Raw genomic sequence first — 144,179 nt, forward strand, 5'->3', positions numbered from 1 at the left:
GAAACTGGGGTAGCAAGAGTGGGATAATTGCAAGTGGACTATAAATATATGTAGAAGGCGTGCGGCTCTTTCATATAGGTGGTATAATATATGGCTTTGCATATGCTCATCAAATCTTCAAAGCCTGTCTCTTCTTGCCTCAGCCTGCTTTTCTAATTAAGTTCGCCATTAATCCCCATCCTGAACATTTTTATTCTACAGCCCTAGCTGTCCCTGGTCCTAAGCGACCTTCAAACACCACAGATGACTTAAATTTGCACTCTGATGGCACTTGAGTTAACATAGTGATACTGCTGAGAACCGCATTTCACTGTGGAGTAGCAGCCTTATGGGTTGAAATTGGTATCTCCATCTATGAAATGGTAACAAAACCTTTCTCTTGTATTGGGAGTATACAAGGGAACAGTGTGCCCCTCCACTTAACAAATGAGTTTTAAAAATATTCAATACCTGTAAGAACATGTCGTTAAGGAGGTCTTTATTTAAGACAGTCTCCATAAGTGTAGGGACCGCTATAAATCCATCTTGCCACGGAGAGGAGATAATGGCTTCAATTCAAAAGAGAGCTTGTAGAAGTGGGAAATTAAAGACTGGGATCAGGGGATAGGGAAGCTTGAGCGATAGAGAATCACAATAGCATTAAGGGAGATAAGAGGCATAACATCATTGTTGCTAACACAGCAAAGGTTACTACTTGTTACCTAGAAAACAGGGAGATAAGAAAGAAAGCTAAACTGACTTAATAGCATTCTTCGTTAAAAACTAGATTTTACTAGGGAATACAGAGTTGAGCCCGAAAAGCAGGTTCTGAGTGAAGCCTGAATAGAATATGGCCAGGCAAAAAGCATGAAGACCCCTTTCCTCTCCTACAAACCCTTTCTTTCTAAAAAGTTTCTGCCTGCCTTCTGATTCTGTTTCCAGTTGCTTGCAGCCCTCATATAGGTCAAAGCATTTCAAAGGCCTAGTCCTCATGTGTAAACAAAGACTGATAGCATCTATCCAACAAGGTTCTTCTATGGATTTAGGGAGGATGTGTGTTTTAAAAATACCTTACGACCTTTAAAATGCCTTATCCTTTCAGATAAAGCTCAAAATCCTCAAATAGGGCATGTGGGTGTTATCTCAGTGGTAGAGTTCTTACCTAGCTTGCCTGACGTTCTGGCTTAGAGCAAGTACGACCAGGAAGGGGGGAGGGGAGAGAGAGAGAGAGAGAGAGAGAGAGAGAGAGAGAGAGAGAATGTTTTATATAAAGACAAACTCCAGTTCAAACTCCCCCACACTCCCCAGCTCTGTACTGCAGCCTGTTTTCACTTCCTCAAAAGTAGCCCCCCCACCCCATCCACTTTTTCTCACAATTACATTAACATAGTTCCTGATAGTCAGCATTTTAATGTTTTTGAAAGGGGGGATCAAATATTACTGACCCTCACTAGCTCTCAACACTAGATAGATAGATAGATAGATAGATAGATAGATAGATAGATAGATAGTTTTATATATATATATATATATATATATATATATATATATATATATTAGCGTTATCTGAAGGGTTTTGTTTTCCATGCCTCTTAATGGTATAGTCACCCTGGAGACCACTGAGGACACCAGAGCTCTGTTGAAACCCGTGAAGCGAGAGCTGTTTCCTCCTGGTCAAGAGAATGGAAGGTGCACCTGACCCTGGCTGGAGACCTGACTTTTGACCTGCTCCTAAGGTTGGAACGTCCATCCCATGCTCCTAAGGTTGGAACGTTCCATCCCACTGTCTCCTCCCTTAGGAGTCAGTGAAGCAAGCCCTGCCTATTATCTGGTCAAAGGACCATCCCTCGGGACAACAGCATGCCAAGGCGATGGGAGGAATAATTACCCTCTTAGTGAGATAAAGTGCTTTTCCTCCCCAGAAATCTCAGCTCCTGCAGAGCCCTGCCATGGGATTTAGCTGCTTTTCTGAGTTAGGAGGTTTTCCTTCTTCTTACTTTTCACACAGTGCCAAAAGCCTAAGCATGCATTCTCTCAATTTGGGGTTTTTCCCTGTTTCTCTGAAACTCTCATCATTTTTTTTCCTGTAGCTCAGTTCTGCCATGGGCTGTTGCTGACCTCCATTCCTGAATAGGTCCCCCTAACTTTAGTGGCATGGCTTTCTCTGTCTGTCTCCTCTATATCTTTCCTCCTAGAAGCTACCAACCCCGCCTGCCCTACTTTCTCTCTGACTTTAAGATAATTGTCCTTGGACTCCAGAATTCACTTTGAAACCTTTTTATTAAAACTGAGAACTCAAAGAAAGAATCCCAATTTCCCTGGTACCAAATGGGGCACAACATGGAGTTCTCCAAATTTTCTGGTAGCACCAATAAAGTGAGAATCTCACCATTTTCATTTAATAAATGCAATGTATTAAAGCGGTTGGGACAACTGCTACATCTATAAGATTGAACCAGTCTCTTGGATTCAGATTTCACGTATGAACTGAAATGATTGCCTGTAGGCTTAATCCTGCTTCCAAACCAGACTACCAAATCTATCATTTTGGGCTTTCCTAACTCAACGATACTGTATTCACTTCCAATTCAACTTGCCTTGGACATATTAAACATTTTTCTTTTATTTGCTTTATGCCACCATCTGAACCCACCTTGGAGAAGCTCCTACCATAGGAGTGCAGTGGCTGAAGCTGAAATGACAAAAACTATTCAGTTGCCTGGCTTTCACACTTGACAGGGTGGTCAGTGAATAAAGAAAGGACAGACACAAAGACACACTTAGAGAAAAGCCGGGATCAGGGAGGGCACGTGCTCTGATGGAAATGCACGGCATCCTGGAGAGCTGGGGCATTTATTATCTACCTCTGAACAAGGAGCAGGCTTACTGTATACTGATTGTGTACTGGAGGAGTCCAGGCAGTTAATCTAAGTAGATGGCCTCTGTTGGTGAATAGTTTAAGGTTGTAGTCATCCAAGAAGGGGAAGCTGTGGTTGGTAATTTCTGTAAACACTAATTTTAGTTAAAGGTCAATTGCTCTTAGCCATCTGTACTAGAACCAGAGGATTTCCAAGCATCTAAGCCTGACTTGCTGAAGGCCTGGCTACTCCCCTGGGTCTGAAGCATGGAGGTTCTTGACATGGCCATGACCATTTTAACAGTACACATCCTCTCAGGACTTCCTTCGCTCTCCACAGATTTGTTCACTTAATCATGAGTACCACCAGAGAGATGATGACTTAGAAAAGCTTCAGGTGCAGGAATGGAGTGGATGGAGCTAAGCTCTTTGGATGGTAGTGAGGGGCATGGGTGTTGTGGCATCTGACTTTCATTATTAGATCTGAGGTGCCCATGCTTGACAAGTACAGCCCCACTATTCCCTTTTGATCACTTCTATAGGCTATTAAACAGTCTGTGAATAGCATCGTGGCCAGTTATAGACCTCCTGTACTAATTATCCGACTGTAGTATCTGTCTATGGATTTCTAGACCTAGATCCCCAGAAGTCCTTTGAGCTACCAAATATCCTCTAGCAAATTTATTTTCTACTTGAATCAGCTATTTCTACTTAAATAGCAATGGCTGTTTTGTGTCACTCAGTACTAAAGCTCTTTGAAACAGACTTCTTCCTTCTCAAAAATGAACTTATGACTTGTCACCTTGTTTCCCGATGTTAGTTATCATTTCTGTATATTTTAAAAATATTTTGCATTTGATGGTTCATAAATCTTTAATCTGTACAATCGAGGGTGGTTAATTTGAATAGTTGGGTGCACAAATACTGAATCAATGTCATGATGTAAAAATCTGACTACAGATTTTATATTAATTAACATAAAGGTTTCGAAGGCATGTTTTTCTGTGGAAGTGGGAAGTGTTTAAGATAAGTACCTCACTATCACATCACAAAAGCAGCTCTTCCTTCCCAAGAATCAAGGCTTGGGAGTCTATGAGGAAGAGGAGGTGGAAAGATTATAAAGCAAAGATAATAAAGTGTCTTCCAGATGTAGCGATACTGATGTACTGATAAACTGACAGAAACTGTGGCAGCACTCACAAGACCCACACAGGTACAAGCCAGACAGGGTCTCAGCACAGAGATGGGGAAATGGACATCAAGTCCCACCCCTAACCAAGAAGCTATTTGCTTCTGGTACCTACTGGCAGAAGGAAGATCAGTGTATCAGTGTTTGGCAGTGGAGCGTCACTGCAAACACATTCCCAATAGCAGGCCAACACCAAACAAACTCATGGAGGTTTTTTTTCTTTCTTATTTATTAGTGTTTTGCCTGTTTGCTTTGATTTTGTTTGGAGGTTATTATAGTGTATGTAGAGGAATGTTCTTTGATTTGCTGTTATTTTGTTGAGAGGTGAGATAAAGAACCAACATTGGATTGGGTAGATAGGGAGACTCTAGAATGACTTGAAGGGGGGGGGGGGGGATGTGATTGAAATATACTGAATAAAAAATATTTTTAAAAACCATAAAATAAACATTTACATATCAAGCAAATTCATTTCTTAAAAACTGTTTGTAAATCTTCTGCCAGCACCATGACTGTTTTCAGAATAATTCCATGCATCTAGACAACTTTTAGGACTTCCACAAAGTCCTATTTGAGCAATGTTTCATGTCTCCTTTCGGATAAGAATTTGTGTATAGCCTCTGCCTGAGGCTTGCTCTCATTACAAGGTACCACATACCAGTGAGGGAAGTGACAGCATACATTTATTTTTATTTTTTTAAGTGAGTATCAAAGGTTTTGGATTTCATACGGCTCACTTGGTGTTTCTTAATCATCTCCCTGTTTTCTTTTGAACATCATCTATATTGATCTTATTAAAAGTTACCAGAATATCTAGTAATTATGAAGGACTACATAACATTTATTTCTCTTTAAAAAAAAAAGGCAGAGGGCAATGAGGTACCTGTATCTAAGGTGTCTGATTCCAAACATGACTTCAGTCCATCCCCAAAACCCACAAGTGGAGGGAGAAGATTATATCCTGCAATTTCTCCCCCAACCTCCAAGCATATGCCAGTACCCAAGCCCCTGACATCTGACACTTCTACAGCCAAACACCTGGACACGAGACAGTCACTTGGGAATCTTTTCAGTGTCATGAGATTTTGTGAGATGGATATTGATGACAGTGTAATGATCCTAACAGCTGGAACAGATGTTCTCTGACACATGCTTCTTTGCAGGCACAGTCTATGTGCTCCATGCCAAGAAGTTCACCCAGAGGAGTTAATTCAGATAAACAACACCTGTTAAATATAGAACCATGTTAATAAAAAAATAAGAAAGGGCAGAGCGAACAGCCCCTGTGTCACAGGAAGAATGGCTGTTTCCCTCGTATATTCCAATCCTGTGTGGCAGGACACCAGCAATGGATCCTATATCAATCCTTCCTTGCAGTCTCTGTTGTTTTTCTTCCTTTTAGTTCTTCAGTCTGGACCTAAGGCTAAAGTCTGGGTTTCCAAAAGGTAGTAGCATCATCCCATTTCCATTACAAAGTGCTTTCATCTATATTAAGTAACCTTTATAAAAATCCAGTGCTATAAATAGCTTCACTGGTTTACAAATAAAGTATCCGAGATCCAGTGGAACTACATGGCTTCAGATCCTTATAATTAACCATCACAGAGCAGGGATTTAATGCTGTTTCATGGTTTTTGTTTTGTGTCCCCACTGTGGAGCAATCTTATCAACAGTGTTCACAGTAAGTAGGAAAGGAGTGCTACTCTGGAAAACACTTTAGAACCATCAGGAAGAATCTAAACTACATATCCACCCCAGCTGTCCTCTCTGTAGCAAGTCCTAGGTGCTCTAAAATGATCCTAGTAAGCAAAGTCTCGGAACCCAGATTTAAAGATTACATTCAGATGTTCGAGGCTCATTTTACTAGATATTTTTTACTTCAGTTTTTAAATTTTATCTCAGTGTACTCCATGTACTAGAAAGTCCATCTCCTAAGACTTTATCTGTCTGCACAATAAAAATACTGACAATGTTAGTACCACAGGGTCCTACAAAGCGATATCAAGTAATGCACGTGAGGACTGGAGGACAGTGCCCGAAGGTCCCCACCAACCATCACTTCCTGTTATGTGGTTTAAGAAGGAAAGATAAGGCTTTCTTAAGTAAAGTCTGTAGATGTATAAAGAAAAAGTTACTTCCTGCTTCCATTTAGGCATGAATATCAGACAGAGGGGGAAATGGGTAAGAGTGAAAGAGGAAGGACAGCTGTCTCGAGAAAATGTCTGTTGTAGTTGTTTTGGATTTGTTTGGGGTTTTGAGACAGGGTCTAAGGTACAAGAGGCTGGGCTTAAACTCTGTAAGGGGCTAAGGATGGCATTGAACTTCTGATTCTTCTGCCTCTGCCCTCAGGGCTAGGATTCCAGGTTTTCTACAGTCATACTGAGTTTATGCAGGACAGCGGAACAAACCCAGGGCTTTTATGCATGTTAGGCAAGCACTCTACCAAGAGCTAACTCTTCAAGCTCTCCATTTTGTTTTCTATAGAAATAAATTGCTCAGCTTTAATTTCTATCACTTCTCATACTTTGAAGATCAGCCCCTTAACACCCAGAATTCAGCAAAGGAAGGGAAGGTGACTATAATTACTAACAATATCCTGGATTATTTAGGTCCTCTCTATATCTCTGTCTCTGTCTGTCTCTGTTTCTCTCTCTCTCTCTCTCTCTCTCTCTCTCTCTCTCTCTCTCTCTCTCAGACTGAACTATTTCAAAAGGAGTATTTCATCAAGTTCAGAAATCCTTTATTCTTACAGTATGTTGCTCTAGATCTTAACAGTATTTAAATTTGGCTTGTTAAATTTTTCATTTCAATGATTTCTACTGAGGTTTTTTTTTTCTCCAAAAACCTCACTCCAGTCATTCAAAGCCTGTATGAATTGTCTTCCTTATTTTTTGTGAGTGTATACTGTTTTGGCCTGCATGCATGTCTATGCACCACCTCAGTGCCTGGTGGCTGTGGATGGCAGAAGAGAGCAGTGGATCACACGGAAGTGGAGTTGCAGACCACTGTGGTCCACTGAGAATTGAACTTGGGTCCTGTGGTTCAATTCCCCCTGAGCCATCTTCCCAGCTTTATTTTCCTAGTTTTGTCTGTTTGTGTTTATAACTGCTTATTTGCTTAGATCTCATTGAGATCTCAGTTGGGCTCTTTATTTAGTCATTGTTGGTTTATTAACTTATCGTGTGAGTGCAGGTGTGTGAGGTCAGAGGACAGCTGGTGGAGTTAGTATTCTCTCTCCACCACGTGAGCTTCAGGGGTCAAACTAAGGTCATCAGCCCTGGTGTCAAGTCCCTTTACTCACTGACACATCTCACTCAGCCTTGATTTAGTTACTTAATCAATATCTTGCTTTGTCACCAAGGATGGTTTCAAACTCACTTTGTATCACAGTCTGGCCTTGCCAGCCTGCCACTGCAGCCTGCTAGTCTGACAGGTGTGCCCCATGGCGTCCACCAGGTACATTCTTCACTAGTCAGTCCATCCATTCATTTCAGCGTCTTTGTAATACATCACTAGAGAATTACGTTATTTTGAAGGCATCATTTTTAAAAACTGTTTTTCTCGAGACATGCTGAGATTTGTTCAATGCCTTACCACTTACGGTGTAGCCTGCTTAGTAAGCAGCTTTGTCTTGAAGATAGGACTTCGTCAGTATGTCATGCAATGTTGGTTTTAATTTGTTCTGGACACTACAGCGTAGTCTCTTAATAGCATGTTTGGCTGTGATTAATGATCCTGGGCATGGCACTTACTATGACAGGGTCAGAAAGACCCCTCATCCTTGGTGTCTTTAGCAATTTCAACAGATGTGCTGCAAATGGCAATGGATGGGTTTGTTCTCTGTGTAGCCCATTCCTAACGTAGCAGTGGTAGACCGACAGAATTCACTCGAATATTATGTATATGTTTACGTATACGTCTGTGAATGTGTGTGAACTAGAATGTACACTAGAAGACGGCATTGGATTCCCAAGAACTGGAGTTGTATAGGCAGTTGTGAGCTACCCAGCTTGAGTGCTAAACTGATCCTCTGTGAGAGCAAGGCATGAACTTAGGCTGAGCACTCCAGCCACTTCACAGGCATGCTTGATGCTCCCAGCAGGGTCTCTGGCATAGGCAGAACTGGTCACCTGAAGGGCTCCAAGAAGGCATGACATAGGCCAGTAGGTACGGGGAAAAAAAGGTGGCAGAAACTTCAGGGCCCCTTTCTGTGTCCCATGCCCAGGCAAGGCAGCCATGTATTGTCAGACAAAGTGTAAACAGAGCTGGCATGGGAAGTATATATGGATAGCTGCAAGAACTGTGGTTTTCTAAGGGAACACAATGTGCTCATAACTTTAAGTGGCAAGCCAAACATCCCAGCTAGCATAGAAGAGTGAAGAGGCACGGCATTAGCTGCAGGCAGTAGAGTGCAACTTCCAAAAATAGGATGCTCTCCCCAACAGAGAAAAGCTGAGGGCTTTGGTAGGAATTCCTATAGGAGAGGGGCCCTTCGGGCTGGTAAGTTCCTGCACATGCTCGGTTTCAGATACATGTGTGTGAGCATGAATTCTGAGGGTCATAATTCAAGAAGATGTGGCAGAAAGGTACACTCCCATAGTCATTAGAGCAATTAGTACTTGCTGGCCACCTCTGGCTTCTGCCATCAGTTGTGGCCAACTGCAATGGGCAAGAGGAGAGACAGCAAAACATGAGGCAACCAGCATTTTGGACAACAGGAAACAGGTCCCAGCAGATTAACCCTTTTCCCGAACCTCGCCCTGAGCAGTGCTAGCAAGCTTAGTCATGACCAAGCAAAAAGGCACCCTTGACACACTCGACCAGAACCTCTGTGCTTTTATGGCCAATAACAAGTTTCATTGCTGTTTGTCAGGGCCTGCTCAGGAGTGGAATTGATGCCAGACCTGTGTAAAGTTCCTTTAGGCCATAAGTGGTTCTCCACCTTCCTAATGTTCCAACTCTTTATTCCTCATGTTGTGGTGACAACCACCATGAAATTATTCCGTTGCTACTTCATAACTGTAATTTTGCTACTGTTATGAATTGCAATGTAAATATCTAATTTTTGATCTGTTTGAAAGGTTGAGAACCACTGTCCTAGGGGGTTCCCTTTGCTGTAAACAGGATGGTTGAGGAAAAGGCTGGAGTTTCAGAATTGTCAAGTCCCATTTAGCAGGGCAGCTGGAGTCATGCTGTGCCTTGATTACCCTCTCAGTAATTGGTTCATGAGTGCAGCACAGGAAGGAGGGTGGTGATATTAACTCTAGGGATGGCAACCTTTGGACCTGGTATTTGCAAGAATCTCCATTGAAACTGCTCGCACCACTGGTCTATGAAGGCACCCTCCCTGACGTCTTGGACCTTGAGTGTGACACCGGTTCTCTCCTAGTTGCTATGACTACCCTCTTTATTGCAGGGCACCCATGGGGATTGAGTCATAGTTATTCGTCTGTACCATGTCATGTTGCCTTCATAAGTTTGTTTCCCCCGGTTCAGTGCAGTAGAATAATTGTGAGTCCCAAAGATGAAAATAGACAGCACTTTCTGACCCTGAGAACATCTTGGTGGTGACAATGGCTGTTTCCAGAGTAAGTGCTTGGTTATGACACCTTGGCAGGTCACTGAGAGAGGATGTGAGAACCTATTTCAAAGCAAGGCACTTGTGCAGATTTTCAGTTACTTACCATGGTGGGCTGCAAATCTGTGAGGACCGAGAAACCAACACCTAGGATCTGCCCAGGCTATGGAGACACTGCTGCAACCCCTGGGCCTTTGTCTTCCAGTTACCTCAGGTTTCTGAATCCTACAAGATTCCTGCCTCTCTTGGACATTTCTGGTATTTTCCTACTGCCACGCCCTTCAAAATGCTTCTTCTTTTTTTTAATGGGAGAGGTAAGTGGTAGGCACCTCCATTCAATTGTCTTGTACCTATAACCTTAGAAGACAGGTAGTCCAGAGTTAAATCTGGGTGTAACAACTCTTCCATATCTAAATTTAGATCATAGGCCATTGGCTTTCTAATATTTTTTTTTCAGAGAAAGAAATTTGAAGTCTTTATTGAACCAATTGCATGTTAGGTTACAAAGGTATTTCACTTTTCCAAAATGCTGTTTCTCTTTGTAGACCAATCTGGCCACAAAAGGCTACCTGGCTAAGTATTAGCCAGAAACTTCTAAATCCCAGTGTGATCTTCCTGTGGCATTTTTCCAACAAATAATGCAGACCAAATCACAAGATGGCCACCTCACTGGTCACATGGTCCTTAGGTTAATGAGCAGAGGCTGACAGGCTGTCTCCTCACTCTTCCAAGAACCGCCCAAGTGCACACTGCAGAAGGAAAGTTTGTTGTGAATACCACAGGACAGAAGGACAGGCAGCTCATAACTCCAGTGGAAAAACATATAGGAGAGCTGAGTGGCAACAGCAGGCACTGTGATAACCTGGGCTGTCAAAGTCTCTCCGTTACTCTGGCATGCAGTTGGAGATTCTAATATTTTTTAAAGTAAATATTTATAAGCCTGATTTCCTGTATGTGTATCACATGTGTTCAGTGTCCACGATGTTGAACCTGGGACCTTTGTAAGAGCAGCAAGAACTGAATATTTGATTGATTTCTCCAGTTCAGCTTTTTAATCCTTTACTGAAGGATTAAGTACAGACTGTCACACTTACAGACTGGGGCAGGAAGGGTAATGATAAAATGATAAAGGGAAGAAGATAAAATGATTACTGGAAATCAATTCTTAGGTTTTAAGAAATGTTACCTAGCAATGTGAAATGATATGACAGGCCTGTACAGGGTCGGTTTCAACACTCACTTTGGATTAGAAATGAAGTGAATCCATGATATTATCATTATCCACCCAACTTTAACACCAGCATTCACCAGTGGTATTAATTGTATACTACCAGCATCACCAGTGATGCAAAATGCTTTTTTCTTTTTCCCTCCCTCCCTCCCTCCCTCCCTCCCTCCCTCCCTTCCTTCCTTCCTTCCTTCCTTCCTTTCTTCCTTCTTTCCTTTCTATTTTCATTTTAATAGGTTTATTTAGTACAAAAGGACAAAGAGATAATTGTGTTTACCGTTTTTAAGGACCAAGACAGAAAGTCTGCAAAAGCTCTATACAAATGTGGGTGAGATGGCAAGGAGATAGATAGCACATGGCATTATTGTGAGTGACCTCCAGCTCTTCCTTCTGACACTGGAACTGAGGACGCACAGACATCTCTTCACATAACGGCTATGACAGAAAGCAAATGTGACTCAGTTTATCAGCTCCTACAAGGTAGGCAGAGCAAGAGGCGATTTCACCCAGTACTGGGAGGTTCCCCCATATAGAATGGATGTTGACAGTGGTCAGTTCTGCGGCAGAGGCTGTTTCCTAGCGCTGGGTTCCTATGTCCTGGGCTTCTCTTGATTCTCAATGATAAGCTTGTCAGTTGAGTATGGTTGGCCAATATGAACCTGTCTGCGGTTTGGTTCAAGGTCTCTTTCGGCTTTATTCATCAAGGGCTTGTATTTCTATGGGGCCTTTTACATTCTGATTTTCTCAGAAGGGATCTCTTATTCTCCTGACAGCATACATTCTGTAATTGTAGGCGCTGAAATGCTTGCTCTCTCTCATCATTGCCCGGTACAGTTCTAAAACTTTTGCACAGCTGGAGGCTGCCATGTTGGAAACAAACAAACAAACAAACAAACAAACAAACAAACAAAAAACTAATAACAAAACCAACAAACAGGTCCTTCTTCGTAGAGGTCCCGAGTTTAACCAAACCCAAACGTCAAACTTTGCAAAAAGCACACTAGAAGGTTGGAGCAGTGGCTCGCGGTCTGGCTTGCTCCTTCGTGGGAGGTGTAGCACCAGGCAGGGAAACAGGCAGCTAAGGAGAGGCACCCTGTCCTGGAGGCTCTGCATTCCTCACAGCCTGCCCCAGCAGCAGGAGGCCAAGCTGTCCAGCCCCAGGCTAGCTCCTTGGGAGGACAGTCACTGGCGCATACTGCACTCACAACCTCCTCAGCCTTCGGAACCACCTGGGGGCAGTTTCTTAAATTGAAGAATCTGAGGGAGGAAAACATTTGTTGTTTTATGTTAAAGTATTTGACGTTTCAGGTAACCCATTTCTGCCTCAGGTATGTCTCATAAGCATCCTTTTAAACAGATATAATTCTTACTAAATTTGTTGATGATTTCATATATGCATAGGATACATCCTGGTTATCCATACCCCACTATCTCCTATCTCCTTCCCACTCATCAAACCTCCCCTTCTTTTTTCACATTTGTGTCTTTTCCAGTTTGCTTTCTGACACACTCAGATTTACTGTTGTATAATTGTGGGTTTAGACCTGATCGTAGCAGCCTGCTAGGGCTACCCAAAATCAGCAGGATACAACCAAACACAATGACTACCTTGCCTCCAGAACCCACAAGCAGCCAATAAATAGTTCAGCAGAGAGGAACAGGGTCTATATATATGTTTTTAGTTTTATTTTAGCTTTGTCATCTTCAGGCCTTTGGCCTCTTCTCTTCTTTCCAGTAATCATTCATCTCCAAGCCATGGGAACAGTACTTCTGTTTTCTAGTGAAAGGTTGTTGCAATTTCAAAAATATGACTTTTTTTTGATGACTTGATCATCCCATCTTATTTTCTCTCATAAAGTCATCCAAGCAGACTTATCTTACTCGGGGTTTCCATTCCTGGGGAGAGACACCATGACCAAGGCAACTCTTATAAAGGACAACACTTAATTGAGGCTGGCTTTCAGTTTCAGAAGTTCAGTCTCTTATGATCAAGGTAGAAGCAGGACAGACTCCAGGCACTCGTGGCATGGGAAGAACAAGAGTTCTGCATCTTGATCGGAGTGCAGCCAGGAAAACAATGACTTTTCAGCACTTGGCTCCAAAGCCCATTCCCACAGTAATACATTTCCTCCAACAAGACCATATCTTCTAACAGTACCACTTCCTATGGGCCAACCATATTCAAACCACCACATCAATTATTAGAGTAATGGGAAAACTAAAGTGATAATGGTCACCATCATGTCTATATTCTTTTTTTCTTGAAAAGGAGATCAAGAATTAACTGGAAAAGCTATTTGGAGGTCTAGGGATGGATGTAAATCCTATAACAACTTCATATAGAATAGTGCCATACCCTCCAATCTTTTTTTTCTTGATAGTTTATCTCTCAACTCAGCTTCAAGAGCTAAAGAAAAAATTACTGCCATTAGGACAGGAACAAATGAGGCATTTGCTTGTGACCATCTTCAAGAGTGCTGGGTAAATGTGGAGATTTCAGCATTTTTCGTTTTGGGGAGATTTTCCTCCCCCTCACCATCTATGTTAACCAAAACAAGAATCTTTACTGTCCTGTTGCATTTCTTGGTACACCAACCACCCAATTCTCTCTCTGTGAGCTCACTGTTAGTATATAATATACATGTTATTGAGTTTTGTATATTGAAATTACCCTACAATTTTACTGAAAGTGTTAATAAGATCTAAGACATTTTATGATAGAGACTATAGGACATTTCAAGTACAGATTCCTGTTGTCTGCAAATAAGGATAGCTTGACTTTTATCCTTTTTATGTCTGTCTAGTCCTATGTCGGTAGCAAGACTCTGTGAATATAGAGGAAAAGAGGTAAGTGGGAATCCTTGTCTCTTCCTGAGATTAAAGAAAATGGTGCTTTACTCATTTAGTGTAGCAATGGCTATAAGTTTGTCATATACAGCATTATTATTTTGAGGTACACTTCATCTCTTCCTAATGTGTTCAGGACTTATCCTGAAGGCATGTTGAACTTTGTCAAATACCTTCTGTGAATCTACTGAGATATTTATATCATTTATTACTTTACATTTACTTCTAAGGTATATTTATTGATTTGTATATGATGCTAATCTTTTATCTCTGTTATGAAGCCTGATTGTTTGACATATGATCTTCCTAATGTGTTCCTGAATTTTCTTTGCAAGTCCTTCTGAATTTTCATTTTAGTGTGTGTGTGTGTGTGTGTGTGTGTGTGTGTGTGTGTGTGTGCACGCGTGCGTGCATGTGAGTGCCTAGGGAGTTGAGAAGGAGAGTGTTGGGTACCCTGTAGATTTCTGGGAACCAAATTATGTCCCCTAGAAGAGCAAGAGGCATGTCTAACCACCACTGAAACATCTCTCTATGCCCTTATTGGCAATTTTTGCACCAGTGTTTATAAGAAAATTGGTTGGTCGATTTCTTAATGTATAGTATCTTTATCCAGTTTTGCCATCAGGATAATATTCGTTTATAGAAAGCCTTTGGTAGATTCTCTCCATTCAGTTTTATGGAACAAATTGATTCGTGTATTAGATCTTGCTTAAAAGTTTGATAGAAGCCATGTGTACGGCAAATACTTTTAGTCTTAGCACTCAGAAGACAAAAACAGGTGTGGCTATTGGTATTTGGGGCCAGCCTGGTTTACATAGAAAATCAAGTTTAGGCTAGCCAGGGCTACATAGTGATATTCTGTCTCAAAAAACAAAAACAACAAACAACCGAGTTTGATAGAATTAAACAGAGAAATCTGGTTCTAGGCTTTTCTTTTTCTTTGCACAGAGGTTTAATTATAGCCTCTATCTTTATATTGTCCTAATAGGCCAGCTTATTTATATCATCTGGGTTTAACTGTGGTAGGCCTAGTGTATTTAGAAATTCATATACTTTTCATGGGGTTTTCTAGCTTTTTGATGTGTAAGGTTTGAAACAATAATCCTAGGATGTCCTGGATTTCATTGAAGTCTGTTTTAATGACACTCTTCACCTGGAATTTCCTCTTCACTTCCTCCTCTTTCTTTTTGCCAGTTTGGCTAATTTTCTCAACTTTTTCAAAAAACCACCTCTTTGGTTCACCTTGTATATTGACTTGTCTATTTCAATAACTTCTTCCCAAATTTGCATTATCATCATTATTATTATTATTTTCTGGACATCTCCAGTGTTTGGAGATTAGCTTCTTCTTGCTTTCCAGAGCCTTGATGTGCATCATTAGGGTGATTGAAATGGCTTTTCTGGTATGAATGCTTATAATTTTAAACTGTCCTCTTAACACTCCCCTGGCTATGTCCTGGAGGTTCTGGTAAGTTGTATTTTCCTTTTTGTTTGACAATATGAATCTTTACATTTCTTCAGATTTCTTTAATGACATACTATTGCTTCAAAATTATTCATTAAGCTTTGATTTATGGCCCATGCCATGGACAGTTTAGGAAAGGTACCATGTGCCACTTAGAAGAATGTGTATATTATTTGTTGGGTAGAATATCCTGTATGTATATTTTAAGTTCAGGTGACTGATGATGTAGCTTAGCCTTTCTTTAATTTTTAAAATTATAATACAATTACATTATCTCCTCTATCTCTTTCCTTCCACCAAACCCTCCCATGTAACTCCCCGAGACACACACACACACACACACACACACACACACACACACACACACACACACCTTGTTCTCTTTCAAAGCATGGCCTTTTTTTCCTTTAATTGTTGCCATATATACATGTGTATACACTGAAAAACCTACAACTGCCATTTACTAGACCAGCATAATCCCTAACTATTTTCTAAATATTTGCCTTATATTCACAGATAAATCATAGATAATGCTCAGTCCCTCATCAAGGAACTATTTCTTTGAAACAGATGTGAGACCTCTACAGAAAGTAACTGAAGAGCTCTGATAGGCCTGAACATGACAAACATTGCCCTGGCAAGTCTTGCCCTTTCCCATTCCCCCTGCCTTGCTAAACCATAGATTGCGTTCCTAAAGCTGGCCATGAAGTTCTACTCCCGTATTAGCCACTTCTTCCTCTTGAGGCTGATTACCAAGGTCCAGCTATCAAAGTATTGAAGTCCAGCAATCAAAAGCTCCTTTTTGATTACTCTAATTAACATGCTCAGCAAAGCCAACTAACTCATACTAACACATGGTTTTCCTTTTCCCTTTATAAACTGCCATTTGCCTATGTCTGTCTCCTCTCTACCCAGAAGCAGTCCTTTGTTCCTCTGGGGCAAATATTCCTTCCCCTTTTCTGTTTATTTCTTTTCTCTTCCTTTTCCTCTGTCTCCCATCTTTACCTCTTGTTCCCTGCCCTTTGTCCTTCTGGGGTAAATAAATCTTTGTGCCGAGAACTTAGTTTTTTTGTGTCTTAAGCTGATTGCTGTCCTTTCAATCAAATCAAAATGCAGAGTTGAGGAGCTTAAGTTTCCAAATGCCTCTGTGGGCACTGCATACATATGTTACACAAACATACACGGAGGGATCCCCCCATCCCAACACACACCACACACACACACACACACACACACACACACACACACACACACACAAACATGCACACGCACAATTTATTTGCTTGTTTTTTTGTTTATTTATTTAGTGAGCTAAAGCATGTCTATTGGTTGCGGTTTTGTTTGGGACCTGTTTAGGATGTCCTTTTGGTGAGGCCTTATAGATTTATTTTTGGTGCATAAATGTTTAAAAATGTTATATTTTCTTGTTCTTGTTTTTTCTTTATAAATAGTTAGTGCCTGTCTTTGTCTCTTTGGATTACTTGTGGTTGGAAGTGTACTTTGTCTGCTTGTTTATGGTTCCTGTTTGCTTGGCCATTTGATTCTATCTTCTGACACTGTGTCTTTGCTAGTGTGCTTCATCAAGGTAACAAATAGGTGGTTCTTTTAATCCAGAGAGCTCTGCATCTCTTTTAATGGTTAGATGAGGACACTTGAAGATTATTATTGAAAGGAGCTTGCTATTGTCTCAAGATCTGTGAGGTGATGTTCTAGTTTTCTGGATTATTGGTACTTCTTTTCTTTCTCCCATAGTTTTGATTGCTGTGTTAGACATAATTGATTCATTCCTGGTACTTTTTCATTTGTTCATTTTCTTCCCTAGAGTGATCCTCTGATGTGTTCTTGTAGAAGCTGTATTTCTTCCTCCTATCAACAGAGAATACCTTTCAGAATTTTGGCAGTGTTGGTTTGGTTGGTTATTATGAATTATCTGATGTAGTGTTTGTCATGAAACTTCCTTATCTGTACATCTGTTTTTAAAGAGAAGTTCGCTGGGCATAGCATTCTTGCTTTATACTTTCAGAGCTTCAAAGATCCTGCTGTGTTTTTCTAGCTTTTAAGATCGCTGATGAAATTTCTGAAATTATGATTCCTAGCTTTATGTGTTAGTTGGTTTTTGTCCTATTACTACATTTACTATTTCATTTTCTGACATCCTGATTGTGATGTGTCAGTTTCTTCTCTTGGAATATGGATTTGGGATTACAAATGCCTCTAGGGGTTGGATGTCTATTTTATTCTCTAGGTTCAGGAATATTTTTGCTGTAATTTAACAGCGTGTTCATTTTGATTTTAATCTCTACTTTTCTGTGACATTAGACAGTCTGACTCTTGAACGCATCCTAAATGTTCTAGAAATACTAATCAGGTTCTTTTAACTTTTTCCCTATGCATACCTGTTTCCTATCCCTAAAACTCATTCTCCTGCATGTCTGTTGATATTTTCTGATGCTTTTATTGATCATTTATTTCCATTAACTTTGTTTGGTTCTTGTTCAATAATGTTCCCTCCATATTTTAGACTTTATTCTCCAGTTACTGTTTAAAGTTCACTTTGGAGACTATCCTGTGAAAGGTCTTGGACAGATTTCCTCAGTTTGGGCAAGTGTTTGATTCTTCTGTATGCTCTTAATTCTTTTACAAAGCTCCTGAATTCTGCATCAGACATTTCAGCTATTTCTGTGATTTTGGATTCCATTATAGGGGAGTTTGGAGTTTGAAAATGTTGGTAGCTGATAGCTCTATATTGTATTTCTTTATTGTGTTTTATGAATCTGTTAAGCTGGGAGTGTCTTCCAATTCTAACATCCCATTCTCCCAAATCTATTCAGTTGTATTCTGGGCATCTTAGTGAGACAGTTATGTTCATGAAGTTCAGAGATGGAGACTGGTGAAGAGTGGAACTGATTCCTAGACGGGATAGCTGAGATTATATGGTCTTGTCTAGGTGATGGAAACATGCTGATCACCAGGGAATGTAGATGGAGTCAAAACTCCAGCAGAGCCATGGATTCTGGAATTTCAAGAGCTAAAACCCTGCTGTGAACGCTAAGCACCACAGGAGACAAAGCTCTGCTCCCTCTAATGAACTAAAGTTAAACTGATTTCTACGATGATCTCTAGACTCACACACATAAAAACATAAATCCTTTGAAAAATAATACTCAGTTGGACATTATTTCTATTAAATAGAAATTATTAGAGTTACAAATAACAGGAATATTATCTTAACAAAGGAGCCAGGTGTGGTGACCCTGGCTTCTAAGAGTTCTGAGGCTGAGGCCAGAGAATTCCTGGGAGCCTGGGGTCATCTTAGACTATACAGTTAAGGTCTCAAAACAGACACAACCCACCAAATCCAATCTCAAAACACAGTGAGCTACTGAAACTGTGAACCTACTTTAGGACAAGGCATTCTATTTTAGGATACTACATTCAAATGAAAGCTAAAGGTAAATAAATTACTTTATGATTGTTGAAATTTGCATATTCTGTATTGTTTAGGAAACCTTGCAGTACTCTACTTCACTTCATCTATAGGGCCTAAAAGTTACTGCAATTGTTGGCTGTGGTAAAATGCCTATTCTCTGAGCATTGCACAATGCAGACTACTGCTAATACTGTAGGATATTACTGTTCACAGTGGAACATATGACTTTTCTCCATTATTACAGATGATACTGTAAAGGTGAAATGGTTAAGAATAAATTATCATTTTTACCCTTGTTATCAACAGTTTGAAACACTGACAAGAATTGGCTTTTCATTTTCTAATGAAGTGCAGGAGATTGAAGGTAGAGCCTTGTACGTACTACACACATTTTCTGTCTCTGAGCAATTTCCCTGTTCCAGACCTTAAATCTATACTCCACTGACTGCTTACTGCTGCACTCATCTCAGACCAGTGCAGGAAGTAGAGAAGTGCTCCAGTGCATTCTTAGTCCTCTTAGAATCAGAGAATCTGTTTAGTCTGTGCTTTTCTGGAGCAGCAAGCAATGAAATTTGCTGAAGAGTGGTGCATGCGTGTGTATGCACATGCATACATGCATGCGTGAGTACGCATGTGGTCAGTGTTTAACACTTCTGCCCTGCAACTCCTATTCTGCCCTTCGAAATAAATGAAGGATTTTAAGCAGAGCAGAAAACCTACAGCATCAATTAATCATTCTTCCCTACATACAAAGATGATAGCTTTCATTCATTCACACACACACACACACACACACATATATGTATGATACATATATTCTATTATGATATATATCATAAGCTCCAAGAAAGCTAGGAACTATGATCACTCCTGCTTCCTAGCATATGGTATATGGTAAAATACAGAAAACTATTCGATTAAAAGTCTTTCATGAGAAAGATGAATACTACCACGAATGGACAAGATATTCTTAACTATAACAATTGTTAACACATTTCATTTTCTTTGTGAACCAGTTATATATGGTGGACATACTTAATGAGAATGCTGTCATTTTTCATAAAGAAGATGGCAATATTTGTTAATGGGAAGTTATCTGCACTTTCTGGACTGTGAGAATGAACTTATGAAATGAAGGGACATGACCAGGTGAGAAGAAAAATTCTAAAAGTCAAATTCTAAATTAATTCCAAGACTTTCAAGTTTTTTAGTGAAGCATATCAAAGATCAAAAGCTCATCATTTACAAGTAACAGACAAATAATATTAGAAAATTTAAATTTTTTAATAAATGTGCTTTGTTCACAAAATGTGAAAAAATACATCAAACACAAACGTACATTTTCAGGTACGCGACCTCCCCACTTTGCACCTGCGATGAAACCACATGATCTGTTCACGATCACGAAGAGTCCCACCAACCACATGATTATCTTCTGGCTTCTTTCTTTCTTTCTTTTTCTTTTTTTTTTTCTTTTTGGTTTTTTGAGTCAGGGTTTCTTTGGGTAGCCTTGACTGTCCCAGAACTTGCTTTGAAGACCAGGCTAGCCTCGAAGTCATAGAGATCCACCTGCTTCTGCCTCCCAAGTGCTGGGATTAAAAAGGTTAAGCTACCACCACTCAGCCCAATTACCAAGTTTTTGAAATACCAAGTTATTTTGGAGAAATGGTGTGAATATGAAAGGAAGTCCCTTAAATTGTCGATATCCAGATGAAATAATTTTAGCGTACCTATACAATATTTGAAGGACCTATTAACTTCACTGGTTATTACTTATATTATCTGACCTCAACCCACAATGACTGCTTATATTTCGATACTTACACATTGAACTGGCCTTGTGGAATATGTATTGGTGTAAGTTCTAATTTGAGTAAGCTGAGTTTACAGTAAAAATAACATCAAATCAAATCAACTTATACTAAGTAGTAGTTCTTATAAAGAGATATTTTTAAGTACTACTTAACATATATCATGCATACCTTGGACCAAAAGCAGACTCAATATCAGTAAACAATCAGAAGAATTTATAGCACCAACATTTTTGCTGTGACATAAAAGTTGTCTCAAAGGTGATACCTAGACCAACCTTCCAAAGTACTGTTTCATTCTCTTCCAAAGCAATTTCATTTGGTGTATTGTTTCCTTTGCTCTTAGGATTTTAAGCATTAACAAAACAAACAAGAAAACAGTATGGTAAAAGAGATGTTACTAGAACATAGTTTTGTTTTATCCTGAACACAGTGTCTCTTCAGTCTTTTGTCCTTTTTTTTTTTTTTTTTTTTTTTTTTTTCCCTTTTGAGGGAGTTTTAAACCATTATCCTGTAGTGCCTAAATGAAAAGAAACTCTAATAATGATGGGACTGTGCGCTACTAAAAATAAATGAAAATTTTCAAGTTACTTATGGCATATTTGAACAACTAATGTTTATTGCATTTAGACAACTGACTTTTCTAATGTTAGTTATAATCAAGTTACTGTCATTAATTTAGCATGTGAAACTGAACATGAAATATTGGATACATACAATGAACACATAAAGTGTAAGCTTATGTATTTCTAAATAAAATTTGACATTCAAAGTTAACTATAGCAATTCACAATAAGCACAAAACAGCCATTTTACCAGAGTAAAGAAGTACAGTTTATGAAATTTAGGATCAACTATTGAAAATGCAAGTTTCTTTTAAAAATACATAGGCACACACACATACACACCCACTCATACAACATTAACCATGAAATCTGAAACTGTGATATTTCAGTGCAAAAACCTCAGTATGAGGTAATTTTAATGTAATAACCACTTGAAAAAAATCCACACAGTGGCACTCTTTAAAATGATAGTTTACATGACACATGACAATTGCTGGCATAGACAAGACAATGTGGACTAAATGTTCTTAACTGTTTAAACTTGTCTTGTTTGGACATATATTTCTAGTTAATCATTTGCTTCTGATTCAGAAACACAGAAAGGCATTTATCAATGTGGAAAGGGAAATTTCCCACAGCCAACTAATTGTTTATATAGTCAAAGAAAATTTTCTGCTAGGGCTTAGAAAGAATTAGGATAACAAAAGGTCAAGACCATCTTATGAGATTATCAGTAGAGGGTTAATTTCAAAATGTTAATGTAATTCCAAACTTGTAGTGCAGCACCGCCTTAAAGGACAGGTGAGGACCCTATCAGAGTTGGTCACAGCAGAATATAAACTTGTACAAGTGCAAACCTTTCACAAAGGTGTCCCAGGTCAGTACTGAGTATCATACTCTGCTTCTGGCTTAAACAGAACACTCTGTCAATGCAGTCTAAGCTTTAAAAAAATAAAAATTAGCTTTCACAGGTAAATATACTGAACACCAAAGCCTAAATTAGTAAGAACGTCATAGAAATACTACTTTGGCAATGGTGTTTGCTATGTTAATTAGAATACATTCTTTGGGAAATATCTCTTCTGATGTCTAATGTTTCCGAATGAGCTTAATATAAAAATTTGTCACCAATTTCAAAAAGTTCGGGAGTAAAACTTTAGATTGTTAGATGAAACTGAGTGGAGACTGTATTCTGTAAAGGTAACAATTTAAGGAAAAGACAGGTGCACCACAAACAACTACACCAACCTATGTGTGAAATATTCACCTTGTGAGTCATCAAAGTGCAATCTACGGCTTTCTACACATCTTAAGGTTTCTCAGGACAGGACGTAAAGTCAACACTAAACTGAATAGGGAAACACATAGTAAATTAGGCTTTACACCAGCACTAAAGAGAAAAAGGTACCTTTTTAATCTTAATGCAAAATGCTAAAGTAACAGTGGTTTCTGCTAAGACAGAAGTCACTCTGCATCAAACTTTAAGCTTCCTATAAGAATAAATTTTGAAATCCAGAAGTAGAAAAAATAGCAAACTCTGTAAACGTTTGCATTTGCATTTCTTCTATGCAAACCAGGCTTTAAATACTGAGTTCATGTTAGTATTCTGATTAGTGTAAGCATTTAGTTTAGGAATCTGGAATGGAAGGACCTTTTGCTTTTACATTAGCTTAAAAGTAAGATGGGATCCTCTAGCTCATAGAATGGGATAGAGCTGGCTTGACTTTCTCCAGAATCTGAATCATAAGGAGCATCAGGGAGCTCTGTGAAACCGTACGCTAGTTGTTCATCTTCTATATCTGATCGGACATAGCAGGAAGGGTTAGAATACTCCTCATCTTCTACACTGTTGAAATCTTGAGGAATATATAACATCCCTGGATAGTTCCTACTAACCAAGTCACTCGTGGTTTTAAGGGAGGTTTTTCTAAAAGCCATGAGATGCATATGAGAAAATTTTGAATACTTGAAGCGCTTAAAGCCCAGGGATTCTATAGCAATCTTCCAGCTCTTCATCATCATGGCGTGCCGGTTCTGATGGGAGGAGTCGGGGGTGATGATGAGCAGTAAGCCATTCAGCACTAACAGCTCATGGGCTTTCTTACAGCAAATCCATCGCTGGTAGGGTGATGGAAAATAGGAAAGGAGGAGAGAGAAAACAACCACATGAAAAAGTTCTCCTGGAAGAGAATCAATAGGATTTTTCAGTTGCTTCAGAAAAGCGTCTATAGCGTCTTGTGCAAGTTGGAGCGGCTGCTGCAGCTGCAAGTTCAGGAAGTCACACTTATACACACTCTGTAGAAATAAAAACAACAAGGAAGTCACACTTATACACACTCTGTAGAGATAAAAACAACAAGGAAGTCACACTTATACACACTCTGCAGAAATAAAAACAACAAGGAAGGCAGAGTAAGAACTACACAGTGTGACACGTAGGCTGTCATTCCAGGACTCAGGAACCTGAGCTAAGGACTGTATGCTGGAAGCCTGTCTGGGTGACACAGTGAGACCCTGCCTTAGAAAATTAAAAATAAATAAATAAATAAATAAATAAATAAATAAATAAATAAATAAATGTTGAGAATATGTGCACCTTAATATATAAGCTTCACACTATGATATTTAACATCTCACAGTTTCTGTATAGAATTCAGCATTGATTAATTATTATTTATTACTAACTCTACACAGATTTTCATTTCTTTCTACTTACTAATTTTTTTAATTTACTTGAGATGGGGTCAGGTCTCCAGTGGTTCAGGGTAGCCTCAAATCTTGAAGTCAAGGCTAACACTGGGCTTCTAAACCCAAGTGTTCTTTCAAGTGTTGGGATTGCATATGTGTACCCCCATACCCTGTTCTCTACTAACTTAAAAAACCTTGAGTAATTAAGTCTCCCAAGTTTCTAACCATCATTCTATATATGCAAACAAACACACACAAACTCTCTTACATATTAGTAAACTAGGGATAATTTAAAGCATCTATTAAAACTGATGCTTATTTGGAATTTAATTTGGATAAGAACATACAAGAGTGATTCCTTTCTAAGTTGTTTACATTTGTATTCAGTTTATTATCAATAGTTGGCCTAATAAGCAAATGGATCTATTGTCACGTGCTCTGTCACAGTGATAGAAGTGTAAGTGATGGACAGACTTTGTATATGCAGAATGGTGCCAGCACTCTTTAAAGGTCAGTAAAATGCTTTTTACTGTACTAAATCCAAGCATTTAAAAATGATAACAATACCACTTATACTCTTTAAAAATTAATTTCTGCCTTGAAGCACACTGCACATTAAATTTAATTAATGCCATCAAATGATGAAAGAAAATGATACAAAGAAATAAATATTTCATAATTGGCTAGACACTAAACTATAGAAAAATGGAGTAAGAAAGTATATAGGGTTTAGGGGATGGCTCCATGGGTAAAATCACTCACCATGATATCCTGAAGACATGAGCTTTAGGCCCTAGAGTTCACATAAAAAGCTGATGCACACAACCTAGAGCCTTAAGTAAGGTGGAAGGCTAAGACAGGAGAACCATGCTTATGGAGTACAAAGGCAGTCACCGGTGAACCCTGAGCAGTACAGCTACACAGACATCTTTATAACCTACACATTTTAAATTACAATGATTTCTACAACAGCATACTTCCAAGTCCTGGCTTTTTAGATATACAGAAGGCACAAAACAAAGAAAATAAAATATGTTAATATTGGTTGGCTAAATGCTAAAAATTTTCAGAAATAATTTGCTAATTGACAGTAAGAATATCTTTGCTACTTTAAGAATGTAAAGATAGTGCTTTTCCTTTTTAAGGATACAAGTTAAAAACAGTCTGTAAATGAAACCACATACCTCTACAGCAGGTACAATATCTATGCCAACAGTTAGAAATTCTTCAAACTTCAAAAACGGATTAAAGCAGCTGCCAACGTCAAGTAATCTTATCTTTCCTGAGGCCTGAAGCAACCTGAAACAGGGACATGGTTAAAACACACTGAAGTAACCCATGCAAAACTCTCGTGCCAAACAACAATTCTCCTGAAGACTGCGAGCTCTGAAAGGCTTGTCTTAGGCGGGCCTGAGGACAGTTGTTGATGTTGGTGTCTATGCATTCCACGGTATAGGAGAAACGCCAGGACCTTTCACATACCGCTGCATATTCTATCTTTAAGTAAACAGTACTTTTAAGAACAGCAGTAAAAAGTGAGGCCATGTTTTCTCTTTCTTGGACTGTTTTAATGTCTGGTATATAGTGGAGTCTAACAGCTGCTGCTTTATTTAAGCTTCTGTAGAATACCCTGGCATGCAGCCTCTGAGAGCACTCTACACTCACAGAAAAAAGTAAAGAATAAAAAAGAATGAAAAGTAAAAAATAAAAGCACAAATACAACTTAGTGTGAAAATAATTTTTCATAGCCAAGAACCACACCTTAGATTTTGAGACCATTATGTATAGGAAAGAATTAACTCAATTGATTAGTCAATATAATTTGAATTTCACCTTAATTTGTCTCAATGACTCAAATGAACAAAAGGAAAACAATTAATAAATAATAAAATAGAATTCTTTAAAACACTGAATTTACTTAGTATTTGCATGTATTCTTCATTTCCAAAAAAAAAAAAAAAAAAAAAAAAAAAACCAACAGAAAATGCGGTAGCAAATTTAATCATAAGTTCAGTATGACTCTATGGGGTAGGCAGTCGCCTTGTTGTTCCCAAATTCAGGCTGAATAAGTACAATAAAATAGTATGACTGTTTTAACTTTGAACATCTGCCATTTTAATACAATAATTTTCTCTACAAAATTTATGACTATACCATGAAAAATAAAGGAAAGAGAATATAAATAATTATGTAAAGACAGAGTTTTTTTAAGGCTAGAGTGTAGAGATTTGTCTAACTTTGTTCTGTGCCTTGGCTAGTATTTGCTTTATAATGACTTTAAAACTACAAATCTAAAAGTGATTTTTTTTTTAAAAAGGAAGAAATATAATATGTGGGCTATATATTCAGACCTTGATGTATTAAGACTTTATAGAAATAAAGTCATCTATTTCAAATCATACATGATAATTTCTTTACTACAGTACATAAGATAGTATCAAAAATATGAATCAAATAAACAGATTTTTATAAATGAAATGCAATTATAAAAACTCATCTGAATAAGGTTATAGGAATATAGGGGATTAGCAATTTCTCCAAGTGAATTCTCTTTCTCTCTGTGTGTGTCTGTGTGCATGCATGCGTGCACATCTGTGTAAATAAAACAGCTTGTTCTGACTAGAAAATCAAGATAAATGCCAGCTTCTGTATGAAATAGCCAGAAACTTTCTCAGTGACAAGAACTGCTCTAGAAACTTGAGAGGTAACCTTTTGTACCATAGCCAATCTAAGCTGAATTCTGTCACATGTAAACTGGATTACGCCTGTAATAATCACTTGTCAAGTGAATTAACTTGTCACTGTTTGAAATATGACAATATGCTAGTTGAAGGAAGATAGAAGCCAGCAAATTCTTGTGGCATAAGTTACACAATGCTCAGTCAGACCAAAGTCTAGCCAACAGCCAGAAAACTGCCTAGCATACATTTGTGCAAATCTGAATATTCATATGACAGCAGTCAGAAAAAATGAGAATCTATAACGTATGCACTGTATACGATTCCATCACCATTTTAACCCTTATTGAGGATACAGTTAAGAATAAACAACTTCAGTAAAGTGTTGGCGTTAAAAATTAACTCAAACAAATCAGCAGCTTTCCTCTACTCAAAGAATAAACAGGCTAAGAAAGAAATTAAGGAAATACTCACAATAGTCCCAAAGAATATAAAATATCTTGGTGTGACTTTAACTAAAAAAGTGAAAAATCTGTATGACAAGAACTTCAAGTCTCTGAAGAAAGAAACTGAGGAAGATTTTAGAAGATGGAAAGATCTCCCATGCTCATGGATTGGTAGGATTAATATAGTAAAGATGGCCGTTTTGCCAAAAGCAATCTACAGATTCAATGCAATCCCCATTAAAATTCCTACTCAATTCTTTATAGATAGAGAAAGAGCAATTTGCAAATTCATTTGGAATAACAAAAAACCCAGGACAGCAAAAACTATACTCAATAATAAAAGAACTTCTAGGGGAATCACCATCCCTGACTTCAAGTAGTATTACAGAGCAATAGTGATAAAAACTGCATGGTATTGGTACAGAGACAGACAGATAGACCAATGGAACAGAATTGAAGACCCAGAAATGAACCCACACACCTATGGTCACTTCATCTTTGACAAAGGAGCCAAAACCACCCAATGGAAAAAACATAGCATTTTCAGCAAATGATGCTGGTTCAACTGGAGGTCAGCATGTAGAAGAGAAGGCAAATCAATCCATTCTTATCACCAGGTACAAAGCTTAAATTCTAGTGGATCAAGGACCTCCACATCAAACCAGATACACTCAAACTAATAGAAGAAAAAGTGGGAAAGAGTCTTGAACACATGGGCACTGGGGAAAATTTCCTGAACAAAACACCAACGGCTCATGTTCTAAGATCAAGAATCCATAAATGGGATCTCATAAAACTGCAAAGCTTCTGTAAGGCAAAGGACACTGTGGTTAGGACAAAATGGCAACCAACAGATTGGGAAAGGATCTTTACCAATCCTACATCTGATAGAGGGTTAATATCCAAAATATACAAGGAACTCAAGAAGTTAGACTCCAGAGAGCCAAATAACGCTATTAAAAATGGGGTACAGAGCTAAACAGAACATTCTCTGCTGAGGAACATCGAATGGCCAAAAGGCACCGAAACAAATGTTCAACATCCTTAGTTATCGGGGAAATGCAAATCAAAACAACCCTGAGATTCCACCAGTCAGACCAGTCAGAATGGCTAGGACAAAAACTCAGGTGATAGCAGATGCTGGCAAGGATGTGGAGAAAGAATAACATTCCTCCATTGTTGGTGGGATTGCAAACTGGTACAACCACTCTGGAAATCAGTCTGGAGTTCCTCAGATAATTGGACATTCCACTACCTGAGGACCCAGATATACCTCTCTTGGGCATATACCCAAAAGATGTTCCAACATACAACAAAGACACATGCTCCACTATGTTCATAGCAGCTTTCTTTATAATAGCCAGAAGCTGGAAAGAACCCAGATGTCCTTCAACAGAGGAATGGATTCAAATAATGTGGTACATCTACACAATGGAGAACTACTCAGCTATCAAAAACAATGACTTCATGAAATTCACAGGCAAATGGAATGAACTAGAAAATATCATCCTGAGTGAGGTTACTCAATCATGGAAATACACAGTTGATATGTACTCATTAATAAGTGGATATTAGCCAAAAAGCTCGAATTACCCAAGATGCAATCCACAGACCACAGGAAGCTCAAGAAGAAGGATGACCAAAATGGGGATGCTCCCACTCCTTCTTAAAAGGGGAAAAAAAAATCCATCGGAGGGGATATGGAAACAACGTTTAGAGCAGCAACTCAAGGAATGGCCATGCAGATCCTGCCTCACATGTGGCCCATATATATACAGCCACCAAAATGAGATAAGATTGATGAAGCTAAAAAATGCATGTTGAAAGGGGCCAGATATAGATCTCTCCTGAGAGACACTTCCAGAGCATGTCCAATACAGAGGTCAATGCTAGCAGCAAACCACCGAACTGAGAATAGGACCCCCTTGGGGGGAATTAGAGGAAGGATTGAAAGAGTTGAAGGAGCTTGCAGCCCCATAAAAACAACAATGCCAACCAACCAGAGCTTCCAGGGACTAAACCACTACTCAAAGACTATACACAGACAGACCCAGGGCTCCAACTGCATATGTAGCAGAGAATAGCCTTGTTGGGGTACCAGTGGAAGGGGAAATCCTTGGTTCTGCCAAGGTTGGACCCCAGTGCAGAGGAATATGGTGGGGCAGTAAGGGGGATGTATGGGGAGAATACCTATATGGGGGAGGAGGGGATGGGGGCTTATGAACAGGAAACCAGGAAGGGGAATAACATTTGAAATGTAAGTAAAGAAATATATCTAATAAAAAAATTTTAAGAAAAGAAAAGAAATATATCTAATAAAAAAGATATGATACAGTAAAAAAAATGACTTCTGAAATTAGACCAATCCAATTTAATAAACCTGATTGGTCTCTTAACAGGTACTATGGGGATAAGCAGGACAAAATAAGATATTTGTTCAATGCTTGACCAATGTCTGGTAAACATACATTTAAAAAAGTACACATACTACTTTTTTTTCTTCTAAAGGCAAGGTCTGACCTAGAATTTGTTCTGCAGCTCAGGCAGCTTCTAGCCCAGGATTACCTTCAACTCATGATCCCACCTTAGCCCCCAAGTGTGGCAACTACAAGTATGTGCTAGTAGGCCATTTTTTTCTGACATTCAAAATTATTAAAAGGTCAAGCAATAAAAAAAAGTCATTCTCTATTTAAAACGAAGGAACAACTGAATTTTTAAGCATGAGTTACCCTATGTTAATATTAAGATAATGAAAATATTTGGAAAAATTCATTCTAAAAATGAATTAACATGTGAAGAGGTGGATGAATTAGGGAACAAGGACTGCACATTAGATAGGTGGCTACAACACTCAAACTATTTTCTATTTTCAGCATATTTGATTAATTTTTTTAGAACTATTTATTTTGTGTGCATGAGTACACACCATACACACTGTCTTCAGACACACCAGAATATGGCATCAGATCCCATTACAGATTGTTGTAAGGTACTATGTGGTTGCTGGGAATTGAACTCAGGACCTCTGGAACAGCAGTCAGTGCTGCTAACCTCTGAGCCATCTCTTGAGCCCATATTTAATGATTCTTTTTGTGGAGTTGCTGGTGATCACAAATCTCAAATTGATAAAATATCACTACGTTGATAAGATACTTATGAAAGCTATACACTTGATACATGCATAAGACTTTTCTTTATATATAAATAAGACTATTATAAAGGTTATTCAAAAAAATTCCCCCAATAGTAGAAACAATAAAGGATATTCTTGAAATTAAGTATGTATTTATCCTTCCATACAGTTACACTCCTGAGGAATTGGCCATTATTTGTATAAGAATAAATTGAAGAAAGACGACATTATAAAACTTGGTGTAGGGATTCACTTCACAGTTCTGTGAACCCCTATGGCTCAAGATGACTGCTTTGATTTTGGCAAATTTGCAATTAGGTAGTGAGTCTTCATTGGCTATGTGATGCACAGGGCAACAACCAGGGAAGAAAAGGAAGGCCCTCCAATAGCCAGAGGAACAAACAAGGGCAAAGGGATGACTGAAAACATCAAAGGGGTATGAACAGTATGTAGTTTCAGATCCTGTGATGGCACTTTAAATAGCAGTAGCTATCCCATAAGTTTCATGGTAGAAGGTTTAGACCCCAAAATATATGAGCCACTGATGAACCCCCACCTCCCCCAATGTGGAGAGGTTTAATGAAAGGACAAGACAAGTGAGAGGGATGAGAGAGAGAGAGGAGTGAAATTGGGCTTTATACTACAAACCTATAGATCCTGTTAGAGCCTGTATAGACCTGAATTCTAGATATCACAAGTGCTTAAACATTCACAGGCTCAAGTGATCTTTTTCCAACACACAACACACAACGAACGCACGCACGCACGCACGCACGCACGCAGACACAAAGTGAATTAGTAGAAATTTTCATATGTATGTATGTATGAATGTATGCATGCTTTCCTTGATTTTCCCCTCCTTTCAACATTCTTCCAAATAATGTTAACATTTTAATCAAAACAGCAAGGTTACAAACAAAGCAGGGATCTTACAGTATTTGAAATTTAGAGTTCATAAATACAAAGATCCACAACTTGACAAACTGTAGAGAATAAGAGACCTTAGAAATCTCAGTCCTAAATGAGATGTCTCCATCTAATTCTTCCCCTCACAGCTCAGGGAACTCTGCTGAAAAGGAGGCAGAAAGACTGTAGGAACCAGAAAGGATGAAGCATACCAAGGAACCGAGGACTTCTAGCTATAACTGGACCAATGCACGTATAAACTGACAGATTGTTGAACCAGACACAGGGCCTGCACAGATTTAAGCTAGATGAGGTCCCAGTGCTAGGATGGGAGAGAAGTAGACACAAGTGTCATGCTTAGCGAGAAGCTATCTCCAATTGATAAGAACTTTCAAAAGAATATTAGTCGTTTCCAATGGGGTCTCACTGGGTATACAAAACTCCCTTAAAGGAAGGCCAATGCCTAGCAATAGATAACCAAGACAAAACAAATTCAATAGTATTTTGGAGGTGTGTGTGTGTGTGTGCCAAGCTTCATTTGGCTGCATTTTAAAAATGCTACAGATCTTTTTACTTGTGTATTATAGCTTCTGGTTTTGTGTTTTTATGGGATTTCCATGTTTGAATATATATATATCTCCATGTCTATATATGTTTCCTATGTTCTTTTTTCTGTTCACTTATTCATTCTATATTATTCGTTTGTTCTACTACTACTACTACTACTACTACTACTACTACTACTACTACTACTGCTGCTGCTGCTGCTGCTGCTATAGATGCCTATCTATTTTCTAGTAAGAGACAAAAAAAAGGGTCTAGATTTGACTGGGTAGGGAGATATGGGAGGAGCTGGAAGAGGAAAAAACATATTAAGATGTATTGTATAAAAATCTATTTTTAATAACAAAAATAAGAGTTTATATTTTTCCTCTATACTTCTGCATATTATATTTTTTTCAGGGTCTTAAAAATTAAAACAATGCCAATGATAATGCCTTATTTGCCATATTTCTGAAAACTGCAACACTTACAGTGCTATTCAAAGCAATGTACTGTTCAACTCAGTATCATTTTCAGATTGCATAAATGAAAGTTAAAGTCAATTATGTCATGAACTTTATTGACTACAAAATGTGCACAACCTATCCAAATACATTGTTTATAATTGTTTAAGGCTTGAAAGATAATTATTTTTCTTCTGTTGAAAAATTTTCTTATAGCCATCTCACTTTCCTATGATTTCCTAACCCTGATAAAACCATTTTTTTTTAGGGTATTTTTGAGACTGGATCTCACTGCACAGCTCAAGCACTGAACTCAAAACTGTAGACTGCCAGGGTTGCAGCTCATAGCTCCATGTTTGGCTTTCAGAACACTGTGTGAAAAATTACAGGAGCACAGAGGGGCTAGTCCCTTTGTCTAAGAAAAACCAGTCTGCTCCGCGTTTCCCCCCTCATTATGAAGAACAAATGAATTTATTTCTAGTCCAAAACAGAACTTGAAATGCTCTAAAAACTAAGACTTAATGAGCTCTGGACAAGATAACTTAGATGGAAAATTCCACACCTGTCCTCACAGGGTGAGTCACAGTCAAAAGCACAATCTTTTCACACATATGGTAACAAATTCTAGGCTGTGTGTTGCATGAAACAATGAAGTGATGTCTCACCTGGTTTCCATCTCTAAGCTACCTCCTTGCATGCGTATATGATCCCTCCAAAGAAGAAAAAACCCTGAAATCTAAAGCACAGCTGTTCCCACTTAGATATACAACCTGTAATACACTGTGTGTATTATGTCTTCTGAAAATAGCATTCTAGAATGGGTAGAATGGAAACCATGAAATATCATATGAAACTTTCATTTTTCTCTTCAGTCAGCAGAAAAGAACTACACACTTTAAATAAAGTTAAAATAACAAATTAGTTTTTCTACCAAACAACCATTGTTACTATTTAGAACAAACCATGTATCCTTGTCTTTTTCAGTAAGTAGCATTGGTTTTCTGTTTCTTGTTGGGTTAGTCTTGGGCACTGAATTCAGTGCCTCCTGGCTGGACAGTTGTTTAACCCCTGAGTTGTGCTCTCCACAATTTATGAATACTTTATATTTGCAAACTACAATGTATATTATTAAGCAACCAAAAATCGTAATACAAAAATATACAGTTGAAAAATTAAAACATATCTAGAACTCCACATATATCTCTTTTAATATTACATTTTCCTTTTAAAGGTCTTAACACCTGTTTTCCGCAAATTCCCTGTTAGCTAGCAAAGAATAAGAGAACAGTAGCACTTAGCAAATATTGCTGCTTGAATGACTAGAAAAATTCCATTCTGATGTCAAGTGGCTGAGGCTACTTGATATTTCACTCTGGAATTTCTACTCTTCATCTGGTAGCTTTTGCAGACTTAGTATCTTTTCAAATACTTTCTATTATTTTTGTGCCTGCTTCTTTCACACACACACACACACATACACACACACACACACACACATTCTCTCTCTCCCTCCCACCCTCCCTCCCTCCAGTTTTGCTGTCTTAGAAAGAGTAAAGCCATCTATCAGTCACAATGTCCATTCACCTATATTCTTCTATCTACCAAATCCTTGTCCTTAGTGTCCTTTATACCTGTTAGGTTATGGCACTATGCATTTTACAGATATGGTTATCAAAATATGTGTGCAGTCCAATCTGGGACACTTCTGAAAATAAAGGAAAACTAGCAAATATTCAAGAAGACTGTACAAAAATAAAGCATATGATCATTCCAATTTTAGGCAAATGAAATTATAGTACCAAAAATGGGTAAATACTCAGCCAGCTAAAATGTCTTAATTGACTTTCCCTATTAATAGCTGAGTATGATTTTTTTTTCACTGCTTTTGGGTTACGAACATGCAATCATGTTCAGTATACTCTAGCATGAACCATACTTGTATGAATTTTCTGAAAATCAGTGTAAGGTGTATGGCATAAATTTTAATTTATAATATTAATAATTATAATAATTATAATATTACTGTTATCTATGATAGTTTTCCAACATTTTTCTTATGACTTAATATCAAGCCCCTCTGATGAAAATGAATTGTATTTATTGAAATACAAATGATTTATGAACAAAATTTTAAAAAGCATAAGTATGTTCTATATCAGTCTATAAAAATAACTAGTGTTTACTGAGGTTTAATACTAATAACAATATATACTTTAAAGGCAAGATAGCACTCCCTAGTGATAATTCATTCTTGGGCATATCACCTGACTATAATAACCTTGTAAGTAACATCATACAGCTAGATGAAGGGAGCCACTCAAGCAAACACTTTCTCAGTCCCAAAGTCTGTTCCTCTAGGGAATGTTGAGAGAGGCTATTCTGAAGGCACAGAGCTTCGCTTAAGGTTTTATGTTTTCACTATCAATTACATTTTTATCAACTAGTACAACAACAACAACAAGAACAACACACACACACACACACACACACACACACACACACACACACACACGCCAAAACAAACAAACGAAAACTATACCTTAATTGAGACTAGAAAAACAACTAGCTTTGTATTATTATTACACAATTCCTGTCCTTATGCCTGAATTTCATTCTTTCTTGTTGCCTGATTACCCTTTCCCGGTTTCTTTTCTAAATGTTATATAGACTAGGATCTACATGAGGGAAAAGTGGACTTTTTCCTTTGAGGTTGGCTGACCTAGATTAGTGTTATATATTCTCAGTCCATCCATAGTTCTGTAAATGTCATGATTTCATTTTTCTTTATTGCTGAGCAGTATGCCATTTTGTATGTACAACATTTTCATTATTGGTTCTTCTATTAAGGGACATCTCAATAGTTCTATTTCCTTGTATAGTAAATAGAAGGACGACTAACATATATGTGCAAATATCTCAGCGGTAGGGTATGGAGTGTTTTGAATATATGTCTAGGAGGGAAGGAGTTAGGTTATGTGAAATTAAATGATATTTTTTGTGGCAGTTAATTTATTCACATTGTTTGGTGATAGTTATTCTATCTAGGATGAATTAGAACCTCAAAGTTCATTTACTTATCATTTCTGATAACTAGGGAGTTGTTTTGAATGGATAAAACTCATCTGTACATTCAGGGCCAGACCTATGAGGCTTCAAAACATAGTTCCAACGCCAAGTCTACACAGGTGACTTTGGTCAACACAAAGGGACAACAAAGAAAAGAAAAAACAGGAGAGACTTAAATGTAGATAACAGAGTAGTATGAAGGGTTGGGTGAACAGGAAGGAGGGAGAAGAGAGAGCTATCAAAATGTATCATACATATGTGTGAAAGAACAAATTCAATAAATAAATAATAATTCATGAAAGTGGTCTTCATGGGGAAATAAGTAGGCAATGATTAAAACTGTAATCCTACACTTTATTCTTCCTTCAACCCAATTCTGTAACCTATATTTACATCTGGATAGGAGCCTGAGAGCTAACCTGTTTTAGTGTTCTGTTAATGTGATTATGTTAACATTAAAGAATTTATTTAGGTGATTCAAGATAATGAAAAAATAAATCAGTACATACACAGCACACAAGTGTGCTTAGCCAGCTGTGTAAAACTCCTAATCTGTACTTCCTAGAGAGTTTTTCCTGACTTTTCTAGTTACTGTCACTTGTAAGATTGCCATTAACCTACTATAACCCCCACGCTACCCCCCAGTTGAATTCCAAATCACTGAAATGTAGCTCTTCCCCTTAAAATTCTATGAATACTTCATGGTTGATGACCTCTTTGTTGTTAGAGCCAAGAACTTGTATCTTACTAGTGAAAACAGCCATTTATTTCAAAATAAAACACTAAAGAATCCATTTCCTAAATTTTCTTTTTATATTTTGTGTAAAGTATCACTAGATTTATGTTTACATTAGATCAAATTAAATTAAATTTCATTTACCAAAGGAATAATAACTTGTTTTAAGTAGTAAATCTAAATAGTGATAAGAACATAGTTCACAGAATTATATTAAAAATCTTATAACCTGAGATTAACAAGGTGTTTAAATAATTTAAAACTCTTACTAAAAAGGTACATTTATTTTATATGTTCCTCCAAACAGTATTTATTTCAGTAGAAAATACTTTGTAGTTGTGATTTTCTTTAAATATATTATAGATATTTGGATCATGGTTCTGGTCTCATGACTATTTTCCAGCTGAGCTGTTATCCAAATGGTATTTGAATTTGTACTCTCATTACGTTTATTCTAAATAACCAATACTTTGAGTCATTATCAGAAAGGTCAGAGTTTTGAAACTTTATTTCTTCCCATTTTTAAAAAAAGTAGCTTAAAAAGTAAACAGTATTAGTCTTTAAACTTATCTGTTCTTTGATTTTTCATGTACATTCATGCAATATATTTTTAGCTTACAACCCATTGGGTTCAGTTATTGTTGCCAGTATGTTCACGGGTTAAGACAGGCCATGCCTCTCAAGAAAACTAACTGTCCTTCCACAAGCAGTCATCTACTATAAATAGCTCTCGGGTAGGAGTTGAGTCCCTTTCCCCATCCACGCTGGAATGCTGATTGGCTTGATCTTGTACAGATCTTAGAGGGCAGCCACAGATGCTCTGAGTTCATGAGTACAATGATCCTGTCACATCAAACAAACAAACAAACAAACAAAAAACCAAAAACCAAACAAAACAACCCCCAAAATCAAAAACAAAAAAATCCAAAAGCAATTCATAACAGTCCTTGACCTCTAGTTCTTATAATCTTCTATGGTGTTCCCAAAAACTCGTGGGTAGGGAGTGATCTAATAGAAGTCTCATTTAGAGCTCAGCACTCCATAGTTACTTTTTATCTGTATTTCGTTCAGTTGCAAATCTCTGTCAGCCACTACCCTCTTAGGAAGGGTAACTGTCAGTACAAATGGCAGTCATATGGCAAGAATCTCAATTGAGAAAATCCTTCCATCAAATTTTTCTGTAGAAAAGCCTGGGGACATTTTCTTGTAACAATATTAACATTCAAGAGAGAGAGAGCATGTGCTTGCTCTCCCCCCCACCCCCCTTGTCCTCCTCCTCTCACTCTGTTTCTTTGAGATAGAATTTCTCTGTGTAGTCCTGGAACTTGCACTGAAGAACATGCAAATCTCACACCCAGAGCTGTGCCTGCTCTGCTACCCAAATGCAGGAATGAAAGGCTTGTACGATCACCATCTGGCAATCACAATGAATATATTGATAATGAGTTTCTTCTCTTAGACTAAGGATTAACTTAAAATGGCTTCTTTGAAAAGAGTTCTAAGACCAAACCCAAGTTCTAGTTACTGTTTTTAGTGTGTATTTTGGAAAGTAAAGTAGTCTCATACATGCCTTGTTTCTGCCATAAGAAGCACTTACCCGCAGAACATATTTACTTCCCTAATTCTGTATCGCGCCCCTTGTTCTCTATTTAATAAATTTACTTCTTATGTGTGTGTGCGTGTGTGTGTGTGTGTGTGTGTGTGTGTGTGTGTACACATTACTACAAAATCTGTCAATTTATTCCAGTGTCAATAAGGAGGAAAAAAAAAACCCAAATATGAAAATGTTCAATGCTGATAAGTTTATGTAATGAGTACTTACTGAACTCAATTCAGCAGTCATGTGCAAGGGCCTAGAACTACTTATAGTGATTCCATGTAGGCAATCATACCCTGTCTTCTCTCACATATACTCTACTTAGTAATAGATAATCATATAAGAATAGTTTTCCTGAATATCTAACAGATTTGGGTCATCATAGTGAGGTACAACATTGGTGGTATTTTTCTGAAGAACATTGTGCAAAAGTGAGTGTTTTATTGGCATAGAAAGTTTACAAATTCTGTATGGGACAGTCTTTATAAAAACTAATGTCCACAGAAAGCTTGGAAAGAAATATACTTAAAATGTAACCAGGAATGAAGGACTATTTCCCTTTTATTTATGATCCTTATATATAACATTTTTGTATCTTCATTCTATTGGTAGTCAGGAAAATCTATAATAGTGATTTTTAATGTAAGTACTATAATAAAGATAGAAGAAAAGTTAAACAATATTGCTGTGGTGGTTTAAATGATGATGGTCTCCACAGGTTCATATATTTGAATATTTAGTCCCAGTTTGTACAATTTTTTAGATGAAAAATACCTAGGCAGAATCACCTTAGGCAAAGTCACTCTGAATGCTTAAAATTATATAATGTAAATTCTTACCTTTAACGATCATAGTTAGATACTTTCCTATAAATACTATAAAAATATATTTTCACCTTAACAATGAAATCAGAAGACATCTAACTATGGTAAAAGCTGATTGTAATGGTTAATGTTGACTGCCATTGGGGGGTCTAGACTCTCCTAGGAACAAGCCCCTGTATGAACCTAAAGGTTAGACTCTGGGAATGCCTAAGATGGATTACCTTGATTAGATTAACCGAGGCGGGAAGGCCCATCTTAGCTGTGGGCATTACCATCCTGAGTTGTGTTCTGGACTGAATGAAAACAAGAAAGCTTGCTAAGCACACTAGCATTCATCTCTCTCTGCATCCTTATGTAGATACAGCTAGGCCAGCTTCCTTGAACCCCTACTGCTGTCTTCCCTAATCAAGATAGATTGTATCCTTGAATTGGGAGCCAAAATAAGTAAGTCCTTCCTTAAGTTACTTTTGTCATGTATTTTAACACAGCAATGAGATATGTAACTAAATATATCAACAAATCGATTCTTCAAGAAGGAACTATAAAGTTAGAAAAAATCATGAAAAATAGCTGTTCCAAGGAATTCAAAGGAGAGGCCAATAGGCTGAAGGACGTCTGTCGTGAATGTACACAAAGAGCGCTGAGGATCTGGGTTGTGCTTCCTGGAGCTGCTTTCCTTCCTGCCATACCTGCTTCATCAAGAGAAAACCTCAGATTCTTCCAGGTCAAAGCTGGCTATGAAACTGCAGCAAGTTCCCTGCCTGACGGGGCCGGGTTGGTTTGGGGTGTAGGGTGGAAAAGTTTACAGAGTATTCTCAGTAACTTAGCCTGGAACAAACAGGGACAATCAGCAGGTAGGCCAGACTAAGGTTGCTATGATAGTCTTAGTCAGGCTGAGCTTCAGACTAGAAGATAAACCAGAAATTTTGGAACTAAAATAGATACAGAGGAAGTAGACATGCCCCCCACAAGACCATGGCTGAAGAGGGACTGGCAAAAAGTGAAGGGTGAGGCTGTTTTGCAAACTGTTTACATTTCATATATCCTCCTTATTCAACTCTTACATGGACAGGCAGAAGATAGAGGGCATCCTGGCCCAAGCTCTATTAGAGCTCTATCAGTGTTTGGCAGTACTGGGGATTGAACTGTAACAGGGCCTTAGACCTGAGCAGGCCCCAACATCTTAGCACAACTGACTCCATGATAGAAGTGACATTCAGGATGTAAGACTCAGCATGTAGACAGCACAACCTGCCACAACTAAAACAAACAACTACCTATCACAGATCCTAATTCTGGGAAAATCTCTAAATATACTAACCTTGCCATTTGGCTTCTGTAATTCCACTTTGCCTAACTGTTCTTGTATGTAAACCCAGAACACGGTTTTTATGTTTGAAAACTCATCCAAAGAAAGGCTGAGAAAGGATTGTGAGCACCCAATGTAGTCCCCAGCTGGCTAACAAAGACCATATCAGCTTAAACTCATGCCCAACAGCACCTATGGCCTTACAGATACAGGCAAGTGCTCTGTCACTAACTACCGACGTTGAAATATTTATGATATTTCATGACACCTAAGGAACAAGATGTCTGACAAGTCATTAAAAGCTTTGCAATAATCTCAAAGATGACTTACTTTTTCCTAGTGAACTAATCAATGATGTACTAATTTTATTTAGATGAAATTACTTATAACTAGTTGGCACAGTACAAGGTCAGAGTAACCAAAGATAGTGCTATGCTGGTATCAAAAGTTTGGCTTACTCAAATATACTTACTCAAAATTGAGTTTGATTTTGCAATTTCAGCATTTTTTTCCAATATATAAGTCTTTTATTGTTCCCAAAGAGCCCAAATTGTACTTGTGATCAGGATCTTGTTTCTGGAGCTATGAAACTTAGGTCTCACTCATCAGACTGCTATACTGTTCCCTTCTCAGACACACAGATGCCATTCAAAAACTTTGTTACCTTGTTTTTAACTGTGTGGTTTGCTGAAGCAGAGCTGCTGTATTTGAAACAAGTCATTTCCTTCAAGGACTAACTCATCCTTTTGGGCTTGAGAGACAGAACAAACAACACCTGTCCTCATCCTCTGGATTATTTTTCACCCAAGAGATTTCGGATTTCAACCAAAGACCCATTCTCCTGAATAACAACGTTGATAGGGAAGTGAGCATCCACAGACCTCCTCTTGTAACAGAAGCCCAGTGTCACACCCTTGACCATGTTCTGAACATGATTGCAGATGGTTCTGGCAGTGGCCAGTTCCTTCCTGTTACCCCACCACTTGTTAACACGGAGCCTTTTCTTTTTCTTTGCAAGAAGACTCAGCTCTACACTGATGTGATTGAAGTCCCTCCTCAGAGTTCCCTGGGGCCCTTCACAATGGCTGTGCGCCCTTCAGAGTGATGGCGACATTTTCTGGAATGTCGACAGTCTGCTGAGAATGGTCTTCATTCTCACAGTAGATAGGGCAGAGAGAGAATGTTTCATTTTCAGCATTTATTAAGAATATCTCTATAACTTTCAAACAATTAGTAAAACATTACATGACACAAAAATTTATTGGCACTATGACTAAACATAACTTTAATATCAATGGTTAACTGGATTATAATATTCATGAACTGGCAAGTTTTATATCTACATGCATAAAGGTGTGTGTGCATGTACATTTTTGATTCAACAATAACTGAGATGATTGGTTAGTATTAATATTTTTATTATTTATAATTTCTTCGTGGCTAACTACTTTAAGCAGTTTAATTGACTTTCATGATTTTGATTCTGTATATATTCATAACAATTATAACATTTAATAAACCATTTTTTTAATTTTTAGTAAGGACAACATATGCTACAGAAACACTAAGTTTTCATAAACTTCTTGAACTCGTATGATAGACTTATACTTAAAGCTTATAAATTTGTCTGTCTCAACCTTTCATACAGCAGAGGAGAAAGCAGACTGTCTGCTACTAAGTATTACCCGTCATAGCATTTTACACTACGTTCTGTTTTACTACACTACTAGCATTAGCACAGCTCCCGGGGAAATGTGGACTGAAACAGATGAGATATACTTACTCAGTTATAAACTCAGGGCTTGTAAAGCTGAGGTTTGTTAAAGGACCTTCAAGTTTAGAAGACTCGTGAACGTTTAAGGCTGGAGTGGTCTTAGTGGCGAGGACAGCTCGTTTTTCATCTTTCTCAAGTGCTTTTCTCTTCCCACCATTTTGGAAATACTCTCTGCATACACTAAAAATCAAAATATTTTAAAACATTAGATGTGATGAATTAAAATGAAAAAAATCACCACTCATTATTCAAAGTGTGAAACTTTCAAATTAAAAGGTCCTATTTTTAATAGCTAAATATTACAGTGACAGCTTTCTTGGTTGTTAAATTGATGCCATCTGGAATTAACTAAAGCCCAAGTGACTGACCAGGTATACTTGTGAGAGATTTTTCTTCACTAGATCATTTGAGTTGGGAAGACCTACCCTAAATCCAGATCTTCTGGGGTAGGAACCACCTCAAATCTGGACCACAACCTCTGCTGGCAGCCTACATAAAGGGCATGGAAGACGGAAGCACTTGCTCTTTGCCTGTTTGCCCTTGCTTTCCCTGGTTCATTCCTTAATTGGTACTCGAGCCTATTTCTTCAGGAATAAAATGCTGAGGTCTAGATGAGACACCTAGCCTCATGGATTGAACAACGCTGGATTCTTGTACTTTCTTTTGGCAGGCTGCCATTTTTTAATTAGGCGGAACACAGTCTGTAAGCCACTCTAATAAATCCCATTTATTTACTTATTTACTTACTTTATTGTTTGCTTGCTTATTTGTATATTGGTAGATGATCAATATTAGACAGAAATAGATAGGTATTAGACAGATAGATTCATCCTATTAGCTCTGTTCCTGTAGAGAATGCTAATATAATTACATTATATTTTCAAATACATTATTATAAAAATGTTAAATACTTAAAAGTTCCTTCTACTTTTACTATCTCTTCCCCCACCCATTTGCCAGCTATAAGCCTAGCTCCAGATATGCAACTTATGACCCCTGACCAATCAAGAAACTAATACAATACTAAACATAGATATATCAAACTCTGTTGTACCCAGTTTTATATGAAAAAGCAAACAAATGGAATTAAAGCCACAAAATTAACACAAACCCAGTAATAGCAGGTGACTTCAAAACCTCCCTTTCTCCAATAAATAGGACATCTGGACAAAAAAACAAACAAAGAAACCTCAGAATTAAAGGACATTATATCAAAAGGCCCTAGGAGACACCTATAGAATATTCCACTTAAACATCAAAGAATATTTATGACTCAGAAAGCTTCTCTAAAATAGACCACATGCTGGGACACAAAATAACCTAAAAAAAAATACAGAAAAACTGATATAATTCCACACATCCTATCTGGCCATTATGCAATAAAACTTAAAATTGATAGTGAATAAAACTCTAGGAAGTGTACAAACTCATAGAAATTAAACTAACCATTACTGAATGATGAGTGGAGCAAGGGAAAAAAGATCCCGAAAGAAATCAAAACATCCTGAAACTAAATGGGGCAATAAAACCCATGGGGGCAGAGCAAAAATAAATGACTTAATGGCACAATGCAAACATTTGGGAAAAACAAGAAAAAGTGAAACTCAGACACAGTAGACAATAAGCAATAACAAAAATTAAAGTATAAATTAATGAAATAGAAATAAACAATACAAGGAATCAGTGAATGTAAGAGCTAATTCTCTGAAAACATAGGTAGACTCTTGGCCCAACTAACCAAAAGAAACAGAAGACCCATATTAGCAGAACCAGAAATGAACAGGAAAGATTACAATAGACTGCAGAGGAATTCAGAATGTTACAGTCAAATACTTAAAAAGTCCTGTACTTCATTAACTTGGAAAGTCTAAAGGAGATGGATAAATTTCCAAGCTATCACACTTAGACTGAGGAGAGATCTAAAGCCTAAACAGACCCAGAACAATTCAGGAGACTGAAATTCTCCTGATTAGCCTATTGACTACAAAAAACCCAAGCACAGATACAGTCATAGGAGAATTCTACCAAACTTTTAAAGGACTACAACTAATACTTCTACTCTTTTGTAAAACAGGAGGAACACTCCCAAATTTTTCTATGAAGCCTGTGTTACCTGACTGCCCACACCAGGTAAAACACAACAGCAATGAAACCAAACCAAACAAATGCCAGGCCAATATACCCAATGAACATAGATGCAAGCATCCTCAGAAAAATGCCCTTCAATTCAGTATAGGGACATGGGCCCAGGAGTAGTTGGTCAACATAAAACAGTCTCTACTGCTTCCCTTTTGCGAGCTTTAGTTTCATTTTGTTATTTTTTGATCTTATTAGCTTTTTTATTTGTTTTTCTTCTTTGTTGTTGTTTATTTCTTAGTTGCTTAGTTTTGAAGAAAGAAAACAAAGAAGTTGGGAGGGTAAGGAGGGTAGAGGGGAAATAATATAGTCAAAATACAAAAAAGATTTTGAAGGGTGATGGGCTTTATTGAATTCAATTTTTTTTATTACAGCTGAGCTCACATCTATATACTATTTGGGGAAAGGGAAAGAATATGATCAAAATATACTGTATGAAAATAAATTTTAAATGACAAAGATCACTCACCAAGATCAAGTTGGCTTTATCAAGACAATGCAGGATAGTTCAACATATTTAAGCTAATAAATATAATAAACTGTATAAATGTCTTTAAAGACAAAAACCTCATGATCACCTCAATAGATACAGAAAAAGTCTTGATGGAATACAAAATATATTTTTTGGCAATGTTATTTTGCTTTTTTAATACAATACCACTTGGTATTTATAGTTATAAACCAATCAAAAGACCATCACCCATCGTGCTTTTTAAAGCATTATTATAATGTACTCAATCCACTGATAAACTTATTGTAACACAATAAGTAACTCACAGCTTGTCAGCCAATATCCATGACAACAGTTCGTTTCATAAAACTGGATGTAAGTAGAAAGAAGTACAAGAAAGTATAAAAAAAGTTTCAGAAAAAAATTTCCGTATCTAGTCATAATTTTCCTAGTTTTCTCTGTCATCAATAGTTGATCATCTTGTGACAGGCATCGTAGCATTTACACTTGTCTGGGATGTACAGTGAGTCAAAGGGTATAAACCTGAGGCATAGCCAGAAGAGCTGAGCAGCATGCTGCTCCCCAAGATTGATTATCAGACTCCAGAGGAGTCTTCTTAGCAGCATGAACATCTAGTCAACACTAGAAAAAACCAGATCTCTACAGGATAGCAGAAGAACACAATCAACAAGAGCAAGGGCAATATGGCACCACCAGTGTCCAGCTAGCCTGCCATAGCAAGCCCTGGATATCCTAACACAGTCAATGCACAAGGAGATGACCTTAAATCCAGCAAACCAAAATGAAGGGAAACAACCCCGGACACACAAACACACACACTCGCATGTGCACACGTGCACGCACACACACACACACACACACACACACACACACACACACACACACACACACGACAACCAACAGGAATTAACAATCACTACTCACTAATATTTCTCTATAACAAAGGACCCAATTCCCTAATAAAAAGACACAGGCTAACAGAATAGCTATAAAAACAGGATGTATCATTCTGCTGCATACAAGCCTCAGCAATGAAGATAGAAATTACCTCAGAGTAAAGGGCTGGAAAAAGGTCTTCCAAGCAACGGACCAAAGAAGCAAACTAGAGTAGCCATTCTAATATCTAATAGAACAAACTTTCAACCAGAAATAATCAAAAGAGATGGAGAAGGGCACTTCATGCTCAAAGGAAAAATACACCAAGATGACATCTCAATTCTTAACATCTATGCCCCCAAAGCACCCACATTTGTAAATCACACATTGAAGCCCACAAATTAATAGTGGGAGACTTCAACACCACACTCTCACCAATGGATGGATCATAGAAACAGCAACTAAACAATAATAAAATAACACGGGTTATGAATCAAATGAGCCTATCAGAGATCTACGGAACATTTTACTGAAATAGAAAAGAATATACCATCTCAGCACCTCATGGAACCTACTACAGACCTGACCATATAGCAAGTCACAAAGGAAACATCAACAGATACAACAAAATTGATAACTCCTTGTATCTCATCAGACAACCATGGATTAAAGCTGGAATTCAACAACAGAAAACAAAGAAGGCTTATAATCAAGAAATTAGACTCTAACAAACAAAACAACCCAGGTAAAAATAGGGTACAGAGCTCAACACAATACTCAACAGAAGAATCTCTAATTGTCAAGAAGAAATGTTCAATGTCCTTAGACATTGGGGAAATGCAAAGCAAAATGACTCTGAGAGTCTACTTTACATCCATCAGAATGGCTAAGATCAAAAACTCAAGGGACAGCACATACTGGCAAGGATGTGGATAAAGGGGAACACTCCTCCAATGTTGCTTAGAGTGCAAATGTTTACAACCACTTTGGAAATCAATTTGGCAATTTCTTAAAAAAATGGGAATAGTTCTATGTTAAGACTCAGCTACAGAGAGAAACTTGAAGCAATCCCAGTAAAATCAGGGAGTTGACAAGGCTGCCCACTCTCTCCCTACTTATTCAATATAGTTCTTGAAGTTCTAGCCAGAGCAATCAGACAACAAAAGGAGATCAAAGGGATACAGATTGGAAAAGAAGAAGTCAAAATATCACTATTTGCAGATGATATGATAGTATATTTAAGTGATCCCAAAAGTTCTACCAGAGAACTACTAAAGCTGATAAACACCTTTAGCAAAGTGGCTGGGAATAAAATTAACTCAAATAAATCAGTAGCCTTCCTCTACACAAAAGAGAAACAAGCCGAGAAAGAAATTAGGGAAACGGCATCCTTCATAAGAGTCCAAATAATATAAAATACCTCAGTGTGACTTTAACCAAGCAAGTAAAAGATCTATACAATGAGAATTCAAGCCTATGAAGAAAGAAATTGAAGAAGATCTCTCAAGAAGGGAATATCTCACATGCTCATGGATTGGCAGGATTAATATAGTAAAAATGGCCATTTTACCAAAAGCGATCTACAGATTCAATGCAATCCCCATGAAAATACCAATCCAATTCTTCAGAGAGTTAAACAGAACAATTTGCAAATTCATCTGGAATAACAAAAAACCCAGGACAGCGAAAACAATCCTCAACAATAAAAGGACTTCTGGGGGAATCACTATCTCTGAACTCAAGAGGTATTACAGAGCAATAGTGATAAAAACAGCATGGCATTGGTACAGAGACAGACAGATAGACCAGTGGAATAGAATTGAAGACACAGAAATGAACCCACATACCTATGTTACTTAATTTTTGACAAAGGAGCCAAAACCATCCAATGGAAAAAAGATAGCATTTTCAGCAAATGATGCTGGTTCAACTGGAGGGCAACATGTAGAAGAATGCAGATCGATCCATGCTTATCACCCTGTACAAAGCTTAAGTCCAAGTGGATCAAGGACCTCCACATCAAACCAGACACACTCAAACTAATAGAAGAAAAACTAGGGAAGCATCTGGAACACATGGGCACTGGAGAAAATTTCCTGAACTAAACACCAATGGCTTATGCTCTAAGATCAAGAATTGACGAATGGGATCTCATAAAACTGCAAAGCTTCTGTAAGGCAAAGGACACTGTTGTTAGGACAAAATGGCAACCAACAGATTGGGAAAAGATCTTTGCCAATCCTACAGCAGATAGAGGGCTTATCTCGAAAAGGAGACAAATAACCCTATTAAAAAATGGGGTTCACTGGAAAAGCTGTTGCTGCTGTTGATGCATAACACACTGCTATTATTGGTCTTTTTATATAAATATAAATATATATATACAGATATATAATTTGAATTTTTTGAAACTTTACCTGTGCTGTCAACTTTCGAAAAAAGTATCCCCGTTTACTGTGTTGAGTTGGCACTGTACAGAAATTAACAGCCATATTGGTCTAGAAATGTTGAACTTAAGTTTTTTCCATTTGTACAGGGGTAACACACTGTATTAAATATGTAAGGTCTTATATACGTGGGTTTGATTACAAAAACTAATAAAGTATTCTCTAAATTAAAAAAAATGGGGTTCAGAGCTAAACAAAGAATTCACAGCTGAGGAATGCTGAATGGCTGAGAAACACCTAAAGAAATGTTCAACATCTTTAGTCATTAGGGAAATGCAAATCAAAACAACCCTGAGATTGCACCTCACACCAGTGAGAATGGCTAAGATCAAAAACTCAGGTGACAGCAGATGCTGGTGAGGATGTGGAGAAAGAGGAACACTCCCCCATTGTTGGTGGGATTGCAGACTGGTACAACCATTTTGGAAATCAGTCTGGAGATTCCTCAGAAAATTGGACACTGAACTCCCTGAGGACCCAGCTATACCTCTCTTGGGCATATACCCAAAAGATGCTCCAACATACAACAAAGACACATACATGCTCCACTATGTTCATAGCAGCCTTATTTATAATAGCCAGAAGCTGGAAAGAACCCAGATGCCCTTCAACAGAGGAATGGATACAGAAAATGTGGTACATCTACACAATGGAATATTACTCAGCTATCAAAAACAATGACTTTATGAAATTCATAAGCAAATGGAGGGAACTGGAAAATATCATCCTGATGAGGTAACCCAATCACAGAAAAACACACATGGTATGCACTCATTGATAAGTGGATATTAGCCCAAATGCTTGAATTACCCTAGATGCACAGAACACATGAAACTCAAGAAGGATGACCAAAATGTGAATGCTTCACTCCTTCTTTAGAAGGGGAACAAGAATACCCTTGACAGAGAATAGGGAGGCAAAGTTTAGAACAGAGGCAGAAGGAACACCCATTCAGAGTCTGCCCCACATGTAGCCCATACATATTCAGTCACCAAACTAGATAAGATGGATGAAAGTGCAGGGTGACAGAAACCGGATGTAGATCTCTCCCGAGAGACACAGCCAGAATATAGCAAATACAAAGGTGAATACCATCAGTAAACCACTGGACTGAAAACAGGACCCTCGTTGAAGGAATCTTAGAAAGGACTGAAAGAGCTTGAAGGGGCTTGAGACCCCATATGAACAATAATACCAACCAACCAGAGCTTCCAGGGACTAAGCCACTACCTAAAGACTATACAGGGACTGACCCTGGGCTCCAACCTCATAGGTATCAATGAATAGCCTAGTAAGAGCACCAGTGGAAGGGGAAGTCCTTGGTCCTGCTAAGACTGATCCCCCAGTGAACATGATTGTTGTGGGGGGGGCAGTAATGGGGGGAGCATGGGGAGGGGAACACCCATAGAGAAAGGGAGGGGGAGGTGTTAGGGGGATGTTTGCCTGGAAACCGGGCAAGGGAATAACAATTGAAATGTAAATAAGAAATACCCAAGTTAATAAAGATGAAAAAAAAAGATTCAGCTATAAGACTCCTAATCATATACCAAAAGGTGTTCTACCACACCTGCTCAACTATGTTCATTGCAGCTTTATTCATAATAGTGAGAAACTAGAAACCTAGATATACCTCAACCGAACAATGGATAAAGAAAATGTTGTATATTTACACAATGAAAATACTATCCAGCTATCAAAAACAATGACGTCATGAAATTTGTAGGCAAATGGATGGAACTAAAAAATAACACGCAGAGTGAGGTTGAGGTAACCCAGATCCAGACATCCATGGTACGTACTCACTTGTAAGTGGATAATAGCCATAAAGTACAGGATAACCTTGCTATAATCTACAGATCCACAGGAGGTACATAACAAAGAGGGTCCAAGGAATGATGCTCGAACCTCACACAGAAGAGGAAATAAAACAGGCATTGGAGGTGGATGGATAGTGGGAACTGGATGGGAGAGGATGTGATAAGGGGATTAGGGGTGAGGATCAGGTGTGGGAAGGGGAGTGAGAGGGCTGGGAAAGAGAATGGAAATCAGTGGGGGTGGGCATCTCGGGATCAACTTTGAGACCTGGGATGAGGGAAGCTCCTAGGAAATCTTTAAGGGTGACTTTAACTGAGACTCCTTGCAGCTGGTATGGAGACTGAAGTATACCACTTCTTGTAGTATGACTTCCAGTGGAGGGAAGGGTACATCAACCCACCCATGTTGGACCCAAAATTTGTCCTACCTACAAGTTTCACAGGGATAAAGATGTAGTAGAAAATAATAGAATGGCCAACCAATGACTCATGCATCCCACAGGAAAGCGCCAACCCCTGACACTATTAATGATACTCTGCTATGCTTGCAGACAGCAGCCTAGCATAACTGTCTTCTGGGAGTCTTCATCTAGCAGCTGATGGACAGGTGCAGAGACCCACAGCCAAACATTTTGTGGCACTCAGGGGTATAGTAGAAGAGTGGGGGATAGGACTAAGGGAGATGGAGAGGTCAAGGATACCAGAAAAAGATCTACAAAGTCAACCAACTTAGAGTCATGGGGGCTCAGAGACTGAACCACCAACTAACAAGCATGAATGGGGGCTCAGAGACTGAACCACCAACCAACAAGCATGAATGGGCTGGATGTAGGCCCCTTACACATTTGTAGCAGATGTGCAGTTTGGTCTTCACGTGGCTTCTCTAGCAGTTAGAGTGGGGGCTATCTCTGACTCTGCTGCCTGTCTTTGGATTTCTTTCTTCTACCTGGGATGCCTGGTCTGGCCTGAGGGGGAAGAGGATGTGCATAGTCCAGCTGTGATTTGACTTGCCAAGGCTGGTTGGTACCCCTATGGGCCTCCCCTTCTCTGATGAGAAGGGAAGGAGGATTACGGGGAGGTTTTTGTGTGTCTGTAGGGGGGGATAGAAGGGGAAGGAGGGAGGGGGGCTTCAATCAGGATGTAACATGACTAAATTAATGAAGAAAATAAATAAAATGGCTCAAGAATGTGAGGCAACAAGGTCTCATGACCTTTGTGCACATTTAAGTATATGATCATGTGCATATGTATGTATGCATGTATAAATATATATACAAGTTTAACTATATATTTGTTTATATGAAAGGTTGTATTTGTGTGTGCATATATATATGTTTATATACACATATATGTAACTATATATATTCAATTGTTACTCATACGTTTTTGTACCAATAATAATAAAAAAAAGCTATCAACTTGAGAGTGGAGGGTATGGAAGGGGTTGGAAGAATGGGATGGGAGAAGCTGGAGGCAGGAAAAAGAGGTGATATATTTAGTTAAAATTGGAAACAAAATACAGTTAAAAAATGTCAAATAGAGATAAGTTTGAGAACTCTGTAAATTTTTTTATAAGTGGTAAAATTACTACATAATATAGAAAATTAATTGATTGTGTTTAATGCAGGAGAATGTTTTTCAGTATAGATGCATGTGGTATGTGTGTGTGACATAGATGTCAGTCATATCCTTCAGGCTACATTGCTGATGTAACCTAACGAATAATTATGAATTCTCTCCTCTGGTTTGATTAACACCCTTGAGTGGCTCAAATACTCAGGGAGACACTAATTTTACTGTTTTATAGAAGGTTTTTTACAAGGGATACAATTTAAGAAAGAGATACAAAGGAAGATGTGTGTGGGAGGTATGATAAAGCTTCCTGTCTTCTTCAGGAAACCCACAAGAAGAAACATTGTAGAAGTTCTCTGTACCCAGTCCTATGAGTTTTTATAAAGATTTCCTTGCATGCTCATGATTGAGCCCTATAAAAATGTGGTTAGACAAAAGGGGCATGATCTAATGCTAACACTGTGCTGAAACAGAGCAAGACCTGTATTCTTTTTGGTCTCATGAAACAGTCTTCCCTCCAGAGCAAAGAATACAATCCTTCCAGAGTGAGGAGGGTCTTCACGCACACTACAAGATGGTAGCAGGTTTTCATGGGCAACTTGAAGACAGAGGGTGGGGGAAATTAAGAGTGTCCAGGAAAGTTTTAATTTTTTTTCCATGCGTTTTCATTAAGAGTAGTACCTGACTAAACATACATTATCTGTTATTAGCTCCAGAAGTTCATTAAACATTGAAAATACTACTTCTTATTGCATAAATTAGCATGTTCTTTTAAATTGGATATTTTATGTATTTACATTTCAAATGCTATCCCCTTTCCCGGATCGCCCTTCTCCCATCCTCCTTCTCCCTGCTTCTATGAGGATGCTCCCGCTCCCAACCTCCCACCCACCCACTCCGACCTCACCACTCTGGCATTCCTTACACTGGGGAAACGAGCCTTCACAGGACCAAGGGCTTCTCCTCCTATTGATGCCAGACAATGCCATCCTCTGCTACATGTGGGGCTGGAGCCATGGGTCACTCCTTGTGTACTTTTTGGTTGGCGGTTTAGTCCCTAGGAGCTCTGGGGCGGTGTACTTGTGTTTATCAGTTATTATAAGTAGATGAGATGACCCGCGGATCCCGGCCCGCAGCAGCTCTCTGCTCCCAAACCCCGTGGGAGAGAGACCTCACCGCCTGGTCAGGTGGGCACTCCTGAGGCTGCAGAGCAGAGGAGACCACCAACACTGCCCACCCCTGCCCACATCCCTGGCCCAAAAAGCAACTGTATAAGGCCTCTGGGTTCCCGTAGGGGAGGGCCCCGGAGCGGCAGGACCCCTGCGCCTGAGACACCGCCGGAACCTGAAGGAAACAGACCGGATAAACAGTTCTCTGCACCCAAATCCCGTGGGAGGGAGAGCTAAACCTTCAGAGAGACAGACACGCCTGGGAAACCAGAAGAGACTGCACTCTGTGCACATCCAGACGCCAGAGGAAAACACCAAACGTCATCTGGAACCCTGGTGCACGGAGGCTCCCGGAAAGAGCGGCGCAGATCTTCCCGGTTGCTGCCGCTGCGGAGAGGACTTAGGCAGTACCCCACGAGCACACTTGAGCCTTGGAACCACAGGTAGGACCAACTTTTCCCCTGCAAGAAACCTGCCTGGTGAACTCAAGACACAGGCCCACAGGAACAGCTGAAGACCTGTAGAGAAGAAAAACTACATGCCCGAAAGCAGAACACTCTGTCCCCATAACTGGCTGAAAGAAAACAGGAAAACAGGTCTATAGCACTCCTGACACACAGGCTTATAGGACAGTCTAGCCACGGTCAGAAATAGCAGAACAAAGTAACACTAGAGATAATCTGATGGCGAGAGGCAAGCGCAGGAACCCAAGCAACAGAAACCAAGACTACATGGCATCATTGGAGCCCAATTCTCCCACCAAAGCAAACACGGAATATCCAAACACACCAGAAAAGCAAGATCTAGTTTCAAAATCATATTTGATCATGATGCTGGAGGACTTCAAGAAAGCCATAAAGAACTCCCTTAGAGAACAAGTAGAAGCCTACAGAGAGGAATCGCAAAAATCCCTGAAAGAATTCCAGGAAAACACAATCAAACAGTTGAAGGAATTAAAAATGGAAATAGAAGCAATCAAGAAAGAACACATGGAAACAACCCTGGACATAGAAAATCAAAAGAAAAGACAAGGAGCTGTAGATACAATCTTCACCAACAGAATATAAGAGATGGAAGAGAGAATCTCGGGAGCAGAAGATTCCATAGAAATCATTGACTCAACTGTCAAAGATAATGTAAAGCAGAAAAAGCTACTGGTCCAAAACATACAGGAAATCCAGGACTCAATGAGAAGATCAAACCTAAGGACAATAGGTATAGAAGAGAGTGAAGACTCCCAGCTCAAAGGACCAGTAAATATCTTCAACAAAATCATAGAAGAAAACTTCCCTAACCTAAAAAAAGAGATACCCATAGGCATACAAGAAGCCTACAGAACTCCAAATAGATTGGACCAGAAAAGAAACACCTCCCGTCACATAATTGTCAAAACACCAAACGCACAAAATAAAGAAAGAATATTAAAAGCAGTAAGGGAAAAAGGTCAAGTAACATATAAAGGCAGACCTATCAGAATCACACCAGACTTTTCGCCAGAAACTATGAAGGCCAGAAGATCCTGGACAGATGTCATACAGACCCTAAGAGAACACAAATGCCAGCCCAGGTTACTGTATCCTGCAAAACTCTCAATTAACATAGATGGAGAAACCAAGATATTCCATGACAAAACCAAATTTACACAATATCTTTCTACAAATCCAGCACTACAAAGGATAATAAATGGTAAAGCCCAACATAAGGAGGCAAGCTATACCCTAGAAGAAGCAAGAAACTAATCATCTTGGCAACAAAACAAAGAGAAGAAAAGCACACAAACATAACCTCACATCCAAATATGAATATAACAGGAAGCAATAATCACTATTCCTTAATATCTCTCAACATCAATGGCCTCAACTCCCCAATAAAAAGACATAGATTAACAAACTGGATACGCAATGAGGACCCTGCATTCTGCTGCCTACAGGAAACACACCTCAGATACAAAGACAGACACTACCTCAGAGTGAAAGGCTGGAAAACAACTTTCCAAGCAAATGGTCAGAAGAAGCAAGCTGGAGTAGCCATTCTAATATCAAATAAAATCAATTTTCAATTAAAAGTCATCAAAAAAGATAAGGAAGGACACTTCATATTCATCAAAGGAAAAATCCACCAAGATGAACTCTCAATCCTCATCTTCGATTGGTTTATATACAAGTGTGCAATTTCTAGGCTTGAAAGTAAAATGATGCTATCTGGTGCTGGATAGAGGAGCCTTATTTTTTATTATGGCAGCTTGCTATTTTTGTAACATGGTGATTTGGTTGAACACAATAAAGTACAGTAGTAACTGAAAAAAAATAAGTAGATGAGATATGAACAATTTTCCTTTAAGATTATAAAACCTATTATTATTATTACTACTACTATTATTATTATATTTCCTACCATGAAATGAAAATAAACTATTTTTCTCTATAGACTGCTTGATATTTAAAAAATACATGATAAAACGAACTAAAGAAATAATTTGTTATAAGTGATACTGTTCCTGATTTAAGGAACATCATCAACCTGACAAATTTTAGTATCATTTGAAAGATGGCCCCTTAGGGTATTATTATAATGACCACTGAAGAAGGAAGGCACACCTTGCCAGTGGGCAGGACTATTCCCTCAGGCAGGAGATTTTGGACTATACAAGTAGAGGAACCAAGCTGAACACTAAAGAAAGCATTCATTATCATCTTTTTTTTTTAAACTGTGAGTGAACTACAACCAGCTGCTTCCAGCTCCTGCTGCTCTGACTTCCACACTGTGATAGACTATACCTAGAACTGTGTGAGCCATAAAAACCCTTTCCCCTTTAAGTTGCTCTAGTCAGAGAATTTTATCAAAGCAACCAGAAGAGAAACTAAGGTAGGAATTGGTCCAGAAGTGGGCCTGTGGCTTTTATAAATCTATTCAGTCCTTAGACCACAGGAACTGTTTTGTAGCCAGAAGGTGGAAGAGTTTGGAACTCTAGATTAGAAAAGCCAATATATTATCTATGAGACTCCATATAAGGTATGTACTTAATAAATATGCAATTAATTATGGCTCCTTTCCATAATTCTAAACAGAATTAGAATTAAAGACCAAAGCTGTGTAATGGATCAGCAAGATAACTTAAAAGTGCTGGGGTCCAAGCTTAATCTCTGGATCCTTGGGTGCAAGGAGAGAAACATCTCCCAGCTGTTATCTTCTGATGTCTCCATTCCACAACTAAAAACTGTGGGTGAGGGAAGCAAGCCAGAGTAAGTTAGTGAAATCATACCTAACAGGAACTAAGAAACACTGAAGCAGAACTAGCAGCAGCCTGACAGAAGTGAGCGTTGTTCTTTTCCTGCTCCTGTGATAAAATACTCTTGACAAAAGCAATTTAAGGAAGAAAGGGTTTATTCTGTGTCATAGTTCGTCACAGCTGTGAAGTCAAGGCAACAGCAGCCTGACACAGCTGTTCACATTGCATTCATACTCAAGAAACAGACAGCATAGCTGGCAAGATGGCTCAGGGAATTAAGAGAAATAGACCAGATCAGATGACTGGAAAGGAAGAAACCACAGCATATTCAGAAGATACTGTGAATATCTATCTGGACAGCCAAATACACAGTCATGGACTAACAAGAATAGTAATAAAATTATGTTAACTGGTGATATATATGCTATATATGTTATATATACATGTATATCTCACAAAAATGATAAGTATCCATAAACATTTTATACAAATATATACACTAGTCCTTCAGAATATATAAGGAAAGTTTATATTTATAATAGCAACAAAATGACAAAATGCCTAAAAGCAAAACAAGAGATGTGCATAACCACTATCTAGAAATCCTTGAAGTATTGAGTATGAGTAAAAAGTAGAGGAAACCAAAAAAAAAAAAAAATCCTACTTTATTTCATGGGCAAGATGATTCAATATGGTGAAGGCATCAGCTTTTTACAATTTATAATTTCATCTTAAGAAATTAAGAAAATAAGTAAAGCAGTTGATTCTAAAATATACAGGGAAAACCATCAAGAAAACTCTGAAAAAGGCTTATAAAAGAGTGGACAGGATAGAGACACAGAACAATATTTTGTAAGTCTGTGATTACAACACTGGCACCCATCAGAGACCTGTAATATACATAACATGAGAGAACTTACAGAACAAAATCAACTGTGAGGTAAATAGTAAAACATGCAGGCATCAGGTTAAAACACTATGATCTAGTTTTTTGTGTAAGTGATGTTGGGGAAATGGGAAATCACATGGGGAAAGTTATTTAGGCAGAAAAAAAAGAGTGGTGGTTCACAATAAACATCAGGTAAACTCCAAATAGGTGAAATATATAAGTATAAAAATAATTAAAATTATAAAAGTACTAGAAAATGAGTAAATAATAAATAGAAATTCCTCGTCTGCAATTTAGGGAATCTTTTTAAATATATTTTAATTGGTACAGCAAAAAAGAACTTTTATAATATATAGTTTAACATTTCAATACACTGTCGATACACACAGTTCTACTTTATGATATTTAACAGTGACAGGTATCAAACAATGATAGTGTTGTACTATCCAAAACCCCAATGATCTCAAAACCCAGGAAAAGTCAGTTTAATATGATCCTGAAGGCAGGAAAAAGCTGATGCTCTTTGACATTAGGTAGGAGAAATGTTATAGTAATTTAAGGGAATTATTTCATTCCGACTGGGTAGGTGAGACCAAAGGCAATCTGTTTTACTCATCTAACAGTTAAAATCAAGATCTTAGAATATACCAGACTTTAATAATGCAACAGTCAGTTCTTTATAACCAATCTATTACTATGCACTCACACAGAAGTGTAGGCATGTATTGTGCACACATACACACATACTGCTTCTATTTCTCTGCAAACATCTAATATAATACTGAAGAACATATCTCACAATTAAGTAAAAGGGCAGGGAACAATGTCTGACATGCTACCATCTACAGGTAAGAAAGTGTAGATTTTGGAAGGCAAATTAATATATACGCTATGGAAATCATTATGGTGGTTCCTCAAAAAATTAATAATCGATTACCATATAAAATGACTGTATTTCCCACTACATGTTCACTGCTGCTCTATTTACACTAGCAAGGATGTGAAAGCACCTAGATGGCTAACAACCAACGACTAAAACATGTGATACCTATATACAACACATGTTTACTCAGCTATAAAGAAAATGAAATGATGAACATTTCAAGCAAATAGATGAAGGTGAAAACGTTTCGCAAAGAACAATAACCCAGACCCAGAGCAAAAATGTTCTATGTTCTGATATGTGGATATTTGCATCAAATTTTTTATGTTTGTATGTTTAACCTGGAGTCCCTGCAGAATCCAGAAAACCCAAAGGAGTTCATGGCTGGGGAGATAACAGACACATCTTAGGCAGAAAGCACAACATGGGTGACATGACAGGAAAACTGAATGGGAAGGGAAGTTTACATAGGGGGAGAGAGGACTAGAAGGTAGAGAGGGCTGAGGTGTGAGTGAGGAATGAAATAGCTAACATTAAGAATGTTTGAAAATTCATTTGCAAACTAGTATTTTATGAGCAATATATCTACATTTTTTTCCATGTAAGACTTTGATAGAGTTACTCTCCACAGGAGATTCCTCCCAGAAACCAGAGTGCCAAATAAAAAGTCTAGTGATTTGTGTGCCATAACTCCTTGGAAGTGTTGGATAGTGGTATTCCAAAGACCCCACAAACAACAGAGGCTATAGTTTGCTCTTGACCGCTCACTAGAACTTGAGGGTAAGATCCTACTGCAGAAGATACCACACTTCAGTCACAGACAGGTGAATCAAATTGTAACTGACAAGAGGATTGCTCCACTCTAGTTGACTTTCATAGCACTGGACGCTGCTCTGAGGCTGCTGGGGTGAGTCATCGACACTGTGCACCGCAACAGTAAGTGTCGTGGCAGGATCTATCCATGGGCGCTAGAGTGGCGCAAAGCTTGTGAGGGTAATTGGCTACTCTCCGATTCAAGGATTTAAGACTGTTCCACAAGGAAGAAATACAGGCCTGGGACCGCCAATCTAACCAAGAATCCATACTTGGGGAGCACCAAGCCAGACATATGAACTTACGATTATAATTCTGCTAAGTAGACATAATATCAAACTACTGATAGAATCATAATTTGCTATCTATTGCTTTGATAAACACAATGACCCAAAGTAACGTGGGGAGGAATGATTTATTTCTGCTTACTTGTCCCAATCACAGTCAGAAACAATATTAACTAAAGGCAGGATTCTAGAAGAAGAAACTGAAGCAAAGGACATCGAGGCCTGGTATTTAATGGCTTGCTCTCCATAGCTGGCTCAGTCTGCTCTCTTCTATAACCCAGAACCATCTGCCTAAGGGTGGTAATGCCCACTGCTCTGGGCTTTCCCAAATCAATCACCCATAAGGAAAATGCTCCCGCAGGCTTCCCTTCAGGCCAAGCTGATGGAGGCATTTTCTGTTAATGTTCCCTCTTCCCAGATGACCCTGGTTGTGTTCAGCTAACAAAAATATCTAACCAGCATGTCTAGATACATAGTTATTTCACAGAGTACTTTAATTTTAAACTTAAAGTTAGTTGGTAAACTACTTCTAGGCACAGGACCCTGCCCTGGACTCCAGGTATATACCACTGGAATAAACTGATGTCCCTTTTCTAGCAGCTATAAACTACAAACAGGTTCTTGGTTAGGGGCAGGACACTGGGTCCACTTCCCTCTCTTAGTGCTAGGACCCCACCTGGCTTGAACCTGTGCAGATCTAGTATGTCTGGCTGAGGTCTCCGTGATTTATTTGGTAGCATATTGTTTCTAGCTAGGGTATTTTGTCTGTTCCTCCCACCCAACCCCTGCTATCAGGTAACTCCTTTGGAACTCTTTTTTACATTGTGTATATATTCCAATGGTCCTTACCAGTTACCTAACCTCTGTGGGTATTCCAAAATAAAACATAAATGTGAAAAGTTTAAAAGCTCTAATCCACATGTAAGTCAAAACCCGCAGTGTTCGTCCTTCTGGATTAACCATTCTGTTAGGGTTACTTCCTTTACCACAATTGTCTTCAGTTCCATCCACTCACCTGTAAATTTCCTTTTTCCTTAACCACTGAATAATGAATGTTCTATGAAGTATGCATACCACACTTTCCTTATCCATTTTTCAGCTTATGTTTTTAGTTTATGGGTAGAGGGCGTTTCTCTCTGACTACTGAGAACACATGAGCAAAGAACACGGATGAGCATCTCTGGATCAGACAGAGCCTGTACCATATGCTCCAGAGGTCTCCTGGCAGAGCCACTTTCAGCGTCTTAAGCAGTCTGCACACTGACTTCCACAGTGGCTGTTACGAGTGAGCACCCCCACCAACAGTGAGCAAATGCTGCCTTTCTCTACAGCCTCTAAGCCATCCACTGCATTCGGATCGTTTTTGTTGTTTTATTTTATATCTTAGCCATTCTGACTATGTAAGATATCAAAATAGCTAGGTCTGACTAGGCCTAGATAAGACATCAAATAATCCAGTTTAAAAACGAGTCATGAAACTAGGAGGGTTCTCAAAAGTCCCCAAACACACATGGATGAGAACATTTAAAGGAGGCTCAACATCCACATGACAGGCTCCCACATCAGGGAAATGCCAATTAACACTTTGAGATTTCATCTATTAATTTTTTAAGATTATGCCTGAGTACTCTATTTACATCATATCTACCCCTCACTCTTCCCACTCCAATCCCTCTCATGTCCTCTCCTCTCTCTCAATTTCATGACCTTTTTTAATTAGTAGTATCGTGTGTGAGTATGTGTGTGTGTGTGTGTGTGTGTGTAATTTAGAACAAAATGTATAAGAGACTGTGCTGTCTTTATATATACTTTTATCTTAATTTGTGAATAATTTACTTCCCTGTTAATAATGTTAAGAGTCATATATTTTACACACACACACACACACACACACACACACACATGCACACATATATGAGGTGGGTGAGAGTGGCAGGAAAATGAGAATGGTAGATCCACCATTTTTCTTAAGTGGACTTTGGTGTGGGGTATTCTCACAGGAGTATTTGTACCATTCACTGTGTAATGAATCTGTCTTGTATTCTCCCTCCCTCCCTCCCTCCCTCCCTCCCTCCCTCCTTCCCTCCCTCCCTTCCTTTCTTCTTTTTTTGAACTAGTTTTTTTCCCCAAGAGATTCTATATCTTCATGTGATCAGAAAGTTCATTTTAGGTCAAAAACCTTTTAAAAAGTTGATATGGATTTAAGTACAAGTTGTGGATTTAACAAACAAACAAACAAACACAAAATTAACCTTACCATGATAACGCATGCCTTTAAAAACTACCCTTAATAGAAAGGAGTGAGAGAGTTGTGAGTTTGAGACCCACAACTGGGTTATACAGTAAACTCTTAACCAAGAACAAAATATGTGTGTAAGAATCATCTCTATTTAAACCTAAAGCCTTTGAAAAATACTAAAATTTCAATTTTATGCAATTTTAATTTAAATTACATTTAATTTCTTTTTCTCTTGATAAATATAAGAAATCAGTATTACTTTCAAAGTTAATAAGGACTTCAAACACTACTGGACAAATCTTTGCTTTCATTTAGATATACTTAAAATTTTACACAAATGTGTGAAATAAGACTGATTTATTTACTCTGCTACGATTTTATTAGTCATTTAGTTGGAATAACTTAGTAGATTTCTTTTATAAGAATAATTACATTTCAAATATAATATGAAATAATCAAACACAGAAAAATATACAATGTAAAGGTACAGGTATAATTTCAGTAAAGCATTTTTATGTATATACCCTAAGATATAAAAACTTTCCTTCCTGAACAATTTGAAAGCAGTTTACAAATAGCATGTCATTTTTCTCCCTGGATTCATAGTTCCTAGGGAGAAAATTCTTCTGTATAACCACAACATGATTATCATTAGGATAATTATCAGTAATCTTCTAATTTACAAAAAATGTCTAGTTTATAAATCCAATTTTTTTCTTACTGCCTCCAGAATGAATGTTAAATTTTTGTCATGGAGGTCATTAGAACAGCCCCCAGAGGCTCATACATTTAAATGCTCCACAACTGCTCCACAGTTGGTGGAACCCTCTGGGAAGGATTAGGAGGTGTGGCCTTCTTGGAGGAAGTGTGTCAGTGTGGGGTGGGTAGGGATTGGAAGTCATTTCCCATTAGCATGCTCATGCCCAAGTTTGCTCTCATTCCCCTGCTTTCTGCCTCATAGTTGTCTTGCGTGTAAGCTCTGACCCATTGCTCTGTGCCATGCCTGCCTGCTGTTGTCATGTTCTCGGCCATGATAGTCAGGGACTAACATTCTGGTACCATAATCCCCAATTAAATGCTTCCTTTTAAATCCTTAGGTTGTGGTGTTTTGTCACAGCAGGAGAAAAGAAAACTCAGACAAGACTATAAATTTGTTATAATGCATCTAGACCTTGGTAGTTATGTCTCTTTACATTCTTATTTTGATGTTTATATAATTGGATTTTTGCTTAAATTTTTGTAGAACACCTCACATAGTTTATTTTTGATTGCTATTTAAAAATGGCTACTTTGCATTGTTGAAATACTCTAGATATTTCACTGATTTTTCTTTTTCTTTCTTTTTTTGGGTATCTTGTTTTATCAATTACTGAGAATTGCTCTAAGACTATTTTCTCAAATTTCCTTTATAATTTTCTCTATTTTTGCTCATATATGTTTAGATTAGTTATGCTAAGGCTTTTTCTGCTTGCTTTAGCATATAATTTTGATTTGCAGGTCTGCTCCTTGAGTCCAACCCATTTATTCTGCTTCATTCTGTATGTGGTAGTTTGTTAAACATTGCCACTATGCTTATAAAACACGGCTATAAATATTTCCCCAGAAAGGACATATGCTTTTCCTCTCTCTAATACAAGGAGGCTAGGTGAAAGAAGGAACACTTGGATCCATCAGCAGTAATTGGTCTGGAATGGATCTAAATTACCTCTTTAGTGAGCATCAGTTTACATTTGGTTTCAGATGTTTTGAGAGTGAGTGAGTGCTCTATGTATGTGGAGAGACAGCTCTCAGAGCAAAGAGCAGAGATCCTTCTCTGCATTTTCATTCCATTCCAAGCCCCTCATGCTGCTGCTGAATAGAAACCAGGAAGAAAATATGAGGAATTATACCTGAGGTTTGGTTCTTTAAAGATTCCAACCTGTCCATGTGGTAATGGTTGTTTAAATGAAAACTGCCACCTCAGGGTCCCACTCCTCCGTCAGGCTAGACGTGCTGTGTTCCCCTACTTAGGTGTAGCTTATTAATTCTACCTTCTTCATTCCTTTAAGCCACTGTGCATCCTTTCTCCTTCAGACTTTGAAATAAATTTAGATTTTAATAGCACTACTACTCGCCTTATAATAAGGTAAGTTGAATACTGTTGTAATTATGTGTATGCTAATCTTAAAGCAACTTTGCTATTTGGTGTATTCAGGATTCAGATTCATGTAATTGCTCCTGTTAGTCCTTGTATTTTTCGGGGGTTTTGTTGTTGTTGTTTGCTAGGTTTTGCTTTGTTTTCAAGACAGGATGTTTCTGTGTAGCTCTGGCTGTCCTGGAACTCACTTTGTATATGAGGCTGGCCTGAAACTCAGATCTGCTTGCCTCTCCCTCCCATGTGCTGAGATTAAAGGTGTGTATCATCATGCCCACCTACCTCTTGGTACCTTTTAATCATGTTTTCATTATTTATTTCCTATTTATTTCTTTTAAACTGAAAACTAGGTCTAAATGATTGTTATAAGTCAAATTTTTTTTTTACAAAAAATCTTATTAGATGAAGCTGCACCTGCATATTACGCACAAGCTCCTGAACGTTTATAGTAAACGCTACCAACTGGTTGAAGTGGTGCCTGTAGATCCTGAAAATATGTATTTACAGTTTTTCTTTGTAGTTAGTAATAATATACAGAATGACATTTTGGCTTGACGATCAATGTGGTCTTTAATAGCATTTCAACTAAACTTACTTCCGTTTATTAATTGTCACATTCGCAGGTGCAAAGTTAAGATATTTTAAAGGTATATCATTCTTTAATACTTATATCCTGTCATCGTTTTATAAATCAGTATTTTCCTTTATAAACAGATCTTAATTATATATTTTCCAAAACTCCTGAGGTGTGTTTATTTAAAATTCTTTTGTTGAGCAATTTTTACAGTAAACAGTGTGTATGAGGGTTTGAGATGCTATGCAGTATCACTGTGCTCTCCTGTGTGCCCTGACTCCATAACTTATTCTGCTGTGGCTGTTGCTGCTTTGTTTCCTTGGGGAGGGTGGGGCTCATATAATTCCATCTTGCCAACGAGAATCAACCAAAGCTTGCCTTAAAGTTCTCATTCCTTTTGAGCAATTTACTTCAATCCAGTACAAAATAAGTATTACTTTCCTTGCCTAAGGCATATGATCTACCTTTTCAGAGTCCTGTTTTCTTTTAATGAAAGTTAGAATGAAAGTAACATAAGATGGGCAGCTGGGTGTCCTTTATGTTACATCAACATTGTTTTTGTGTATGTGAAGAGAACTAGAAACACATGAGAGAAGGAGGCAGAGAAGAAGAGCGATCAAACATACTTAATGCCAAATGCTCCAAATCCAATATTTACTGAGCACTGATGTCAAAATGGAAAATTTTCCATGTTCATAATCAAAATTTTAAAAAGACTGTACACATTAGAAGCAAGACAAGGGAATAACGGTTTGGTAAATTGTGTATCAAATGGATAAATCAGCATGAAAGTATTTTTAAAAAGCTAAACTAAACTAGAAATGGAACTGTCACATGACCCAGCTATACCATTCTTTCATGTATATCTGAAGTCACAAAATACAAAGATGGTTGTGATTCATATTTGTTGCTGTATGATTCACAGTATAGCCAAGAAACAGAATCTGTTGGGATGCCTACCAATAGGAAAATAGAAAAAGAAAATATTGTGTACATGCACAAAAATAATGGTATTTTGCAGGAAAATGAATGCAATTAGAAAATTATTATTATAAGTGAAATAAGCAAGACAGAAAGACAAATATTAAATGTTTTCTCTCAAATGCACAAAATAGATTTAAAATTATAGGTAATTGTATGTGTGAGTGTGTGTGTGTGTGTGTGTGTGTGTGTGTGTGTGTGTATAACTATGTTTTTTGAGGTTGTTGTTGGGGTACGTTTCTTTGTTTCATTTCATGTTTTGGTATTTTTTTGTGTGTCCTATTGGTTTTGTTTGTTTATTTTGATTTTCAATGTGTGTTTGAGAGAAACAGACAGACAGAACAAAATATATGCAGGGTAAAGACATGGGAAAGATCTGGAAGTAGATGGGTAAAGAAAAAAAAAAACATGAAGGGACCGACCGGATAAACAGTTCTCTGCACCCAAATCCCGTGGGAGGGAGAGTTAAACCTTCACAGAGGCAGACACACCTGGGAAACAAGAAGAGACTGCACTCTGCACACATTACTGATTACAGAGGAAAACACCAAACGCCATCTGGAACCCTGGTGCATGGACGCACCCGGAAAGGACTGCGCAGATCTTCCTGGTGGCTGCCGCCACGGAGAGCTCATAAGCAACACCCCACGAGCAAACTTGAGCCTTGGGACCACAGGTAAGACCAACTTTTCTGCTGCAAGCGACCTACCTGGTGAACTCAGGACACACAGAGGCAAAATTCCTTTAGGACCAGGCACTTCCGGTATTTAGCAGGAGTCCCAAACCAGCGGATCGCTGCCCGCAGCAGCTCTCTGCTGCCACAACCCGTGGGAGAGAGCCCTCACCGCCTGGTCAGGTGGGCACTCCTGAGGCTGCAGAGAGGAAGAGACCACCAACACTGCCCACCCCTGCCCACACCCCTGGCCTAAGAGGAAACTGTATAAGGCCTCTGGGTTCCCGAAGAGGAGGGCCCAGGAGCAGGACGACCCCTGTGCCTGAGACACCGCCGGAAACTGAAGGGACCAACCAGATAAACAGTTCTCTGCACCCAAATCCCATGGGAGGGAGAGCTAAACCTTCAGAGAGGCAGACACGCCTAGGAAACCAGAAGAGACTGCACTCTGCACACATCTCAGACGCCAGAGGAAAACACCAAACGCCATCTGGAACCCTGTTGGACGGAAGCTCCCGGAAAGGGCGGCGCAGATCTTCCTGGTGGCTGCTGCCTAGGAGAGCTCATAAGAAACACCCCACGAGCAAACTTGAGCCTCAGGACCACAGGTAAGACCAACTTTTCTGCTGCAAGCAACCTGCCTGGTGAACTCAAGACACAGGCCCACAGGAACAGCTGAAGACCTGTAGAGAGGAAAAACTACACGCCCGAAAGCAGAATACTCTGTCCCCATAACTGGCTAAAAGAAAACAGGAAAACAGGTCTACAGCACTCCTGACACACAGGCTTATAGGACAGTCTAGCCACTGTCAGAAATAGCAGAACAAAGTAACACTAGAGATAATCTGATGGCGAGAGGCAAGCGCAGGAACCCAAGCAATAGAAACCAAGACTACATGGCATCATCAGAGCCCAATTCTCCCACCAAAGCAAACACGGAATATCCAAACACACCAGAAAAGCAAGATCTAGTTTCAAAATCATATCTGATCATGATGCTGGAGGACTTCAAGAAAGACGTGAAGAACTCCCTTAGAGAACAAGTAGAAGTCTACAGAGAGGAATCGCAAAAATCCCTAAAAGAATTCCAGGAAAACATAAATAAACAAGTAGAAGCCCATAGAGAGGAGTCACAAAAATCCCTGAAAGAATTCCAGGAAAACACAATCAAACAGTTGAAGGAAATAAAAATGGAAATAGAAGCAATCAAGAAAGAACATATGGAAACAACCCTGGATATAGAAAACCAAAAGAAGAGACAAGGAGCTGTAGATACCAGCTTTACCAAAAGAATACAAGAGATGGAAGAGAGAATCTCAGGAGCAGAAGATTCCATAGAAATCATCGACTCAACTGTCAAAGATAATGTAAAGCAGAAAAAGCTACTGGTCCAAAACATACAGGAAATCCAGGACTCAATGAGAAGATCAAACCTAAGGACAATAGGTATAGAAGAGAGTGAAGACTCCCAGCTCAAAGGACCAGTAAATATCTTCAACAAAATCATAGAAGAAAACTTCCCTAACCTAAAGAAAGAGATACCCATAAGCATACAAGAAGCCTACAGAACTCCAAATAGATTGGACCAGAAAAGAAACACCTCCCGTCACATAATAGTCAAAACACCAAACGCACAAAATAAAGAAAGAATATTAAAAGCAGTAAGGGAAAAAGGTCAAGTAACATATAAAGGCAGACCTATCAGAATCACACCAGACTTTTCGCCAGAAACTATGAAAGCCAGAAGATCCTGGACTGATGTCATACATACCCTAAGAGAACACAAATGCCAACCCAGGTTTCTGTATCCTGCAAAACTCTCAATTAACATAGATGGAGAAACCAAGATACTCCATGACAAAACCAAATTTACACAATATCTTTCTACAAATCCAGCACTACAAAGGAAAATAAATGGTAAAGCCCAACATAAGGAGGCAAGCTATACCCTAGAAGAAGCAAGAAACTAATCGTCTTGGCAACAAAACAAAGAGAAGAAAAGCACACAAACATAACCTCATATCCAAATATGAATATAACAGGAAGCAATAATCACTATTCCTTAATATCTCTCAATATCAATGGCCTCAACTCCCCAATAAAAAGACATAGATTAAGAAACTGGATACGCAACGAGGACCCTGCATTCTGCTGCCTACAGGAAACACACCTCAGAGACAAAGACAGACACTACCTCAGAGTGAAAGGCTGGAAAACAACTTTCCAAGCAAATGGTCGGAAGAAGCAAGCTGGAGTAGCCATTCTAATATCAAATAAACTCAATTTTCAACTAAAAGTCATCAAAAAAGATAAGGAAGGACACTTCATATTCATCAAAGGAAAAATCCACCAAGATGAACTCTCAATCCTAAATATCTATGCCCCAAAAACAAGGGCACCTACATACATAAAAGAAACCTTACTAAAGCTCAAAATACACATTGCACCTCACACAATAATAGTAGGAGATTTCAACACCCCACTCTCAGATCATGGAAACAGAAATTAAACAGAGACGTAGACAGACTAAGAGAAGTCATGAGCCAAATGGACTTAACAGATATGTATAGAACATTCTATCCTTAAACAAAAGGATACACCTTCTTCTCACCACCATATGGTACTTTCTCCAAAATTGGCCATATACTTGGTCATAAAACAGGCCTCAACAGACACAGAAAGATAGAAATAATCCAATGCGTGCTGTCAGACCACCTCAGCCTAAAGCTGGTCTTCAATAACAATAAGGGAAGAATGCGCACATATACGTGGAAATTGAACAATGCTCTACTCAATGATAACCTGGTCAAGGAAGAAATAAAGAAAGAAATTAAAGACTTTTTAGAATTTAATGAAAATGAAGGTACAACATACCCAAACTTTTGGGACACAATGAAAGCTGTGCTAAGAGGAAAACTCATAGCGCTGAGTGCCTGCAGAAAGAAACAGGAAAGAGCATATTTCACCACCTTGACAACACACCTAAAAGCTCTAGAACAAAAAGAAGCAAAAACACCCAGGAGGAGTAGAAGGCAGGAAATAATCAAACTCAGAGCTGAAATCAACCAAGTAGAAACAAAAAGGACCATAGAAAGAATCAACAGAACCAAAAGTTGGTTCGTTGAGAAAATCAACAAGATAGATAAACCCTTAGCCAGACTAATGAGAGGACACAGAGAGTGTGTCCAAATTAACAAAATCAGAAATGAAAAGGGAGACATAACTACAGATTCAGAGGAAATTCAAAAAATCATCAGATCTTACTATAAAAGCCTATATTCAACAAAACTTGAAATTCTGTAGGAAATGGACAATTTCCTAGACAGATACCAGGTACCAAAGTTAAATCAGGAACAGATGAACCAGTTAAACAACCCCATAACTCCAAAGGAAATAGAAGCAGTCATTAAAGGTCTCCCAACCAAAAAGAGCCCAGGTCCAGACGGGTTTAGTGCAGAATTCTATCAGACCTTCATAGAAGATTCATACCAATATTATCCAAACTATTCCACAAAATTGAAACAGATGGAGCACTACCGAATTCCTTCTATGAAGCCACAATTACTCTTATACCTAAACCACACAAAGACACAACAAAGAAAGAGAACTTCAGACCAATTTCCCTTATGAATATCGATGCAAAAATACTCAATAAAATTCTGGCAAACTGAATCCAAGAGCACATCAAAACAATCATCCACCATGATCAAGTAGGCTTCATCCCAGGCATGCAGGTATGGTTTAATATACGGAAAACCATCAATGTGATCCATTATATAAACAAACTGAAAGAACAAAACCACATGATCATTTCATTAGATGCTGAGAAAGCATTTGACAAAATTCAACACCCCTTCATGATAAAAGTCCTGGAAAGAATAGGAATTCAAGGCCCATACCTAAACATAGTAAAAGCCATATACAGCAAACCAGTGGCTAACATTAAACTAAATGGAGAGAAACCTGAAGCAATCCCACTAAAATCAGGGACTAGACAAGGCTGCCCACTCTCTCCCTACTTATTCAATACAGTTCTTGAAGTTCTAGCCAGAGCAATCAGACAACAAAAGGAGGTCAAGGGGATACAGATCGGAAAAGAAGAGGTCAAAATATCACTTTTTACAGATGATATGATAGTGTATTTAAGTGATCCCAAAAGTTCCACCAGAGAACTACTAAAGCTGATAAACAACTTCAGCAAAGTGGCTGGGTATAAAATTAACTCAAATAATTCAGTAGCCTTCCTCTACACAAAAGAGAAACAAGCCGAGAAAGAAATTAGGGAAACGACACCCTTCATAATAGACCCAAATAATATAAAATACCTCGGTGTGACTTTAACCAAGCAAGTAAAAGATTTGTAAAATAACTACTTCAAGACTCTGAAGAAAGAAATTGAAGAAGGCCTCAGAAGATGGAAAGATCTCCCATGCTCATGGATTGGCAGGATTAATATAGTAAAAATGGCCATTTTACCAAAAGCGATCTACAGATTCAATGCAATGCCCATCAAAATACCAATCCAATTCTTCAAAGAGTTAGACAGAACAACTTGCAAATTCATCTGGAATAACAAAAAACCCAGGATAGCTAAAACTATCCTCAACAATAAAAGGACTTCAGGGGGAATCACTATCCCTGAACTCAAGCAGTATTACAGAGCAATAGTGATAAAAACTGCATGGTATTGGTACAGAAACAGACAGATAGACCAAGGGAACAGAAATGAAGATCCAGAAATGAACCCACACACCTATGGGAACTTGATTTTTGACAAAGGAGCCAAAACCATCCAATGGAAAAAAGATAGCATTTTCAGCAAATGGTGCTGGTTCAACTGGAGGGCAACATGTAGAAGAATGCAGATCGATCCATGCTTATCACCCTGTACAAAGCCTAAGTCCAAGTGGATCAAGGACCTCCACATCAAACCAGATACACTCAAACTAATAGAAGAAAAACTAGGGAAGCATCTGGAACACATGGGCACTGGAAAAGATTTCCTGAACAAAACACCAATGGCTTATGCTCTAAGATCAAGAATCGACAAATGGGATCTCATAAAACTGCAAAGCTTCTGTAAGGCAAAGGACACTGTGGTTAGGACAAAACGGCAACCAACAGATTGGGAAAAGATCTTTACCAATCCTACAACAGATAGAGGCCTTATATCCAAAATATACAACGAACTCAAGAAGTTAGACTGCAGGGAGACAAATAACCCTATTAAAAAATGGGGTTCAGAGCTAAGCAAACAATTCACAGCTGAGGAATGCCGAATGGCTGAGAAACACCTAAAGAAATGTTCAACATCTTTTTCATAAGGGAAATGCAAATCAAAACAACCCTGAGATTTCACCTCACACCAGTGAGAATGGCTAAGATCAAAAACTCAGGTGACAGCAGATGCTGGTGAGGATGTGGAGAAAGAGGAACACTCCTCCATTGTTGGTGGGATTGCAGACTGGTACAACCATTCTGGAAATCAGTGTGGAGGTTCCTCAGAAAATAGGACTTTGCACTCCCTGAGGACCCAGCTATACCTCTCTTGGGCATATACCCAAAAAATGCCCCAACATATAAAAAAGACACATGCTCTACTATGTTCATCGCAGCCTTATTTATAATAGCCAGAAACTGGAAAGAACCCAGATGCCCTTCAACAGAGGAATGGATAGAGAAAACGTGGTACATCTACACAATGGAATATTACTCAGCTATCAAAAACAATGACTTTATGAAATTCGTAGGCAAATGGTTGGAACTGGAAAATATCATCCTGAGTGAGGTAACCCAATCACAGAAAAACACACATGGTATGGACTCATTGATAAGTGGCTATTAGCCCAAATGCTTGAATTACCCTAGATGCCTAGAACAAAAGAAACTCAAGATGGATGATCAAAATGTGAATGCTTCACTCCTTCTTTAAAAGGGGAACAACAATAACCTTGGCAGGGAATAGAGAGGCAAAGATTAAAACAGACACAGAAGGAACACCCATTCAGAGCCTGCCCCACATGTGGCCCATACATATACAGCCATCTAATTGGACAAGATGGATGAAGCAAAGAAGTGCAGGCCGACAGGAGCCAGATGTAGATCGCTCCTGAGTGACACAGCCAGAATACAGCAAATACAGAGGCGAATGCCAGCAGCAAACCACTGAACTGAGAATAGGACCCCCGTTGAAGGAATCAGAGAAAGAACTGGAAGAGCTTGAAGGGGCTCGAGACCCCATATGTACAACAATGCCAAGCAACCAGAGCTTCCAGGGACGAAGCCACTACCTAAAGACTATACATGGACTGACCCTGGACTCTGACCTCATAGGTAGCAATGAATATCCCAGTAAGAGCACCAGTGGAAGGGGAAGCCCTGGGTCCTGCTAAGACTGAACCCCCAGTGAACTAGATTGTTGAGGGGAGGGCGGCAATGGAGGGAGGATGTGGAGGGGAATACCCATAAAGAAGGGGAGAGGGAGGGATTAGGGGGATGTTTGCCCGGAAACCAGGAAACTGAATAACACTCGAAATGTTTATAAGAAATACTCAAGTTAATAAAAGAAAAAAAAGAAAAAAAAAGAAAGAAACATTATCTAAATATACTATATAAAATTTTTTAACAAAAAAGAAAGAAACAAAATAATACAAAATAAAGAAATGTAACACTGTTAAACTTATACAAAGGATTAAAACAGCAGAATTCATATTTGTTGTGGTTAAATTGATTAAAATGTTTCAATACAATGAATCACACTGTTCTTAATAAAAATATATGTTTTATGACTTCAAAAAATATCATGAAAGCAAAATTTGAATTGAATGAACTTGATTTGGATGGGTAAAGAGCTGGAAGAGTTGGGATAAGAGAAACTATAATTAGAATAGATTGTATAAAAAAAATACCTCGTTTCAACAAATACATAAATTGTAAAGGGATTAGGTTCAGAGAGATGTTAAGTCCCCTGGCTGTTTGTCCAGAGGACCTGAGTTCAGTTCCACTACCCATGTCAGGACACTCACAACTCCTTCAAACTGTAGCCTCAAGAGACCTAACATCCGCTTCTGGGTTCTTCAGGCCTGAACAGAGATGGTAACCACACACACACTCACACACACACTCTCACACACATACACACACACACACACACACACACTCACACACACACTCTCACACACATGCACACACATGCACACACACACACACACACACACACACACTCTTAAGAAAAGTAAGTATAAAGAGGGGAAATTTGAACGAAAGCCACTGTAAGATTGAAACTACAGTTTCCCAGACAAAACAGTTTTCCTTCTGAAATTCACTTTACAATTCAGTCACCATATAGAAATCTTCTGATTTCACCACACTGACGACATCAGTCGCAATAGTGTTCTACTTTCTGACTTCGACATTATAAAGTGTACTAAGAGAAAATAAATATCCACAGTCAACACAAATGCTGACATACCCCAAAATCACATATCAAAAATTCGGGGTTTTGAAACTAGTAACACATTTTCAAGTTTAATTTATTGAATTTTTTACTTCAATCCAAATGTATTATCTAAAGAAGTTTTTATATTATGGGTGAGTCCGCCATCATTTTATCTTGTGTAAGTTAATACTTAAAGTATTTAAAATCATATTTTATAAAATGTTTAGACAAAATTAAACATGTGAAAAGGTGTTTTCATTAAGAAAGGTAACTGAAATAAACCTAGACCAAATGAGACACAAAGAAGAAGAGGATCTGAAGAGTGACCTACATATCACTTGGAGCCCGTATACTTCCCACTGTGGTATAATAAACTACATGCCATTTTACATTTAAACGTTAGAATACATTGGAAACCAAAAGTACCAGGTTTTAAAACACTCACCTACAACACCATTCAATGCGACCTTCACCCTCGCAAGTTTTTGCCCAGTGATTATCTGCCAAATTTTTCATTGCAACAGCATATTCACAAAGTGTTTCTGCATCTTCACAGTGTTCTCGCCAAATCTTATCAAAGTCTCCCACTGTATACAAAAAGAAGATGAACTAGATTAAATTTATTTAAAATGTGTGAGCTAATTTTAAAAAAATAAAATTTATAAACGAAGTATACAAAAGTCATCAATTAAAACTTAGTAAAGTTTTAAATATTGTTTTACGACTGATGATCTGAACAATCAAAATTGGCTGTTTTAAACAGATTTACATAATTGAACATACACAGAAAGAGAGGGGTAAGTATATGAGCTACCTATTCCTAAAGCAAATCTATGTTGGCAGGGTACAACCATGTCTGGAAATTCAAGCATTCATTTTCACAGTATCTTTGCATTCTACAGTCTTGAAAAGAACACCAGAAGCACCTGTGTTTTCCCTGCCCCACCCATTGTTCACGGATCAATGCATGTTACAAGCGTCTCTAAAATTTCAAGCTTTTGTTAATGCTCTAAATAAAACCTATTAAGCAAGTGGCTAGAGGGGACATGTTTCATTTGGTAAAATGTTTGCTTTGCAAGCAGAAAGACTTGAGTTTCCATTGCCAGAAGCCACAGAAACAACCCTGGTGTAATAGTTAAAGCTTGTAATCTAAGGGATGGGCAGGGAGAGACAGGTGACCTTTCTGGCTTACTGACCATAGCTGGCCAGCCAACATGGTCCAGTTGGCCAGTTCCTGTGTGGCGATATACCTCCACTCCAAAGACAATAAAAATATAAGGTGTATGGTAGCTGAGGAATGACACTTAAAATTGTCTTCTGTGTTTCAACATGCACATATACAAACACACACACAGGTTGCTCTCCAACTATTACTTTTTAGTCTTTAAATCAGTCATCATCACATTTAAGATAAAATTCGAGACATCACTGTGAAGACTGATAATGACTGAAGAATTATTTGGCCAAATGAAGCAGAACAGGGTAAAGAATTAAAATTATCTGAGTACCTTGGTTCACCATCTTTAAACAAAGAAATTGAGTTCTATCATACAATATTTAAATCTAGGTATTTATGTAGTAACAAAATATACATGTACAAGAAATAGACAACTGTGTAGTTAATTATATTTAAAACTCTTGCTCAAAGCAAGATTGTTTCTTTTTTTCTATAACAGAAAATAAATAAAAATAGTTTAAATTTAACAATCAACACATTTATTCAAATTTGAAAAACAGCCAAACAATTTTATTTGCTGGCTATTTAGTTTCACAGATTAGTAAGTACTGAATTGAAAACCCATTTATTACCTCTCCAGCCTGACTATCTCCATAAAAACAAGTAAGGGCACAGACATATTCATATACATTGTTCAGTAAAAAGGATGAAGGTATCAATAAATTACAAACTGAAGACTGATTTTAATACTAAAGTATTATGCCCTTAATAGATTAATATTTTTAAAAGTCACTAATATTTGTGAAGGTACTGGGCTCTTAATTTGTTACACATCAAGTTAGCATTATTTGTCTCCTTAAAAAGCATATGAAATTTTTCTGAATTCTCAACAATTTCTTTTTTAGCAACATCTGTCAGATGTAGTGGTTTAAGACTATAAACAGAGTAAGAGGTCTTCAAGCAGCACTCTGGTTAGCGCTCCTTCTATACTCCTATGAGCACTCATAACATTACTCTTCCTGAATTTACCCATCAAATGTGATACTAAATGATTTAATACGGTATAGTGCAGTTTTAAAAATGGTTTATTATTTGAGTTCTACATCTTAAACTTTAAAAGACTCTTTGAAGTTGTTTCACTACCCTATATAACACAACATTATACAGAAACACTTCAATGAATCACGTGTGTTTGCAAATGTGAGTCATTTGAATAACAATTCATTATCAAATGTATTTCAAAGAACTTGTATGTGCTGAAAATAGATTTAATTCTTGCAAGACTTGATTTACATTCTACATGGTAAATAAAATTTAAAGATTTGGATACTTGTACTCTATTTGGAAGAGTCCTAAACTATAGCAGTAAGGGAATGGGGGGAGAGAGGAGAGAGGAGAGTGGAGAGGGGAGGGAAGGGGAGGAGAGGAACAACAATCAACAAAGCAGGAGAAAAAGCTAACCGCAGTATAGGGGTGTTCTGGAGACACTGCTGGTGAGGTCACCACATCCACAATGCTACTACATCTAAAGGGCATCTAAAGGGCAGGAAGCTTGAGCACTAACAAACTATCCTGTTCCCAGTTAACTGGGAAATGAGAATGCATTGAATTCTGATATGCACTTACTGTAGAGGGACATAACCACTGAGGGTGACAACAGTTCTGGAGAAAGGTAACAGAAAAATAGCACACACTCAAAGCACAACTCTTGTCACGGATGGTGACTCTGAGCTAAGTTTGTCCATTACACCTGAGAACTAAGGGTTGTGATATGAGACACTACTGCCCTCTATTAAAGCGTCTTAGTGTCCTTACCATGTCATTTTAGACTCTGAAACTTGATTTACTCTATAATTAACTACTACCTAGAAGATGCAAAGGCGATTGTAACTACAGAGAAACCTATTTCCCTATAGCTTTTTAGAAGGCCTCTGTATTCCCCATATTAAACAAAATTAACTTTAAGTAGTGCTTTTCATGTAGTTTTGAAGTTTATTATCGGCTTATCTGAAATGTGAAATGTCATTCTCAGGCTCATTAAAATGTTTTTGTCTCTTTGCTCACTGCAGGTGGAGGAGAAGTCCCAGCTATTAATTCTTTGGTAGTTGTTCACAGGCTTTTTAAGAAAATCTTTATACTTAAGGAAATAATCTGAGTAAAACCAAGAAATTATAAGAAGTTTCTTATAGGTGAGGAAAATGAATCTGCATTTTTACATGTTGGGATCATCTCTTTATAAATTATATTCTTCTCAGTTATTATCTTTATTCTCATTCTTAAAGGTTATAAATATAAAGCAAAAATCTGAAATTGAATGAGTATAACTGTATGACTAATTTATGACAAAACTATATCAATCTTACTATGGTAAGGAATATGTAAGGACTCATAAAACTCAATACCAAAATTATACCAGTCTTTTTAAAAAGTGGGTAAAGGAAATAAAGTCACATTGTTTTCCTAACCAGACATATAAAAGGATTACCAGGCAAATGCAAAGATGGTCATCATCACTAGAAATTAAGCAAATGCTAATTAAAACTACATGTGATGGCTAGCATTAAAAAAGAAGAAACTACATGTGGGGACAAGGGAGTCTATATTCTATGTGCTGAGAGTATAGTTCAGCCATATAGAGGTTCCTCAAAACATCCCAAAGTTTCTACCCCTTCCTTTCTCCTCTCTGTATATATGAGAAACAAACCCCATACGTAAAAGAGATTTTCCATTCTCATGTTCACTGTGGTATTAAATCGCGAGATACAGAAAAAAACCTGTGTTTATCAATGGGTAACAAACTAAAGAATTATATAACGAAGCATCATTCTACCTAAAAAAGGAAATCCTGGCACTAGGTCATTACCCTCCATGAGATATACAATCGCAGAAAGGCATACATCACAGATCACTTATATGTGGAACCTGAAGCAGATAGCTTAAAGATATACAGAGTAGTGTGTGCTCGTCAGAGGTTTAAGGAGGAAAAGATGAGGACACAGACATTGGTCAAAGAATAAAACTACGTTACGAAAGAATAAGCTTTAGAGATCTAATATACAATAAGGTAAATAATTAAAATGTACACATTAGTAAAGTAGTAAATTTTTATGGTCATATACAACCAAATTACTATCTTGTGATGGATGGTAGATTGACTAAGGAATCATTATATAAGGTACATTTTTATCAAAATAGCAATCAATTTCTTACCATGACCTCTTTTTAAATTATTTTATATATAATAAGTATATCTGTGATACACACACACACACACACACACACACACACACACGTACACTATTCAATCCACTTAGTGTTCCTCATATGTATGCATTTAGTGCTGACAAGTTGGGATTATATAACATATCATGGGGTTATTTCCCAGATGATAACTCTTGGCAGCTTAGCCTGTAATCGATGATATATTACTGATTTTTAAATGATCATATATTATTCTAAGTATATAAAACTCCAAAAGATAACTATAACAACAGATCCTAAATGGAGCAACGAGTAGAGAGAGAAGGAAGAAAAGGGAATTCTGGGAGTGATGGAAATATTTTTGTATTTGATGGCAATGATTTCACAAATGCGTACAACTTTTAACATTCATGGAGTTCTTCTGCACATTAAATGGAAGGAGTCAACTGTGTATAAACTACATGAGTTTCAAACTGATGTACAATGACCATTACAAATGCTACAAAATTAAAATAGTATCATGAATTAGTCTACGGATTAAAAATATAGTTCCTTAGCTTCAAGGCCAAATTCTCAAAAAGAAATCCGCCAGAGACCTAATACTTATGTCAGTCTTCAACTTTTAGGAATTCAGAGTGATCCTGATATGACAGGCATACTACCAAATACGGCCACAGGTGCATTATCTCTAGAAGATCAGATTTCAAATGACTTTTAAATGCTATTGCTTCAAACATGAAGAAATAAAACTGATGACTGAATGGGGAAAAGTTAGGTTCTAATCACCATATCACACTTCATCATTTGCTGTTTTGAGTTGATAAGCATTCATGAATAGGAACAAAGAGCTGAGCCAGCCAGACTACAAGGACTGTACTGACCACAGACAGATGGGCTTTTGTCAGTCAGATGCTGTCATGTAGTCTCTGCAACTGCATTATCCCTTAGGTTTTTGGTAGTCGTTCTCATCTCTGTTGGCCAATTCTCAATGCACATTTCATTTAATGGATCTAGATTGTGAACCCTAACACTTTACAAATAAATCCACTGTATATTCACGGCTCAAAACCACGAGCCTATATATAATAGCAAGGATGTAGAGTCAAACTCCTCTGAAACAATATAAAACATCGTGAAACTTGGGGCAAAGTGGAGTCCAATTAAATTTAAAGAGCAAAATGATACATGAATTAACCCTGATAGCTACAAGTACAATTTTACTCAGTATATCTTTATGAAGCAGCCTTTTGTAAGAAGCATTTATGATTGAGAAACTTTATTCAAAAAAAAGAAAGAGAGAAAGAAAGAAAGAAAGAGAGAGAGAGAGAGAGAAAGAAAGAAAGAAAGAAAGAAAGAAAGAAAGAAAGAAAGAAAGGAAGGAAGGAAGGAAGGAAGGAAGGAAGGAAGAAACTTCATTCAAGGTGCTGGAGAGATGGCTCAGTGGTTAAGAGCACTGACTGCACTTCCAGAGGTCCTGAGTTCAATTCCCAGCAACCACATTGTGGCTCACAACCATCTGTAATGGGATCTGATGCCCTCTTCTGGTGTGTCTGAACACAGAGACAGTGTGCTCATGTACCTAAAATAAAGAAATAAATCTTTTTAGAGAGAGAGAGAGAGAGAGAGAGAAAGACTTCATCCAAACTACAAAAGTCTGACTATTTTCTGTAAGGAAGACAGTGTAAGAAATCAAGACCTTGTTACTTGTTTCTTCTTTGTGAAAAATAATTTTTGTACATGTATATGTACAAAGATCACTTGGTTGGTGTAATATCAAACTTGAAAATAAAAAGACTTATGAAAATCTTTCCAAAAGTTAATTTATATAAGTAGGAAACTGCTACATAAGTGGGAACCAGCGGTGCTCAGACACATCTTTACAGGTATGAGAGTAACAATTTATTCTAAACAACCCCTGTGATGGACATGAATAAAGCTGCATTTGAGGTACCAGAAGGCAGTATACCGGTGTTTCTCACAAATTACATTTTTAATTACCATAAACTTGGCCTCCAAAATTTAACAGAATGATAAAGGGCCATAAAATTTCTATCTGTGAACTCAGGGTATACAAATATAAGTGAATATATAAACAACTACCATACTTCAATATAAACATAGATATTATTATACCCATTAAAATATTCCTGATTTTTGTAGGCTAAAAACATTTTTAAAAAATTGGAATAATGACATAAAGGAATCAACGTGTAAGCAGGGCAGAGTACCAAGAGGAAGAACAGAAGTTACTACATACAATAAAGCAAACGTATTGTTCAAATGTATTTCAGTGTAACTTGTCAACTGTCACCGTACCTGTGTCTCCAGTATTTGTAATTTTAAGTACATAAAAAGGGGAATGTTCAGAATAGCTTGAATCACTAAGCGGAGATAAAGTCATCAATCTACTCAACAAGAGAGCATGTCTACTAGCTGCTCCTATATATGGATCTTCAATCTATGTGAGGAACGATGTTAGACAAAAGGTAGAAGTCTACTGAAAGAACTAAGCTAAGTGGGAACGAGATGAGAAATCCTCATGCCAACTGTGGTGTGCACAAACACAGGCACTTATTTATATGGAATCTGTGCTAAACATTCTAAGAAGCTAGCCTAAATGACTACTGTAGAATTTAAAGAGATTTCTAATATTAAACCAAAGTATTTCAAGATGAGGTGAGGCAGATTGCTTGATTTATCTATTTAGGAACCATTATAGTAATAATAATAATGATAATAATAATCATTATTATTATCATTATTATTATTATTACTACTATCTCTATAGTTATGTTATATAGCCAGGCTGACTTCTAACTCTTCAACTTCAAGCTTCAAACTGTTAAGTGCTGGGACTAGAGACATGTTCCACCGCGTTTGGCTAATAGCTAGAATTTTCAATGTCAAGAAAACAATACATGGTTAAACTTCCTGGGCATCAGTACTCCTAGTTTCAAGATGAATATTTTAGTAGTGATACAGGAATGGGAATGGAATAGGGCAAAGGATAATACCGAGGAGCAAACCAATTCTTTTTTTTTTTATCTTATTTTTCTTGCATATTTCATGTATTTACATTTCAAATGTTCTCTCTTTTTTCCCCTCTCCCATACTCCCTTTCCATTCCCCCTGCTTCTCTGAGTAGTATGCTCCCACTTCTACCCACCCACTCCAACCTCAATGCCCTAGCCCTGGCATTCCCCTACACTGTGGAAATGCACCTTCACGGGACCAAGAGCTTTTCCTCCTGTTGATGCTGGACAATGCCATCCTCTGCTACATATGTGGCTGCAGTCTGGGTCCCTCCATGTGTACTCATTGGTTGGGTACCTTCAGCTCCTTCAGTTTTTTTTCTTACTCTGGAAATCAGCCTGACAGTTCCTCAGAAAATTGGACATTGAACTACCTGAGGACCCAGCTATACCTCTCTTGGGCATATACCCAAAAGATGCCCCAACACATAAAAAAGACACGTGCTCCACTATGTTCATAGCAGCCTTATTTATAATAGCCAGAAGCTGGAAAGAACCCAGATGCCCTTCAACAGAGGAATGGATACAGAAAATGTGGTACATCTATACAATGGAATATTACTCAGCTATCAAAAACAATGACTTTATGAAATTCATAGGCAAATGGATAGAACTAGAAAATATTCTGAGTGAAGTAACCCAGGCACAAAAGAACATACACAGTATGCACTCACTGATAAGTGGATGTTAGCTCAAAAGCTTAAAATACCTAAGAAAAAATTCACAGATCATATGAAGTCCAAGAATCAGGAAGACCAAAGTGTGGATGCTTCATTCCTTCTTGGAAGGGAGAACAAAATACTCATGGAAGGAAATACAGGGACAAAGAGTAGAGCAGGGACTGAAGAAAAAGAAATCCAGAAACTGCCCCACCTGGGCATCCATCCCATATGCAGCCACCAAACCCAGTCACTATTGGAGATGCCAAGAAGTGCTTGCTGACAGAAGCAAACAGATTTTTAATGCTGTCTTTCAGGCAGGCCAGCTACAAATACCACCTTTGATATTCATGTAACTTGAGGATGGTTAGGACCCTGCTAATTTTAGAAATTGGAAAGAACTAATAAAAATGGGAGCTCCAGAGGTTTTTCACCATAAAACAGAAACTTCTTAATGTCACTGTCAATGATTAAAGTCTTAAATGTGAGATTGTTCTTTGAACAGCACAGTATGATTTTAGGTTAATTTGTTATATGTGACAAACATATCTTATTATATCTATGTTATATAACATATCTATGACAGAAAGGGCATTTCCAAGCACTGAATTGTTCTAAATTAATATAAATGCTCTAAGAGATGGATGTGACAGGGGCTGTGTGAAACATTTGCCTGTATTATTTAGAAATTAATATAGGTGCTTATTTTAACTACAGAAATACCAAGAAACAACCAAACGAATTCTAAAAAGTAAGGAAAAAAGAAATTAATATCTGAAATTAAATTATGCATTAAATCTATTAAAGGGGCATTTAAAGACTACTGGTATGGATATTGTCCTTAAAAATAAATAACTCTTTACATAGCAGTGTAGCAAAAGTACTGAGTGTAAAAAAATCCCTAGTCTACTTAGCTTTCTCAACTGACCTGTCCCTCCTTCATACTAGGGTTTTATCCTAGAAGTGAAGCATTGTATAGGTACACAAGAATGAGTTTAAAACACAATCAGAGCTCCAGACATGGGTTCATTCTTTTACATCAAACTGTCTAGTTTATAACAAAATAGCCTTGGTTCAGTGTCCCACCCCACAAAGGGGTAAAACAGTTGCCTGCATCAGAAGCAGACAAGAAACAGTTAAACATGTTCTCATATCCAACTTACAGAATTGCTTTCTGGGGGGCCTAAGAATTGGCATTTTAAAGTTAACATAATAGTGATGCTCACTAATGCATAAGAAACCTGACATTAGGGCTGGAGAGAAGGCTCAGCAGTTAAGGACACTGACTGTTCTTCCAGAGGTCTGGCGTTCAATTCCCTGCAACCACGTGGTGTCTGATACAGGCAATCTGATGCCCTCTTCTGGTGTGTCTGAAGACAGCTACTGTGTACTCACATACATAAAATAAATAAGTAATTATTTAAAGAATAAGAAAACATCATATTAGATAGAGGAAGCCACAAACAGGATATACACAAAACACTGCACTTAGTCCAATGTTGAGAATCAAAGCCAATCATAATTTCTTAAAGAAAGTAATAATCATGATTGGCTCTTTTCTTGAAGACTTTACGTTATCACTTTGAGTACTTAAATAGTAGGTATAGTTGTGCAGTGCTACAACCTAGCCCTGAGGAAACTCTGCTCCCTGTGTTCTGGAACAGCTCCACTCTTTCCTCTCACCCTTACCTACTCCTGGCTTCAAGCACCACTGAGCACATCAGGCACTCCTCCACTTGGCAGTGCATTTGTTTGTTTATGTACTGCCCTCCATATAGAAGGCTTCCAGGCTTCCACTTCCAAAGAATACATCCATTCTCAAGCACTGTCCCCATCCTTACTCTAAGCCAATCTGCCTGTCTGCCCTGTTCTCACAGCACTCTGACTCAACCATATATAATACATTTCTAAACTGGAGGCTTAATAGCTGCCTACACTTTCCCAGTCACAAACTCCTTACATTATTGCTGTCTTTTCCTCTTTCCTTTATGAAAACTTCTTAGTCTACCCTTCAAAATATTCTTAGGTTTTTTTTTCTCACAATCATGACAGTTTCTTATGTCTTTATCAACTTTAAATCAGACGACCATCCAGAGCCACCTACCCCGCCTCCTCGAGATTACTTCCTACTGTGCTTCCACTTCAGCACCGACTTTTTTGTCTACTGCACACTTCATGGAATGCTGTGTTTTGAAGTGTCATAGAAATATCCTATAGAGTTCCAAAGATGTCACTTAAAATGGACCCAAGGCTGAGACCACAGCATTTGGGTTTTTGCTTGGTTTTTTGCTTTAGCTTGTTAAATAACCAAAGGACTTATATTTATGCTTTTGTATTAATTTTTTAAACTATAACCCCCTTCCTTGCAGAGATACATCAGACACACAATGACAAAATCAAATAGGTAATATACACTGCACACCTACTGTGTGCTCTTCACTTAATCAACAGCATCAGTGTTCCTGTTAGTGATGATCATTATATAGTGTTACAGATATTAAATGAATTATCCTTTCATTTCCCCTCTGCAAAACATGTCTAGGGCTAAGTTAACCAGACTTTTGATGGAGAATCTGCATATTTTAGTGAACAAGCAAAGATTCTCATATGCCTGTGTGCATACATACACACTTTTCTGATTCTGTATCATAATGAGTAGTAACTAGGAGGAAAGCATAAAAATGAAAACTGTGAAAACTCACTTGAAAATAAAGTAGACAAAAAGAAGTGGTTCAAACTGTATTTTGGGTCATAGACTTGGTCAATTTATTAAAACAGCTATGGAGAGAATACTGAAAGAAAAGGAAAGTTAAAACAATCCATGATCCTAATTTTTAAAACAATTCAAATATTGTACTTCATGCAAAACATCAGTATTATAATTCTATTAATTTTAAGGCTGTTTTGGTTTTAGTTTTAAATTATCTCTAATTTAAAGTTACCATTTCCCCCACAATTTTCTCATCTCAATAGTTGGCCACAAAAGATGTGAGAACTGGAGAAACATCTCCATCAATGTGTTCAGATTCCAAACATCATATACAAGAGCAACTACAATCTTACCAATCTCAAGACAGCCTGTCTACCCTAATTAGTGAGCTCTAGGTTCAGAAAGAGACCCCTGACTCAAAAAACAAAATGGGTAAAACTGATGTTGACTTCTTGCCAACACAGGTACATGCACAGTCAGAAACACACACACACACACACACACACACACACACACACACACACACTCACACACACACACACCCCAAAACTACAGAGAAAACAAAAACAAAACTGAAAATCTACATGGCTCCTGTTTAGTTCTTAGTCAGATACACCGAACAAGTAAACCTGACTAATCAACAAAGTTCTTGCTTAGAAAACAAAATTAAACTAGGTATTTCTTATAAATAAACTGTCTATACACCTTCCAATCAAGTTAAAATATTTTAAGTTGCTGGAGAAGTCAAATTCCAAAATTCTATATAGCATATTTGTGTAAGCATATTTTCCTGCATATAAACTCAATCTGTAAATTTCTTACCCACAAATGGCTGGACATCAAAATATCCCCTCATTACCAATTCTAGGAACTGTCCTCACATTTTCTTTTAGTAACTTAGATATATAGTACCATCTCAAACACTGACCATTACACTTTGAGTGGTGACAGAAGGCAGGCAGTCAGACGGAGCAGGGTGAAAAAGTGGTCACAAGTGCCCTAGATATGCTTACTCACCTTCGTAACGCAGTAGTTCCCTCTTCCTACCCACGCTGCCCATCACTGTCAACACTTACCAGCTGAACAGATTAGAGCAATGGAGGAAAAACCCATCATAGCAGAAAGGTCCTGTTTTCACTTTTCTTTCTGTGGCATTTCCAATCCACAATCAGAAACATACACAAGGTAAACTCTATTCTACCCTATATTCTTTATCCTTACTTGTGTTCTTACTCTTCGGGAATTGCTGTTTCCCTTTTCATTCTACCCCAGTCTATTTTTCATTACCAGAATATCCCTGAAAAAATACTAAACTTCCATTCCCACTTCCATTGTTCCATTTCCATAGACAGCCCAGACCCATCAACTTAGATCCTTTTTCCTTGCTCAACTTTCAGTGTTACTTCCTGATCTTCGTTTCTTCTGTAGTCTAACATTATGTTACCAATACTAGGATGAGAGATGAGACGGACAGTCCATTTCCCATAAAATAATGATAAACTGCCTCAGTTTCACCAAGTTACTTTGATCTTTTTAGGACTGAGTTTACTAAACTATAAAACTGAAATTATGAAATTTGGGATATACACTAAATAAATCTCCCTAGTATGCGTCCTGTCCTTTATGGAGATGCAGAGACTATAGACCTGAGATAAAAATATAGACAATTTAAGATCAGCCATGTTTGAGAATCATTAATGAAAATTATGGTTTCCTATAGTCTGACATTCCAAGGTTTTACGTTGAGAAATTTTACTGTATTCCCTGGTAAGAAAACTGTTATGAGCTTATAGAATACATTTATGACTGGAGACCATCAGTACAATACTATGCCCGGAAAGTAAAACACCTAAGTCATTGATGGAATTCAGGGCATTAAAATGTCAAAAGATTTGCTTCATGCAAATGCTTAGACTGCCAGGACATCTCAGATCATTTGTTTCTGAACTCCATGCATTGCTTCCCATTCTGGGTATTTCAAAGGATCAATCCTCATTGTGAACCAAGTGTCCTCCTAGCTAGAATTTAGGCTTAAAGACATGTTTAAACATGTGAGACTAAGCACGCATAAACAGCAGCTTAAAGAGATAATGACACATTAGCAGTGTGTTAAGTGGAGCCTATTCGTTTATGAATAAATGAATAATGAATAACAATGAAATTATTACAAAAAGGTTAAGAATAGAATCCGAATTATACACTAGCCATTCTCTTTTAAAAGATGTGCCATAAATTTGTACAAAATGACATGATAAATTGAAGAAAATTGGGTCCACTTATTTCCTCATTTCTTCAAACAACATAAAAACCAATAGAGAATGCCATTATGTAAGTGCATTTTGTGACTATCAAGAATGATGCAACTGTTGCTATGGTAACCACTCATTTTATTGAATTGCGGTTGGGAATTAAAGTATTTTCAATAAAAAAAATTCAATACCTTAATATGCTTGCCAAGGCTTTTCTACTGGTACCTATCAAACAATAGCTATTAGCCATCTTTGGGGATATCAAATGGTCTCTATTAAAAGCCAGCTAAGTTGTCAAGGAAAGAAACTTTGAATGGTGTTAAAAATAAAACACATCAACGACACTCAAAGGAAGATAGACTTGACTGAACTTTCAGAGTAATTGAAAAGTGTACGTAACTGAAAAGTGACATGATCTCACAAGTCTTTGTTCCTTCACTGTCATAATTTTTCTTTTAATCTAAATTATTAACTAGTTAAAAGACTGACATTAGAACCCTGCTGAGTTTTCATTTTGCAACTAAGCTAAAGAAAAATCCACTGAAAGTAGCCCATTTTAACACTCAGCAGAATTTTTTTCCCCTGAACATATGAAGAAAAATGCAAAGTATCACCTTCCAAGTCTTATAAAGTTGCTTTGTTTGTAAGCCCTTCTTCACAAAATGCCAGGATAACTCATAAAATTCAACTATAGACATTGTTCCGGCAAATGCGCAAGACAGAAAAGCTGCCTCCATGAAGGAGGGGGCTGTACCTATGGCCAGCTTCAATGGCATCCGTGTCTTTCAGAGTCACTGTGGTTAGAGATAATTCAAAACTGTACAGTATTTTAAGAACCTGTCCCCGATCTCTTCCTGGACTACCTCCATAAACTTGAAGATGGAGCTGCGGTGGAGGGAAGCTACCTGCCACCCTTTCTTCCCCGTAAAACACGGTGAAGCACCTTGAGATCTTCTGCTGGGCCTGCTGACTTCGCAGCCCTGGACGCCCAGGCAGGGGAGGCCTCAGCACGGCCTTGCCAGGGAGCGAAGAGGAAGAGGGGCTGTTGCCAAGCCGGCTGAACAACAGGCTGGTCCAGCGCAGAAGAGTGAGGGGCAGCTTCGCTCCTGCCAGTCTCTCTCCTTCGTGGATTTTTTCCCCTGTCTTCGGGTCTTACCTGAAAGCCCCTCCCTCCCTCTGAGTGTGTGCTCGATGACAGTGGTCTCAGCCCACCGCTGGGGACAGGGCCTAGGCGGGTGGCGACTGCCCATTAGGGCTCCGGGAGCCGATAGCCCGTGGCCGGCTGGTCGCGGCCTGGGCAGACGTGCCGCCCCCGTGTATGTCAATGGTGGCCTGTGAGGCTAGAAAGAGCTGACCCAGCCGGGGGACCCGCCTCCCCTCCCCCGCTGCCTGTTTACCTTCGCGGTATTTCTTGCGGAGCCGCCGGTGGACGCTCTTCACCACCCCGGACAGCTTCTCCTGCTCCAGCTTCCGCTCCTGCTCCCGGGGCTGCGCGGCGTTCGGGGGCCGCTGTCCGCGCGCTGCGCCTCGGCCACCCGGCCCCGGCTCCATAGCGCTGCCGCCGCTGCCGCCGCCCCTCGGGCCCCGCGGTCTCTCCCCGGACGGAGGAGGTGGGGAAGGAGGAGGCAGCAGCAGAGGCAGCAGCCGGAGGAGGCCGAGGAGCCACAGCTAAGGCCTCGGGGGCGGTGTCTTCTCAAGAGCGCAAGGTGATTGGTGAACTTCGGAGGGCTGGGTGGAAATGGAAAGGGACAACGACCAATGGGCAAAGGGCAGCGGCGGAGCGCCGGGTTGTTTGGGAAGGAGCAGCTGAAGGAGGCGGAGAAAGCACTGGGCTCCTTGCCAGGCCACGCCCCGGATGCTGTGCGGAGGAGCCCGGGCTGCCTAGGGGAGGAGGCCTATGGTGTGGGGTGCGCTTGCGCCCCAGAGTTTTTTTGCCTAGTTGAGCTTCATTGTACGGTCCAGCTTTGGCACGTCTCCCAACTTCCCAAGCCGCTGTGAGTTTTGGTATGATGCCGCCAGAAGACGCAATCTACCTGAGTTCCCGCTGCACCCTGTTGCACCTATGAAAATTCCCTTCTACTAGATACCCTTTGAAAACTTGACTGCTGCGCTGGGTTTTACTTTTCAAGGAGTCCAAACTTGCAAGCCTTCTTTGGGGTCAAGGAGAGGTCAAACTACCAAATCCAGATGTAATTCTCTTAGCTAACCGTGGTTAATGCCTGGCATACTGCTGCTGGACTAAAGACAACGAATTGGGGGAAAGAAAGATCCTAAAAAATAATAGGAGATGTGGGACAATCAAGTTATAAACACAGAAAGGCCATGTTGTCTTCCCGTAAAACTTCTGTATTCACCATAACAATGGGTTACTGGAAAACCTACACTGATTGTAGATCATCTCAGAACCCACAAAAAAGTCTGCTCAGGTGGCCTCTCATTGTTTTAGACAGTACACTGGTGGATGCAGAATTTAGTAAATGCCTCTCCTTTTCTACCTCCTTTCATATGTGCACAAAACTATTAAGGGGATGTGATTGCTGACTTCTTTAAGAAAAGTGGAAGCCCGTTCTCCAAAAAGAGGCTGCTTCCGCTCTGTGCTGGTACCTAGGCTGCTGGAAATGCAGCAGGCAGAGCGGGTAATGAATTGTAGCTGATTGTGCACTACCTCCACTTTACAGCTGTTGGTTACATTACATAGTATAGACATTGTTGCATTTAAACTTTCAAACTTTGTAATCTTAGTAACATTCTCTTTATGCTACTGTGAGGTCCAATGGAAACTCTGTTTCCCCAAATTCTGTTGGTTAGACAAAAAGACACAATCCTCAGGAACTGGTGAAGCTGATTCCCTTCTGCAAAACGAAACCATTTCTTTTACCCTCTGCAGATGTAAAATTGTTATCTGTGGTGTATCCCAAAGTGCATGTTGGCCTCCAGGCTTCATCAGCATCACAAATACCTGTTACACATTTTAGTGTCCATGGCTCTTCTCTGCTGTTCTCACCCCACCACCAAACTTTCTCCAGCTCAGGAGCTCAGCTCCTTATAACCCTGGTAGTTCATCAATGCTCTTGGTCTTCTCTTTTGCCTTCTCTTGGTTTTCCTTTCACCTCCTGCCCCACTTCTCTTACTCTCTACTCTGCTCCTGCTTCTCTCTTGGTCAGGTATAGTTTGCTGTTAATTCTTAATCTACTACTTTGTCTCTGCTCTGGATTCTTACAGAAGCCTCTGCCTGTTCTCTCCTTCATATCTACAATACAAACCTTCCTCTCAACCATGGAGTGGAGTGGTCATGAAGTGTTTATACAGTAACGATTTCATGTTACTTCCTAGGTTAAGATGATCCTGACCAACAAAGCATTATACATACTTTCCAGATCACAGGAGCAGAAATATTATATTGATGAAGTGGCTCAAACACAGACAGAAATAAACAAACTTCAGAAGAACAATTGCAATCATGAAGTGAAATTATGAGAAATAGCAAGGAACCAGGGAGGGGGAGTATTGTAGCCTCACATGGGGAAATTTAATTTAGGAAGAAAAGAGAACTTGGATTCTTTAGCTTTTCTTCTTTTTCCACATATTAAAAGCAAATTAAATTGAAAATATTTGAAAGCTACATGGCAATTTATAGTAAAGTTAGGTATATATGTGAGTTGTACTAATTAGGATTTATTTGTTTAATATGAATTTTTCCACTTCCACCTAGGAAAGTAAGTCTAATAGTGCACTTATTTATTTATTTGTTTGTCTGTTTATTTTTACTTATGAGTTTGTGTTTGTGTAAATGGGGGCAGAAGAATACATTGGGTTACTAGAGCTAAAGTTATGTATATGTAGTTGTGAGTCACAGTAGAAGTTGGGAATTCAATTTGGATTCTCTGTAAGAACAGCAAATACTGTTAACTGCTGAACTATCTCTTCAGTCCAGTGTTTGATTGTTTCTTTGTTTTGCCTTTTCAAACTTTGTTTCACACTAGTAGTAGATGAATTTTTTTTTTGAGATAAATATTTTTATTATGATTTTGCAACCACAATTTGAGAGAACATAGCATTATTATATAACACTCCAGTGGACTGACCAAGTTTTACAAGACAGGTTTGGTTTGAGTGCACAGCACCACAGAATAGTTTTAATGGTCTCTGATTTAGACATATACAACTGTGATAGGGCAATTTTTAAGACCTTTGAAAACAGTGGTTCTTAACCTTCCTAATGCTGGGACCTAGTAACATAGTTTCTAGTGTTGTGGTGGCTTCTAACCATAAAACCATTTTCATTGCTTCTTCATAACTGTAATTTTGCTACTGTTATGAATTATAATGTAAATATCTGTGTCTTAGGTGACCCCTGTAAATATGTTATTAGGTCACAAAGAGTCACAACTTGCAACAAACACTATGTTAAAAGGTTAAAAACATTGAAGGAAATTTGAGCAAAAAGGATTAAACAAAACTACCAGTTTTACCAGTGAGATGAAACAACATTTTTTCCTTTGTGTCTATGGATTAATTTCAAATGGTTTGTTACTAAAATGGATAGTTGGTAATCTATTTTATGAATAGCCTACTATTTTATTAGTTAACCCCTAGTCACTTCACATTTATGTTGTCTCCACTTTTCTCCATTACAAATCATACTACATGTGTTTGGTTTTTAATTTGTGTGTGTGTGTGTGTGTGTGTGTGTGTGTGTGTGTGTGTTTTAAACAAACCCCATTAAAGTCAAATTTCTAATTCAAAAGTTCATACCTATCAAGCATCTTGATACCTGTTGTCATTTTGATACCTTTTACACATGGGTTAGGAGTTTATGTCACTTCTGGCAATGAAGGTGGATATTATTTTCCTGCACCCTTCCCAGATAAAAAGACTACTACTTGCTGATTATTCATAGTAGTCTTTTTAAACTCCCTATTTTAAAACTATAAGGAGACTTCTTGCTATTTCTTAAGTAATTATTCTGTTTGTCATAAAATTAACTTAACATTAATATAAGAGGAACATAGTTATAGTAAGCAATCATTTTTCAAGAAATTTGAAAAAAATTGTAATTTGTTTTTTGACTTCTGACTTTCTTAAAAAGAAGCTCAAGAACTGGAGGTTGAATAGTTACATTTTACTTAAAATTTGCATGAGTTTATATTGAGCCTTGACTTATATATCCTGGAAAAGACCAAAAGTGAGCGTTCTTAATAAGACATGGCAAATGGCATAGATCACACTATGAAGGAAGTTTATAACTACCGTTCTCCAGGCTAATTGGGTAACACTGGGTCAGGCTGTACATCTGCCATGGTAGAAAAGGAAGAGTAACAGGTTTTCCATCTAATTAAAATAATGGATGAAGAAAAGCATTTGCTGTACCATATAGGTTTAGTGTCTTAGTGAACAAGCATACCCTGTTACATAGGCACATGGAAGGGATGAGTCTGGGAGGTAAGTGTGTCTCTAATGCCCTTAGGGAAATGGTAAATACTGTGACCTTCAGGACAGCCCTTAGGGCTGTGGGAAAGAACTCTAAAAGCATTAGTTCAAAAATATATAAATAAGGTTTCTCAACTGTGCAAAAATATAAGGATACATATGAATTATATGAGGGGCATCACAGACCTAAAAGAAGAAAGGGAGCTGCAGAAAGATATGAGTTAGCTTGTCAGAAAGATATTAGAGAAGGAGATAAAGAGATTTTCGGAGTGGTGATGGCAGGGCAAGATTCCACCCAGCTAAGTTCATTGTTTGTGCTTACAAAGGCAGACAGATCTCTGAATACTTTTTGCCAGGTTAAAAAAAAATGTGTACCTGTTGTCTTCTAAGAATCAAGAGGCTAAGCTCATAAAATGCTAATTCATAGGATAATCAACAGGGAACCTGGAGTAAATGATTGAAATGACTAGTAAATAGAAGACTGGGCTTTTGGTCTGCATGAGATGAACTAGCAGAGAGTAATAGTAGTTTGTTTTTGTTTTTCAGAATTTTTTCTAGCAGGTATCCAGAGAGAACTGCTTGGAAAGCAAACTCAGATATTTTAGAATATTTTCTAACAGGGTTTCTGATTCTGGTTGGAAAATTTATGGAAGCTGAACCAACTCTTTTACAATTTTTTTCTAGCAGTCACCTAGAAGAGAACTGCTTGAAGAATGAACACAGCTCTTTTAGAATTTTTTTTCTAGGAAATCCAAGAATTTTTAACAGCAGCTTTTTTGATTTTGGTCAAAAAACCCATGAGCTATCCAGAGAACTCTTTTTTTTTTTTTCTAGCAAGAGAGAGCTGTCTTGAGCAGAATGCTATCACAAGCAGACTACGGAGCTAAGAGCTATCTACAGAGAGCTGTCTAGGAAGCCATCTTAAACAGACTACATGTTCCAGAAGCTCATAGATAGGACAGCTGTTGGAGTGGGCCAACGCAAAGCCCTGGATCTGGGTCCAGTGGTAGCTGAGTTGATCAGCCTGCCAGCTCTCCTGTACCTGCACCACAAGGGTGAGTTCTCTAACACCACCCCAGCTAGCTCACCCAGTGCTTCAGTTGGCAGGGAGCAGGGCATTCCTGCTTTCATGCCACCAGAGCCAGCTCCACTGTGCTGCCTAATAAAGGGGAGGGTCCCCTCTCCCAAGTGCTGTAGCCTTCCAAGGGCTGCACCAGCACTCCCACCCTCACACCCTTGGCACTGGCTCACTTGTGCCTCAGGACCAGCTCCACTGTGTTGCCCAGGTGAGGTACAGGGCTGCTCACCAGAGTGGGAAATAGGAAATATTTAAATGACCTAAAACATTTATATTCTATATTTTATTCATTCTGATGGTACTGTCCACTTCATTTTGGTCTTCTTTATTGACAGATTTTAAAAATACATTTTAATATTATATAAGAAAAATCCTTTTTTTAAATTTGTGGTATAGCTCATATAATACTATGCATCAATAGTTTAAAACAATTGGTCAACCTCCTCATTAGATAATGCGATTATTACATGCCAAGTCAGAAAAAAAATCAGCTCATGACTTTAGGAAATTCAGTTAAATGAAGACAAGACATATGGCAGTATTGTCAAACGATAAAGTCTTTCATCTTGGAAGAAAATTGGTTAAAACATAAGATATAAAATATAAGTAAAACAATGGGATATTTTCGGACAGGATGTTTACAAGAAGGTATTCTAAGGGGAAATTAAACACTCCATCCTATAGAAAATCTCTTAAGACAGAAAAGAACTTAAAGTAGCTTCAGGAAGTCCCTGAAAATGACCAGATTCACTAGATCTCTCTGTTCATCACTTGAGAGTACATCAATAGCAAAACCTGCTAAGAGTCACTCTCGGACAAGCCCAGCCACCTGAAAGAAGCAGAGACCGGTGGAACTGCTTAGAAGAAACAAAGAAACTCAAGCTAACTATTTTTAATCCTGAGATTCACTATTGTTAATCCTAAAATTAGCAAGAAAAAAAGTTCCACCATTTCAAGCCAATTTAGGAGCAAGTTTTGTTAAATACTGACCAACTAGGACTTTGGTCAGGATACTTCCTGGAACTTCCGGTTGAGTGGTCCTGAGACACGGAGGCTTATAAAGAAAATCTGATAGGCCACCGTAGTTAACCATGATTGCTTTTTTTTTTTTTTTTTTTTTTTTAACTACCACTTTCAGCATCCCAGGGGTTATCCTCCTTGGGGAGGTGGAGCTTACAGGTTAATTTTAGTTATTGTACCGCGGTACCTGGAAAGGCACTCTAGAATTGGTTGAGCTGCCTATAGACAGCTGTGCTTTCTAGATTTCCTGCTTTTGTGAGCTTTCACAATTCAGAAGTGGGCTTTGGTGACGCAGTTGCCCCTTAGTCATTCCTGCTCCAGTAAGTAGCCCTCACCCCTATAGAATGAATAACCATAATAAAACTCATTACTTTACCAATTTGGACTTCGGTGGTTTCTCGGTCATAGTTTCTTTTGCTATTAGGAAACACCCTAACCAAAAGCCAGTTTAGAACCAGAAGGCAGAGGCCATGGAGAAATTCTGCTCACTGCCTTGCTCCTCATCCATTCCTTAGCCTTAAGCCTCTTAGAGAACCCATGGCCACAATGGGCTGGATCCTTCTTGAATCAATCACTAACTGAAAAGGCCCTACAGGCTTGGCTACAACCCTACCTTACGTTGCATTTTCTTAATTGAGGTTCCCTCCTCTCTAGCTTGTGTTATGTTGACATAAACCTAGCCATCATAGACAGTGTCAACATTTTACTCAGTCATCGTTCCCCTGTTTGGGGTAAGTCACATGTATGTTGTATCTTTCAAGAAAGAGTCTGTTACACAACACTAGAAAATGAAATGTGCATTGTTCTGGAAATAACTGCCTACTATTTGGAATTATTTTTTTACCCATCCATGCAAAAATGTGAATAAGTATAAATACTTTGTTTAGTTTTAAATTGTAGAAGAATCATTAGTTGGGTATATAAAAACTAAATTTAGTATAGAAAAACTAAGTTTTGTGGGGGGTTTGTTTTCTGTATTTTATTTCTACCTATAGAAACTAGAAAAATTACATTTTTCTTTTTTTTAAATTCATGAACATCTAGGCTATTTTTACTTCTGTTTTACATTTTTCTTAATATGTTGATAAAAACAAACAGAATAAAAACATACTCAGGCTAGGAAAATATTCAACTGATACGTTTGTATTCAGAAAGGCAGATTAGTTTTAAAGCTCTATTTATTGAAATATGATTATTTCCCTTAAATTTTGCTTGTAGTTTATTCATGTACCTCTTTGCAATTCTAAAGAAATTATTTTTATTTTTTTTTAATTTGGGACATCCTCATTTAATATGTGCATCCTCATGTGGATATGTATATGAGTGCATATGTTAGGTGCCCAAAGAGGCCAGAGGCCTTCAATCTCCTGGAGCTGGAGTTGCAAGCCACCTAACCTGACTGCTAGAAGCTGAACATGGGTCCTCTCTAAGAACAGTAAGTGCTCTTAACCACTGAGCCATCTCTCTAGACCTGCTTCTTCAGTTCTTAATATTTCTTCAAAATAACACAAACTACTGGTTTCTCCAGAGTTCACATGTAGAACAGTATTAAGACTAACTTTAACTACAATAAGTGACAGCTATTAATTACTACTTAAGTTTAAGTGCTACTATTAAGTTTATAATATTTTGTACCATACTAATTAAGTATATTCAATAATCATGAAGGAGATAATATAGAAATAGATCTACACAGAAAATGGCAATAACTTATGCCCATAAAATGAGGTATAAGGCTGAGAGATCGCTGCTAGGCTTGATGGTTCAGGTCTCAAATCACAGCTATGCAAGAGGTTGAAGCAGCAGGATCACAAATTTAAGACCTGCCTAAGCTACAGAGTGAGCTCAAGTGCATCCCAACTTAGCCAAAGTCAATCTCAAAGTAAAAAGATGATATGTTAAGAAAGGAAAGGTCCATAGTTCAGCAGTGAATATTTGTCTAATGTGAGGAAATAGCCTAGTTTCAAAGAATCCACAGCACCAGGGGCTGGTGAGACATACACTCATTTGTCTTTTGACCCCTTCTATTATTTACAACTAAGGACTTTCTTATTTTCCCTCTATTAAATATAAAGTGAAGAGGCTGTATTTGAGTAGTATTTCAATTTACATGTTTATTATTATTTCCATCATGATTCAAGAAATAAATGCATTTTATTTTGAGACTCAGCACACTTACCATCTCATATATATACATTAAACAAGGTATATATTTATATACACACAACCTTCATGAATAGGAAATGAAGACAAGCTTTCTATTAATTATTTCTACAATTCTGAACTTCACTAAGTGAAAGGCATCGGTGAATTTTCAATTTTATTGTTATTTTTAATGCTGTAACAAAGACTATATGAATTTTATATCCTCCTAATGAGTCATGAGCTAAATTTAAAGACATTGGCAATTTGAAAGCTCTTTTACAACTCCTGTTCTGTAATGATTTAGTGACTGACATTGACCTTGAGTATCTTTGAGAGATGTGTTCAGACTGCTCAGTTCCTTCTGTGTTGCATCTTTATTCTTGGGGAATTTCCAACATAAGTAAAATAATAAGAAACCTCCATTCTTTTAACCAAATACTCTTGAAAGAGGTATACATAGGTAGAAATGGAATACAAGAAAGCAGAAGGTTGAGGAGAGAGTTTGTTCTGTTAAGGAAGCCTATGAATGTGTAGGTCCTTTGGGTCACAGTGAAGTTCTATCTCTTGCTGATTGACATTTCGCTTGTAAGCTAGCTAAAGAGGCAGCCCGGCCTTCGTAGAGCACTTGCTGTGTCTTACTTAGATGCTCGTTGGAGGTAGGAGGCTGGGGAAAACTCCAGCTCTGCCTCTTTAGTTCCTCTGGAGATGTGGAGCTGCTTGCCATATTGAAATCGGTGTCTTTTTAAATTTTGAAATAGCTAGAATGAGTTCTACTTTTTGTACAGAAGGATCCCCTGAAGATCCATGGAAGAAAATCGAGTGAGCTAAATGGAGCTTTTCCTGTGACTCCAGGTGGATTATCATCTGCTGCTATTTTATCAGCTGCCTTGTTATCTTCTGACATTGGACATGTGCATGGTTAAAAAGTAACCCTTGGGGAAAAGAATAACCATTGTTTGTAACTGCTTTGAAAGTAAAAAATATTGTGATAGTTAATGGAAATGGGTAGATATGAATGTTCTAAGGAGCCCGAGAAACTAAAATTTCCTGTATGCAAATTCTTCACCACAAAGCCATACTCCCAATACGTTTAGTTTATTCAATTAACCAGAATCCAAAATCCAAAATGTTAACAATTCAATTATGTACAATTTATCTAAAGGTTCAGGAAATTTTAATATATATGTACATTATATATATGTATGTATGTGTGTGTGTGTGTGTGTGTGTGTGTGTGTGTGTGTGTGTGTGTGTGTGTATTTTTCAGCAGTTAAGGGCACTCGTTACTTTCACAGAGGACCTGGTTTTGAGTCACATGGTAGCTTAGAACTCAGCCACTCTGATTCCAGAGGGTCCAACACTCTCTGCTGGCCTCCAAGGCCACTGCATGTATACGGTGCCAGATACAAAAATAAACAAAAATAAATAAAGATTAAATATAACATAAGGACCTACCAAGTATTTTGTTGTTATTGAAGATGTTGACTAACTTATTCAAGGGATCAAATGCAAATACAAACAAAAATCAACAACCCAAACAAACAAAAGCAGAAGGTCCAAAACAATTGTGACAAAGTAGAATAAAGTAGGATGTGTTTAGTACACAGTCACATTAATTAAGGTGATGTGGTATTGGCAAAAATGTAAATAAATAGAACAGGAGAAAAAAATCAGGAGAATATATTCCTGGGTTTCCCATTAAAAGGCAAGAAGTACTTCTGTGGTGAATATCCATGCTAATTTTTAAAAAGCTAAGCCATCTGAAAAAGCACTTCACCTTCATGCCTTATTCTGTGAGAAAAAATATTCAAAACAAAGGGCAGGTTTGAGTATAAAACCTAAAATTACAAAACCTCAGAAGGAGAATTTTGGGAGCTTACTGTAATGTGAATAGTATTTTTAGATATAAAACAAGTACAACTCATGAAAGAAAAAAATATGTCTTAAACTCAACCAATATTTAAGGCTTGTGATATTTGGATGATACACAAAGGCAGTAAATTGGTGAGCCTTCAAGTGAAAGAAAATTATGATGTCATATACCTTGTAATTATTTGTATCCAGATACAAATCCAATCATAAGAAAATAAACAATTCACATTAGCCAGAGAGGTTGGTTGTACATTGGTACATTTGGGTTTGTTTGTTCATTTAATGTATACATTGATTTGCTTTTCTGTTTTGGCCACTGCAAGATACTGTTACACACGCTTGGCTACCCTGCAACTTGCTATATAGAGTAGACTGGTCTTGAACTGGCAGTAATCCTCCTCCCTTTGCCCCGGAGTTCTGAGATTACAAGCATATGCCACCATGCCCAGCCTTAGTTCTTTTTTGATGTTTCTACTTGAAGTGGCATACATCTCAAACCTTAAAAAAGAATCTATTAGAGAAAATGTTTATCTGTCTTACCAAAAGAGAATTTAAATTAATCATTAAGCATAATGAGTTCAGATCACTTCTTTTATTACATCTTTAAGTTTTTCCCCCCAAAACTTTATGGTTCTTGGACTTTTTCACTTAAGAAAAGGAACTCTTAAGGGCGTTTAAAATCAGTGAGATCAGCCTATAAAATAGACAAAACGAGTCAGCATGCATAATGAGCAGAAATGTTTGTTAAGCTAATTGTCTTCTTTAGAAAAAGAACTCTAGACGTTTTGATGGTGTTCCTTTTCTAAAGCTCATTATCCCAGGTAGTGCTGTGACCAGCACATTCACTGACTTTTGTCCCCAATAACACCTACTTACCAAACACTCTTACGACTTGGGAAATAGGAAATGTGCCCCTTCAATAGGTCCAAAGGTCGAAGATCCAAATAGGAGCTAGATTAGCCTACGTTGGATTTGCACATCAACAAATCCAATTTAAAAAATAATTCTCAGCTTACAGATGTACTGGCATCTTCAAAAATGGTTTCTTTTCAGGGCGCTGCAGTGAATTCACTTTGAAAAAGTTTCGGAACTTTTAACTCAAGGTAATGAGCTAGTTAATGGAAGACTGAGCTTTGTGTGGGAAGCAATTACCTCGATTGATAGGGAACTTGAGAAAATGAGCCCAAGCTTTAATGAGATTGGCAAAAGGGTCGTGCGTCTGAGAGCTTAGATGGAGTAAGAAGGAATGGCGGTGGCAGAAACCGTTAGAGACAATGCCACACAAGCCAGCAGAACCAAAGGTGAGATAGAACACCATTGCAACTACTTTTCTGAAAGGCCACAAAATTAATTTGCCCAAATGTAAGGTGACCCTGGGAATCTGTGACTCGGGAGTCCATGGTTTAATTGTAGGTTTGCCAGTGTTCCGCTGTATCCCTACCAATGCAGTGGTAGAAATAGATTTGCAAAGAATAGATCATTACAAACAGATTGATAGGTAGTCTAGTTCCTGCACAGGTTTTGCAAACAGCACGCCCTAGGTATGACTTTTCTTTCTTCTTCTTCCAGGGACTTCCCCGTTCTCAGTGTGATCTGACTTCTAACCCCAGCACTCTACTTACACTGTTCTGTGAAAGGTCAGCCATGGTGTGCTTTCAAACTCGTCAGTCTCTTTGCAGCTTATATCCTCTTTTGCTCCCCAGAAAAATTAGGCACTGTTCACCAGTTTCTCTCTTATAAACTATGTTGCCTCCCCAGGCACAGCTCTCTGTAGTTACCGCTTTCTCATTTCTCTCTATCTCCTTTTTTACCCTTGTTATAGTTTTACTTATTTTTCTGCCAGGATTTTTCCTGAAACCACTATCCTTGCTGCTTCTGCAGGATACTTCTGAGTGGTCTCATGGGAGCACCAAGCTCCAACTATGGTCTATGTCACTCTCAAATACAGACTTGAACTTTCCTTAAATTTTGTATCTGGCATTGAGTTCTCCGTAGCCCAGAATACTGGAAAGTGTTCTCCCCAGACCTTGTATTTTCTTTACTCATTTTCCATACCCTAGTTATCAGCAACCCTGTGTGTTCTGTTCATCAAATAGGTGTCTTGAAACTATCATTTCTTATCCATCCTCTCTTGTCATGTGTACCCAGGCATGGTCCATGCAATCTCTGCAATGAGTTCGGTATCACTCTATGACTTCCCAACACTGCTACTATCTGTGTCCTAACATGGAAACTTCTTATGGTTTTTGCTTGGGATTTTACTTCATGGCTTCTTAATTGAACTTACCCCTCAAAATCTGGAAATCTCTCTTTTGGATTCTCTGTATTGCTACTAGGTTATTTTTTAATTGATGGACTTGATCATGCTAATTCCTTGAATATGAATTGAAATCGTGTCTATATGAAAGTTTTATGCTTACCTTCTGACACTATGATATTTTATATCTTCAGATACTAATGAATGAGAATTGGCCCGTAGAAGCATTAAGTTTTCAAATTTCAATTTTTCCTCTGCTTTTTCCTGCCTCTATTATTCACTTCAGCTCCCAAAGACAACAAAACATTTCTTATGTCTATGTCTCTATTTTAGTCCGTTTTGTATGGTTTTAATAAGAGTATCATGGACTTGAAATTGATGTCATACAGGTGAAGGCAAGATAGAACGAGGCCTGCCATTGGACTAGAAGGAAGGATGGGCAGGAGAAAATTTTTAGAGAGAGGAGGAGACTTGAATGAGGCTGGGGAGAAGCAGCAGATAGTGCATGGAGGCTGATGTTAAGATTCCTGTCTGCACATTTACAGGTTGTTATGAATATTCTTAAGGGATAGATGTCTACAGGGCTTTATGGGGGCAATTATTTATTATCAATTAGGAAAAAAAGTGTGATATGGGATGGGTAAGATGCTATGCTGACTGAGATGAAGATATCTATCAGATATCTTGGGGCACTATGGGGCCTGACCTAGGGAGGGGTAAAGAAGAACATTTTTTAAAATAATTTTACAGCTTCAAATTTGAAGCTCAGCTTCAAACCACTGCTTCTGTCTTCACTATCTGTCCCCTAAACTGTGAAAACATCTTTACTAGACAACAAACCTCTGTTTGGTTCACTATCCAGTCTATTTTATACTGGGGAAATTGAATAACCATTCAAATATACCAAATGCATCTTTTTTTTTAAAGGCGGTACCATTTAAAAGAAAATAAGTGAGCCAGGTGGAGTGGCCGATGCCTTTAATTGTAGCACTTGGGAAGTGAAGCAGGTAGATCTTTGGGAGTTTAAGGCAAGTCTGGTGTACCTAGTGAGTTCTTTTTTTCTTTTCTTTTTGAAATTGGATATTTTTTACTTACATTTCAAATGTTACTCCCTTTCCCGATTTCCCAGCTATAAGCCCCCTATCTCATCCTCCTCCCCTTTTCCTATGAAGGTGTTCCTCCTCCCCAACCACCCTCCTCCCACCCTCCTGACATTCCCCTGCACTGTGGGGTCCAGGTTTGGCAGGACCAAGGGCTTATCCTCCCATTGATGCCCAACAAGGCCATCCTCTGATACATATGCAGCTGGAGCCATGGGTCTCCTTATATGTAGTCTTTGGGCAGTGGTTCAGTCACTGGGAGCTCTGGTTGGTTGGTATTGTTGTTCTTATGGGGCTGCAACCCCCTTCAGCTCCTTCAATCCTTTCTCTAATTCCTCCAATGGGGACCCCATTCTCAGTTCAATGGTTTATTGCTAGCAATCGCCTCTGTATTTGACATGCTCTGGCTTGAGTGCTCAGGACACAGCTATATCAGGCTCTTGTCAGCATGCACTTCTTGGCTTCATCAATATTATCTAGTTTTGGTGGATGTAAACAAATGGAATGTATACCCAGGTGGGGCAGGCTCTGAATGGCCGTTCCTTCAGTCTCTCCTCCAAACTTTGTCTCTATCTACCCTCCTATGAATATTTTTGTTTCTCCTTTTCAGAAAGACTGAATCATCCATACTTTAGTCGTCCTTCTTCTTGAGCTTCTTGTGGTCTGTGGATTTTATCTTGAAATTCCAACTTTTGGGCTAAAATCCATTTGTCAGTGAGTGTATACCATGTGTGTTTTTTTGTGATTGGGTTATCTTACTCAGGATGATATTTTCTAGTTCATTCCATTTGCCTATGAATTTCATGAAGTCATTGTTTTTGATAGCTGAGTAGTACTCCATTGTGAAGATGTACCACATTTTTTGAATCCATTCCTCTGTTGAAGGGCATCTGGGTTTTTTTTCCAGCTTCTGGCTATTATAAATAAGGCTGCCATGAACATAGTGGAGCATGTGTCTTTGGTGTATGTTGGAGCATCTTTTGGGTATATGCCCAGAGGTGGTATAGCTGGGTCCTCAGATAGTACTATATCCATTTTCTGAGGAGCGTCCAGACTGATTTCCAGAATGGTTGTACCAGTCTGCAATCCCACCAACAATGTGTTCCTCTTTCTCCACATCCTCGCCAACATCTGCTGTCACCTGAGATTTTGATCTTAGCCAATCGCACTGGTGTGAGGTGAAATCTCAGGATTGTTTTGAATTGCATTTCTCTGATGACTAAGGATGGGGAAAATTCTTTCAATACTTCTTAGCCATTTGATATTCCTCAGTGAATAATTCTTTGTTTAGCTCTGTACCCCATTTTTAATAGGTTTATTTGACTCTCTGGAGTCTAACTTCGTTGAGTTCTTTGTATATTTCCGATATTAGCCTTCTATCGGATATAGTTTGGTAAAGATCTTTTTTTCAATCTGTTGGTTGCCATTTTGTCCTAATGTCAGTGTCCTTTGCCTTATAGAAGCTTGGCAGTTTTGTGAGCATAGTCTGTTGCTGTTCTGTTTTGGAAAATTTTCCCATTGCCCATGTGTTCGAGGCTCTTCCCCACCTTTTCTTCTATTAGTTTGAGTGTATCTGGTTTTAGAGGGATGTCCTTGATAAACTTGGACTTAAGCTTTGTACAGGGCAATAAAAATGGGTCAGTATGCATTGTTCTACATGTTGACCTCCAGTTGAACCAGCACCATTTGTTGAAAATGCTCTTTTCCACTGCATGATTTTAGCTCCTTTGTCAAAGATCAAGTGACTATAGGTGTGTGGGTTCATTTCTGGGTCTTTAACTCTATTCCACTGATCTACCTGCCAGTCTCTATGCCAATACCACCCAGTTTTGTTTGTTTTTTTTTTTTTAATCACTAGTGCTCTGTAATGTTGCTTGAGGTCAGGGATGGTGATTCTGCCAGAAGTTCTTTTATGGTTGAGGATAGTTTTTGATATCCTTTTTTTTTCTTTTTTCTTTTTCTTTTTCTTTTTTTTGTTATTCCAAATACATTTGCAAATTGCTTTTTCTAACTCTATGAAGAATTGAGTTAGAATTTTGATGGGGATTGCATTGAATCTATAGATTGCTTTTGGCAAAATGGGCATTTTTCTATAGTCATCCTGCCAATCCATGGGCATAGGAGGCCTTTCCATCTTCTGAGATCTTCAATTTCTTTCTTCAGAGATTTGAAGCTCTTGTCATACAGATTTTTCACTTGCTTGGTTAGAGTCACACTGAGATTTTTTTTTTGTTTGTCTTTTGGGACTATTAGGAAGTGTGTCATTTTCCTAATTTCTTTCTCAGCCTGTTTATCTTTTGAATAGAGGAAGGCTACTGATTTGTTTGAGTTGATTTTTATACCCAGCCACTTTGCTGAAGTTGTTTATCAGGCTTAGTAGTTCTCTGGTGGAACTTTTGGAGTCACTTAAGTATACGATCATATCATCTGCAAATAGTGATATTTTGACTTCTTCCTTTCCTACTTGTAACCCTTTGACTTCCTTTTGTTGTCTGATTGCTCTGGCTAGGATTTCGAGTACTATATTGAATAAGTAGGGAAAGAGTGGTCAGCCTTATCTAGTCCCTGATTTTCATGGGATTGCTTTACATTTTTCTCCATTTAGTTTAATGTTGGGTATTGGTTTGCTGTATATTGCTTTTACTATATTTAGGTATAGGCCTTGAATTTCTTACCGTTCCAGGACTTTTATCATGAAGGGGTGTTGGATTTTGTCAAATGATTTTTCAGCATCTAATGAAATGATCATGTGGTTTTTATCTTTGATTTTGTTTACATAATGGATTACATTGATGGATTTTCATATATAAAACAATCCCTGCATACCTGGGATGAAGCCTACTTAATCATGATGAATGATCATTTTGATGTGTTCTTGGATTTGGTTTGCAAGAATTTATTGAGTATTTGTGTATTGATATTCATAAGGGAAATTAGTCTGAAGTTCTCTTTGTTTCTTGGGTCTTTGTATGGTTTAGGTATAAGTGTAATTATGGCTTCATAGAAGCAATTGGGTAGTGCTCCTTTTGTTTCTATTTTGTGCAATAGTTTGCAGAGTATTGGTATTAGGTTTTCTATGAAGGTCTGATAGAGCTCTGCATGAAACCCATCTGGTCCTGGGTTCTTTTTGGTTGGGAGACTTTTAATAACTGCTTCTATTTCTTTTGGAGTTATGGGATTGGTTAGATGGTTTATCTGACCCTGATTTAACTTTGATACCTGGTATCTGTCTAGAAAATTATCCACTTCATCCATATTTTCAAGTTTTGTTGAATATAGGTTTTTGTAGTAGGATCTGATGATTTTTTAAAAATTTCCTCAGATTCTGTTTTTATGTCTTCCTTTTCATTTCTGATTTTGTTAATATAGATACACTCTCTGTGCCCTTTGGTTAGTCTGGCTAAGGGTTTATCTATCTTGTTGATTTTCTCAAAGAACCAGCTCCCGCTTTTGTTGATTCTTTGTATAGTCCTTTTTGTTTTCTATTAGATTGATTTTAGCCCTGTGTTTGATAATTTCCTCCCTTCTACTACTCTTGGGTGTAGCTGTTTCTTTTTGTTCTAAAGCTTTTAGTTGGACTGTCAAGCTCCTAATGTATGCTCTTGACTGTGTATTTTTGGAGTCACTCAGAGCTATGAGTTTACCTCTTAGCACTGCTTACATTTTGTACCTTAAGTTTGGGTATGTTGTGACTTCATTTTCATTAAATTCTAAAAGTCTTTAATTTCTTTCTTTATTTCTTACTTGACCAAGTTATCACTGAGTGGAGCACTGTCCAACTTCCATGTACATGTGGGCTTTCTGTTGTTTTTGTTGTTATTGAAGACCAGCCTTAATCTATATTCTTTGGTTTTAGGATGTAATATTCTATAAATATCTGTTAAATCCATTTGGTCATAACTTCTGTTAGTTTCACTATGTCTATGTTTATTTTCTGTTTCCATGATCTGTCCATTGTTGAGAGTGTGGTATTGAAGTCTCCTACTATTATTGTGTGAGGTGCAATGTGATCTTCGAGCTTTATTAATGTTTCTTTTATGAATATAGGTGCCCTTGAATTTGGAGCATAGATATTTAGGATTGAGTGTTAATCTTGGTGGATTTTTCCTTTGAAAAATATGAAGTATCCTTCCTTATCTTTTTTGATAATTTTGATCGAAAGTCAATTTTATTCAATATTAGAATGGCTATCCCAGCTTGTTTCTTCAGACCATTTGTTTGGAAAGTTGTTTTCCAGCCTTTTACTCTGAGGTAATGTCCCTCTTTGTCTCTGAGGTTTGTTTCCTGTATGAAGCAAAATGCTGGGGGTCCTCTTTACATATCCAGTTTTTTAGTCTATGTCTTTTTATTGGGGGATTGAGTTCATTGATGTTAAGTGATATTAAGGAATAGTGATTGTTGTTTCCTGTTATTTTTGTTGTTAGAGGTGAAATTTTGTTTGTGTATCTCTCTTCTTTTGGTTTCATTGCAAGGAGATAACTTTCTTGCTTTTTCTAGGGTGTGTTTTTCCTCCTTGTGTTGGAGTTTTCCATCTACTATCCTTTGTAGGGCTGGATTTGTAGAAAGATATTGTGTAAATTTTGTTTTATCATGGAATATCTTGGTTTCTCCATCTATGTTAATTGAGAGTTTTGCTGGATATAGTAACCTGGGCTGGCATTTGTGTTCTCTTAGGGTCTGTATAACATCTGCCCAGGATCTTCTGGCTTTCATAGTCTCTGGTGAGAAGTCTGGTGTATTTCTGATAGGTCTGCCTTTATATGTTACTTGACCTTTTCCCCTTACTGCTTTTAAAATTCTTCCTTTGTTTTTTGCATTCGGTGCTTTGACTATCATGTGACTGGAGGAATTTCTTTTCTGGTCCAATCTATTTGCAGTTTTGAGCTTCTTGTATGTTTATGGGCATCTTTCCTTAATTTAGGGAAGTTTTCTTCTATAATTTTGCTGAAGATACTGACTGGCCCTTTAAGTTGAGAGTCTTCACTCTCTTCTATACCTATTATCCTTAGCATTGATCTTCTCATTTTGTCCTGGCTTTCCTGGATGTTGTGGGCTAGGAACTTTTTGTGTTTTATATTATCTTTGACGGTTGTGTCGATGTTTTCTATGGAATCTTCTGCTCCTGAGATTCTCTCTTTTACTTCTTGTATTCTGTTGGTGCATCTATGACTCATCATCTCTTCCCTAGGATTTTTATCTCCATGGTTGTCACCCTTTGTGCTTTCTGTATTGTTTCTATTTCCATTTTTAATTCCTGGACAGTTTTGTTCAATTCCTTCACCTTTTTGGTTGTGTTTTACTGTAATTCTTTAAGGGATTTCTGTGTTTCCTCTTTAAGGGCTTCTACTTGTTTACCTGTGTTGTCCTTTATTTCTTTAAGGGAGTTATTTATGTCCTGAAAGTCCTCTATCATCATCATGAGATATGATTTTAAATCCAAATCTTCCTTTCCAGTGTGTTTGAATATCCAGTATTTGGCTCTGATGATGCCATGTTTCTGCTGTTTTCTGTTGTTTAGGTTCCCGAGCTTGACTCTTGACATCAGGTTGTCTCTGGTGTTATCTTGTTTTGCTGCCTCTGACAGTGACTTGACCCTCCTGTAAACCTGAGTGTTAGCACTCCTATAGGTCTGATTTCTTTTAACCTGATCTGTGGGCTGAGAGCTGCTCCTGGGTTTGTGTGACCTGAAACCTCTAGGAGGGTCTCTTGGTGCAGAAGAGTTGGTCTTACCTCTGCTCTCGGGTGTGTAGGCACTACTGGTGACTAGCTTTCAACTCTTGGCACCTGCAGAAATCCAAAGGGTTCTGCCCCTGACTGCTCCTAGGTCCCTGTTCCCAGAAGGCATAGCGGGCACTAGGTGGGTTCCTCTTGGGTCAGGAATGTGAGCAAAAGTGGCAGTCTCCCCTGAGGTCTCAGGATTGTTCTTACTTCTGATGGTCCAGCTCTCTCCATCACAGGATTTACATGCAGGGAACTGTGGGACAGGTTCAATTCAGTTCTGGGTGCATGGAGAAACCAGCAGGTTCCTGCTGCTGACTGCTCCTGTATTCTTGTATCCAGAGGCCACTAGGCCAGTTCCTCTTGGGCCAGGAATGTGAGCAGAAGTGGTGTTCTCCCCTGAGGTCTCAGGATTTTCTGTGCTTCTGAGGGTCCAGCTCTCTCCCCCATGGGATTTGGATGCAGGGAGCTGTGTGACTGTTTCAGCTCTGGGCACAGCCAGAAACCAGAAGTCCAAATTCATTTTCTTGCTTAAAACCATTAAATGCATTAATATTCCATTTCAAATAATCTAAACTCTTTGATTTCAAATTATGAGTATAAGTGTGTATAAAATACTGTAATCTCTAGCAATACCTTCCAAGCTGTGGATTTTAAAATCCCACCTCTTATCTGCCTTCAATGTTTTCATTTTCTATTTGTGAACCAGCCATTGGATTCCACCCCGCCCCCCTCGGGTCCTTAAACATGCCAAGTTTGTTTCTTCTGCTAGGAGCTCTCCACAATTAGCATGTTGAATTTTAGGTTCTGCTCAGTGTTAATATCTCAGCACAAATCCTTCCTCCCTGTAGGGGGACTTCTGGTCATATAATAGAAAACAGGAGCCTCCAGCAAACTAAAAGTCCCTTTCACATGACAACCACTTCCTCATAGCAATTATTACAGATGGCTGTCTTCTCTAACCTTGTTATCTTTCTCCTTCACCAGAAAATAAAGACACGAGGATGTCTTGTTTATTAAGCTTTACGACAGTGTATCGGGGTATGTCTTTTCATGACAAATATTGAATGTTTACTAAATGTTAATAATGGAAATAATATTGGGCTTTTAATAGCCAAATACCCAATACCTGTGTCTAGGATGTATTTTAAAACCCCAACAATGTTTCAAATGCAGGGCCATTAGGGAGTCACATTTGTGTACCGTCTTCTGAGCACAAAATCAGAATCTTAGGAAATGTCAGTAAAGATAGAAAGACAATTGTTAGCTCAAATGAGTTAGCAAATTAACAAATAACTTTATAAAAATAAATGATTGGTACTGCTGTTTTCCATATCTACAGTAATTTTGTGGGGTTGGCAATGTAGATCAGTTGGTAAAGACATTTGCTGCCAATCCTGACAAGCTCAATTTGCTCCTCAGAAACCACATTCTGAAAAGAGAGAATAGACTTCTAAAAGTACTTCTCTGATCTGCCATACATGCCATGGTATGGATATGCATGCACACACAGTAAATACAGTATACTACAAGACTTATGCCCTTATATATAAAAGCAAAATGTTTTATTATGGTATAAAAGTTTATTCCATAATTATACATTTATTCATCAAATTATTAATAGTTTAATATATGTCAGGCATTAAGCTATAGAGATAAAACAATGAACAAAATAGGAAAAAAGTAAAACCATTTGCACCCCCCAAAATTCATAGTTCAATAAAATTAATGCCCTCTAGAACTATGATTTAATTAGTCAGGCTTAAACCTTGGTCTGTAATATTCAAGAGTCACTTTTGGTCATGCTAATATGTAGCTAGACCTAAGAACATCTTTTTTAATGCCTTAATTATATTTTAAATGTATAAATCTAGTGGCAAATTTTTCTCTATATGTGAGCTATTTATCAATATGTACACTTTAAAAATCACAATACAGTAGGTAGAACTGAATGTGAGATATGAAACCTGATGTTATAAAAAACTTTTTTGGTAAGAATCCACTCCTACTGAATCCATTTGAAGAAGTGGACCAGTTAGAATTCTCTTCCACTTAAAACACAAACTTGAAATTTGAAGGCAATAAGAAAATTAAGAAGGATCAGAAAGTATCTTCGTAGTTTCCCTTTTTCAAGTAACCACTATACTGCAAGTTTGGAAAATTCCTTGTTCCTTTTTGTGTTCTCTTTGCTCTCTATATTTAGCATTTGGTATTTATAGTATCTGATCGCATGGAGAACTATATATAGTGCTGACTTTCATACAGAAAAAAATCATATACAATAGGCAAGTTTATATTCTTTCATGGTGTTAGAGAATTTAAATTCTATGTGGGTATAATCTAGATTCATTCTTAGAACACCACATTTTTACACACCATTATAAAGTATAAATAGAACTTTTTAACACCAATGGATGAATATAGACATTCGAGCACTAATTTAAATAAGATATGGAACATTTCATCCCTCCAGGAAGCTACATGGGCCCCCTTTTGTCAATCTTCATTCTTTACATAGCATACATTCTAATTGAGTTTGTATAGAAATAGCTTGCCTATTCTTGAGCTTGTTATTAGAGATTCACTGCTGCATGTGTGTCTGTTGTGTCTGGTTTCTTTCAAACAACATGCTTTCCTTAGTTACTCATGACGCGCAGTACTACATCCTCTTTTTCTACTTCTGAGTAGCATTGCATTGTATAAATAGATCACAACTGCTTAATGCCACATCGATGGACATTCAACTTGTTTTTACTATTGACATTTGTATGCAAGTATTAGCATGAACTTACATTTTCACTCTTTTTGAAAAAGAGTCACAGGAGTAGTAATCTTAGTCCTAGAACTGGGACATATTTTACTTGACAAAAAAAGTGTTTAAGCTTTTTATTCAAACTCTCTGCTTTACCATTTTACATGTCCTGGTAGCTTAGGAAATGTACCTGTTGGACTTCATCTCCTCCAACCTTCAACTTTGAAGTTTAAGGTATTTTAAGGGTATGTGATGGTTTTCCATTGTCTCTGTGCATTGCATTGCATTGCCTTACTAACGACTAAACTAGAAATTCTCTTTTACAATGGTCATAGTATTTTTTAGTTCTACAATTTCCATTTGGTTCATTGATATAATTCCACTTTTCTATCAAGGCTTGCACATTTATTCACTCTTTTTGATCATCTTTGATCATTAACATTTGTATCATTTCTTTTAAAGTCCTTGGCTGCTAATTTTAATATCTAGGTCAGCATAGGATAATTCATTGGCACCTTTATCTTCTGACTAGGGCACATATATTTTTGTTTCTTGGGATTTCTAGTGCTTTTAAATTGCATAGTAGATGTTTTCAATGATATATTATTGAGAATTTAAGTTTTTAAATATTTTTCTGAGAAGTGTTGGTTTGTATTTGGCCAGATAGTTAAATTACCAGTGGTTTCCTTAAATACATGAGGCTCAACTTATAAATAGTTTCAACTTATTATACATTGTTATGCAAAATTTGCGCACAATTTTAAAACTTAATTTTGACCTTCCTCTTAGACTACGGATGTATTCAAGAATCTTAGTTTAATATTAGCCAGTTTGTTGTCATTATTGAAAGACAAACTTCTTCTTTACATGAATTCTTTTTATGATCTTTTAAAAACACATCAAGCATTTTTAAAATGTCAGCATCATAATGGATAGAAATTCTTTTAAAAAATGAGAGTAGTAAGATTCTTGTTTCAACATAAATTTGCTGGCTGGATTGGGTAATAATCTTGGCATTTCTGTCTTGTGAGTAAGATATAAAACACTAGCAATATGAAACTACTGAGGCTTAGGAAATATGTTGGTTATTGTTAGTTTGACCTAATGTAAATGTTTGGACAGTAATTAATATATTTCTATAAATACTTAATTGTCTCCTGCCACATCATTAATAAAGTCATGTCCCCAATTTTCAGCTTGACTCTTTTGAGGACAGTCTTTAAGGAAATAGGTAAAATTAACTGAGGCCAAAAAAGTAGAGTCCTAGTACAACAGGTCTGAGGTTCTTTTGAAATGGAGAGGAGAGAAACAGCTTATTCAGTGTTCTCTGCCTCTTTTCTTCTTCTTCTGTACCCTTTCCATTTCTTCTTACAGTGTGCACAGAGGAAAGGCCGTGTGAATACATTGAGAAAATTGCCGTCTGCAGGCCAGAAAGGAGCCCTCTGAATTTACTAGCACTTCATCTTTTATTTTGTGTGTGTGTGTGTGTGAGAGAGAGAGAGAGAGAGAGAGAGAGAGAGAGAGAGAGACAGAGACAGAGACAGAGACAGAGACAGAGACACACAGAGAGACACAGAGAGAGAGACAGAGAGACAGAGAGAGGGGAAGAGTCTGCAAGTGTGGAGATCCGATAACAGTCTAGAGGTTCTCTGTTATATCATGTGGGTTTTGGGATTAAAGTTAGGATATCAGGCTCAGCAGCTTATTGCTTTACCATTGACCCATCCAGCCAACCCTGTTTCTAGTCGTCAAGCTATCTGAGTTTACCAGTACTGCCAGTGCAAAGTTGAGCAGTCCTCTGAGGGGGGAGTGAGGATGACTGTGAGAAAGAGCAAAAAGAACACTCAGAGTCGAAGGTCAGGAGGACTGCAGGTCTATACCACTATAGCCCGGAATGAATTTCTCATAGCTTTTAATATGCTTTACAGTATCGTGGGAAACAAAGTCACAAGCTAGTAGAGACAATGGCTGATGTATATTGGATATTTATTCCCATCTGGCAGTCTCCCTGTTCCTTCCTTCAAGATTAACAGAACAGTCAGTCCCCTACCTTGAGCTTCAAGTGCGTCCCCCCTTGATGTTCCATGAGTCAGCAGGGCAGGAAATCTGCCAATATACCCTGGGCTGCCTTTACTCTGCCTGACAGTCAGGTTTTCACAGAAGCAGACAAACTGGCTCCCAACACCTGGGCTATGGTAATTTTTATCTGGAATTCTCAGTTATTTAATACATTGCATTTAAACTTTATGATCCATTGTTAAATTTATTTTGTTAATAACTAAGATTGATAAATCATTGTTATCTTAGACTCTGATAAAAAAAATCTCACAAAACAGGGCTGGAGAGATGGCTCAGAGCATCGGCTGCTCTTCCGGAAGTCTTGAGTTCAATTCCCAGCAACCATACGGTTGCTGGGAACCATCTAAATATAACCATCTAAAATGAGATCCAGTGCCCTCTTTTGGCCTACAGACACACATGCAGGCAGAAAGCTGTATGTATAATAAATATAACTTACAAAAAACCTCACAAAACAACGAAAACATCTCTTTTTAACCCAATAATGCTGTTTTCACCCTTCGATTTTTCTCTTTCATTTTTTAACCAACTGTATTCACAAATTTAAACAAAGGTAGCTTTAGGATTATATCTGGAGGACCCAGTTCTCCAGATTTCTCAGTTTATTCAAAATTCTCTAGGAAAATGAAGTGCCTAATAATGACATGAAATATCCCCACGGTTAAATTTCAAAGGATGACATCACCTCACTCAGCTGCAGATAGTGTCAGATGTATCACTCAAGCTTAGCTCCTGGGGAGGGAGGGCACTAATGACATCACTCAAACTTGGCTCCTGGGGAGGGAGGGCACCAATGACATCACTCAAATTTAGTTCCTGAAGAGAGATGGCACCAGTGACATCTGACCCTACCTATATCTTAGGCAGGACCCAGGACTCTTTCATTATCACTGCTGATGTTGGCTTTTGTAAAAGGCAGCCGGTTCTAGGAACTGGACCGGGCAATGGTGTGGGTAAGTAAAAGAAACCTTATGACATGATTCTATAATCTACTTCTAAAATAGATTTTTACATACAATTTTTCTTTTATTTTGAGATTCTAATTACATCACTTTCCCCCTCTTTTTTCACTTCCAACCCCCCTTTGTATACCCCTTGCTCTCTTTCAATTTTATGACCCATTTTCATTGTTATTGCATGCATACATGGTATATGTTAATATTGGTGTGTGGTAGTCTGCTTATGTGGTGTTCAATTGCATGATGTAGTACAATACTGATTTAACCTTTGTTAGGAGTTTCTGTAGAGAGTGTAGTGGAAGGAAAGGAGCATTTTAATATGATGGACAGAAGTAACTTCAAAGAATGTCTCCCTTCTTTTTATCTCTCAAATCTTGAAAACTCACAGCAAGCTGATTGAACATATCAGAAAGCCTGTCGTATTGTTTGCAGTGATTTAGAATTAGGGGGATGTTGAAAGCCTGAGACACCCGCGGATTTACCATCAGTAGAAAAATTTCATTCTTAAACCATAATGGGTCTTTCAGAAATATATTCTCAGTCAAGACATGAATGTAGGCATGCATCATAAAGGACAGATGAATTTTTCAGGTGAAGTATTACAGGGTAATATTAATACGCTGCTATATTCCTATTAATAAATAAGCCCTATATAAATAAAGTAATATTATGAAAATATAGATCTATTTATTAATATAATTTATAGATAAATTCCTACCTAAATAATCTTGGATTTTGTATTTTTGAATTTTTATTTTATAGACAAGAAAGGAAGATTACCACAGAGTTAAGTCCTCAAAGAAATAGAAACATTTTGGAAATTGACTTTTTCATTACTCTCATGTCGAGCTGACTTTTAATCATGCTTCTCTGATAGTCGTTTCTCTAAGCATATCATGTCTCACACAGGTACAAAACTAAGTAGACCTCCCTGTTTGGAAATCTTACATTTTACTGAGACTTGAAAGAAAAGGGAACTCGCTTCTGAAAGTGAAAAGTGAGATGCACCGAAAGAGAAATGAGAGTGCGTTGACCATGCAGATCAGATGCCAAAAGTATCTTGAGGTTTTTCAGAGACAGAACTAGCATGCTCAATAGAAAGCAGGCGGTCAGAGCTGGCAAGAAAAATGCCAAGGTAAAAATGTAAAAATTCAACTGGAAACATTCAACGATAAGGCATTTCTAAGTGTTTGTGTCTTCCTTGACTAAGTTGAGTTTTAGCAAAACCTCTTCCGATCTACTTTTAATGCTTCTAGCAGAGAGTAGGTTTTGTACATAATTTGCTAGATGTAAAATCCTTGGAATCTTGGATAGCATGTAAGTCCCCAGATTGTTAACACTGTGCTTTGAAGTCAGCTGTTTATTTTGTTGCAGTACCATGTAAGTTCACTGCCAATTGCCAGGAAGCTTTCAGCATATATAGTCACATCACACAGCAACAGCATCTTGAATGTGATTTGGGGGAAAAATAGTCAACAGTGTGGAAATACAGATTTTGCTATATTTTATTTAATAAAATTCACACAGTATATCTTGTTCCCATTGTAATACCTGATTAACATTACTCAGATTTAAGGCATTCACACAATAGTAAAAGGAAATTTTTACTGTAGGTACCAAAGATCAAGAGGCAAAGGACATGAGTAATCCATAGAAATATTAAATGCAAATTATCGAAGAATCTATGGAGGCTTCAGTAGTAGTCAATACCTGAAATTTAAAAGCATTTATTTGATTGTTAATATAATTTTTATAAATAATTGCATAGTTAGAAAAGGCATTCAATATCATTCAGTTGAAATAAAAAGGTTTTAGGAAAAAATTGTAAATAAGGATCAAGAGCCTTTTCATGTGCTTATGAGTCTTTAATTAGGACATAATCCAAATGATATTCATTTTTAAGAATGTGATTTAGAGACTCTCATAAATACCTAAAATTTAGGAAATTAATCTGGCATGGTTACGTAGTTTAATATGCAACCTTTGAAATTACATTAACACAAATATTTATATGTTAAATCTTATCTATAATAAAATACTGGAAAATATATGGAATTAAAATTTAATATTATTAGGATCATAGAAGATTCATTTAAATAAAGGTCTGCATTATTTCTAATCAGGTGTGTGTGTGTGTGTGTGTGTGTGTGTGTGTGTGTGTGTGTGTGTGTGTGTGTACACCACATGAATCCAATTGCAGGAGGCCAGAGGACTGGGATTCTCCTGAAGCTGGTGACTGTGAGCTGTCAAAGATAGATACTGGGAACTATGCTTGAGTCCCAGCCAGAGCAGGAAGTTCTCTCAGCTCCTGAGCCAGTTCTCTAGCTTATGCAATACAATCTTATGAATACATTTGGTGCTTTACAAACTATCTTTCATAATACTAAAGAGGAGATTATTATGTGCACTTATGCCTACATGTCTATGCATCATATATTTGTATATTGTCTACACAATTTATTACAGTTATGCATTCATATATAGTCATTGTGTTGTTTGTACATATAAATAATATATAAAACTATGTAAATGGTAATAGTAACCTCAATTTGAGTTTAACTATATTGATTTTGCTATAGTAAATCCATTTAACACGGAGCTAGAGAGTTCATCGTAAATAGATATACTGATTAAAAGCCCTAAGAATTTCACGTGAGAGCATTTATTCGAACTCAAAAAGGCTTAAAAGCAGAAGAAAAACTGCATAGGACAAAAGTGTTCACTGAACACAGAGGAACTGAAGCTTTTCAGCTAAACAAATGGAAGATAGTTCTCTTGGTCCTCGTGGAGCATAAGATGCTCTCCAAACAATATGGTTAGAGTTAGGTTGTTTTAGCTTTACAATAGTAAGAAAGTACCTATAAAAATATTCTACTTTGCATTTTCAGTATAGTTTTCAATAAGGTACATGAGATAATCAATGTTTTCAGAAAATAAAACAGGCTTGTGTTAGATACTTTGGCAAATTGTTGCCCAATGTAAATATCTAGAACATAACTTAAGATAGGCTAAGCTAAACTGTGTCCAGTTGATTAAGTACGTTACATGTGGTTTTATTTAATGATACTTTTAAGTTACAAATAACTTTTAGGATTTAACTCCCCTATCTATCTATCTATCTATCTATCTATCTATCTATCTATCTATCTATCTATCTATCTGTCATGTTATATCTTTGATTTAGATAAACATCTTTCAGGATAAAAAGAATTTAAATTAATGAAATTTAAAAAAATAATCGCAGGATTTCTGAATGCCATCATTTGTTTTCAAGAAGAACTGAGTTATGGAAACATTATAGGCTAGAGTGAGAGTGCCCAACAGGTACAAACACCTGCTGTACAAACCGAAGTTCAGTCTCTGAATGTCACTGTGAAAGCTGACTCCTGAAAGTTCTCTGACACAGACACAGACTCAGACTCAGACTCAGACACAGACACAGACACAGACACACACACAGACACACACACACAGACACAGACACACACAGAGACACACACACACAGACACAAACACAGACACACACACAGACACACACACAGACACAGATTCAGACACAGACTCAGACACGGACACAGACACGGACACGGATACAGACACGGACACGGACTCGGACACAGACACAGACACACAGACAGACACACACACAAGACACAGACACAGACACACACACAGACACACACACAGACACAGATTCAGACACAGACTCAGACACGGACTTGGACACGGACACAAAGACAAGTGCTCACTCAGAGGTTAGAGGAAGTTAAAGTTTGTTCTCTTGAGACTGACTGGGTCTCTCAAGCTGGCAACCAAGCCTTAGTGATGCTCTTGCATCTGCCCTCCACAGGGCTTGTGTTAAAGTCACTAGTGGTCATGCTCAGTTTGTTTGTTTTTTAAAACCAATGCTGGGAAATGCAGGTATTCTCCATGGTATTTCTATACCTTTAAAACAACTTGAATTTACATTTCAAGCTATTATTACTATAATTGCGGTTAGTATTTACAGTAAACCATTTTTAACTGAAACATCTTAACTCATTCCTCCCTTTTTAACTCTTTTTATGAGGCCAATAAGCAGCCAGGGATGATATAGCATTGTGAGGACAAATGGGCATTAAACAGAGCAGGGAAGCATTGACCTGATCCTTTCAGCACTTCGTGCAGCTTGGTTTTTTTTTTTTTTTTTTTTTTTGAGAGGACAGGAATTTTTTTCTTGGTGATTTTGACAGAAGTCTTATCTGTGAAATCTGACCAAGGGAGAGTTTAACACCAACCTCTATGTAATCAGGTTTACTTCTCAGGGTACTCAGAGATGGACAATAGGGTCCTCCCCTTGCAGTACCTCCTTTCCCACCCCTTGCAGGTACTCATGCCAATACAGGTAAGCATAAATCTGAGTTTTATGCTGCTCCTAAAGGAGGCAGATCATCATAGGGCTCAGTCAGGCCTCTGTCACCCAAATCAAGTCTCTGATAATGAATTTGTAGAGGTTTGGATGCCAGGGAGTCAATCTGTTGTCTAATGAAGCTCATAAGTTTGTAATGGCATCAATAGAAGGACTGGCTCTAAACCTTGCACCTTTAAACTTTTTAACTAATAAATTCTATACCAAAGCAAAGATATAATTTTAGCTTAGTTACCAAATGAGATTATGGCTGTACAACTCAATCTAGCTAATTCCTCCCTGTTAAATTACAACAAATTCTAAATTCCTCATAAAAACAACCTTAGAACAATTACTTTCAGCCCCCCAAAAGTCCAGGGAATTGGGGCAACGTCTCTTCCATAACTTCTTCAAGCTGTATATGGGTGTTGAGATATCTTTGGGGTTAGGGGGTAGGAAGAATGAAGCAAATGTTGTGGCCGGATATGTGTCTTGACTGGACAGCTCCAAGTCCTTGAGACCAGGAATCTAAGTAGGTACATTCTGCAAAATATGATTCTCAAGACAAAAATTTAGAATCGAGATATCTTTTTGTTTGATTCTCCTGAATCTGGTTTTTCAGGCAATTTTCCTCTCTCCAATCTGATCAGTATGACTCTGTGAGATTTCCAGAACCTAATCACACTTAAAAAACAAAAACAAAACACAAAAACAAAATCTTTCTCCCAGAATATTGTATTTCTTAGTCTGTAATCAGCAAAGCTTGTATCTTGCACTCTCTCCCAGAGTAATAATATAACTATAAAACTCAAAAGACACACCCATTACAAAGATTAAACAATTTTAAAAGAGGAAGTAGGCTAAACAATAGTGTTAAACAATTAGCCTGATAGGCCAATTAAACACATTTTATCAATTTCAATATCAATAAGAAACATCAAAATATTTGGACTTTAGCACAATATATATCAATTGATCAAGCTCTCTACCTAGAGTTCCCAAGGCAGGTTCCAGAAATATACATCCCAATTCCATGGTGGCTTAGTGTCTCTGGACACCACAGACAGTTATCCCTGTGGTAACTTTTCTGATACTTCCTGCTTAAAACCCAAAAGGTCAGAAGGATCGTAAGGCCCCACTTTCATGGTCTGTATTTGTACTGACAATCAAGATCAAGCAAGCTTTGCCCTTCCGCTCCACAGGAGGTTTCTGTCCTCCCTGAGCTTGCCTTTGGACACTGCGTTACTGTTTCACAGGTGTACCATCCCAGTCAAACTCCCCACCTGGCACTGTCCCCAGAGTGGGTCGCCTACGCACGGGCGAGTGCAGACAGGCACTTGGAGCCAGAAGTGAGAGCCCCTTTGGGCTCACCGCCCCCCAAGCGGGTCAGTGAAAAAATGATGAGAGTAGTGGTATTTCACCTGTGGCCCTAGAGGCCAGCGGACTCTGCCCTGACCCCTCACGGGGAACCGGGGAACACCAGGTCTGAAATGATGATGGAGACAGAATCACAGACAGAAGGAGTTCGAGAAAGGCACTGTAGGGCCTTTTCTCCCTCTGTAACTACCTCCTGAATATCTGGCCATGTCTTGTAAACCCTAAGTATTTCATTAATCAAGTTCCAGTAGGAGAAGGTTGGAACAGGGACTTTTTCTGGGCCAAATGTCTTATAAAAATCTTTCAGACAGTCTCCCAGTCTGGCCCACCTTTTTTCAATAGTTCCCTCTTGGGGAAACCAAGGACAAACATCCTCAGTGAATATAAAGAATTTAGCAAGATCCTCTTTAAGACCCTGTAAGAATAAGTCATGCTTAGTCAGTGCCTGGTCCATTTTGCATTGCTCAATTCCTTACCTTACTCAGATCTGATTCACAGTGGGTCGCCATGGTGATCGCGATTTGGATCTTCTCTCCTTCCTCAGGGAAATGGTGACTCTTGTCCTCCAGGAAACAGCGATCCTATATGGGGGGCATCCATGGGCAAAATCAATGTTCAATCAGATCCTGTACCCAGGCCCCACATTAGGCGCCAACTACCCCAGCTGGCCGGTGTTTCAGCGGAGACCTGGGAGTGGAGGAAAGAATGGGGGACAGGAGGCACAAAGAAGGAGAGCAAGTCTACATTCAGATCAAGCTCTCAAACTTTAATTAAAAAAAAAAAAACCAACCCCCCCCCAAAAAAAAACCAGCGGCTTATAAAGACAAACAGGCGGGAAGGTCACCCAGGACCCAGGATCAATTTCATTACCATCATGACCGTCCCTATAGCCCTAAACTGTAAGTTGCAGGTATAAACTGGTAAGAAGAGACGGCTGGAGGCAGAAGCTATAAAAGTGATAAGAACTGACAACTGGCTAGGTGTCCCAGAGGGTGTAAGTGGGCTTAACATTCCTGAAATGTTCTTGAGCCAGAGGGTGTGTAAGCAGGGTTGGCTCCTGGCAACTCATTCTTCACACTGCTAAAATTTCAGGCCAAATGGGTACCAAAAATATGTCAACAATTATACTTTATATTTACATTATATCAGATTTATTCTTCTGCTTAAAAATATTTGTCAATCATGCTTCAAGGTTGAATTTCAATTTTTAGTTTAATTTTTTTTTTTTTTCCGGAGCTGGGGACCGAACCCAGGGCCTTGTGCTTGCTAGGCAAGCGCTCTACCACTGAGCTAAATCCCCAACCCGAATTTCAATTTTTAAATATCAAAGAAATAATCTCCATGAAACACTTTAGGGAACACAAGAGATATCCTCTTTATGGACTAGTATGTGGCAGATATATTTCTCAAGTGTTAAGGTACACTGGAATCAGGATCGCTTTCCCATGTCAAGACAGACTTTTAGCATTTATAAGTGAAAGCCTGGTCTCTAGCAAGGAAAATCTGGATTCCAGGGTACACTGACTTAGGAAGAGGATTCATTTAACTTCCTATGACCAGCATTTGTTTGGCTCTGACATCTGGAAGACAGAAGGATTCACGTTTGTTTCATGAGTTGGCAGAAAATCTGCCCTTATTTTGACCTTTCTGTCTTTAGCTCCCAGGTAGAAGACAACATTACACTTCTTTTTTTATTTTTTTTTCATCATATATTAACTTGGGTATTTCTTATTTACATTTCGATTGCTATTCCCTTTCCAGGTTTCCAGGCCAACATCCCCCAACCCCTCCCCCTCCCCTTCTTTATGGGTGTTCCCCTCCCCATCCTACCCCCATTACTGCCCTCCCTCCAACAATCACGTTCACTGGGAGTTCAGTCTTGGCAGGACCAAGGGCTTCCCCTTCCACTGGTGATCTTACTAGGCTATTCATTGCTACCTATGAGGTTGGAGCCCAAGGTCAGTCCATGTATAGTCTTTGGGTAGTGGCTTAGTCCCTGGAAGCTCTGGTTGGTTGGCATTGTTGTTCATATGAGGTCTCGAGCCCCTTCAAGCTCTTCCAGTCCTTTCTCTGATTCCTTCAACGGGGCTCCCGTTCTCAATTCGGTGGTTTGCTGCTGGCATTCACCTATGTATTTGCTGTATTCTGGCTGTGTCTCTCAGGAGAGATCTACATCCGGTTCCTGTCAGCCTGGACTTCTTTGCTTCATCCACCTGATCTAGTTTGGTGGCTGTATATGTATGGGCCACATGTGGTGCAGGCTCTGAATGGGTGTTCCTTCTGCCTCTGTTTTAAACTTTGCCTCCCTATTTCCTCCCAAGGGTATTCTTGTTCCCCTTTTAAAGAAGGAATGAGGCATTCACATTTTGATCATCCTTCTTGAGTTTCATGTGTTCTGTGGATCTAGGGTGATTTGAGCATTTGGGCTAATATCCACTTATCAATGAGTGCATACCATGTGTGTTTTTCTGTGATTGGGTTACCTCTCTCAGGATGATATTTTCCAGTTTGCCTATGAATTTCCAGTTTCCATATTTGCCTATGAATTTCATAAAGTCATTGTTTTTGATAGCTGAGTAATATTCCATTGTGTAGATTTACCACATTTTTTGAATCCCCTCTGTTGAAGGGTTCTCTGTGTTCTTTCCAGCTTCTGGCTATTATAAATAAGGCTGCTATGAACATAGTGGAGCATGTGTCTTTGTTATATGTTGGGGCATCTTTTGGGTATATGCCCAAGAGAGGTATAGCTAGGTCCTCAGGTAGTTCAATGTCCAATTTTCTGAGGAACCTCCAGACTGATTTCCAGAATGTTTGTACCAGTCTGCAATCCCACCAACAATGGAGGAGTGTTCCTCTGACATTACTCTTGTTATTGGCTGAAGCCCAGGTAGTTAGGTTTAAAGAGCAGGTTGGGTTGAGGTTCACAATGTAGGTAAACTATTAATAGTTTGAGGTTTGCCTGCCTTGGCTGCTGAATTTCTTACAATAAGGAATAATTTATCAAGAATAAGTAGAGTTTTGTCAACTACAGCTGTCTCTTCCCTCTCTATTAAGCCTTTTTATTTGGGCTAGGGAGGTTTCTGATTGAAAAGAGTAAAAATTATGTCTTCTTACCACAGGAAGCACAGTATCTGTTCCATGCCTCCCAAAGAATTCAGGTGCAGGGACAATTTCTTTCCACACATACTGTCAATAAACTGAAAACATACACTTTTTCCATTATATTACCAAATAAATTAATGTCACAGAAAGAAAAAAAAAACCTTAAGTTCTTTCCATATAGGAAGTGACTGAATTCTTTTATGTTTCTTAGTGAATAAAAAGTTATGATAAATGTTCAGATTCTGAGAGCAAAATGTTTATGTATGTTCCTATAATATGTGCTTCCTTTAGAATAGGTTTTCTAACATTATTTTTATTTCTTAAATTATTTTTTTTAATTTTTGAGATATATTCCAAAATACGACTTGTTTCAGCTTCTATAATGCGACCTCCATGTGTGATTTCAGGGCTGACCATTTGGTATTGAGTAGCCAAATGATGTGTTCTTCCATGAGGAGTACCACCTCTCCCACTCCCCAGTTTATCAGCTGAGTGCAGCTCTTTTTGCAGGGTTGAAACCTTGTGTCTTTCCCTGTCTACTTTGAGATGTCCATTGATGTCATCCCTACTCTGCTCCTGTTTAGTCAATCTGTAAGAGCCATTCCTCTGGCTCCCACAGTCCTTCTGGTCCCTCTTCCACAGTTTTTAAAATGGGGAAAACCCTACATTCTTTCTGCATTTTTACTATGATAAAGCCTTGCTAGGTAACCTCCACTCTCCTGGAACTTGTTATACATCTCAGCCTAGCCTAGAACCTTAGGGTAGGCCAGGCTGAGATTTTTCTTCCTTGATTTCCTGTATCTTGAGTGCTTGGATTATAGGTTTGTGCTATCCCATTCTGTAAACCTTTATGTTCGTTGCAGGCTATTAGGAAAAATGAAAAATTGAAATGTATTCAGAAGATGATCGCTGTATTAAACTGAGTTGGGGAAACTGCTATATTGTGCATGGAGGCAGAAGAAGATTTAAAAACAAACACCAACTTCGGGCCTCAGGAGCCCCAGGTTAAAGCGCACCTGTTTCTTTCATATAATGGGTTGCCAGGGCAACCTTGTTTAGTAATGCACCATGCAAAATATTGACCCAGGGTATAACTGTAACTTGAAATAAACCTGCCTAACACCAGAGTCTCACAGCTCTTAAGTACTCTATATGTGGCAGAATGGTTTATTAACTATTTGAAACACTGATTTGTTCCTCAGAACCACTGATGTTGGTTGAAATAACACTGGTTTTCAACCTAGACATAAAATTGGATGCATGAGGTGATTTTATTAAAATGAATACCAGAGTTAGAAGAAAGATTGGTAAGTACTTTGAATATTTTCTGTGTATTCAGTATTCAGGGCAATTTTTCTTTGAAATACATTGCTAAGGGATTCTGAAAACAGTTTATGAAGTTAATGTTAAATAATATTTTTGCTGATGTGTACCTCTGTCAGGTGTGTGTGTGTGTGTGTGTGTGTGTATACCGAAGCTAATTTCCAACCTAGGCTTTTAAGGGCTGTCTCCATAGTGATGACCAATGAAAAGCAAGCAATTCCCAGGTTTCTTTCTCAGAATATGTGGCACAGTCTTCTCTTTTTTATGCCTTTCTGTTTGTTCCCCATACACCATTATTGTCAGCCTCCATGGCAACAACCAATGGGCTCTTGAGCATACCACTCTGCACCCTCTGTGTGTGCTACTCTCTGTGTGCCCTCATGCACCCTGTGGAATCATAAAACATCTGAGATCCTACATGCCCAGGCAGTTGGCTTTATGCCTCTGGCAACCTTCTAGTCCTTCACTTCCTCAGAATAGCACTAATTGAAGTTGTCTTAAAAACACATTTACCTCCCTAACTTGTCGATCCCCATCAAATACACAAGAGTCTTCTTCCACATGCGTTCCACAGATATAGTTTAAAATGGAAGCTTCTTGGTGGCATAGCTGGTAATTGGCCAAGAGCCCTAACTGCTAAACTCCACATTTGAGTACAGATTAGCTCTTTAAGTCTCACAGAATGTTTTCACTAAAAAGATGAAATTTTATTTATTCATTTTGATATTGCATGCTATTTCTCACTATGATTTAGAATTTTACTGCTTCAGAAACAATAAGTATTTAAGTGATTTCTCTATGCCTGGTATTTAATTTCCCCCCTAAGGATAAAGAAAAGTATTAGATAAGAAATTCACTCTCGGGAGGGAGAGCTAAACCTTCAGAGAGGCAGACAAGCCTGGGAAACCAGAAGTGACTGCTCCCTGCACACACATCTCGGACGCCAGAGGAAAAAGCCAAAGACCATCTGGAACCCTGGTGCACTGAAGCTCCCGGAAGGGGCGGCACAGGTCTTCCTGGTTGCTGCCGCTGCAGAGAGCCCGTGGGGAGCACTCCACGAGCGAACCTGAGCCTCGGGACCACAGGTAAGACCAAATTTTCTGCTGCAAGAAAGCTGCCTGGTGAACTCAAGACACAGGCCCACAGGAACAGCTGAAGACCTGTAGAGAGGAAAAACTACACGCCAGAAAGCAGAACACTCTGTCCCCATAACTGACTGAAAGAGAGGAAAACAGGTCTACAGCACTCCTGTCACACAGGCTTATAGGACAGTCTAGCCACTGTCAGAAATAGCAGAACAAAGTAACACTAGAGATAATCTGATGGCGAGAGGCAAGCGCAGGAACCCAAGCAACAGAAACCAAGACTACATGGCACCATCGGAGCCCAATTCTCCCATCAAAACAAACATGGAATATCCAAACACACCAGAAAAGCAAGATCTATTTTCAAAATCATATTTGATCATGACGCTGGAGGACTTCAAGAAAGACATGAAAAACTCCCTTAGAGAACAAGTAGAAGCCTACAGAGAGGAATCGCAAAAATCCCTGAAAGAATTCCAGGAAAACACAATCAAACAGTTGAAGGAATTAAAAATGGAAATAGAAGCAATCAAGAAAGAACACATGGAAACAACCCTGGATATAGAAAACCAAAAGAAGAGACAAGGAGCTGTAGATACAAGCCTCACCAACAGAATTCAAGAGATGGAAGAGAGAATCTCAGGAGCAGAAGATTCCATAGAAATCATTGACTCAACTGTCAAAGATAATGTAAAGCGGAAAAAGCTACTGGTCCAAAACATACAGGAAATCCAGGACTCAATGAGAAGATCAAACCTAAGGATAATAGGTATAGAAGAGAGTGAAGACTCCCAGCTCAAAGGACCAGTAAATATCTTCAACAAAATCATAGAAGAAAACTTCCCTAACCTAAAAAAAGAGATACCCATAGGCATACAAGAAGCCTACAGAACTCCAAATAGATTGGACCAGAAAAGAAACACCTCCCGTCACATAATTGTCAAAACACCAAACGCACAAAATAAAGAAAGAATATTAAAAGCAGTAAGGGAAAAAGGTCAAGTAACATATAAAGGGAGACCTATCAGAATCACACCAGACTTCTCGCCAGAAACTATGAAGGCCAGAAGATCCTGGACTGATGTCATACAGACCCTAAGAGAACACAAATGCCAGCCCAGGTTACTGTATCCAGCAAAACTCTCAATTAATATTGATGGAGAAACCAAGATATTCCATGACAAAACCAAATTTACACAATATCTTTCTACAAATCCAGCACTACAAAGGATAATAAATGGTAAAGCCCAACATAAGGAGGCAAGCTATACCATAGAAGAAGCAAGAAACTAATCGTCTTGGCAACAAAACAAAGAGAATGAAAGCACACAAACATAACCTCACATCCAAATATGAATATAAAGGGAAGCAATAATCACTATTCCTTAATATCTTTCAATATCAATGGCCTCAACTCCCCAATAAAAAGACATAGATTAACAAACTGGATACGCAATGAGGACCCTGCATTCGGCTGCCTACAGGAAACACACCTCAGAGACAAAGACAGACACTACTTCAGAGTGAAAGGCTGGAAAACAACTTTCCAAGCAAATGGTCAGAAGAAGCAAGCTGGAGTAGCCATTCTAATATCAAATAAAATCAATTTTCAACTAAAAGTCATCAAAAAAGATAAGGAAGGACACTTCATATTCATCAAAGGAAAAATCCACCAAGATGAACTCTCAATCCTAAATATCTATGCCCCAAATACAAGGGCACCTACATACGTAAAAGAAACCTTACTAAAGCTCAAAACACACATTGCACCTCACACAATAATAGTGGGAGACTTCAACACCCCACTCTCATCAATGGACAGATCATGGAAACAGAAATTAAACAGTGATGTCGACAGACTAAGAGAAGTCATGAGCCAAATGGACTTAACGGATATTTATAGAACATTCTATCCTAAAGCAAAAGGATATACCTTCTTCTCAGCTCCTCATGGTACTTTCTCCAAAATTGACCATATAATTGGTCAAAAAACGGGCCTCAACAGGTACAGAAAGATAGAGATAATCCCATGTGTGCTATCGGACCACCACGGCCTAAAACTGGTCTTCAATAACAATAAGGGAAGAATGCCCACATATACGTGGAAATTGAACAATGCTCTACTCAATGATAACCTGGTCAAGGAAGAAATAAAGAAAGAAATTAAAAACTTTTTAGAATTTAATGAAAATGAAGATTCAACATACCCAAACTTATGGGACACAATGAAAGCTGTGCTAAGAGGAAAACTCATAGCGCTGAGTGCCTGCAGAAAGAAACAGGAAAGAGCATATGTCAGCAGCTTGACAGCACACCTAAAAGCTCTAGAACAAAAAGAAGCAAATACACCCAGGAGGAGTAGAAGGCAGGAAATAATCAAACTCAGAGCTGAAATCAACCAAGTAGAAACAAAAAGGACCATAGAAAGAATCAACAGAACCAAAAGTTGGTTCTTTGAGAAAATCAACAAGATAGATAAACCCTTAGCCAGACTAACGAGAGGACACAGAGAGTGTGTCCAAATTAACAAAATTAGAAATGAAAAGGGAGACATAACTACAGATTCAGAGGAAATTCAAAAAATCATCAGATCTTACTATAAAAACCTATATTCAACAAAATTTGAAAATCTTCAGGAAATGGACAATTTCCTAGACAGATACCAGGTATCGAAGTTAAATCAGAAACAGATAAACCAGTTAAACAGCCCCATAACTCCTAAGGAAATAGAAGCAGTCATTAAAGGTCTTCCAACCAAAAAGAGCCCAGGTCCAGACGGGTTTAGTGCAGAATTCTATCAAACCTTCATAGAAGACCTCATACCAATATTATCCAAACTATTCCACAAAATTGAAACAGGTGGAGCACTACTGAATTCCTTCTACGAAGCCACAATTACTCTTATACTTAAACCACACAAAGACACAACAAAGAAAGAGAACTTCAGACCAATTTCCCTTATGAATATCGACGCAAAAATACTCAATAAAATTCTGGGAAACCGAATTCAAGAGCACATCAAAACAATCATCCACCATGATCAAGTAGGCTTCATCCCAGGCATGCAGGGATGGTTTAATATACGGAAAACCATCAACGTGATCCATCATATAAACAAACTGAAAGAACAAAACCACATGATCATTTCATTAGATGCTGAGAAAGCATTAGACAAAATTCAACACCCCTTCATGATAAAAGTCCTGGAAAGAATAGGAATTCAAGGCCCATACCTAAACATAGTAAAAGCCATATACAGCAAACCAGTCGCTAACATTAAACTAAATGGAGAGAAACTTGAAGCAATCCCACTAAAATCAGGGACTAGACAAGGCTGCCCACTCTCTCCCTACTTATTCAATATAGTTCTTGAAGTTCTAGCCAGAGCAATCAGACAACAAAAGGAGATCAAGGGGATACAGATCGGAAAAGAAGAAGTCAAAATATCACTATTTGCAGATGACATGATAGTATATTTAAGTGATCCCAAAAGTTCCACCAGAGAACTACTAAAGCTGATAAACAACTTCAGCAAAGTGGCTGGGTATAAAATTAACTCAAATAAATCAGTTGCCTTCCTCTATACAAAAGAGAAACAAGCCGAGAAAGAAATTAGGGAAACAACACCCTTCATAATAGACCCAAATAATATAAAGTACCTCGGTGTGACTTTAACCAAGCAAGTAAAAGATCTGTACAATAAGAACTTCAAGACACTGAGGAAAGAAATTGAAGAAGACCTCAGAAGATGGAAAGATCTCCCATGCTCATGGATTGGCAGGATTAATATAATAAAAATGGCCATTTTACCAAAAGCAATCTACAGATTCAATGCAATCCCCATCAAAATACCAATCCAATTCTTCAAAGAGTTAGACAGAACAATTTGCAAATTCATCTGGAATAACAAAAAACCCAGGATAGCTAAAGCTATCCTCAACAATAAAAGGACTTCATGGGGAATCACTATCCCTGAACTCAAGCAGTATTACAGAGCAATAGTGATAAAAACTGCATGGTATTGGTACAGAGACAGACAGATAGACCAATGGAATAGAATTGAAGACCCAGAAATGAACCCACACACCTATGGTCACTTGATTTTTGACAAAGGAGCCAAAACCATCCAATGGAAAAAAGATAGCATTTTCAGCAAATGGTGCTGGTTCAACTGGAGGGCAACATGTAGAAGAATGCAGATCGATCCATGCTTATCACCCTGTACAAAGCTTAAGTCCAAGTGGATCAAGGACCTCCACATCAAACCAGACACACTCAAACTAATAGAAGAAAAACTAGGGAAGCATCTGGAACACATGGGCACTGGAAAAGATTTCCTGAACAAAACACCAATGGCTTATGCTCTAAGATCAAGAATCGACAAATGGGATCTCATAAAACTGCAAAGCTTCTGTAAGGCAAAGGACACGGTGGTTAGGACAAAACGGCAACCAACAGATTGGGTAAAGATCTTTACCAAACCTACAACAGATAGAGGCCTTATATCCAAAATATACAAAGAACTCAAGAAGTTAGACCGCAGGGAAACAAATAACCCTATTAAAAAATGGGGTTCAGAGCTAAACAAAGAATTCACAGCTGAGGAATGCCGAATGGCTGAGAAACACCTAAAGAAATGTTCAACATCTTTAGTCATAAGGGAAATGCAAATCAAAACAACCCTGAGATTTCACCTCACACCAGTGAGAATGGCTAAGATCAAAAACTCAGGTGACAGCAGATGCTGGCGAGGATGTGGAGAAAGAGGAACACTCCTCCATTGTTGGTGGGATTGCAGACTGGTAAAACCATTCTGGAAATCAGTCTGGAGGTTCCTCAGAAAATTGGACATTGAACTGCCTGAGGATCCAGCTATACCTCTCTTGGGCATATACCCAAAAGATGCCTCAACATATAAAAGAGACACGTGCTCCACTATGTTCATCGCAGCCTTATTTATAATAGCCAGAAAATGGAAAGAACCGAGATGCCCTTCAACAGAGGAATGGATACAGAAAATGTGGTACATCTACACAAAGGAATATTACTCAGCTATCAAAAACAATGAGTTTATGAAATTCGTAGGCAAATGGTTGGAACTGGAAAGTATCATCCTGAGTGAGCTAACCCAATCACAGAAAGACATACATGGTATGCACTCATTGATAAGTGGCTATTAGCCCAAATGCTTGAATTACCCTAGATCCCTAGAACAAACGAAACTCAAGACGGATGATCAAAATGTGAATGCTTCACTCCTTCTTTAAATGAGGAAAAAGAATACCCTTGGCAGGGAAGGGAGAGGCAAAGATTAAAACAGAGACTGAAGGAACACCCAATCAGAGCCTGCCCCACATGTGGCCCATACATATACAGCCACCCAATTAGACAAGATGGATGAAGCAAAGAAGTGCAGACCGACAGGAGCGGGATGTAGATCGCTCCTGAGAGTCACAGCCAGAATACAGCAAATACAGAGGCGAATGCCAGCAGCAAACCACTGAACTGAGAATAGGTCCCCCGTTGAAGGAATCAGAGAAAGAACTGGAAGAGCTTGAAGGGGCTCGAGACCCCAAAAGTACAACAATGTCAAGCAACCAGAGCTTCCAGGGACTAAGCCACTACCTAAAGACTATATATGGACTGACCCTGGACTCTGACCCCATAGGTAGCAATGAATATCCTAGAAAGAGCACCAGTGGAAGGGGAAGCCCTGGGTCCTGCTAAGACTGAACCCCCAGTGAACTAGACTATGGGGGGAGGGCGGCAATGGGGGGAGGGTTGGGAGGGGAACACCCATAAGGAAGGGGAGGGGGGAAGGGGATTTTGCCCGGAAACCGGGAAAGGGAATAACACTTGAAATGTATATAAGAAATACTCAAGTTAATAAAAAAAAAAAAAAAAAGAAATTCACTCTCACGAAACTTATTATTTTGGCAAACAATCCTTGCTGCACCTACCTTGATGAGATAATTGCTAAATGAAAAGACATGGAAGGCAATCTAAAATATGCATGTACCCATCAATTCACAGGGCTATTTTTACACATTCTATCTATCAGGGCATGCAGCTAGAAATACATACTGAGTTCTTTTTTCATTTTGCTTAGGAAAGAGAAATAAAAATGAGTAACAATTACATCTGTTATATTTATGCAAGTATAAAATAATGTAATCAGAATGTTGGAAAATTACTACAATTCCTTAACAAATATATTCAGGAAATGTATAGTTTGGACATATGATTTTTGTACTTGTCTAAATTATTCATGCTTAAGGTTTAATTACTAAAATTTCTTATATTGCTATCCTAATCTGAACTGATTAATTTGATTTAGATAAAATGAGATCATAAATTTTTCTACATTCAAATATTTGACTCAGAATAAAGTTATGAAATAGTAATTAAGGAAGTCACACTGTCAGATCGTTCTCTGAACTCACTTTAACTAATTCTTTAGAAAAAAAATTTTGCCATTCTCTGTAACCTCCATAATGATCACAAGAGAAAGAAAATTTTTGGGACTTTCAGCCTTGAATTATTGTAAACGAAATTCTGATATTCCTTATAATTAAAGTCAATGACACAAAGTGAATTCTTTTCAGAAATCCAAACACAGATTAACAAAAAGTAGAAAATTTGGAGTGAAATCAATACATTTAATGTTTTTATTTGAAGTTAAAAGAAAAAAAATGGGGCTGGGGATTTAGCTCAGTGGTAGAGCGCTTACCTAGGAAGCACAAGGCCCTGGGTTTGGTCCCCAGCTCCGAAAAAAAGAACCAAAAAAAAATTTTTTTTTAAAGGGAAAATTTTGGTGAGTTGATCAAAAATATAAAAGTAACAACTCAGTATACACTTACAAGATGACTATGAGACTGAAGTGAGGTTAGACTACCCTAGTATTTAGATGTTTATTTTATCTTGATTTTTGACTCTTTAAAGCTTTAAAAATATTTATTAGCATATATTAATTATGTATAGTGTCTTTGACATTTTCATACTTGTATGTAATATATTCTGATATTTTGGTTATCTTTACACTTTACAGTTTCTTATGAGGACATTTTAACTAAAATTCATAATAATTTAATGCTGCATTTGAAATTCCTGGCTTAAAGTCTGGAAGTCTCATGTAATTCAGTTCAGTTTGAACTTTAGAGTATGGTTTAGAAAGACAATTTGAGCTTGTCTATATCCAATTATTTTCATAATGTGTTTTTATTGACAAATTTTGAAATATATATATATATATATATATACATACATAGACATATATATCCATTTTTAAAACTGACCATGGAACTCTTCTGAGGAAATGACTGAAAGAAAGCACTCTCATGGGACGTTAAGGAAACCATCCTATTATTGAGCTCCATCTCACCCATGGTGCATAAAAGAAAATACTTGGTCTTCATCAACTTTGCTCTTTTTAAATTTTATTTCTAAAATACTTTATTTTTGAGTTTGTAATCTGCTCATATCATTTCCTCCTCCCCTTTCCTCCCTCCAAACTTTTCCATATACCCTCTTTTTGTTTGCTTTCTAAAACACGGCCTTATTTTTAAATGTATGGCTGTCACAATCTCTTCTGTTTAGGCAAGAGACTTGAGCTGAAGATGGTAAGGAGGGGGAAGGGTGATGATCACTTATGAAGGAATAAATCTTAGAGAGCAGAAGACCTGTTATTCTAGGACCTACCAAGGAGTCAGCAACCCCCCATCAAGAAACATCATCACAATAAATGACACGATTACCTTAATTCATAGTTTCCCACACATTTTGGACTTGTGAGTATGTAAGTTGCGAGAGAGATCTAAGTTGTAAAACGTTGCTGTCCTCCTATAAATAACACTAAACGTAACACCGTTGTACTACCCAGGTGCTTTTGTGGTACTTCTAGACCCAGCTTGTTCGGGAAGTTTCTGAATTTCAAAAACTAACTTCAAACTCTTATGCCACAGCTTTCAATTTTCCTTACACGTCTTCCACCTTTTTTGTTTGTTTGTTTTAAATCTGATCTCCTGTCCCCTGCATTACAGTTTCAAATTACTAGCCATGGCACATCTGCATTCACTCTGGTTCTCTGTTTGCTGAGTGTCATTACATGTAACTGTCCAACATCCATCTCTCTTGATCCTGTCTTAGGAGTAGGGGCTGGATCTGTTGCCTTTTATGTAGGATATTAAGCTATCACATAAAGTGAGCGTCTTTTCTAGTGCCAGAATCGTGCTTTTCTCACAGAACAGTTTTTAATCATGTCACTGTGGTGTGTTTTTTTTTTCTCTTTTTTTCTTTTTTAATCTGCAGTAACTCTAGTTCACCTTCGGACTGCACAAACTGCAGATCTTTTACATTTTAAGTGGTTTTGCCACAGTTGTAAAACAAGTGTGGATTCATATTTTGAATTAATATCCATGGGTCAGGTCATCTATTCTGTGACTTTACTACTGCTTCTGCATCCTGACCAGGTAGCCCTTAGCAACCAGATCTTTCCTGTAACCGTCTCTAGGGCTTATGGCAACTCTGCTACCAAGTTGGAAGTATGCCTGCCCGTTCCAGGACTCCATTCTGGAAAAAAAGAAATCACCGGCAGCCATCAAGGACTTCATTAATGAGACCAGTGGGAACATCAGCTCTCTTCACGGAATTGTCTCACATCTTCTTGGTGCAGCTTACCCTGCACTCCAAAGGCTTCGTCAGGTACTGCTATGACCACAACCTCACTATGATCGTGATGTCAGCACGACCAAAAAAAAAAAAAAAATCTAAAGTATACTGATAACGAAGGGAGCGTTACATTTCGGATGAAGATACCTTAGCTGAAGTACCAAGTCTAGAGAATGTTTCAGCCTATGAAATGAGGAATAGGGAACATTAGGTTGTAAGGAACAAGAAATGTTGATAAAGAGCAGGAAGCAGTAACCATGGAGGTTCCGAGCCACTTCCTCTAACTTTTGCACTGAGTTCCTGACCTTTTTCACAAAAGCCATTCTACTGTTCCCTACAACAATACTCAGCATACTTCAGATGTACCCCTTGTTGCTGACACGGGACACTTCACCTATTATATGACTCCCAGGATGAAAGATGAAGGACGATTTTAGGCATTGAGAAAATCTGGGAAAACAACGCCTTTAGGACTGTTTCTGAGATACCAGAATGTTAATGGTGTCTTTGTGGTCACCAATTTTATACCTGAATCAAGATGTTTTTCTTCTCCATTCTTTCTTCATTGCTCACAATTTCTTTTTCCTTAGCTGCCAAAGTCAAACTAACTTTATTAACGTGAACATGTTTACCTTAAAATACTAGTGACATTTATATCGAGAGTCTTGAAACTAAATGCTGTTTCAAGAAGTGGTTTTTAATTTAAGTAAAGGAAGGTGAATTTTGAAAGTAAAAAAAAAGTTAATATTCACACCACAACTTATTTGATTAATGGGAAGGGAAGTTGATTTTTGCCCTCCTTTATCTAGTTTTCATGTTGATTTCCTGAACTTTGTTGACTCATGAATTTTTGTTCATTGTGTTCATAAAACTCTTCTATTAGAATACCTTGGGTTCCATTCACAAACTCATAAAAATGACACAAGGCCTTTCCAGCACTAACGGCAGATTCATTTCGAGCTTCCTGTATTCTAGACAGTATCCTAAGTATTTATACACACTTAACCCAGTTTCTCCAATCCTACAGGGCCTGTCACTGTCATTCCCCTTTTACAAAAGAGAAGAACAAGATGTAGAAACTTTTTTTGTAATTTCCTAAGAGTTGTTTTTTTTTTTTTTTTTTTTCTGAGATAAGGTTTCCTTGTGTAGTCTTGGCATTAGCTTTGTAGACCAGGCTTCCTCCCAACTCCTAGAAATCTGCCTGCCACTGCCTCCGGAATGCCAGCATTAAAGGCATGCGACGTCATGACTTGGCAAGGAGTGGATTTAAATCTCGACAGCCTGGCCCTGAGATAGCCTCTAGTGTATACATATCTGTGAATATCAGGTATGTGTTTTTATTAATCTTCCTTCACTGTAGGATGGAAAGCACGACCCCCCTTATTAGAATTTACCAGATGGAGGGTAACACTTCTGAGCAATAGCACTAATTAAACTATAAAAATTGGCAGATAAATAAAAAAAATCCTGCAAGGTAAATTAAGATGCTCTCAAAAGAAACTGAATAGCCTTTTCTCCCTTCTGAGGCATTTGAATTTGGGTTTGTTGAAGCTACTGCCTATGACAAAACTTGTTTGTTTGTTTAGGAGGGGTGACTATGTATCAATGCTTTGCATGAGGGCCGTTTTCTGTATATCAAATCTACACTCCAAAGAGGACACATCCATTGCTCACATGGCCTCTCACTTTGAGCATCACTCCTGGAAAGCAAGGGTGACTGGCATTCCTCAGTTGAGAAGCAACCCTGGCAAACGGAGATGACGCTCTAATAAATGCCACACTTTTATTTGTCATTTTAGGGCGTGGTTCTTTATCACACGCTTTCCTGTTAGAATTTCAGAGCCTTGGCGTTCCAGAGAAGTGATCACTCTGCTCCTCCCAATTTACTTTGTCTTTAAGACACTCAGAAGCTTATCTAAGAACCCACAGGTCTATTTCAAGAACTTCAACACTCTCTTACTGTCTAGCTCTGTTCTTTTTCTCTCTGCTCTCTTCCCCTTCTCTCTGTCTACCCTCTTAACAAGTCAAGTCCTTGACGTCAACCTCCTTTTCTTGGAAAATATAATATGTTTATAATTATAATTTATAATGTAATGTTTACGTAGTACTACATGAGAATAATAGTGAAAATCAAGCCTAGCTGAAATTATCAGTGTACAATGAGAACTAGTCTCTCCACGTCGTCATCAGCACAAACATTTTAGAATGTGAGAGACTCCAAAGGGAAGTCTTTGTTCTGCCCTAACTGTACCACCAATGAATCACTTCAGCTTCAAGCACATTGGAACAAATTGCAGGAAAGAAAGCATCAAATCTAAACTAAACAAACAAGTAAGCACATAAAAAAATGATTATTTTCTAAGGATTTTTGTAAGGAATGGAGGGAGAGTTGTCAGATTGTATAGCACACACTGGAAACTACCACTTCCTGTTAGTCATTTTCACATTCTCCACTTTCTTCGATGTTCCTCATACTGGCCCAATTCTTTATACTCTCCTGGCCTCTCGTTCACCTTCTGCAGTATTCAGCCACAAGTCTTGGCAGTTCTTGCTTCCCACCCCTCCACCCCCCATTTTCCCAGCTTGCATTTTCCTCTTGTCTAAAGAGCCAGCCATCTGATGTTTGTCAGGGGTGACCCTGTGCAGCGTAATTTCATCCATTCTGATGTAGATTTGACAATTGACAAACTTCATTTCTGATTTACATGCTTCAGTGAGCTGTTTCTCCAAACTTCCTCTGGATTGGACTAATGCATATTATGTGTAGGTTACTAGAGGCAGTGAGAAATCTTAAGGGAAAGAAACTAGCTTTAAAAAGAGAACACTTAACCTATGTTTGCTTTGGTCATTATATATAACCATATGTATATAGTAGTGCCCCCTTATGCACGGTGGACACATGCCAAGATTTCCACAGAAGTTGAAAGTGCAGCTGTTAGCGAACTCTGAGTCTATGCTTATTCCTTTTACACTGCCCTGAAAACCTGGGCAGCAATGCTTCACCTTGGGCAAGATGAAGTATGGTGGTTCAAGATTTCATCACAACCTTTAGAATGATGGAAAACTTCTGAATTTTTTTTTTTTAATTTCTAGCACGCTTCATTTAGTAACCTGAGAAAGCAGTTGGCTGTGGGTGATTGAAATATAAGAAAGCAAACTGGGCAGACAAATATTTCAAAATTTGAAGTAAAGGAGAAGGAAGAAAAAAAGAAGAGGAAAATGAAGAAAAAGAAGAGGAGAGTATTTTCTCCACTGAATAATTCTTACACAGATCATGGAACTTTGGTATCTACACCCTCTGTTTACAGCTTTCTGTTACTCAAAGGATCTTTAAGGTAGGCCCTAGACTCAAAGCACTATTTCAGAATCAGAAGCAGTGCTAATTTAAGTTGGATCTTTCAGGACCCTGAGAAACTAACTCGTGCCTGTAAGGGAGAACATGTTAGTCTTTTGATTTTGAATTCTAGAGACAAATGTAAACTGCAAGACTTGGGTGTACATGTGGAATCTTAGGGAATGTAACAACTGATGTGCAAAATATGAAGTCAAATCAAATCATGGAATGTTTAATTTTTTTTTGGCTTGTTTACTTTAAATCAGAGCCCAGTTTGGGAATTAACATCACATGTCTGCTTTGTTGGTCCACCCTACCTCTCCCTCATTCTCTTACTTAAATGTATAGATTGATTAAAATCTATTGTATCCACTGGGATTCATTCTTTTTTTTTTACCCAACAGGTGACAAATCTGAGACTCTTCTGTAGGTATGAAGGTTACATGGAATAGCTACAGATATGAGTATAGAAATTTTATTGTAATAACGAATGAACACAACATGGTTTTTCTTTATGTCACAATTGCTGAACTGATTTGACGAGCTCGTTAGAAGTTTCAAAAACTTTTTTTCAGTTATAGAAACTACAGGTGGCCTTTGCAACTTATTTAAATCAAATCTTACTGATTCATTTTAATCAATGAATTTGTATTTTACAGTCTTGATATATCCCCCAATCTTATCTTCCTATATCAGCCTCCTAAGTGAGATCATTACTTGGGTTATGACACCTAGAAAAAACAGTACCAGTGAGGACAGAATTTTAATAAAAAAAACCATATACACGATTTAAAGATAACAAATCTCTTCTTTTCCAGGTTCCACCTTATTCTGTTGCTTGCTGCTACTGGAAATTTGAGGTATATCATTTTCTATTTTTAATGCAGATGGTTAATTTTGGGCTGCACAGTCTTCACAGTTGACCTTTCTAGAAATCTCATGGGCTAGCTTGTACCAAACATAGGTAGATTTACATGTGAGCATGCACTATAATACTCAACAAAAGTAATGAGTACTGTGAAGTGGACCTTTCCTTTAAGATTACGATGAAGAAGACACGCCATGGAACCTTCTACAGTTTTAGATTTTATTTATTTATTTAGATTTAGTTTACCATCCTCAGACTGTCTTGTCTGAAAACATAATACTTATTAAAGAGTAAATTATATTTCCCATATTCATTTGTATTTCATGCAAAGCTTGAGGTCTATGTCATGTCCTTTACCTTGCATTCTGTTTAGATGCAGAGACAATGGAAAGATGAAAAATTAGAAGAATGCTGAAAGCCCAAGGCTCAAACCAAATGAAAAAGCCTCAAAAGTTGGAAAAGTTTTCTATCCTTCTGAGTGCTGATGACTAACATCTGTCTCCTCATCTATGTCAGGGATGAGTTTTGTTCTTAGGAATATACATTATATCAATCCATTATATATCTTGAAACTATAATTGTCTCCTGCCAGTATTCTTTTTTCTAATAGGAATAATTCAGGTTATTTTAATGCCAGTTTTCTGCTATTCTGATAACCATTAAGATGTTTCAGATACATCCAGGTAAGCAGTTTTGTAATGTAGCATTTTCTAGCATTTTCTTTGGGGCAGACAACAGGTTATATTTTTGTTGTTGTTGTTGTTGTTGTTTTTGCACACTTTTGAGTGCTGTATTGATTAGTTGTTGAACACTTCAGATGGTTTTTTTTTACATTTTTCTTTTATTGGATTTTAATTTACATTTCAAATGCTATCCCCCTTTCCTGGTTTCCCCTCCAGAAATATCCTATCTCCCCCTGCTTCTATGAGTGTGCTCCCCCTACTCCCTCCCGCCTCCCTACCCTGGCATTCTCCTACATTGGGTCATTGAGACTTAACAGGACCAAGGATCTCTCCTCCCATTGATGCCTACCAAGGCCATCCTCTGCTACATATGCAGATGGAGCCATTGGTCCATCCTTGTGTACTCTTGGGGTGGTGGTTTAGTCCCTGGGAACGCTGGGGTGTCTGGTTGGTTGATATTGTTTTTATCCTTATGGTGTTGCAAACCCCTTCGGCTCCTTCAATCCTTTCTCTAACTCCTCCATTGGAGACCCTGTTCTCAGTTCAATGGTTAACCGTGAGCATCTGCCTGTGTATTTGTCAGGCTCTGGCAAAGCCTCTCAGGAGACAGCTATATTAGACTCTTGTCAGCATGCATTTTTGGCATCCACAATATTGTCTGGGTTTAGTGACTGTATAGGGGATGGATCCCCATGTGGGGCAGTCTCCGGATGGCCTTTCCTTCAGTCTCTGCTCCACATTTTGTCTCCATATTTCCTCCTGTGAGTATTTTTATTCCCCCTTCTAAGAAGGACTAAAGCATCCACACTTTGATCTTTCTTCTTCTTCAGCTTCATGTGGTCTCTGAATTATATCTTGGGCATTTTAAAAGGCAAGGGGTGAGGAAAAAAAGCAATGGAAGCCAGTAACTAGAAGAGTATTCAGTGGTTATGTTAGGAAAATATCTGTACACATTTTGGGGAGTGTTTGGAGTCTTTAATATAATGTATACACAAAATAGTATTATTTAAAAAAGAAAAATGCCTAAATCATGCAGTTAGGCAAATTTTATTATTGTTTTAAAGGGTTAAAGATGCAATAGTTTTACAATGGAGTATGGAAGTCTCCTCAATGACAACCCTGTATATTAATCTTAGAGATCTGTGAACTGTGTGGCAACTTGAAGGAGGCAGCCCTTAGAGAAAAATTTAACACACACACACACAAACACACACACACACACACACACACACACACACACACACACACACACACACACACACTTTGTTCCATGAGTCCTGATTCGTATATAAAATTTGTACATCATCCTATAAGCTCTGTAGTTTGACCCCTCTGCCACGCTGTCCCACCTGATGCTCCTTTCAGAGCATGTCTTCCTTTTTACAGATTGAAGATGAAAAATGTTATGTAATTACCTCTGACGTGTCTCTCTCTGCTTTAGAACACACATCAACTTTTCTTCCATTTGTCCGGTAGGCTGGCTGCTATCTTCATCATTGGCCTTATGGTACATTGCTGGCCGGCCTCCTGCTGTAACTTAGTAGTGTTTTCATGATGGGCGAGGAAAGGCTGCATGGAAGACTGCTGAAGAAATGCCACAGTTATACTGTGTTCTGTGTGCTGCATAGCTTGGTCTGCTGTATACTGTGGACAGTACTTTGTGTACAGTACAGGTTTTGCAGGCGGTATTTATTTTGTTATTAGGGATCAAGCCAAGGGGCCTTATGCGCTGTGCATGAGAGGCATGCTGCTGATCACTGAGCTGCTAATCTCACATCCTCCCCTTGGATATCTTCTGCATGGATTCGTACTTTGAACATGATGTCCTCCTGACTCAGATCCCCGAATAGCTGGAATCTTACAAACCTGATCCATCAGCCTTGGCTGTTAAGTCCAGGACTGGGAACTGCATGAACAAGATTAAAGGACAAAACCAGCTCTCAGTGTAGCTGAGTGGACAGCTGGTTATTTGGTCTGATTGAGGAGTGCTGAGGAGACTGCTTCTTTCTTTAATGGCATGCACAAGGTACTTAGGATTCTTTCCTTAGGTTTATGCATATCTGGTGATTGAGTTTTAAATGCTGTTTTAAAATGGAAATTATTCAAGAATACATCCTGATTAGTCACTAGTCTGGAATGTAAACCAAAAGAGAAGAGAGGAGAAGAAAAACCAACTGAAATCATTATTTCCAAGTTAACTTTTCAAATAATCATAGCTTCTGTTGAGGGCTTGAGACGAAATGCTGCTTTTTTACCTGGCTTTTTGCATTCATTTCTCTTTTTGACTCTCATATCTCTGGGGAGAGATGACATAAGAGGCGCTTCTCACGCCTCCAGCTCACTGTTCACTTCACTGTTGTGGACTCTGAAGACTCAAAGACGAATAACAACAATAGTACTGAGCAAGAAAGCCCTGGTCTCTCATTCTTCAAATGGTCTCCCTTCACAGGAGTGCAGGATTCACTATAAATTCTCCTTTCCATTCACTCCCATCTCCAGTGCAGGATCTAAGGTCAATTTAAGTGGGAACATGTTAGTTACTTTTTAAAACTTGACTGTGCTATTTAAATATGAGAACAAGAGAGACTATGAAACAGTTGTGGAGTAATTGATGTTGTAAAGGCTTATTCATTTATTTTGTGTCAGAATTTTCTTCCTTTTAGATGTTGAATAATATTCTATCATATGCATATACATTCATTTACTGATTAATTTATCCATGGGCAGTTGGATTGCTTCCACCTGTTGATTATTGTAAGTTAGGTTGCTATGATTGTAGCTTATGAATGTATTATTTTGAGAAAAACAACTTAGGCATAGCTTGGAATTGTTGAATAGTACAGTAACTACAATAATTTTCTGAGCAACTGCCACACTGTTTTCCCTGCTGGATGCACCACTCTGACCAACAGTGTATAAAGGTTACAGGCTCCTGAGTCCTTGCTGTCAATTATATTCTCCCTTCCTTTCTGCCTTTCTTTGTTTCATTTCTTTCTTCTCATCTCCCTTTTGCTTTGTGATAGCATCTATGGTGTTTAAAGGGGCTATCTTTTCTTCACTCATGTGGAAGCTGCAGTTCAAATGAATAGTGATTCACTACAGGTTCTTCAAGTCCCAAAATAAGGCACCATGTACTGTCATAGATTATTTATAGCATATTCGAAGAACTATTAGAAACAGCAATCAAAAGGATCTTAAAATAAAACAGACCAAGTTTTAGAAGCATTGATAGGGGAGGTTTTTATTCCTTAGTATTGTTTGGATACATAAGAATAAGACTCCGTTGATAATAATATTGTACAAAGCAGGAAATGAGTTTTTTCTTTAGATTACCTGTGGGAACAGTAAAGCTTGACCTTCATTAATATGCACACATTAGCATTATCTGATTTGCATAGGCACTAGCCCAGGTGTCTGAAAAAGCAGTCAAGAGAATAACCTCAGATCATTACAAAACTGTAGCTGTGTCTTCTCCTTCTCTCTGAGCATCTTCAGATGAACATTAATTATAACAGCACCAATTTAGACATGGCTGATTACATAATTTTGGCAAACCTGTCATTATCCATGAATATTTCATGAAAAACAGAAATGTGTACAGTGTTTCTCATATATTTATGGAGATACTTTTTTTCTTAGAGAAAAGGAAAACCATGCTATGTTCCCAATTCTAGGGTCAAACAATCCATTTTTGGGGCATTACACCTATGGTTTCCGATACTGGGCCTAATATTGTCGGTTTTATATTTTGGCCATGATGCGGTACAGCCTCTTCGAATTAAAAGGGTATCTAATAGTCAACTTCCTGCCTTGCATTACTGAAAGGAACAAGATGCTGTGGTGACATTGCCTGAGGCAGAGCTCATCGGAGCCGGGTGTCCTGCAGTTTCTTTGTACACTCTCCTTGTTTGCTCTGTGAGTTACTCATGTCACTCTGAGAAACCACTCATTGTGGAGAACTGGGCACTCTGAGACTATCCTGTGGAGAAGACAGTGACACAGCCCATTAAGAGTTGCATTTGGTCACATTTAGTGTTGCATCATGGTTTCATCTTAATTTTAATTTTATGGAAGGGTACATATACATCAGGGGTAAACAATGCTAAGCTAAGTTTAGAAATGAGTCACCATCCCAAGGAACCATACCTATTAGGTATGTCACAGGAGTCAGGCAAAGTGACCCTCAAGGATGCTAAACTATTATATCTATGACACAGTTGGCAGAGGCCATGCAGGAAAGGCTGTAGCAAGCTCGAGAGCCTCCTGGATTTGGCACAGCACTTGATATGACTGTGATAGGTGTGCTCCGAAGAGGCTTGGACTCCGGGGACTTTGTGCCAGGATTGCTTCGTGCTGCTGCAATGCCTACTTCTGCTGCATCCTTCATATCTCTGACATAGCCTAGTGTTTCGTGGGTTTTAGCCCACTCTGTCGGGCAGCTCTCCTGCAGAGTCAATATGGAGAAGTATTTCCATGTAATAATGCTGTTTAGATGAATCAGTGATTTTATAGAGCGACTGATTTGGTTGAAATAATTTTAGGAAGTTAGAATAATTGATAGAAATTCTGAGGAGATGGGTTTTGTTGCGTTGCCATAAAGATATAACAAAGTTACAATCAAGAATAGAGTGTGCCCTCTCCTTATTCCATGAAAAGGAGTTCACAATGAGGTTTCATATGCGACAAGCCTGTAAACTGCACTTTGAAGATAACCAGGCTTGGGACAGATTTGTGATCAAGGAAAAACGTTCATTCCAGGTCACAGCCAAGGACGAGGCCACTGTTGTACAACATGATAAAGTCAGGTCATGAAATTATAAAATGATTACTTTAAACTTATAATGAGTTTATAGAACGTAATACACTCAAAAGGCTCCTTTGAACTTATTATCACCAGTCCTGTTGTAATTTCTGCTTGTGTAACATTTTATCTGTTTGGTAAGTTTTCTTATATTTAGAACATTTGTCTGAAAAGCTATAAAAAAAACTTAAAGCAAAAATAAAGGGTGTTTGGAGCCCTCTTTCACTCTTTCAATGGATGCATTGAGTGTGTGTGTGTGTGTGTGTGTGTGTGTGTGTGTGTGTGTGTGTGTGTGTCTTTTTTTCTTTTAGGTTCATGAAGAGTTAACGACCTCTGAGTCTCTTGCTGGCTGGCCACTCTACCCTGGCCCCTAAGTTAAAGAGCTCAGCGTTTTCTCCCTGGTTCACAGAAAGTACCAACCTGAGTAACTAAGTTTCTTTTAGGTCACAGAGAGGACCAGCCCAAGTGACTAAGTTTCTTTTTCCAGCCCCCTGCTGCCATCAGCTCTGGGACCGGAAGAGTAAAGAGATTTCAGAATTTCTCCACAGTTACAAGCAGTGCTTGTTTTGAACCCTCAGAGTGATCAGCTCTTACTCCCTACCCTGCTTTTCATTCTAGTCACCTGCTTGATCAACAAAGGCCCCAAATCGGCCAGGTGTCAAAGCTGGTCTTTGATGCATACTGGCTTTCAAACATTGATGGACATCAGTTCTGTATGGGGTGTGTGGAAGCATACACTGCTGCACAGGTCCATTCTCAAACCCACTGATTCAGAAGCTATAAGGATGGGAGCAAAAAGTATATTTAAAGCATTCCCAATGGCACCTTCTTGGATACAAACTCTGAAAATGGTTTACTGAGCTGACTGGCGACACAGTTCCCGCTCCTCATAAGGTTGAAGCAAGAGTATTAACTTGAACCTTGAGGCTTATTTAGGCTACAGAATAAGTTCCAGGCCAGTCTGAGCAACTTAGTGAAACTGTGTTGGAAATATAAATCAAAAGAGATCTGGAGATACCCTGTGTGCTTTGAATTTACAGTGCTCTAGGCTCAATCCTTAGAAACGCACACACACACACACACACACACACACACACTCACACACACACACATATACACACATACACACACACATACACACACAAAAAAACCCACACAAATGCACACATACAGAGACAAGAGACAGAGACACAGAGACAGACAGAGATAGAAAGAGAGGAAGGGAGGAAAAGAGAGAAGGAAGAAGGAAGACTAGATGAGACCATTTTTGAGATGATAGGGGCTATTTCCAGTACATTGATAAGGAAAATGTGATGGGAATGTAAAAATTAAGTAAATTATAAACAAAACACAACTAAAATATCTAGAGTACAAGAAGAGTATATACAACTTCTTGGTGACATTTTTTTTTTTTTTTTGGTTCTTTTTTTTCGGAGCTGGGGACCGAACCCAGGGCCTTGCGCTTCCTAGGTAAGCGCTCTACCACTGAGCTAAATCCCCAGCCCCTTGGTGACATTTTAAATAATGTAATAAAGGAAAATATTTAAAATAGCTTTTTCATAAAATAGTTCTTTTGATTTTTAAAAATGATAGTTCTCCATTATGGACTGCTTTATGGGATTTTTCTTAATAGTTTGACTGTGAAAGCGCTTTCATGTAAGAAGTGATAGCCTTGCTTCTGAATGTGTCTTTGCATTTCTGCAGGGAAGAGGAGAAGCAGTGACTTGCAGTAGTCAAGAAAAGATGATGAGGAGATGAAACATGCCAGCCCAGATATAGTAGGAATGGCTAGAAGGAAGCAGACAGTGGGCCAGGTTTGCTCATTAATTTCCTGATGGTCTCAGTAAATATTGACAATGGAAAGCCATTTACAAACACTGGTGCTATCATTGGAAGAGAGCAGCCATGCGTTATTATCTGTATGGTTATGTTGGTAATGGACACACGGAATGACAATGACGCCAGATCTTTCACAACAAAAGTCTTATGGCGAGGGTTCGGATCAGTAGCAATCAGTTCAGGTCAGTGGAACAGGGTTGATGGTCTGTGTGTTTTAAGTTTTGCTTAGTTTAAAACAGTGAGCCGCTTGCTTTACTGAGATAGCATCTCGCTGTGTCACTCAGGCTGGCCTCAGACTCTTGCTCTTCCTGCCTCGGCTTCCTATGTGCTGAGATTACAGATGTGGGCCACCACATTATTTTTCTTAAGTAAGATTTAATCACTTGAGATTTAAAGGAGTTTTAAGATCTTATTAATTAATGCAGTACTTATTAGCAACTACAATTTAGTAATCTGAAAACACATAAATAGAAAAAATTGATAAAACACTATCATATATTGTCTTAATGAATGTCTTAATAAATAGAAAATCCTTATTTGTACACAATCAATATTAACATTGTAGTTCATTACTTTTTCACCTTTATCAGATTTCCTACATTGCTTACGATGAATATTATTGTAAATCCTATTTAAATTGCTAAAAATAAAATAAAAAAGCCTGAATGTGAAATAGATGCATACATTTTTTTATAAAATAAAGGAATTTCATAGTTTATACTTGTTCATGTTTGCATGGATGAGTGAGTCCCGCCTTATGAATTAGGGGATGGCTACAGAACTGCTCTAGTATGATTCAGTTTTAACATACAATTGTCATTATTCAGTCTCACTCTTCACATACTAGAATATTGCCCATATCCTGTTCCTGCTGGATACCCCTTTACCTACCCTTTACCTACAGGGTGGCTTTGATGGGCTCTGAAATCAAGCTTTTGTAGTTCAAATCTCAGCTCTGCCTGTAATTAGGTTTTGTCTTTGAGGTAAAATTATTCTTTGTAAGCCTGAGTTCACTAACCTGTATAAGAGAGAATCCAGTAGCTGGACCTGGATTGATGGGAAGGTCTGAAACCCATGTAAATTAATTATGTATCCCGATCAATCTATAAAGTTCCAGAGAGGATGGCTCACCTTTGAAGAAGCAGCTGAAGTTTACGTTACAGAAGGGAGGTGTTGTATTTTATAAAAAAGAAAAGGAAACCAGGAATATGTTTGACATGATGTGGGGGAGAGAGAATGCCTCTGTGGGCCCATGCTAAGCCATCCCTTCCCCTGAGTTACTAACCATAGGACATTGTATGGAATAAAGTTTATTTAGGGTATGGGGAAGGGATTTGAGAAGGAAGTAGAGACAAGAGAAAGGCAGAGAGAGAGAGGAGAGAGAGAGAGTGAGAGAGAGAGGGGGGGGGAACATGCAGTGAAAGAGGGAGGAGGGAGCAAACAGCTCCTTTTATGATGTGTTAGCCATACCTGGCTGTTGCCAAGTAACTGTGGGGCAGAGCCCAGAAGGAATAGTAACAGGAGGTTCAAAT

The 144,179-nt window shown here is 38.3% G+C and overlaps 1 protein-coding gene, 1 long non-coding RNA gene, 1 other non-coding gene and 1 pseudogene across 4 annotated transcripts; 1 reads left to right on the plus strand and 3 right to left on the minus strand.

The window, feature by feature from the left end:
* Window positions 1–10,422: 10,422 nt before the first annotated feature.
* Window positions 10,423–10,549, minus strand: LOC120102634 (small nucleolar RNA SNORA44). The gene has a single exon (XR_005504260.1). It is a non-coding gene; the product is annotated as a small nucleolar RNA SNORA44 (small nucleolar RNA).
* A 477-nt stretch (window positions 10,550–11,026) lies between these two features.
* Lyrm4-ps1 (LYR motif containing 4, pseudogene 1) lies at window positions 11,027–16,567 on the minus strand (annotated as a pseudogene).
* A 6,048-nt stretch (window positions 16,568–22,615) lies between these two features.
* Window positions 22,616–86,442, minus strand: Bmt2 (base methyltransferase of 25S rRNA 2 homolog). Its single transcript, NM_001109221.3, has 5 exons — window positions 86,166–86,442; window positions 72,186–72,327; window positions 41,124–41,294; window positions 24,823–24,937; window positions 22,616–23,245 (listed from the first exon to the last, which is right to left on the minus strand). The coding sequence occupies exons 1-5, from the start codon at window positions 86,317–86,319 to the stop codon at window positions 22,616–22,618; spliced, it is 1,212 nt and encodes a 403-aa protein (NP_001102691.1). The 5' UTR covers window positions 86,320–86,442.
* Window positions 86,443–129,837: 43,395 nt separating this feature from the next.
* LOC120102155 (uncharacterized) lies at window positions 129,838–138,979 on the plus strand. 2 transcript variants are annotated; one of them, XR_005503328.2, is made up of 3 exons: window positions 129,838–131,155; window positions 134,216–135,316; window positions 135,698–138,979. It is a non-coding gene; the product is annotated as an uncharacterized LOC120102155 (long non-coding RNA). The 2 variants fall into 2 exon arrangements; XR_010066102.1 differs by having other exon boundaries at window positions 134,216–138,979.
* Window positions 138,980–144,179: the final 5,200 nt, after the last annotated feature.

The sequence above is a fragment of the Rattus norvegicus genome, chromosome 4 (assembly GCF_036323735.1).
Source record: "Rattus norvegicus strain BN/NHsdMcwi chromosome 4, GRCr8, whole genome shotgun sequence".
NCBI classification, from domain to species: Eukaryota; Metazoa; Chordata; class Mammalia; order Rodentia; family Muridae; genus Rattus; species Rattus norvegicus.

What these genes read in the sequence shown, in the direction of transcription:
- Bmt2 (NM_001109221.3), bottom strand. Translation starts at nt 86,319, where the DNA reads ATGGAGCCGGGGCCGGGTGGCCGAGGCGCAGCGCGCGGACAGCGGCCC. An exon ending in CCGCAAGAAATACCGCGAAG is followed by an intron (nt 72,328 to 86,165) that starts GTAAACAGGCAG and finishes TTTTGTATACAG; the next exon opens with TGGGAGACTTTGATAAGATT. An exon ending in CGCATTGAATGGTGTTGTAG is followed by an intron (nt 41,295 to 72,185) that starts GTGAGTGTTTTA and finishes TTTGATTTTTAG; the next exon opens with TGTATGCAGAGAGTATTTCC.